At 37.0% G+C, this 144,179-nt stretch overlaps 2 protein-coding genes, 1 long non-coding RNA gene and 1 pseudogene across 3 annotated transcripts in view; 2 read left to right on the top strand and 2 right to left on the bottom strand.

Moving 5' to 3' along the window:
- The window catches only part of LOC117340759 (zinc finger MYM-type protein 1-like), a 2,040-nt gene extending 101 nt beyond the window's left edge, over positions 1–1,939 (bottom strand). Inside the window, exon 1 of the mRNA XM_033902519.1 lies at positions 1–1,939. This exon is cut by the window's left edge and continues 101 nt beyond it. Within this exon, the coding sequence (XP_033758410.1) occupies positions 1–1,939 (1,939 nt within the window).
- A 3,947-nt stretch (positions 1,940–5,886) lies between these two features.
- On the top strand, positions 5,887–13,213 carry LOC117340160. Its single transcript, XM_033901921.1, has 4 exons — positions 5,887–6,339; positions 6,995–7,088; positions 11,596–11,778; positions 12,901–13,213. Exons 1-4 carry the CDS (start codon positions 6,034–6,036, stop codon positions 13,080–13,082), a joined length of 765 nt encoding a protein of 254 aa, XP_033757812.1. The 5' UTR covers positions 5,887–6,033; the 3' UTR covers positions 13,083–13,213.
- A 17,372-nt stretch (positions 13,214–30,585) lies between these two features.
- On the bottom strand, positions 30,586–131,086 carry LOC117340757 (annotated as a pseudogene).
- LOC117340886 lies at positions 37,434–38,681 on the top strand. The gene is made up of 3 exons (XR_004535493.1): positions 37,434–37,482; positions 37,609–37,700; positions 38,632–38,681. It is a non-coding gene; the product is annotated as an uncharacterized LOC117340886 (long non-coding RNA).
- Positions 131,087–144,179: the final 13,093 nt, after the last annotated feature.

Below are 144,179 nucleotides of genomic sequence, written 5' to 3'. Positions count from 1 at the left end.
CAGAGAGGCGGGTAGTCGACATTGTCGACCTGAGGTACGTTTTCACGCGCCGCATCACACTAAAGGATCTTTCTGCCGAAGCAGTTGATACGGGCATCGTCAGCAGAATGACCAAGCATGTGAAAATGTCTGGGTATAACTCGCGGTTTGTTGCCAAGATTGTGGTGAGAAGGTCGACGGGTTTGGGATCATCTGCTACGGACCACTTTGTTCTCCATCGTGAGATCTCTCTACGAAACAATTCCCTGTCACCGCTTAGGTCAGTCTTATACCCCTCGTAGATCTCATCTACGTGTCCTGCTGTCAACTGTCCCAGTAAGCTCGGTATGAGATATTGTGCGAGGAACCGATAATTTGCTGACAGCAGGCGATCTTGCAATTCCATGGTCAGATGATCCATAAATGGTATGTATAACGCCCGTTTCCAATACTCAGAGACTGTCTCCGCAGGTTGGTTAGGTCTGTGTTCTTGTCTGCCGCCGATTCGCGGTCGTGACGGACGAACGTCATGTGGACTGGCGAGGTCAATTGCCTTTTGGTATAGGGCGTCCCAAACATCATCATCCATGCGCTCTGCCCTAAGCTGTGCAATCAACACGCTGGCTTCCTTCGAGGCTTCCACCAGATCGCACTCTTTGCCTTGCAACAATTTGTTGAGTGGTAGAATGCTTTGGATAACAAACTCGACGGCTACTAGCGAGATGATGAAGTCGAATTTTAGGATACTACAGCGGTAGCTTCTGGCTTTTGAGTCGCCCTCGTGCTCAAGTACTTCCAACGAATCAACGATTGTCGAGAAGGCTGACTTGAAGGTGTATAGCGCGTCCGCTCTACTGGCCCATCTGGTTTCGCACAAGTTTTGGAGTTTGGTGCGCTTTGCCATCTCCTCTTTAGCTACGGCATCGTTTTGCAGAGTTTCTTGGAATGCCAAAAGCCTCTTCGCTGAATAATTGAAAGAAAAGCCAATTTGCTGGACAGTATCAAACATATTCCGCACGAGAACTTCCCTACATGCATGTACAATTGCCAGATTCAACGAGTGTGCTTTACAGTGGATGTATATGGCTTCGGGAACTACCTCCTTAATCCTAGCCTGGACACCCCTGTGACGCCCTGACATATTACTAGCCCCATCGTATCCCTGTCCCCTCATTTTATGAATGTTCAATCCAGCATTCCTTTGTCCGTCAATGAATTTCGTCGCAAGTGCCTCGCCAGTTGTTGATTCTGCTGTGACAAAACCGATGAAATCCTCTCGTACCATCTTATCAGACTCGGAATAAAAGCGCACCACCATGGCGATCTGTTCCATTGTAGAAGCATCTGTTGCTTCGTCGGCTAGAAAAGAATAGCACACAGCGTTGTTGCACTTTTCAACTATGTGTTCGCGAATAGCCTGTTCACACAGTCCTATTATTTCATTTTGTATTGCCGGGGATGTGTATTTGGGTGAAGATATGCTCTCTAAATGTGCCTTCAAAATAGGATCCCTTACTGCACGATCTTTCAAGAGCACCATAAAATTACTGTTTTCGTCATCGTGGCTCCTGAGGGATATATTCTGTCTGCCGCAAAGCATGATGACTTCAATAATGGCTTGAAGGGAATGTCGATTCCTCTTGACAAGAGCAGCATGACCGCTATCCAGCTGACTGAGAACACTAGGTTCTTTACCATTATGGATTCTCATGAACTGATCTGCACTGTTACAGGCTCCGTCATGACATTTACTTATGATATGCCTTTTGATGTATTTCCCCAAATTTGACCATTTCGTCACGGCAGTTGATACTAACGTTTTCTCTCTTGCGTCGACATTGCGAGAGCCAAACAGGAAGCATGGTGCACAGTATACTGAGTCTTCGGACACTGAATACCGAAGCCAATTATAATTTTTCAACCAATCCACGTTGAACTGTCTACGAACACCGTACTCCATTCTGGAAAAGAAACACACTTCCGTTTCACTGGGATATGAAATGATTTAGAAAGACAGACCATGCGTTCCTTCTGCGAATTCGTACCAGTAATACTACATTGGTGGCACCGTCTAATGGAACACAATCGGATCTCAAATAGTTTCTCCTAAGATGGCGACGCCGATGAAAGCTATGCTTCAAATATAAAAACGTGATATTTTTCTTATTAACCTAGCAAAAATTGTAAATTGTTTCATCGGCAATTTAAAGTAGGGCTGTCACAGGTACTGAATTTTGGCCCATGGTACCCGAATTTTAGTACCCCACCCGTACCCGGGTACTCGACAAACATAAATCATATAGTTGTAAGTTAGCTTTCTTTACGTTTAACTTGTTTGTTGTGTGGGGTGACAGGCTTACCGAGGGAGAGTCAAGGCATTGAGTGGAGTATGCTTCAAGAACGATATTGTGGTATCAATTTTTATGCACCAGTCGACAATTTTATAGCTGTATTAATTAGAAAAACACAATATCTAACAAGCTGATATAATGAGCGGGATTTTGTACTACTTTAATAGAAGTTTTACATCGACACAGTCGTGTGACAACATTTTCCCTATTTTGACAGGTACCCCGTCCCGGGTACACATTTTCGGACCCGGTTACTTCTCCAACCCGGGTACTCGGGTACTCGTAACAGCCCTAATTTAAAGGGACAATTCAGATTCGAAGTTCCGTTATATTGGATCCAATTGGTAAGCCTTAGAAAAAGAACGTACAATATTTCGATTCGGTTCCGCTGGTATGGCGCGTTCCATTATATACAGCGGATTCGTAACGGTACAGTCTGGTACAGATTTGCAAAAAAACCGCACAGCAAGTGTCGTGTTCTTTATGCGCTGTAGGTGTCAATGTAATGTCAAAGAGCACATCTTAAATTTGTTTATAATTGTGAATGTATTACTAAACGTACATCGAACATCGGCCTGGCGACTATAATTTATATATTTCATTTCAACAAATTTTATTTCTCAAAGAAGATATTTCTGAAAGAAAAAGGATTGAACAACAGGCATAGCCTATGTAAGTTCTCTCCATTTAGTAACAATGAGTATATACATGTTAACATCATTCATATAATATATAATATAGTGAGATATCAGTTAAGTAGGGACAACTCTGAATCGAGTATAATTTGTCGATTTTATTTAATATATTTCATCCAGTTTATTTTTATAAAAAAATTTAAAATCCTGTAACCAAAACAGGATTCCCTCCGCCTGTGGGATACCGACCAGTAAAGTCCATAACAGCTAGGTAGCTGCTGGTCATCCACTCATAAGCTTTGGGGACCAGTCATGGATACAACATTCTGAGTTTTAATTTGATAATGACAGTTAAGAAAGGCAAAATTAGTTAGATAATATATTTATATTATATTATATTATAGTTATATTGGATCCAATTGGTAAGCCTTAGAAAAAGAACGTACAATATTTCGATTCGGTTCCGCTGGTATGGCGCGTTCCATTATATACAGCGGATTCGTAACGGTACAGTCTGGTACAGATTTGCAAAAAAACCGCACAGCAAGTGTCGTGTTCTTTATGCGCTGTAGGTGTCAATGTAATGTCAAAGAGCACATCTTAAATTTGTTTATAATTGTGAATGTATTACTAAACGTACATCGAACATCGGCCTGGCGATTATAATTTATATACGTGTACGATGTTTCTTTAGTACCTGTACAATCCCAGTTGAATCGTTTTTAATCGTTTTCCCTTTTTTGTTTGCATGTTGTTTGCATACATTCATATTATGATAGCATTCATGGCCAGAAACATGCCGATTTGAATCTTATATCTAAAAACAATGCAAAATTTGGTTGGTTATAAAATATTAAACTGACACATGTGATTATAAACCATGAATCCTGCTTGTTCATGCAGGGGTGGCAATCTACTTGTACGTCAACACCTGATATACATGTATCTCTCCACTTTGGTATATGCGATTGTCAAATGAATTTAATATTCACATCAAACATGTTACAATACTAGTGTTAAAATGACAACACTCACGGAGCCCAGACAAACATACATGTAGAATATCCACGTATCATAACATTCCTTTCGTACTATGATTTCTTAGATTACCCGGTGCATTTTCTCTGTAAATATATGCAACGGGTAATCTGTGAAATCAAACATTGTGCGAAAGAAACATAAGTTAACGTTAGTGCTATGGGTTTGTCTGAGTGACAATGTTGTTTTAACATATAATTATAATACATATGTATATCAAGTAGGCTTAATGAGCACAAACACAACATAGAGTATACTGTAGTATATAGAGACCCTTTTAATTCGATACCAGTGTCCTAAATAATTAAGGCAGTTACAGTAGAGAGAAAATTCCTGAAACTTTCATTTTTTAGCTTTCTGAAATGGATGTCCTTTTAGAGGGCACTGGATTCACCACTGATTCGAATTATGGAATAGTGGACTGCTGGCGTTAGGAGTGTTTTAGGATACAGTGCGAGATAAATTGTGAAGTAGGCCTATACGTGATTTTGGTTCCGTTAGGTCTACATCGAGGTATTTTTGAGCAGGTATAAATATTAGACTTGCTCAAGTTCACAGATAGGAAAATACCTACCTGGCAGTCAGTGTAGTTTAAATTATGCTCTGATTCTATAGAATACCACGTTTCTCACATAGATCGTCTAATAGAAAAAAATTACTACGTACGACATACAAGAAAAATTGTATTAACTAACCTTGTCGGAAAGATGTATGATTTGGTCCATTCCATATCATTTTGCAATATTAGTGCTTTGGTATGGTCATCACAGGCCCCTGTAGCCACCACAGCAATGTCAGGATACTTATAATACAAAGAAGTTGAAACATCCTTCACCTCAGGCACTGTAGGGATTTCATCGCTAGACCTAGAAGGAACCTGCGATTCTGTTTGAATCTTTGGCGCGAAGAAAACTTTAATCTTTGTCTGCGCCATGTTTAAACCGGAAATGGTGTCTTACCATAGCCCAATCACTACCAGAGTTATCGTTCCTTACACTTTCAAGTGAGTATTAGGAACGATAACTCAGGTAGAGATTGATCAGACAGTTCATATGTATACGGCAGAGATTATTTTCATTTTGTTTATTTTAACTTGTTTCTCGCTATTCATTAGAGTCATTTATTATTCTACTTTTCATAAAGTATTCATCTTACCATTTAAATTAACAAAAGTTGTTTTCTTGAAAAAATTGAGTGGATTCACCTGCGTACCTGCGTACAGGCAGTTACGCGCCTGATTTCATCTTGAGATATTTTTTTTAGGTTCGTATGTTAGCTACATTATAACATTATCCTCCAAAATGTAGACAACGATCGTCGTAATTGCCTCAAACACAGCGTAAATATTGACAGAAATCAATTTAATGTCATGATCGCCATCATAAACCCACTCAAATCCGCGAAACTCCTTAAATAATGTATGCGAGTTGAAGTCAACGAAGTATGTCATTGACTGATTTATCTAGTAAAACGTTTGTGGCCTAGACATCACCAGAACTAGGACATTGTGATAGACGCTGGTCGTTAAGGAGGATGTTAGTATCCGATATTTAAATTGGATATATCACGGAACGGAATGGTACGGAGAAACAACTTACCACAATATCAGCTGTGTACAATACTCTAAGGAATTACAGATTTGTCCGAATAATGGTCAGCTAAATGTTCATCCTCTGTGACGGGTTTTTGTGAACTCCAACTTTGAAGACTAGTAATCTAATACTAGAGGGATAAAAAAAATAACAGAAGCAAATAATATCGTCTTGTTATGGTTTAAACAACATTTATTTGTTCAAAATGATAAGAAGTTAATACATAAACAGAGAATAACAGAGAATTCGGAAAGAAGTACTTACGTATTTATTAATCCGTCTTCTCTTTTGTGACAAGCTTGTTATAAATGATAATTAATAAATTAAGTAAGTAAAATCTTCAAATAATATAAACTGACACCTGTGGTTGTTTTATAATCAGTGATAGTTGTGTGACTCAAGTTACAGTTATTTCTGAATCTCTCCGCCTGGGAAATAATGAATAAATTTCAACTGTACATTTGTCAGTTTGTGATTCAACTCCTGACAAATGTGAATTGTGGTGAGTTAATGTCAAACTTTCTGAACACTACAACAAACTTACGCTGTGCCTCACCTTTCAGGCGGTGGTCGACTATAGGTTATATACAATGTCAGAAGACTTGTATCCGTTATTCCGACTGTGGAGTTTTACGCTACAAGAAATCTAGTCTGGAGTGTTACCTTTTCACAAGTGGAAACTGCTTGGAGTGTCAAGTTGATGATGAACAAAACATCTACCTGCGGAGGACAGCGATATCGGAGGTATTTTTTTCCTTTCATTGCCATTGCTGGTTAAATGCTAAAACAATAGATGATGATGACACTATTACCAAAAACTGAAAACTTATATTAACTTAATGTGTATTTTTCTAAAGGATAAACCATTGTATTACAAAAGCTGTTTGGTATTCTTGTTATGAAAATCGCGGAAATGTGATTATGGATAAACACATATTTAAGCTGATGTATATCCAACAGGTTGTGCAATACCAACATGTTAACTTTGATAAATAGTTCTTATATAGCAATGCTTATATTCAACGAAAAAGCGTTGACATCATGAAGTATTTATTGTTAAAGAAAGTAGTCTATTTTGAAAAGAAATGATGTTTCAGTATTTTGGCGTCTAATCATTCGTCAAGTATTTCATATTGTATATTACACAAATTTGCCGAACAAAAATCAATGACATCACCATTGCCGACACCCTCTCAATATAAATCTGAATTAAGTTCTTTCGTTGAACTAAACGGAAGGGTTAGCGACAACGCAATGGAGACTTTCACAAATGGTAATAATAATAAAAAAAAAACTACTTTTCTTTGGACAATCTGCGATTATCGAAATCCGAAGAAGAGAGTTTGTTTTCCGCCAATGGTCAGCTGGTATATATCTCATTTTATTGTTTAATATATAGGCTATTGGTGGAAGCTGTCATAGCTTTGGGTGTTCCACTTCAAATGTCTGTGTCTTGATGAAGAATTCGGTGAGGAAATGTCTTACGCAGACAGGTAATATTACCGCTGTACAGACGTAAGGCTTAAGTGAATGAATGTAAAGAAAAGTTATTAGTGTTGACATTAAGAGGTCAACAAAAGAAAAGAAAGACTTTGAATTTTAAAAACAATAAAAATGATAAAACACAATAAAAACAATAAAAAAATAATACTTATAACTAATACGTTCTTATATCTCAACGGTGACATTCAACAAGAGTGCGTTTCATCAAGAACTTTATTCCCTTGATGACACTAAACAAAAGTTCGTATTTACAAGAACTTTATTCTCTAGACATTAAAGAAGTGCATTTCACCAAGAACTTTTTTCTCTAGACATTAAACAAGAGTGCATTTCATCAAGAACTTTATTCTCTTGATGACACTAAACAAAAGTTCGTATTTACAAGAACTTTATTCTCTAGACATTAAAGAAGTGCATTTCACCAAGAACTTTTTTCTCTAGACAATAAACAAGAGTGCATTTCATCAAGAACTTTATTCTCTAGACATTAATCAAGAGTGCATTTCGTCAAGAACTTTATTCTCTTGATGACACTAAACAAAAGTTCGTATTTACAAGAACTTTATTCTCTAGACATTAAACAAGAGTGCATTTCGTCAAGAACTTTATTCTCTTGATGACACTAAACAAAAGTTCGTATTTACAAGAACTTTATTCTCTAGACATTAAAGAAGTGCATTTCACCAAGAACTTTATGCTCTTGACATTAAACAAGAGTGCATTTCATCAAGAACTTTATTCTCTAGACATTAATCAAGAGTGCATTTCGTCAAGAACTTTATTCTCTTGATGACACTAAACAAAAGTTCGTATTTACAAGAACTTTATTCTCTTGACAATAAACAAGAGTGCATTTCATCAAGAACTTTATTCTCTAGACTTTAATCAAGAATGCATTTCATCAAAAACTTTATTCTCTTGACAATAAACAAGAGTGCATTTCATCAAGAACTTTATTCTCTAGACATTAAACAAGAGTGCATTTCATCAAGAACTTCATTCTCTTGACAATAAACAAGAGTGCATTTCGTCAAGAACTTTATTCTCTAGACTTTAATCAAGAGTGCATTTCATCAAAAACTTTATTCTCTTGACAATAAACAAGAGTGCATTTCGTCAAGAACTCTTGATGAATCTAAACACGAGTTCGTATTATCAGGAACACAATTTTCTTGGCACTAATCAAGAGTGCGTATTATCAAGAATGCATTCTCTCAATGACACTTAACACGAGTTCGTATTATCAAGAGCTGTATTATCTTGATGAATTGCGTACAAATTTGGATGATAATTAAAATGATTTGTTTTACATAAAAAAGCATGTGTACATTTAGTGTATGTCGATGATATGTGGACTATAACTTATAATTTATTATTCAATACAATAAATATTTAGGGTGATTGGTAATTTAAACAAATATATAATGTGATACGGATTGATATTGTTACCGCGGGTATACGTCACATAGTGAAATTGGCAAACGTGCCGAGTGGTTAAGGTGTCCCGACTCTTTATAACTAGCCCTCCGACTCTGGGTTGCGAGTCGAAACCCACGTGGGGCAGTTGTACTGACCGTAGGCCGGTTGTTTTTCTCCGGGAACACCAGCATTCCTCCACCTCCAAAACCAGGCACGTCCTTAAATGACCCTGGCTGTTCATTTCTGACATGAAATATCCGTTCAGGTTTATTTTACCTGTAAACCCAGGGCTTCTTACGAAGCGACTAAGGTAATCACACCTGGCGTATATGTCCGGGGCTGTTGAGACTCCACTCTCATTGAATCCTATTGTAACACCGTCATGCTTGACCGCAGACACCTTATTGGCTTCTAAACAGGTTTTGCTGGTGAGGTACTTCATTGGGTAGTTAACGAAACTGAAACACGTTGTTATGTAAGAGCCCAATGAAAATGTATACTGTACCCGCAGTGGGCCCCAGGTTACCTTGCACTTTTATAATCCAAGGACATACCATCTGTGTATTTCACCTATACATTGCCCAATATTAGCAAATCCAATGGCAAAAGTTATTTCCTTTCAAAAAAATCCAGAGCCATTTCTGAAACTAGCATCATTATAAAAATAAAACAAGCTGTTTATCCATTTGTCTGAAAGGTACTGCTATCAATATTTTACCTGAGTATTGATTATAATTACCAAAAAATCATTGACACATGTACCAACCCCCTCTGAAGTGGTCTGTTGTTACATAGGGTAGGTGAGTTTGTAACACTGAAAGTTAAAATCTAAAATGTATTTTTAGAATTCAAGCATAGGAGTACATTTGTAAATGTCATATGGTTATCCATGGAAAAGTATAATTTCGTACCTGTTACCTGTTTTGAGATGGATTTTTTTAAAAAGATTCTTCTTATTCTCGCTGTACACGAACCAACAATTTAGTTTATTAGGATGAGTTGGTAGGCCTTTGTGAAAACAAAGTTTCAAAAGCAATAGATAAAACCATAGCTAATCTCGCAAACACCCTGGTGTTTGTACAAACTATTCCAATAGCAAATAAAATTTACTTGGTGTCTGGTCATGAACCTTAAACCTAATACACTTAATAGAATAAGTGGACGTTCTCTTACGAGGCAATTTCATTGCGCGACGAAAGACAGATAGTTGTCAGAACGGACTAGTAGTACTTCTAATTGCTGCAGAGAATTATGAATATACAACAAACATATTTTCGGTATGTGTTCATGATTAACAAATAAAATGTTACAAGTCACACGAGTTACATACTGCCTTCACGGTTCATTTTCACGAGCATTCATCCAGAGAGTGGTTTTCTTAAGTCGCCCATATCTGAATTCAGTTAATTGTCAAGCAACATGAGACAGTGATTATAAGACTAGCGAAAGAGAGGTTACGAGTGACGTCACACAAGTTGGATAGAACCATACATTACATGCTTGGGGATACTGATGGAATGTATTGATTTCCCTGAAATCGTATATCAGAAATCAATTAAATCACTTATAACCTGGTTACACGAGTCTTGGTTGGGTTTATTTTGTTTAACGTCCTATTAACAGCCAGGGTCATTTAAGGACGTGCCAGGTTTTTGAGGTGGAGGAAAGCCAGATTACCCGGAGAAAAACCACCGGTCTGTAACTGGCAACAGCTCCACGTAGGTTTCGAACTCGCAACCCAGAGGTGGAGGGCTAGTGATAAGGCGTCGGGACACCTTAACCACTCGGCCACCGCGGCCCCTAATTACACGATTCATTAAGATAAAATATATGTTCTGTAAATCGCAACGACCTGTACAGTACAGATCTTACATCAATATACAACTACCCGTACAGTGGGTTCAAAATCTTTTCCTTTTTATGTAAAGATTTAACAAGCTAGATCGATGGGAGTAGGTAATATATATAGATATCACTTCCTGTACCAGACAATTCATTCTGGGAGGTATATATACATCTACTGAAGGGTCGTTTAGTATTAGCCTTAGAGACTTGCATCATGGCGAGTGTACCTTTGGAAGTCATCCCAATACTAGGGTAGTGGATATCAGGGAATCCATTGGCCACAATTCTTCTTCGAAGTTACCTGGCCTGTTTCTGCGTCTGACTGCCTCATTAAGCATCGCGACTTCCACTAGTCCACTATTTCATATACATATAATTATTCATGCTAAAACATCAGTAAACTGTTTAAATAAATGAGGCTAGGCCCTTTTCGTAGGTATAATGTTTGAGTACTGATTTGATTAATGCAATTTTTATGTGAAGTGTGTATATTATTACAACTCGAATATACATGGTGTGGTAACAATAAAGTTCAGATGAAATTTGTATTACAGGGTAGTTTAAGAATTGCAATGGAATAAATGGCATTAATAATAAAATATCCTAACATGTTAATTATTTTACACTTTATCTAAGTTTAAGGCGTATTATAAGTTTTTTCGTTTTTGTAAATATTTGTGCAAATATGTTCAAATCAAAATCGACACTTCCGGAAACCGTACAGTTCGACCTGTGAGCACGTTTATTTTAATGGACCAGATGACGATGGTTCGCCAGTATACACACAACATCAACCTACACAAAAATATAGCATGTACAGGAACTAAGGGTTTCACGTATATGAGAATATAGAATATGAGTATCTATATAATGTGACAACAGAACAGCCGGCACATCAACAGGTATACTGCACAAGTGTCTAGAACATTTCCTCAAGGTGGAAACATAATTCAAAATGCTTCCAATCATTATAAAATTATCTTTTACATATGACAGATTCCATAAACATTAAATATTTTGGACATACGAGCACACACTTTGTACGTACTGCGATTTTGATTTATTCGAATGTTGCCCTCGTTTCGATTTTGAGTCAAAGTGTTTTGCTTGTTTCTTTGTTTGTATTTTGATATTTTTGTTGTTCTCTGATTTGCCAGTTATTGACATGTAATGGGATAAATGAAGCAACAGTTAGTTAGAGATTTCTAATATACATATTTTTTTAATTTTAAGTTTCTTATGTCGACGCCAGTCCTACCTTTATAGACATGGACGGGGTAATTTTTTGGGTGTACCCCGTCCATATGGACTATTTTGGTGCCAAGGAATTCTGTGAGACATTCCCAGGACGACTGGCCATACTGAACACCAACGCAAAGAAGAATGCACTATATTATGAGGCGAGAAAACACGACGGTAAGATGGAGGGATATTCTGCGATTTGTTTTTGTAAATAGCCCAAATCCTGACTTCGGTATCAACTGTTTACATACTATATTTACATTCTCAGTGTTGATTCTTCGTATAAATATACCAAGTGAAAACAACAAACATTTTACCATGAAAACACTATGAATACAGTATGAAAACACCGTTTCACGTGCTGATTTTCCACGTATTACATAAGTTAACTATTTATACGCCTGAAAAATAGTCCCCGTTTCATTTCCGTAAGTTGTGTTTTCTTCAACGTCTATTCACATGAAATAATTCTAACGCGAATCTTTGATGCCATGCGATATTTAGATTGCTACTGCTATTCATAGCCGCCATGACAATGAAAAAAAAATGAATAAATAAATCCATTTAATCCATATATAAAAGTTAAAAAAAAAAATGAATTTACAAAGCATTTCGCTGAAGGTCTCGCAAATGTACACCTTGCTGTCATATCGACTATCGAACCAGCAAGAATTGTTTAAATAAATGCAACGTCACATGAAATAGAGCAATGACTGTAGACCATGTTCCCTGTTCGTGTCTAAAATTATAGTCAAGTTCCCATGGAACTCCCCTCCTGCAATATTAGTTTTCTTAAACATACAGAACTTAATAAAACTATATCATTTTAACGACGAAATTTTGGAAATGATTAACATTATATAAAAGTTTATTTTGTTGCTTTCATTACCAATTGATTCCATAAGCAACAGAATGTACATCGAAGAGTACAGCAGTTTGGTTTGGTTTGGTTTGTTTTGTTTAACGTCCTATTAACAGCCAGGGTCATTTAAGGACGTGCCAGGTTTGGAGGGGGAGGAAAGCCGGAGTACCTGGAGAAAAACCACCTGCACCTGGCAACTGCCCCACGTAGGTTTCGAACTCGCAACCTAGAGGTGGAGGGCTAGTGATAAAGTGTCGGGACACCTTAACCACTCGGCCACCGCGGCCCACGTACAGCAGTCATATCTCATAGATACGTAAAGTTAATGAGGTTGTCCTCCTTGGATCATGAAAGTAAAACATAATGCTTGCTTGGGAATGTACTCGAGATCCTAGGTGTATAATATATAATGATATCTATATCTTATCTTATAGAATCTGGGTTGTGGTATGTCGGTGCAACCCGTAACGAGAATGGAGACTTTCTATGGGGTGATGGCGAGGCTGCTCACGTTGACTTTGAGGACGAAGATGGCAATTGTGTTGTACTATATGGAACCGGACTTCACGACATTGGTTGCAGATACAAAAGAAATTTAATTTGTGAAGCAATCTGAATGTGACTGTATGCAAGGGATGAACAAAAGGCACACGAGACATGCATGGGAAAATCTGGCAGAACTTGTGACATTTACACAAAAATCTGGTTTTTACTTTGATGCATCTCGCTGCCATCACATCGATTCAACTCGCGATGTTATTTTGTTAAACCTTTTAGTTATATTATTTATTTATTCATTTATTCACTTTTTCCATCTGTACACCACCTAAGATGTTTTCTAATTTTAAAATTATAATAGGCCCTCGGCGAATTAATTATCGGCCGAGAGGGATACTTTTCACAACATAACGATTTTTATTGTTGTTTATACCCACTATATTTATGTAACTGTTCCATGTTCTATGTCTATATGTGATCGTTTGTATTTTACATGTGTCTTGATAAAGGGGCAGATTGCCTTGAAAATTCGACAATATACTTGTCTGTACTGTCGTTATTACTTCTTGACAATTATATCAAGATGTGACGTCACAAGTGTGTACTAATAGCGATTAGCGCACCACGAGATACAATGTATGTAGTTAACAAATGCTTTTCATAGCCGCCATGAAAATGAATAAAATCCATTAAATTCATATATTTACATAAGGGTGATTTTGGGAAAAAAATAAAGAACAGAGTCATTTTCAAATTTTCAACTTTTGAAATCTATATACGAAAAGTTGCTAAATCAATGGAACAGCCGGTGATCCCGCCTACGTACCATATCGTTTGACGTGTCCTTCCGCCCCGAAAATTCCAGTCGATTTTTCGGCATAGCCGTATAATATTCTTTTGGCCCGGATATGACGCGACAGGCGGTGTTACTAGTCAAGATGAAGTATGTGATTGATCAATGTAGCGGTCAATGCAAAATACAGATATGCAGTTAAAAACGAAACAAAGTTAAGATTGAATGCAAGCTAAATAAGTGGATGGATCTTTTCAAATGACACATTAATAAAATTATATTCCTGATTCAAATACAGTCCTATTATCACCAAAAATGATTCAAACTGATATAATTTGGTTATCTGTGCTGAAACACATTAGTTCGTTCATTTATTTCACCAGCAGTTTTATATTATAACAACCAACATTAAAACTTACCGTTTATCTTTTTTAAAGATATTGTTTGTTTAGCTTTTTACTCGGGTGGTCGGGTGGCACAGTGGTAACACGCTTGCCTTTCACCTAGGCGGCCGGGTTCAATTCCCTTATCGGACATGGAAAGGTATGGGGTCACCTGTCCGATCACGTGGATTTCCCCGGGTACTCCGGTTTCCTCCCACAGTAAGACCCCTCGCGCGCTTCCATCCGGGGCCAACAAGCGTGATTAATATAGGTTGATATATAGAGGTAACACAATGAGTGGTTATTGTATTTCTTTCACTCATGTTCATAAAAACACGATGCAATTCATCAAAGTATCCCTCTTGGTAGAAGGTAAGACAAAAGGATGCCTGCAATATTAGCGCTCTTCTCAGCGTATGATTTTTCAAATAAGCATTTTCTTCAGCAGAAGAAATAATAATCGTCTGTGGTGAATAGGACTGGATGCCAATCAAAGATACATTGTCATCATATGTTTTATAGAGTGATCTTCCATAAGTGACTATAATGTCTTTTAGAACTAATCAAACAAGTTTAATAATTTGATACATCGAGTGCCTTTACGAAATCACATTATAAAAGGTTTAATAAATTCGATATGACATGATCAGAGCTATGTCAAAGACAATACATCAGCCTATATTTACATTTACACTGCAGCCACACTATATAACTTTACCAAGCTCACTTGAAGGTTACGAGTCCATAACTTCCAAATCTTTATTATGGCGTCATTTTTATAGTGACGTCATAATTGTAACGTCGGTAATAACGAAAGATGGCTGTTGAAAAGGCTGTTCCGATTTGACGATAATAATTTGTTCATTTATCGTAGAAGCAAAATTCATGGATATAGTCTTTAAAAATCGTTGTCAAATATAAATATAAGCATTTAACTGCTTTCAGTTATGGGCTGATGAATGCCAACTGGACAAACGCAAATTCAACATGAAGCGCGGTCCTTCCACTACAGCACAGCTTCATGCTTGATGCTGACACAGGACGTGCTTTCTCTACCATTCTTTAAATTACTAATCCAACGAAACAGTTTTAAACAGAAAATATGTATATAAGTATTTTTGTATAAGATTAAAAAAAAAGTAGTCCCAGTCTTCATTTTAGTATTCCATAAAATGTCAGGAGAACAAACTATTGCTCAGTATTTGGTTTAATCAATATGGGCTGTATTAAAATGTTGCAGTAGTTACACATTGATAAGTCGTTGCCTGTGTGTACGGTAGCGGTTATTGATGACCCGTTGCCTGTCTGTACGGTAGCGGTTATTGATGACCCGTTGCCTGTCTGTACGGTAGCGGTTATAGATGACCCGTTGCCTGTCTGTACGGTAGCGGTTATAGATGACCCGTTGCCTGTCTGTACGGTAGCGGTTATAGATGACCCGTTGCCTGTCTGTACGGTAGCGGTTATAGATGACCCGTTGCCTGTCTGTACGGTAGCGGTTGATGAGTCGTTGATTTGTCTCGGTATATTACGTCATTGTCCGTAAGTCACACTAGTATCGAAGTAGTTACATAGAACGTCAATATATTGTAGGCTGTTACGATAGCTGTTTTGTTGGGGACGTGTGCTTCATGATAGATCATATATTAGAGGTGTATTTGAAAATACCGAGTTATATCTTACATGAATATAAATCTTCAAAATCAGAGAATGAAGTACAAACTCCAGATCAGACGCGGAGATATGTAGATAAGACACCTGGAAAGGCATGAACAATAATTCCAAGTGTTCCGGATGGCTGAACATCATCTACATTTTACCCAGAATGCCCGAAATTCATTTGGAATCAAATTATTTTGTTGTGTTATCTACATCTACTTGTAGAGTTAGTCAAGCACTATTCAATGATGGTCAGACTCTAAATCCAAAATAAGAAGCCAGAGGAATATTCGCGTGATTGCAATATCAGGATATGTATGATTACTGTAGAGAAGAAATCAGAGAGAAAGTCAAACGATTTGTCACTCTGATTCAGTTACCTGTGATTTCAGAAAAAAGAAGATCTCCATATTCCTAAGATATTCTCACTTAACCGTGAACTCATACCTAACCAGCTACATAGTAAAATAATCAATAAATAATCTGGGCTCCTTGACATACAGAAAGGAATAGTTAGAGGACAAATCATGATTGATAGGTTAACCTTAGAATCAAGCTCCTTAGTGTTGCTAACTTAATCAATAAACAATTTTCTAACTAAATACTTTAAATCGTTTTTTCGCAAACATACTGTTGTGTGGTACGGTTCAAATTACAGCTGGTCTAATTCCTGATTTACGGAATCATCTCAGTTAACATGAATGTATTAAGGGTAAATCATTTTAGCGTGAGACCTATTTAAGGTTCAGATGTTACATTATAACATTATTCTCGAAAATGTAGACAAATATCGTCGCAATAAAGTTAGCTCAAACACAGCGTAAATATTGACAGAAATCAATTTAATGTCATTATCGCCATGATAAACCCACTCAAATCCGCGAAACTCCTTAAATAATGTATGCGAGTTGAAGTCAACGAAGCATGTCAATAACTGATTTATCTGGGAAAACGTTTGTTACTGAGACATCACCTGAACCAGGAGATTGCGATAGACGCTGATCGTTAAGGAGGATGTTATTATCCGATATTTAAATTGGATATATCACGGAACGGAATGGCACTGGAAACAATTAGCTGTATACCTTATTACTCTAAGGAATTACAGATTTGACCGAATAATTGTCAGCTAAATGTACATCCCCTATGACGGGTTTTTATGAACTCTAACTTTGGTGAAGACTAGTAATCTAATACTAGAAGGATACAAAATTAACAGAAGCAAATACGATCGTCTTGTTATGGTTTAAACAGTATTTATTTATTCAAAATGATAAGAAGTTAATACATAAGCAGAGAATAACAGAGAATTCGGAAAGAAGTACTTACGTACTTATATTAATCCGTTTTCACTTTTGTGACAGGCTTGTTATCAAGTTATGATAATTAATGAACTAAGGAAGTAAAAATCTTCAAATAATATAAACTGACACCTGCGGTCGTTTTATAATCAGTGATTTCTGTGTGACTCAAATTAGTTAATTCTGAATCTCTCCGCCTTGGAAATAATGAATAAATTTCATCTGTACATTTGTCAGTTTGTGATTCAACTCCTGACAAATGTGGATTGTGGCGAGTTGATGTCAAACTTTCTGAACACTACAACAAACTTACGCTGTGCCTTACCTTTCAAGCGGTGGTCGACTATAGGTTATATACAATGTCAGAAGACTTGTATCCGTTATTCCGACTGTGGAGTTTTACGCTACAAGAAATCTAGTCTGGAGTGTTACCTTTTCACAAGTGGAAACTGCTTGGAGTGTCAAGTTGATGATGAGCAAAACATCTACTTGCGGAGGACAGCGATATCGGAGGTATTTTGTCCTTTCATTACCATGCTTGATAAATGCCAAAACAATAGATGATTATGACATTTTTACCAAACATATACTGTAATGAAATAAATGTGTATTTTTCGGAATGATAATCCATTGTATTATAAAAACTGTTAGGTATTTTTGTTGTAGCGATAAGAAAATCGTGGAAATGTGTTTATGGATAAACATATTTTAGCTGATGTACATTGTATATGCGACAGTATGTGCAATACCAACATGTCAATTGTGGTAGATAGTTCTTACAAAACAATGCCTACATTCAACGGAAAAGCGTTGACATTAGGAAGTATTTTTTGGTTAAAGAAAGTAGTCTATTTCGAAAAAAAAAATGATGTTTCAGTATTTTGGCGTCTAATTCATGAAGCATTTCATATATGTATATTACACAAACGGCCGAACAAAATCAATGACATTATCATTCTCGACACCCTCTCAATATAAATCTGAATTAAGTTCTTTCCTATAACTAAACGGAAGGGTTAGCGACAACGCAACGGAGACTTTCACCAATGGTATTTTTTTTTTAAATTTCCGTGGACCATCTGCGATTATCGAAATCCGGGGTAGAGAGTTTGTTTTCCGCCAATGGTCAGCTGGTATATATGTCATTTTATTTTTTAATATATAGGCTATTGGTGGAAGTTGTCATAGCTTTGGGTGTTTCACTTCAAATGTCTGTGTCCTGATGAAGAATTCAGTGAGGAAATGTATGACGCAGACAGGTAATATTACCGCTGTACAGACGTAAGGCTTAAGTGAACGATTGTTAAGAAAAGCTATTAGTGTTGATGGTTAATAACTTAAACTGTAATCCCAACTCAAAATCGACATTAAGAGGGCAACAAAAGAAAAGAAAGATTTTGAATTTTAAAAAACAATGGAAATTATAAAACACAAAAAAAACAATAAAAAAACAACTTATAATTACTATGTTCTTATATCTCAACGGTGACACTAAACACGAGTTCGTATTATCAAGAATTTTATTCTCTTAGTGATGTATTAACAGAAACTTAATTCTCTTGACATTAAACAAGAGTGCATTTTGTAACGTGGGACAAGTGAGGCTGTTCTCCAGTTGGGGAAAAGAATACTCAATCACGCATATGTACAAAAATAGTAAATTTATATACACCACACAACACAAAATACAGCAAGATAACTACAAATGTTCATATCACACTCTCACATCTTACACACAATTAAGAAAGTCTCTGGACACGTCTCCTGTGCTCCAGAAAAAAAACACACAAGGTGGAGATCAGCTGCATATTCTGGTCACAGATATAGGCCACCAGTCTGTCTGTCTGATGTACACTCAGTGTAACACGTGGCAAAATCCTATCAGGAAATCACAGACAAAATACCCCTTGTCTGTCTGAACAGCCCCCTGCACGGACGGCTGACTTCATCGTATGAAGGATATATCGTCAATCACCGACGTATGCTATCCTGTCGTCAGAAAACCCTCCATCTGGGTCCCCACAAACTCGGCAAACTGCGCCTTGTCTTCATCATAGGTTATCATTTACTGAAGTCCAGTATGGCAACATCTGGTCCTGTAACACGACTCAGGCGGTTCTGACCATCCGGCTTCACCTCTCTCCAGTCCACATTATTGCTGTGGAAACATAAACACACTTGCTACACACAAATACACAACCACGCATAATGTAAAATTATATAATATTGCATCTATTTTCAAAGTATACATTTCAAACATTATTTCTAAAATGTATCGTAAATACCATAAATATGACATGAATAATTAATACAAGTATAAGAAATGTAACATTGACACTTTTTACCCCGAAAAAGTGCTGGTCCCTGTATTAACTTAATCATACAAAGGCTTACCGTACGTTCCCTATGGGCTTCCATACAATAAAATTTGACTAGCACTGAAGTTTTATAAAGTTTTATAAAATATACAAATAACCTAAATACCTTCCAAATATCTAATATACATGTTTATATTTGGAAGTACGATTGAACAAATGTATATAAATCAATTACAACAGTTACAAATCATTGAACGATATGCATGATTGGACCGCACGTTGACATAATGCATGAACGACATTCCAAGGTAAAATAACCCCCTTTTACACAAAATAAGCGACGATCATCACAATATATATATAACTACTAACTGATAAAACAATACTTACCACAGACTGTAAGGTTTCTGTGCCCGTATAATGTTAAAACCATCGAATCCGTCGACACGGCCTGTTAGAGCACTGTCAGGGCTCCTGCTCGTGCGCGCTCACTCACCCTCTACGGAACATCCGTTACGCCATACAGTTAGTAACAACACGTCACAATATTTACCATTGTATGGCACTGCCACTATATAATCATACCAATTCAGTTGCGAGTTCACCAGCTTATGAACTGCCAACTGAAATTTGAATTTGAAAATTTCAAAAAAAAATCGCACGACAAATAAAAGATCGCAGATGGTAAATATAAGCATTGAACGGCTTTCAGTTGGCATTCATAGTCAATATGAACGCCAACTGAAAGCCGTTCAATGCTTAAATATATAGAGACACACACGACACATATAAAACACACGCGATTGTGACACATTTCATCAAGAACTTTCTTCTTGGTGACACTAAATACAATGTCGTATTGTCTCATATATATTACCTTGACATTAAACAAGAGTGCATTTCATCAAAGACTTTATTCTCTTGACATTAATCAAGAGTGCATTTCATCAAAGACTTTATTCTCTTGACATTAATCAAGAGTGCATTTCATCAAGAGCTTTATTCTCTTGACATTAAACAAGAGTGCATTTCATCAAGAACTTTATTCTCTTGACATTTAACAAGAGTGCATTTCATCAAGAACTTTATTCTCTTGACATTAAACAAGAGTGCATTTCATCAAGAACTTTATTCTCTTGACATTTAACAAGAGTGCATTTCATCAAGAACTTTATTCTCTTGACATTAATCAAGAGTGCATTTCATCAAAGACTTTATTCTCTTGACATTAATCAAGAGTGCATTTCATCAAGAGCTTTATTCTCTTGACATTAAACAAGAGTGCATTTCATCAAGAACTTTATTCTCTTGACATTTAACAAGAGTGCATTTCATCAAGAACTTTATTCTCTTGACATTAAACAAGAGTGCATTTCATCAAGAACTTTATTCTCTTGACATTTAACAAGAGTGCATTTCATCAAGAACTTTATTCTCTTGACATTAAACAAGAGTGCATTTCATCAAGAACTTTATTCTCTTGACATTAATCAAGAGTGCATTTCACCAAACACTTTATTCTCTTGACATTAAACAAGAGTGCATTTCATCAAAGACTTTATTCTCTTGACATTAAACAAGAGTGCATTTCACCAAACACTTTATTCTCTTGACATTAATCAAGAGTGCATTTCATCAAGAACTTTATTCTCTTGACATTAATCAAGAGTGCATTTCATCAAAGACTTTATTCTCTTGACATTAAACAAGAGTGCATTACACCAAGACTTTATTCTCTTGACATTAAACAAGAGTGCATTTCACCAAACACTTTATTCTCTTGACATTAATCAAGAGTGCATTTCACCAAACACTTTATTCTCTTGACATTAAACAAGAGTGCATTTCATCAAAGACTTTATTCTCTTGACAATAAACAAGAGTGCATTTCATCAAGAACTTTATTCTCTTGACATTAATCAAGAGTGCATTTCATCAAGAACTTTATTCTCTTGACATTAATCAAGAGTGCATTTCACCAAGAACTTTATTCTCTTGACATTAAACAAGAGTGCATTTCATCAAGAACTTTATTCTCTTGACATTTAACAAGAGTGCATTTCATCAAGAACTTTATTCTCTTGACATTAAACAAGAGTGCATTTCATCAAGAACTTTATTCTCTTGACATTTAACAAGAGTGCATTTCATCAAGAACTTTATTCTCTTGACATTAAACAAGAGTGCATTTCATCAAGAACTTTATTCTCTTGATGACACTAAAACGAATTCGTAGTATCAAGAACATTGTTTTTTGATGAATCTAAACACGAGTTCGGGAACATACTTTTCTTGGCACTAATCAAGAGTGCGTCTTTCTCTTGATGAATTGCGTAAAAAATTGGATGATATTTAAAATGATATGTTTTACACTAAAAAGCATGCGTACATTAACTGTATGGCGATGACATGTGGACTATAACTTATAATTTATTATTCAATGCAATCAAATACTTAGGGTGATTGGTAATTTATACAAATATATAATGTGATATGGATTGATATTGGACACAGTGAAATAAGCAAAGGGGCCGCGGTGGCCGAGTGGTTAAGGCGTCCCGACACTTTATCACTAGTCCTCCACCTCCGGGTACTCAGGCTTACCTCCACCTCCAAAACCAGGCACGTCCTTAAATGACCCTGACTGTTAATAGGACGTTAAACCAAACACACCAAGTGAAATAAGTGGACCTTCTCTTACGAGGCTGTTTCATTGCGTGGCGAAAGGCAGATAGTTGTCAGAACGGACTTCTAATAGCTGCAGAGAATTATGAATGTGTTCATAATTAACAAATAAAATGTTACAAGTCACACGAGTTACTGAGGTAAGTATTTGTGTTACGTACTGCCTTCACGGTTCATTTTCACGAGCATTCATCCAGAGAGTGGTTTTCTTGAAAGCAGTTGCCCATATCTGAATTCAGTTAATTGTCAAGCAACATGAGACAGTGATTATAAAACTAGCGAAAGAGAGGTTACGAGTGACGTCACACAAGTTGGATAGAACCATACATTACATGCTTGGGGATACTGATGGAATGTATTGATTTCCCTGAAATCGTATATCAGAAATCAATTACATCACTTATAACCTGGTTACACGAGTCTTGGTTGGGTTTATTTGGTTAAACGTCCTATTAATAATCAGGGTCATTTAAGGACGTGTCAGGTTTTGGTGGTGGATGAAAGCCGGAGTACCCGGAGAAAAACCACTTGCCTACGGTCAGTACCTGGCAACTACCCCACGTAGGTTTCGAACTCGCAACCCAGAGGTGGAGGGCTAGTGAAAATGTGTCGGGACACCTTAACCACTCGGCCACCGCGGCCCCTAATTACACGAGTCATTAAGATAATAAATATGTTCTGTAAATCGCGACGACCTGTGCAGCACAAATCGTATATCAATATACAATGTACATCCACCTGTACAATGGGTTCAAAACCAAAAAAAAAAAAAAAAAAAAATAAACAAGCTAAATGTAGATCGATGGGAGTGGGTAATATATATATTTATTACATTTTTACCAGTGAAATATCAAAAATTATTCATTCTATAAAAGTGATATTTTTCACTAGTGAAAAATATCACTTTTGCTGATTTGACCAATCAAATTAATGATTAGAAAATACCAAAATAATTGACCAATCAGAAAGCCCGACATATATGTCAGCACCTGGACAGGGGAAACTACTTTTTTTGTTTACATTAGGCCTAGTTAGCATACGGGGTAGGTTTTTCGTTGATAAAAAATGTAATAAACAAAATATCTAACAGTGTCTTCAGTAATACCAAATATATTTCACTCGTGTGGCTAATATTTTGATATTTTTCACTCGTGCTGCGCACTCGTGAAAAATATCAAAATATTAGCCCCACTCGTGAAATGTATTTGGTATTACTGAAGACACTGTTAGATATCCTCTATATATCGAACTCACGATCTATGGCACCCAGTCGCCTAAACAGAAATACCCGCAGCTTATACCGCTGCGCCACATCGGCGTTCTTAAAAAGAACGTTACAATGACGCAGTGATGGTCGGCCCGATACCCTGACATGATCATTGTGGAAGTCGTCTATAAGATGATATGAATACCTGGATCGCAATGTATTTGCATACATGGATACGAATTGTACATGCAAATAGTTCTCTCGGTACAGCTACGACAGGAAATTCAAATCTATATCTTCGGATCACCAACACATAGTGTATATGATACATTGTACTAATAAATAGATATATAACATAGTAACACAAATGACGAAGGAATAAAGCAACACTTAGTTAGAATTTTTTAACATTTTTTCCCCGGCATAGCCGTATAATATTCTTATGGCCCCGGCTATAACGCGAAAGGTGGCGTTACTGGTCAAGATGAAGTATGTGATTGGTCAATGTAGCCGTAAATGTAAAATGCAAATAAAACCTATGAAGTTAAAAACGAAACAAAGTTAAGATTGAATGCAAGCTGAATAAGTGTTTGTATCATTTCAAATGACACATTAATAAAAGTATATTCCTGATTCAATTGCAGTCTTATTATCACCAAAAATGATTCAAACTGATATAATTTTGTTATCCGTGCTGGAATGCATTAGTTCGTTGATTTATTTCACCAGCAGTTTTACATTATTACCACCAGCATTAAAAATATGCCGTTTATCTTTTTAGAAGATATTTCTTGTTTATTTTAAGTTCCTTATGTCGACGCTAGTCCTACCTTTGTAGACATGGACGGGGTATATTTTTGGGTGTACCCTGTCCGTATGGACTTTTTTGGTGCCAAGGAATTCTGTGAGACATTCCCAGGACGACTGGCCATACTGGACACCGAGGCGAAGAAGGATGCACTTATTAATGAAACGAGAAAACACGGCGGTAAGACGGAGCTTTTTAACAAGGGAATATTCCGCGATTTGTTTTTGTATATTTAATAATTAAACGCTTGGTAGATTGTATTTATTGACAAGATCAATGCAATCTGGGTGACAGATAAATAGAATGACGTCCATTATCTGTCACCCAGATTGCATTGATATTGACAATAAATACAATTTAACAAGCGTTTAATTGTTATATTTACATTAAGATACGTTAAACTTCACTTTCTCTTTGCTAAATCTGGGGTTTAAGTTCAGCTATTCCTCTGTTTGTTCAATTGAAAGAACGGCACATGTGAAATCGATTTCATTGTAGTGCTTGGTTTGTATTCAAATTCATGTGTAATATAAAGCATCGGCGTGACTATGATCAACAAAGCACAAAAATGACGTCATATTTACGCGATTGTTTTAAGTCGAAATCCTTGCTAGGTTTGATTCACCCGCAACGCATTGACAAACATTTTTTTGACGCTGACGGAAGTGACGTCATGTGATCTGGGCTGCATTTATACAGCGATCAATACCATCTGGTTTAACACAGGACTAATGGGAGACTGTCACACAGAATGTAAATATTCATTCATAAATATGCATTTTTCATAAATAGCCTAAATCCTGACTTCGGTATCAACTGTTTACGTACTATATTTACATTCTGAATGTTGATTCTTCATATAAACACACCAAGTGGAAACAACAAACATTTCAGCATTGATGTCATTTCTTTTTCAGTTTCATTTGGGTATGAAAAAACAATTGTTTGCAAACTGTATGAATCCGCGTTCTTACAAAAGTTTGCAAACATTTTTTTTTCATAGCCCTATGAAACTGAAAAATAATTGACATCAACGCTTTATTTGATTAATATTTGAAATTGATTTTCAAAATTAAAACATGTTTTATGTACAATTGAACTGATCTTATAAGGGATTCTTTTTTCACAAATCAATACGCAATGTCAATGACGTCACATATTTCGCGCCATTTTCGGATTTTTTCATAGAGGTATGAAAAAAAGATCTCAACCAATCAGAAAGTCGCATTCTGCGTACAAACACTGGACAATTAATTATTTGACCATGAAAACACTATGAATACGGTATATAAACAACGTTTCACGTGCTGATCTTCCACGCATTACATAAGTTAAATCATTTCCGTAAGAAGTGTTTTCTTCACCGTCTATTCAAATGAAATAATTCTAATTCAACACGAATGATTGTATTTGATAATATCTAATGCATGGGATATTTAGATTGCTACTACTATTCATAGCCGCCATGAAAATAATAATAAATAAATACATCCATTTAATCCATATATAAATGTTACGAAGAAATACTTATGCAAATCAATTTACCAAGCATTTCACTGAAGATTGGTTTCGAACACCTGTACAATGTACGTCATATATTCTGACATTATTTACATTTGCTCCGCATTTCCCCATTGACACAATGCTAAGAGGCAGTTGTCACCATACGCCTATAACACCCAGTGCCTCAGGCTATAACACCAAATGGGTCATGTGACATTTAAAAAGGCGGGAATTTTCTGTTGGTTTAGTTTTTTTCAAAGTTGACGAAAATGGTAAGACAATTTAGGGGGGGGGGGGGGGGGGGGGGGGGCGCAGCCCACCATACGCCTTGCTGTCATATCATCAACTATATCAACAGGGGGGGGGGGGCAGTAATATAGTGATAATGCGAGCGCCACAGGCTCGAGCCGAATTTGTTTCCATTTATAAGGCTATAAAAAAAGTCCTCCTCCGGAAAATAAAAGGGGGAGGGGGGTCTTTTAATTCGGGTGGTCGGGTGGCACAGTGGTAACGCACTTTCCTTTCCCCTAGGCGGGCGGGTTCGATTCCCCGATCGGACACGAAAACGTATGGGGTCACCTGCCCGACCACATGCGTTTCCTCTCACAGTAAGACCCCTAGCGCGCCCCCATCGGGGCCAACGAGCTTGATTAATATAAGTTGATATATATAGGTTACACAACGAGTGGTTATTTATAGTATTTCTTTCACTCAAGTTATTTTTCAAAAGTTACAAAAACACGAGCTTTTAACGAGAGTGAAAGAAATACCATATACAATAACCAGGATATCAAACTTGTTTCGCAATTGTTGTAAAATCGATAAAGTTTACATTTAAAGCAAAAAAGACACCAAATAACATCAAATACGATAATTCGTGTTAAATTAGGATTATTTTACGTGAATCGATGACACAGAAAACACAAAGTTACGGAAATGAAGCTGGGACTATTCTTTCCGGCGTGTTAATATTTAACTGTTGTAATGTGTGGAAATCAGCACGTGAAATAATGTTTTCATACTGTACATGTATTCATAGTGTTTTTATGGTCAAATGTTTGTTGTTTTCACTTGTAAAGAATAAACACTCACAATGTAAATATAAACAAATGAGCCAGATGAAGCGTGGGACAAAACATCGCTGTGTAATACGATATCATTGTACTTTAATATGCGACATTGAACTTTGTTATACCGAAATGCTGGATCAATATTTTTTATAGGAAAGACTGGATGCTTGCAAGAGAAAATACTGTGTAATCTGTGTAACAATTATTTATACACAAATGGCATCTCCAGAGATGTGTGTATCTGATATACACGTTTTTCTTATCCTGTCTGATATCTACAATGTATTCAGTTTTCTGTATTTTGTATCATTGTATCTTTATTACGCTGTCTGATATCTACAATGTATTTAGTTTTCTGTATTTTGTATGTATCATTGTATCTTTGTTACCCTGTCTGATATCTACAATGTATTTAGTTTTCTGTATTTTGTATCATTGTTTATTACATTTTTACCAGTGATATATCAAAAATCATTCATTCTATAAAAGTGATATTTTTCACTAGTGTAAAATATCACTTTTGCTGATTTGACCAATCAAATTAATGATTAGAAAATACCAAAATAATTGACCAATCAGAAAGCCCGACATATATGTCAGAACCTGGACAGGAGAAACTACTTTTTTTGTTTTCAAATTATCGCTGTAGTCCTAGTAAGCATACGGGGTAGGGTTTTCGTTGATAAAAAATGTAATAAACAGAATATCTAACAGTGTCTTCAGTAAAACCAAATATATTTCACTCGTGTGGCTAATATTTTGATATTTTTCACTTGGTATTACTGAAGACACTGTTAGATATCCTCTATATCTTTATTACATTGTCTGATATCTACAATGTATTTAGTTTTCTGTATTTTGTTTGTATCATTGTATCTTCATTACCGTCTGATATCTAAAATGTATTTAGTTTTCTGTATTTTGTATGTATCATTGGATCTTTGTTACCCTGTCTGATATCTACAATGTATTTAGTTTTCTGTATTTTGTTTGTATCATTGTATCTTCATTACCGTCTGATATCTAAAATGTATTTAGTTTTCTGTATTTTGTATGTATCATTGTATCTTTGTTACCCTGTCTGATATCTACAATGTATTTAGTTTTCTGTATTTTGTATGTATCATTGGATCTTTGTTACCCTGTCCTATATCTACAATGTATTTAGTTTTCAGTATTTTGTATATCATTGTATCTTTATTACCCTGTCTGATATCTACAATGTATTTAGTTTTCTGTATTTTGTATGTATCATTGTATCTTTATAACACTGTCTGATATCTACAATGTATTTAGTTTTCTGTATTTTGTATGTATCATTGTATCTTTATTACCCTGTCTGATATCTACAATGTATTTAGTTTTCTGTATTTTGTATATCATTGTATCTTTGTTACCCTGTCTGATATCTACAATGTATTAAGTTTTCTGTATTTTGTATGTATCATAGTATCTTTGTTACCCTGTCTGATATCTACAATGTATTTAGTTTTCTGTATTTTGTATGTATCATAGTATCTTTGTTACCCTGTCTGATATCTACAATAAATTTAGTTTTCTGTATTTTGTATGTATCATTGTATCTTTATTACCCTGTCTGATATCTACAATTATTTAGTTTTCTGTATTTTGTATGTATCATTGTATCTTTGTTACCCTGTCTGATATCTACAATGTATTAAGTTTTCTGTATTTTGTATCATTGTATCTTTATTACCCTGTCTGATATCTACAATGTATTTAGTTTTCTGTATTTTGTATGTATCATTGTATCTTTATAACACTGTCTGATATCTACAATGTATTTAGTTTTCCGTATTTTGTATGTATCATTGTATCATTATTACCCTGTCTGATATCTACAATGTATTTAGTTTTCTGTATTTTGTATGTATCATTGAATAAATCACTTTATATTGGACGAGACAGAGCTTTACCATTGTGACTTACTAAAGTAAGAAGCGCGGTCTATGAACACAAGATCATCATTATGTACATGTAGATACAAATTGTACCAAAGTGATGGGTTTACGGCTGAACTTTACAAAACATCCTATCAAGTCAGAAATGACTCTTAAAGACGGGGCGCACCAAGTACTTCTCAAGGGAACGAATGATTTTATATTTGGTCGATAGTTAATTAAGTCACTAGAGCACTGACAAAGATTTTTATTTATCTTTTTTTTTTTTATATATACAAATGTAAATCGTTAATATGATGATCTTGCCAACCTGAAACATTCTCTCTTTTTCATTAAGAAATATATATGACTTTATCCTTAACCTTGGCAAACTAAAAATCATTCGAGGTATTCCTGACTGACAAGCATATGAAGCTTTATCAAAATCCGTTGACTGTTGGGGTCCCACCAGACACCCCTCCTCATATGACCCTGGCTGTTGGTGTCCCCCTAGACACCTGTCCTCATATGACCCTGACTGTTGGTGATCCCCTAGACACCCGTCCTCATATCACCCTGACTGTTGGTGTCCCCCTAGACACCCTTCCGCATATGCCCCTGACTGTTGGTGTCCCCCTAGACACCCGTCCTCATATGACCCTGACTAATGGTGTCCCCCTAGGCACCCGTCCTCATATGACCCTGACTGTTGGTGTCCCCCTAGACACCCGTCCTCATATGACCCTGTCTGTTGGTGTTCCCCTAGACACCCGTCCTCATAGGACCCTGACTGTTGGTGTCCCCTAGTCACCCGTCCTCATATGACCCCGACTGTTGGTGTTCCCCTAGACACCTGTCCTCATATGACCCTGACTGTTGGTGTCCCCCTAGACACCCCTCCTCATATGACCCTGATTGTTGGTGTCCCCTTAGACACCCCTCCTCATATGACCCTGACTGTTGGTGTTCCCTTAGACACCCGTCCTCGTATGACCCTGATTGTTGGTGTTCAATAGACACCTGTCCTCATATGACCCTGGCTGTTGGTGTCCCCCAAGACACCTGTCCTCATAGGACCCTGATTGTTGGTGTCCCCCTAGACACCCCTCCTCATATGACCCTGATTGTTGGTGTCCCCTTAGACACCTGTCCTCATATGACCCTGACTGTTGGTGTTCCCTTAGACACCTGTCCTCATATGACCCTGATTGTTGGTGTCCCCTTAGACACCTGTCCTCATATGACCCTGACTGTTGGTGTTCCCCTAGACACCCGTCCTCATATGACCCTGACTGTTGGTGTCCCCCTAGAAACCCGTTCTCATATGACCCTGATTGTTGGTGTTCCCCTAGACACCCGTCCTCATATGACCCTGACTGTTGGTGTTCCCCTAGACACCCGTTCTCATATGACCCTGACTGTTGGTGTCCCCCTAGAAACCCGTCCTCATATGACCCTGACTGTTGGTGTCCCCCTAGAAACCCGTTCTCATATGACCCTGACTGTTGGTGTCCCCCTAGAAACCCGTCCTCATATGACCCTGACTGTTGGTGTTCCCCTAGACACCCGTCCTCATATGACCCTGGCTGTTGGTGTCCCCCTAGAAACCCGTTCTCATATGACCCTGATTGTTGGTGTTCAATAGACACCCGTCCTCATATGACCCTGGCTGTTGGTGTTCCCCAAGACACCCGTTCTCATACAACCCTGACTGTTAGTGTTTCTCGCAACACCCCTCCACATTCTTTAATTTGACACAGAGCTTTAGCATAGACGTCACAATACTATATTAATATGATAATCTTCTCTCCAAGTCAAAATACATAAATGATAACTGAGGTTTCTTGGTATTTTCATTGACCCGATAGAAAGAAACTCTTCGGTAACTGTGTTACTGTCTGTGTTACCATGGGAACAGGACAATCAAGCCGTCTCCCCAATATTTGGCTGAGTGTGAATGTTGTAGGAAAGAATACAAGACAACACTTTTAAGAATGCTTGAAAAACGTGTAAAACTTTATTAGATATTAAAAAGATATCAATACAAGTTATTTGATCGCACAGGTCTATGTTAATACTAACAGTTTGAATATCGAAATTGTCAAAATGAAGTCAAATGTAGCAGTTGTTTAAAGAAGGGAAAAATATACATCTTGATGGAAAATGATTTGCATTGTCATAATCATCGTGATTATCTTTAATTGATAAAGTATAGGTCATCAACCATTAAAATTAATTTGTTTCTATTGAAGGTTGCACTCCAGTAAGATAATTCAAAATTCACTTTTCATAAGTTGAGCCAACGAAAGAAATGATAAAAGCTTAGAGACGGTGTTTGAGCATAAAACTGTTTCCTGCAATATACAACTTCCATCTGTCGATCCAAAACACGAGAACCAGCTCATAATATGATTGACATGAAGAGAAACATATCGGGGATAAAATAGAAATTATGTATAGTGCCGAAATGTGTCTTGACATGATTGAGATGAGTCAACATCTAAGTAAAAAAATCCTCTAAATATACATAAATCAAATGTAATAATGTAACAAACATAACTACCATCAGTGTTAACGGCATTGTTAGTAGCAATCAATTTTTAAATTTATCTTGATCTTCATCCGACACCAACAAAGGGTTCAAAAATTAGGACAACATAGAAATCACATATGTTTGTAATTCATAAAAATCCTGTACAAAAACTTAAAACTGATTTTGAAAAGTTTGATGTTGTCTTTCATTATATATAACATAAAGATTATATGTATTCAAATTATGATTTAATGATTTCACAATGGTTAATATTAAAATTTCTATTCTTATAACACATTCTACTGTTTCTTGTTTTTCACTGTTTCAGGCAAATCAAGCATTGATGTAACTCTCCTAACAGATCATTGTCCAATACAATATGGTATTATATAAAACAATATCATACCTCGACTACCAGTCATCACTAGAAACGGTCAGCTGCATTATAAATCGTCGATAAACTCTCAATATTAATCTAATAAATTGTATAAGGCATTGTTATTATAGTAAACACATCATAACAATTGTATTAATTGAATATAGGTAAAAAATGTATAAACATAGTAAATATGGACAGTACTTTGAAAATCATGGATGGATACCTCTTAAGGATATGGACAGATACTTGTTAAGAATATAGATATATACTTGTAAAAGTATGGACAGATACTTCTTAAGGATATGGATGGACACTTCTTATGGATATAAATAGATACCTGTAAAGGATATAGATACATTTTATATACTTGCAAAAGTATGGACGGATATACCTCTTAAGAATATGGACGGAAACTTTTTAAGATATTGACAGTTACTTCTGAAGGATATGGACAGATACTTGTTAAGGATATGGACGGATATTTCTGCAGGATATGTATATGACATTTGTATATACATATCCGAGACTATATCATAATTTCTTTCTATGATTATACAAACTAAATTGTAGATAAAAAATATCAAGAAAAGATTGTTGCTATTACAAAAGTTCAACAAAAATATTACAGTTATATACAATAAACTATACACACAATATCACAGAGTTGCTGCTCGTTCCACAGATAACCGTGAAATGGTCCTCGAATATCACAGTCTAGGGATTATGGAAGGGGCATTTTTTTCTCGGGGTTGTATCCCAGACTGTTGATGTTGGTGGCCGCTGGAGCCTGGGGTATACCGAGAGACTTCTCACGGATACTCATGAAGGACTGTTCCCGGAACAGGATATCCTCAATTGTCTGAGGTTGGTCCAGGTAACCTTGATACTTGCTAAGATCTGGAAAAATCATATTGAAATGTTTTCTGTAATGCAATCACTTTTCAGTTTATACTGTATACAGATTGTATATGCTGTATTTCCACACATAACCGTATTCATTTTCAACTGCAACATTATACATAGGTTATGGTATGTCCTCTGGGGTTTTGCCAACCTGTCTTATAACGAAGAGGAACCTTGATTGACATGTTTATGACGTCATGGTTCTAACATGGTATCAACATGATTAAAGTAAAATATTAAATGTACAAAGCGTTTTTCAATTTTCAAGTATAACAATTCTAGAATATCTCTCCAATCTTGTCTAAGACTTATTCTGATATTGCTTCAATATCACTTGTAATTTTTTCTTGATTTTCATGTACCTGGTAGAAAATATTCATCACACATTGTGACTTACCCTTTTCTCGTGTTTGCTTTTAAGATTAACCTCCATTTTGTTTCTTAAAAGTTTGACGTTATATCATCTTTTTCAGGTTAGAATAACAGATTTTCACAGGACTGCATTATTCTCCTGGATTTTGTAACCTTCGTCACTCAGACTCTTACCTCTTGTCTTGATCTTTGTCACTAAGAATCTTACCTCTTATCTGGGTCTCTGTCACTCAGATACTTACCTCTTGTCTTGGTCTTTGTCACTCAGACTCTTACCTCTTGTCTTAGTCTTTGTCACTCAGACTCTTACCTCTTGTCTTGGTCTCTGTCACCCAGACACTTACCTCTTGTCTTGGTCTTTGTCACTCAGACTCTTACCTCTTGTCTTGGTCTCTGTCACTCAGACTCTTACCTCTTGTCTTAGTCTTTGTCACTCAGACTCTTACCTCTTGTCTTAGTCTTTGTCACTCAGATACTTACCTCTTGTCTTGGTCTTTGTCACTCAGACTCTAACCTCTTGTCTTGATCTTTGTCACTCAGAATCTTACCTTTTGTCTCGGTCTCTCAGACTCTTACCTCTTCTCTTGGTCTTTGTCATTCAGACTCTTACCTCTTGTCTTGGTCTTTGTCACTCAAACTCTTTAACGCTTGTCTTGGTCTTTGTCACTCAGACTCTAACCTCTTGTCTTGGTCATTCAGACTCTTACCTCTTGTCTTGGTCTTTGTCACTCAAACTCTTTAACGCTTGTCTTGGTCTTTGTCACTCAGACTCTTACCTCTTGTCTTGGTCATTCAGACTCTTACCTCTTGATCTTTCTCACTCAGAATCTTACCTCTTGTCTTGCATGGTCTTTGTCACTCAGCCTCTTACCTCTTGTCTTGGTCTCTCAGACTCTTACCTCTTGATCTTTCTCACTCAGACTCTTACCTCTAGTCTTGGTCTTTGGGTGTATTTTACACTTCCAGAAGACGATTGCCAAGATGGTTACAATGAGAAGCACGGACACAACTGCCAGGGCGATAATCAAAGCCATCTGTACATTGCTGAGTTCGGATTCTGGAGTGGTGGTGGTGGACTGAAGAAGATCAATAATACTATACAGTGATATAATTATGCACAATCAAATAAATCGGTCATTTTAGGTTTTGGTATGTTTATTCAATATGTATTATGCTCTGCCTTCTACATATACAGTCTTACTGTGTACATCGTAATGAATTTAGAAACGATTTGAAACAATAAAACTTTAACTCATTGAATCTCAAAAGGAGAAAAGCAAAGTACCTCCATCATGTTAATAAGTATAAATAAGGATCGGTTTGTTTTGTTTAACGTCCTATTAACAGCCAGGGTCATTTAAGGACGTGCCAGGTTTTGGAGGTGGAGGAAAGCCGGAGTACGTGGAGAAAAACCACCGGCCTATGGTCAGTACCTGGCAACTGCCCCATGTAGGTTTCGAACTCGCAACCCAGAGGTGGAGGGCTAGTGTTAAAGTGTCGTACACCTTAACCACTCGGCCATCGTGGCCCCTGTATACATAGGGATTGGGTGGATAAGGCAGAAATAAGATTCTGTGTTGTTTAACATTGAGGCTTTATATTGATATAAAACATATAGATAAAGTAGAACAGATAATCACTGATGACATTGTAATCCTTCAAACACATTTATGTACTGACTAACACTTACGATAGGACCACAATGGACGCCGTAGTATGACACTCCTCCCACAGTGAGGTAGCCGGAAAGTGTTACCGACTGAGAGTTGAAGGTAAAAGTCGATCCGTTCTGTATTGACTCACACATTCCGTAGACTGTGGAGTTGACATTAGAGAGAGCGCCACTGATTGAGTAAGTCACGATGATACTCCCTGTAACAAGACAGACATTCGTAATGTATCATAATAACCACAGATTGAATGATTTCAATTATTACAATAATATCATGTAAACAAATTTAACTGTTACGATAATATTATGTAAACAAATCCAACTGTTACAATAATATTGTGTTAATGAATTCAACTATTAAAATAATATTATGCAAAAGAATTCAACTATTACAATATGTAATAGAATTAAACTATTACAAAAATATGATATAAAAAGATTCAACTATTACAATGATATTATGTATTAAGGTGAATTCAACTATTACAATTTGTGAAAGAATTAAATTATAACAATAATATCATGTACAGTGTACATGAATTCAACTATTACAATATGTAGTAGAATTTAACTATTACAATAATATCATGTAAATGATTTCAACTATTACAATTTGTAAAAGAATTCAACAATTGCAATCATAATATTTAAATGAATCCAACTATTACAATCATATTATGATTATTTCCAATAGACAAAGTTTTGGGTAAATAGTAGTCTTTTGATGATACATCCCATACCGAAATAAAGCACACTAAAGTATACTTTTATGCTACTTTAAGTATACACTTTTTCCTACTTTTTTGAAAAAGTACCAAAAAAGTATACTTTTTTTGTACTTTTCTGGACTTAGAAATTTTTCAGAGTACTTTTTCTGTACTAAATTTGGACTCTGAAATTTCTCAGAGTACTTTTTTTGTACTTTTCTGGACTTAGAAACTTTTCAGGGTACTTTTTCTGTACTTTCTTTGGACTCTGAAATTTTTCAGAGTACTTTTTTTGTACTTATTCTGGACTTAGAAATTTTTCAGGGTACTTTTTCTGTACTTTATTTGGACTCTGAAATTTTCAGAGTACTTTTTTTGTGCTAAAATCTGACTTAGAATTTTTTTGAAAGATTGTGAAAATATGGATGTACTTTTTTCCTACTTTTTTGGGACTTACAATTTTTCAGCTAATGCCATTGTGCTTTTTTGGTACTTATTATGGACTTAGAATATTTTCAGACATTGCGAGGGGTTATAGCATATTAATATTTTCAAAATTAAATCTGACTTTTTCAGTCGACTACAAATCTAAGACTAAAAAAATAATACCCAGGATTAACCACAACAAATATCTATCAAATAAGATACAGAAAATTATCATTTGGTAATATCAAATGTTTTTGATCTCGTTTTTTGTTGTTTTGTTTTTTTTTTGTCTTTTTTATGTTCTAAAAAATACTTTTCATACTTTGATCAGTACCACAGAATTTTATCTAAAAATAATTAAAATTCAACAATTATTATCATAAGTATTTCACTTCAATGTACTTTGTTAGTAAGGTTCACACATTTTAACGGTGATTTAGTAATAAACTTCACATTGATGAATGTTACTATACGTTCATGTGACGAACGTCAAAACTTAGCTCTATAAAAATTTTGCTCCAGATCGTTCTTTGAAGTTACAGTATTTTGGCTTTAATTATAAACTCTTTAACGGAGTTTAAAACATTTCGTTTATCCAAACGTTAACCTCTACCAGATCGGGGATCACTCTACGAACACACATGTGCCCGTGCCCGTGCCTGTAATACGCTTTTAATTCATTCAAATGAAATTAAAATCACCTGCTCTTTGTCTGCATATCATATACTTGCTGGATATACGTGGTTTTAAGATTACATCTGATAATTGCACCCGAAATCACGTCGTGTTCGGTCAAAATATTCACCGATATACTCATATAAACATGTGTAATACTGATATAGTCACTCGGACGCTTCTTTGTAAAACGTATATTGAAGTCAAGCGCTGTGATGATCTCGATCTCGATATGGCATGACTGACAACAAACAGGCATGATCAAGGAACAATATTCTGGTATTTAAATCAGAATTACATCGCATTCATTGAAATGGTGAAAGTGAACACAAAAAGAAAACTTTAATTTGTCTGATATTTATTTAGCAAGATCGTACGATAATTCGGACAACGACACAATGTAGCTGTTGTAGAATGATCTCGTAGGAGTATTGTGTGTACAAATAAAATACTCTATTGTATACAAAAATCAAGATCAATACCAAGATCTATCATAAATATTTTAATTGATATAGTAGACGGCTTGAATAACTGCAACACCAAGATCGATCTTGCCCCTCTTAGACTAAGTCTTATGCCCGCGGCGTTAATTATAACAATTTATATTGTCAAGCTTGACTGCCTTTCACTACGATCAGATCACAGGTGCCTACTCTCATTTAAACAAAACATCCGGATTACATAACAGGTACTGACGAGGCTTATACCTGTGTCAGATTTCCATCGGTCGGTTCACCTATGACCTCGGGGCCGTGATCTCGTTTGTTTACTTCGGTTTACGGAATCTACCGAGATTTGACGAGTTCGCTTCGTGCGATCATTTTGTGCAATGTGCAAGCTTTAAATGCTGAAGTAGTAATACCAAAAGTATGGAACAATAGAGGTTAAGGAAGTAGAATATAAAAAAACAAGTAATAAAAGAATGAAATCGATACAGTAGATCTCCGACAAAACTTTTTTTTTATCCCATGATGCAACAAACAGCGAGATTTTAGCGGGAAGTCTGATAGCCATGTTTGAATTTCACCGGATGTTTATCTACCGAGGAAACATAAACAAACACGATTTTGATATAGAATAGCCTAAAAACGAAATTAATTTTCTTGCCTAACTGAAGAAGATCGACTATCTGTCAGTAAGTGGCCAAAGAATATCAGCTTTCTTGTTGTTTTTGGCGACAAATGCTCATTTTCACCCGAAAATATCACAGATATCGCGACCAGGTAAGTTTACAATTTTATTATTTAAATCTATTTCGTCTTCTGCACGTTCCTACATCGTTTCACATTATATAGGTGAATAGGGGCCTACATATGTTAATATTAATACTTGATTACTTCGTGTTTCAGGGTTTTCATAATGAATTCATCACCGATTACAGTTTACACGGCCCGTCGAGTTTAATAAACAAAGAACTGCTAGATCCACGTGTGTTTCAATCGTAAGTATTCAATTTACAGATTTATGCTACCATACGCCTGGGATTTTATAAGCATCCTGATTGATAGCACCCAAATATTGAGAACAAGAAGAATTTTATTTCTTTATTGACGAACTTCGACGTAGTTATATTGCATTTTTATTTCTGTCACGTAACGGTAAATTCGTAATATCTTTACTACATATTTCATGCATTTTGACAAATTTCCAATTAATTTTTATGACTTCGTTTTTCAATGGAATTTATTGAAATTTCACTTACATGTAAAGAATTATTTGCTTATTCATCTGATAATATTTACAGAATTTTCTGTAGTTGATTTCAAGAGATATTGCATAAAATTTCAAAAAAAATAGCAATGACATTTTTAAGTTAGAATATAAGAACGAAAGTAACGTCACATTTCGGGCAACATGTGTATATCTATTTTAGGGAATATATGTAAAAATATCGGTAAATGAGCTAATAATTGTCTACTATAGTATATGGAATTTGAAGAAAATACATTCAAAAACGAAGTCAATAAAATCCATTGAAAATTTGTTGTATGTCATGATCATGATCAATTCACAAAAAAATGATCTCAAGAAATGATTGAATAAAAAAAATCTGTGTTTTGGAGTATTTTGATAGTTAGTTGCATAATTTAAGATGAAACAAACTGTCAGAGAATTCTGGAGTAGCTTGATTTTTATTAAAGTACTTATCCTTATAATTAAAAGTTTTATGTTGTAGCTTTAAACTTGTATACCTGTGGCTAGCTTTTCTTGATAAAAAGACTTCCAAGCAGACATGCATGTGATAAATGACAGTAAAGTGATCAGGTGCATATATAAGGAAAATTATCTACATTTTATATTAAACAAATCTTCACAATTATTCTAAGTTTTGATATAAAAAATATTTTAAAATTTTCTCTTTCTTCCAACAGATTATGCAGTACATTCTGAAGTGAGGGAAAGCTTAAAGATATTGCATTGTGGTCCGAATTGAGGGCAATGATTCGCATAAAGCAAAAAAGGAATGAAGAGAATCAGACATTTTATTTTTCGAATTCACACTTACTTGGATTTGACCAGTTTAAGCAAGCAACATTATGCATATACCAAACTTCATTGTATTCAGTATGCATTTATGCATTGTTTTTTATTTACATTTTTTTGTTGTGTTTCCTCAAGAGGAATTATGATTCAACAATTTTTACAAATGTTATTGCCCTTTTTATTTAGAATAGTATATTTTTTTTGTCTGGATCTCCTACATACACATGATATAAAATTGTGTTTTCCTGCTTGAAAAAAATATTAGAATAATTTATCAAAAGTTATTGCCCTTATACATAGATGTCCATCTGTAAATCCTTAACCTCACCCTTAAACAAATTTCGAGCTTATTAGATCAAGACTTTGCTATGGCATGAAATTATACTCAGTGGAATTGTGATTGGATAACTAATCTTGTATTTCAATGTTTGTTTTCACTTGATACAATTGTGCATTTCTCTTGGAATGGGACTGATGTATGTATTGTTTAAGCATGCAGTATTCTCATTTAAGCTTATCTCCTATATTTTCAGAACTAATTTCCTACACCATTAAATTAAGTCCCTTTTTTTGGTAATTTTTTCCTACTTTTTCAGTACTTTTTTTATACTTTTTCAGTACAAATTTCCTACTTTTTCAGTACTATTTTCCTACTTTTCTAGTACTTTTTTCCTACTTTTCCACTACTTTTTCAGTACTAATTTCCTACCTTATTGGTACTTTTTTCCTACTTTTTCAGTCCTAATTTCCTTCTTTTCAATACCATTTTCCTACTTTTTTAGTACTATTTTCCTACTTTTCTAGTACTTTTTTCCTACTTTTTCAGTACTAATTTCCTACCTTATTGGTACTTTTTTCCTACTTTTTCAGTACTAATTTCCTGTTTTTTCTGTACCATTTTCATACTTTTTTTGTACTTTTGTACTTTTTTTGTACTTTATGGACTTCCCTGTAAAAGTACTAAAAAAGTATAAAAGCACAAAAAAAGTACACCATCAATTTGGCCCTGTGCACTTTATACTATTATTGTACTTTTAATGTACTTTTTCTGTACTATATTTGTGCTTTTTCTGTACTTAATGAAAACAATAAAATGTACTAAAGGTATACTTTTGTTAGACTTTTTTTGTACTTTAGTACTTTTTTTGACTCAATTTGGAACCGTGTTGGAATATCGGTTCCAAATTGAGTCAAAAAAAGCATACTTTTTCTATGCTTTTTTAGTACTTTTTTCCCATACTTTTTTTGTACTTTATTTCGGTGTGGGATTGTTTTGATGGACATTATATATATAAATTTGAAAGATATATTAGAGTAAGCTTAATTGTTTTTGGGTACATCTATATGTATGCACTACCAAACTAAAATATTAGCGCAATGAGGAATTGTCACACTAATATGTTTTCTATAGATATGTAATAAGAGCAATGCTTCCAGCGCAAAAGTGCTTAAATAGGAATACCACTAAACTGTATTACATAATGTATATGTTTACTGATAGTAAAAGCTTCAGCATATCCTTACCCGCCTCGAGGGACACGGAGTTGAAAAGAACGTCGGGGTATGTTATGAGGAAGCGACTTGCCATCATCGTAGCGAATGCCTTATCGTCCGTACCAACCACTGTGTTATAATCTGCCGACTCAAATTTCATCACCAACAGTGTCGTCTGCTGGATGGTGATACTGGTCTGGGCCTGAGATCTCACCACAACCTGTACCTCCTCATAGAAGTCGTATCCAGCTGGCGTCGTGTAAATGTGAAGTTTCAATGCGTAGATCCCGAGAGACGTAAAATTCAGGGAGTAAAAGTTGGCCGAACTCGAGGAAGTGGAGAATATGGTCTCGTTCGACCCAAGCATCGAACCTGTGTGATGTTCGGGATGGTTTAGCTCTGCTGTCAACGTCCATGTGTGACCCTGTTGTAAGAATTGTATTATAAATGACTGTTGTTTCTTTAAATATGGAATTAGAAAACAACCAATAGAATCATAAACACAGAAATCACAAATACCATTAACCATAAAATTAACCATAAAGGGGAACTCCTTGGTTTGGAAGCGCCAGTTATAAATAATGTTGGATTTCATTGGCTGAAACTTATGACCCATAAAGATGATATATATATTTGCATCTAGGTATACGTACAGCCACATTGAGTCATGTTTTTCATTATCCAATAGATAATTTGAAAACAGCCCCGTTCATATCCTTGTAAAGATATGGCAATATGATCACTGTGAGCTTGGATGAACAAGGAGAATTTAAACAACAAGCAAAATCACATCAAGCGACAGGCATTAAACTAAATTACATAGCGAAAAATTGTGACGTTCTGTGCGTCAAGTTAAGTGGATGTGATGTTTCGCCGGTCAAGCTGAGGGGACTTCCTGCATTGGCACCGAGACCCAAAATGTTGTTACATTAACTAAAACATAACAAGTTTTGGTGTGTAAATCGAGTGTTACAGGATAATGGATACGTAAGTAAAAAAAAGGATAATATACATTTCTAAATATATTATTTGAGAAAAGGAGATTTAAGAGAGAATGTAGAATGCATCATTCTGTAATCATTTACCCGCCATGCGATGTCTGGAATGAGTTCTGACGTCACCTCATCACGAAGCTCGACACTGAGAGCAAAGAAAGTGTTCTCGATGACTGTTGAGGTTGTGAATGAAACAGACCCTTTGATTGGTCGACCTGTAATGGTCAGTGGATCGGATGCGATGGAAAAATTTGAATCAGTCGGGACGGTCAGATTGAAGTCGATGTAGAAGTCCGTGCCGAACTGGGTGATAAGGAGATCTGTGAAGTTGGCCCAGCCATTTACAAATTCAACGGTGAGATTTCCGGTGAGGTTGGCAAGAGGGTTTGATCCGCCGGGACGGAGTGATGCAGTGATCTGCCAGGGTTGGGAGGCTGTCCCGAGCTGCGTGATTGGTTGACCCTGTATATACAAAAAAAAAAAGTGCAGAAAACAGGGTTTTATACTTATAATTGACTGACTAGTATAAACATCTGTACTGTGACACTAAGATTTTGATACAAAAGTGTATGACTGCTTTAATGTCACCAATATATACAATTGTACATGTAATCAAAGGTAATTGTTAAGCTCACCTGTGCGTCTAAAACTTGTATCTTAGGCTGTGTCCTGAACACAACGCCTTCGTGCTGTGGCTCGGGAGCGGGGTTAAATCGCATTCCAACAGCCTGTGTAATGATGGCGTAAGGGGAATCATTCGCTGTGGAGTTCCACTCGGGCGTTCCGGGGGTCGCAGGTGGTTCCACCAAAGCAGTGCCCTCCACAGTTAGATTGACTACATCACTGATGTTTCCAAGCTGGATTTCATTAATTATTGTATTGGAGATATTCTGTAACTGTGATAGGGAGAAGTCGGAGGAGTCATTGCTGTCTGTAACAAAGGAACATATCATTGGATTATACTTTCTGTTACCGAATCAATATACACCAAAATATATTGCACAAATGCTCTTTTGGAATTATGTCCTAGCTAGCATATGACTCGAGCTACCATCAGAGAACTTGACAAATCACAGAAAAACACTGTACGTCACCATGTAGCTGTTCCTGGTACATGTATATTTGCTTTACTTGTGATTTATTCAAGGTCAGACAGATACAGGATTTTCAGTGGGGGTGTGGGTGTGTGTGTGTGTGTGTGTGTGTGTGTGGGGGGGGGGGGGGGTAGTGCCAAATTACAGGGTCCAGTGGTAGTCTTCCCGGGAAAATTTATCAGGTAAATACATAATCCTGCATTCTAGTGTATTTCACGATAGATTCATATACAAGTTTGGGGAGGGGGGAGGGGGAGGAGATGTGCCCCTCCCCCCTTAAATCTGTGCTATTGACTGATAAATTGCCATATAGTATGTGGGATATATATATATCAATCAAAATTTAAAAATAAAAGAAATAAAACTGAAAATGACATAAACAAATTGAAATAAATGCAGAATGTGATTAAGAATATAATCTGTTTAATTGACTATGGATAGTATTTGTTTACCTGTAGTCCAGATCTCCTTAGCATCAAAGTAGATTTCATTAGAATGTATGCACACCCTTTTGTAAAATTGTCAATCAAAGCATTCGGTTTGAATATGGTTTGTTTGGTTTTGTTTAACGTCCTATTAACAGCCAGGGTCATTTAAGGACGTGCCAGGTTTTGGAGGTGGATCTGGAAAGCCGGAGTACCCGGAGAAAAACCACTGGTCTGCGGTCAGTACCTGGCAACTGCCCCACGTAGGTTTCGAACTTGCAACCCAGAGGTGGAGGGCTAGTGTTAAAGTGTCGGGACACCTTGACCACTCGGCCACTGCAGGCCCCTGAATATGAATTTGAATATGGTCCGGAGCAGCTCTTTTGATAAGTTAGAGATTATAAGATGTGCCTTTATACATTAATAACCAACCAATTTTGCGACAATATTGTTACAATAGTTTTAGGTTGGTCGGGTGGCACAGTGTTGACACACTAGCCTTTCGCCTGTAATAATGGTGGTCTGGGTTTGATTCCCCAATCAGATGTGAAAAGGTACTAGATCACCTGGTTTACCCCGAACAAGGCAGCCAATTTAGCTTCTAGAATCATGTCTGATATTAGTTATGCTGTCCAAGGTCTTATTTGATAAGAAAAAGTTTCATGTTATTTGTATAAATTTGAGAAGGAAGATGTATCTTAATTTTATAGCTTGTGTTGGACTTTAAATCCCACATACAATTTCTAAATTTTTGAACACACCTCGATCAAATGGATATTGACAAACTTACTTTGATTAGGGATATCAGAAATCTCCATGACCACCTGGTCATTCCCTGTTGATCTCTTCCGTCGTCTTCCTGTTGGGGTTGTCTCCCTTACGATCTTAACAATTCGAACTTTTTCTGGGGGGATATCGAGGAAAGCTGCCATATGATGGATAATTTGGGGTCCATAGAAATCGTCTACAGACATAGGCGGGAATAGGAAGGACACAATCACAGCAGGGATTGTTTTCACTTCCACCGGTTTCTTCCCCCTTATACTGAAATGTAGAAGTCCCGAGTCCCTGTCCTGGAAACTTTGACCAGATGTGTCGGAAACGTTCGGCATGAATTCACCGTCATAATTAGGAGGGTCCAGGATATAAGCTCCATTCGTGATTCTAGAATTTCTCGGCGGGACTACAGTGCCGTCAACGAAGACGTCGAGTCGGAAGGGCTGGGAGTACCAGACTGCCAGCTTGATGGAGTCTGTGTTATCAGAGTTGAGAAGAAAGAACCGAAGATGCTGAGGTGTGGTACCAGTGAAATGGATAAGATATTCTTTCCCTGAAATATCAAATTAAAGTGTTCACTGAGCCAATTTCATTATTAATATATCTCAATCTTAATTCATGTAGTTCTGTGTAATTCCAAATCAATGTTACTGTAAAACAGTTGTTTTCCTTTACATACTTTCTAATTGTGTATCTTTTTATCTTATATTTATGTGTACTTTTGGTCATTGTCTTTTATGACGTCATCAATCTCTGTTGTTTTGACGTAACCATAGCACACAGTGATGACGTCACAAATAAACCCTTTCATTACACCTGAAAGGGCTTGCTCTCAAAGCATGTGAAAGCGCTTTTCTGGTTTCTGGTTTGTGTTATTTATTATTATTATTATATATATATACTGGATATTTATAAGGTTATAGAATCTGTATAAACCTGTTGTGACATCATCATAACCTGTGTAATCTGTTGTGACATCATCATAACCTGTGTTACCTGTTGTGACATCATTATAACCTGTGTTACCTGTTGTGACATCATCATAACCTGTGTTACCTGTTGTGACATCATTATAACCTGTGTAACCTGTTGTGACATCATTATAATATGTGTAACCTGTTGTGACATCATTATAATATGTGTAACCTGTTGTGACATCATTATTACCTGTGTAACCTGTTGTGACATCATTATAACATGTGTTATCTGTTGTGACATCATTATAACATGGTAACCTGTTGTGACATCATTATAATATGTGTAATCTGTTGTGACATCATTATAACCTGTGTAACCTGTTGTGACATCATCATAACCTGTGTAATCTGTTGTGACATCATCATAACCCGTGTAATCTGTTGTGACATCATCATAACCTGTGTAACCTGTTGTGACATCATCATAACCTGTGTAACCTGCTGTGACATCATTATAACATGTGTAACCTGTTGTGACATCATTATAACATGTGTAACCTGTTGTGACATCATTATAACATGTGTAACCTGTTGTGACATCATTATAACATGTGTTACCTGTTGTGACATCATTATAACATGTGTAACCTGTTGTGACATCATTATAACATGTGTTACCTGTTGTGACATCATTATAACCTGTGTAACCTGTTGTTACATCATTATAACCTGTGTTACCTGTTGTACCATCATTATAACATGTGTAACCTGTTGTGACATCATCATAACATGTGTTACCTGTTGTGACATCATTATAACATGTGTAATCTGTTGTGACATCATTATAACCTGTGTTACCTGTTGTGACATCATTATAACATGTGTAACCTGTTGTGACATCATTATAACATGTGTAACCTGTTGTGACATCATTATAACATGTGTTACCTGTTGTGACATCATTATAACATGTGTAACCTGTTGTGACATCATTTTAATGTGTGTAACCTGTTGTGACATCATTATAACCTGTGTAACCTGTTGTTACATCATCATAACATGTGTTACCTGTTGTGACATCATTATAACCTGTGTAACCTGTTGTGACATCATTTTAATGTGTGTAACCTGTTGTGACATCATTATAACCTGTGTAACCTGTTGTGACATCATCATAACATGTGTTACCTGTTGTGACATCATTATAACATGTGTAATCTGTTGTGACATCATTATAACCTGTGTTACCTGTTGTGACATCATTATAACATGTGTAACCTGTTGTGACATCATTATAACATGTGTAACCTGTTGTGACATCATTATAACATGTGTTACCTGTTGTGACATCATTATAACATGTGTAACCTGTTGTGACATCATTATAACATGCGTTACCTGTTGTGACATCATTATAACCTGTGTAACCTGTTGTTACATCATTATAACCTGTGTTACCTGTTGTACCATCATTATAACATGTGTAACCTGTTGTGACATCATTATAACATGTGTAATCTGTTGTGACATCATTTTAATGTGTGTAACCTGTTGTGACATCATTATAACCTGTGTAACCTGTTGTTACATCATCATAACATGTGTTACCTGTTGTGACATCATTATAACCTGTGTAACCTGTTGTGACATCATTTTAATGTGTGTAACCTGTTGTGACATCATTATAACCTGTGTAACCTGTTGTGACATCATCATAACATGTGTTACCTGTTGTGACATCATTATAACATGTGTAATCTGTTGTGACATCATTATAACCTGTGTTACCTGTTGTGACATCATTATAACATGTGTAACCTGTTGTGACATCATTATAACATGTGTAACCTGTTGTGACATCATTATAACATGTGTTACCTGTTGTGACATCATTATAACATGTGTAACCTGTTGTGACATCATTATAACATGTGTTACCTGTTGTGACATCATTATAACCTGTGTAACCTGTTGTTACATCATTATAACCTGTGTTACCTGTTGTGACATCATCAGAACTTGTAGTTAAAAAGTGGCCTGTGGCAACCAATACAAATTTTACCTGTGGCCACAAGTGCTCCAAAGGTTGAGACTCGTTTGCGACAGGTGTAACCACTGCACCATCCGTGATCCTGTGGACCGTTGATGAGGTCAATGTACTTATCTCCGAGGATAGCGACGGGCGAGACGCGGCGGGTCTCTGTGTCAGAGTCCATACTTTCAATGATCAGCATCTTGTATTCAAGGCCATGACACTCGTACGCCTGCCAGGCGGAGTTCAACACACAGTCACTGCTTCGGATGATACCTGTGACGAGTTGAACACAGGTTATCAAGTACACACGGTAAAACTAAATAAAACAAAGAGCTGTTGGAGAACAGCATAGCTCGTCTCACAAATGTTTGTCAATAAATAATTAAAATATATTAATTGGAATGGTTTCGCAAATAGCATTAATAATATCTATATTGTTTACTTGATCAGATTATGTTTTGTGAATTCATGCAATTTTCAAAACCATGCCAATTTATATATATATATATATATATATATATATTTGCACAAAATTTTTTAAAAAACATGTTTTTTCCCAAAAAAAATATTTCAGTTTAACTACGGCAAGGGATAGTTTAACCCCCACAGGGAACCTTATACCATGTATTACTATGCCTTTCAACACTCACAATATAAACTTAACACAAAGTCCAAAGATTTAAAAACAAAAACACCAAAAAACACAGATTCAAAAAAGGAAAAAATCCAATATTTTTTTACAGTTTTAAGTGATGTAGCAAAACCTTCCAACACTTGCACCAAAAACTTAACGCAAAAATATTCATAGTCCAAAAATTTGAAAATTCTGGTTCTTTCCCAAAAAATTTTTTTAGTTTAACTCTGGCAGGGGATAGTTTAACCCCAGAGGGACTCTATTGCCAATTATAAGCACCCTAGTACAATTATAAAGTGATGTATTAATACCTTTCAACACTTGCACCAAAAACTTAACACAAAAATATTCTAAGTCCACAAATTTGAAAATTCTGGTTTTTTATATCTACAAATCCGGCGGGGAGTATCTACCCGAAGGGCGTAAGGACATGGCTGGGGTATGTTTTATAGTGATATGTGGCATTTTAACATACTATCGGAAATATGACGATACCCACGGAATTCTACGCTAAGTTAGGCATCGAAAAGTATGAAATATATGTTAGGCATCGGAAAGTATGAAATATAAGTTAGGCATAGGAAAGTATGCATCTTGGACAAGATATCTGTATTTATATGTGAGGGAAGGCTGAGAAAAAACATTTCCATTCTTTATATTAAAATTTCAATTAACTCTTTCAACGGAATTAAATGTATAATCTTTTTCCAAACATTTTGATCTTGATGTTCGTTATAAATGAGACTTGCCTTTATGTGGTGCTATGTCATCAACAGCTATGCGTGTTCCGTCAAGTTCTGTCAACATCGACTTCGGGATCCTGTAGTCCCCGAGGCCTCTTCGCCGATCTCCGCCCCACTGCCACTCCGACTCAGAAATGACAGCACCAGCACTTCCCCCAAGGAATGTACCATCCATGTCGGAAAACAAGTCTTTCTTCAGACCGTCACAATCCATATCTACGCAGTCAGCACCGTTAATCTTCCTGGAAATGTACAAAACGCATTTTAAACTTATACAAGAGCTGTTGGAGAACAGCATAGCTCGTCTCGCAAATGTTTGTCAATAAATAATTAAAATATATTAATTGGAATGGTTTCGCAAATTGCATTAATAATATTTATATTGTTTACTTGATCAGATTATGTTTTTTGAATTCATGCATTTGGGAGACAAGCTATGCTGTTGTAGATTAAATGAAGATATTAAACACAAATGTAATTGCTTTTGGACATATTTCTTCAATTTTTTGACAACATATCCTAATGAGAGTTGTTTCCCTTGAAAAATGTGACCGGTATAAATTGTCTATTGTGACATTTTCATATTGTTTTATATTAAGTTTCACCCCAAGAAAGGATAGTGTAACTCCATAGGGACTCTTTTACCAAATATCAGCACCCTAGTACAATCATAAAGTAATGTGTTAAAAAGCTTTCAACATTTGCACGAAAATTTCAAAAAAATATTTCAGTTTAACTCAGGAAAGGGATAGTTTAACCCCCACAGGGAACCTAATACCATGTATAACTATGCCTTTCAACACTCACAATATAAAGTTAACACAAAGTCCAAAGATTTAAAAACAAAAACAAAAAAACACAGATTTAAAAAGAAAAAATCCAATTTTTACTCCAGGAAGGGATTGTCTTACTCCATAGGGACTCTATTGCCAAATATAAGCACCCTTGTACAATTATATAGTGATGCATTAAAACCTCTTAACAATTGCACCAAAAACATAACGCAGAAATATTCTAAGTCCAAAAATTTGAAAAATTCTGGTTATTTCCCAAAAAAAATCTTTTAGTTTAACTCCGGCAGGGGATAGTTTAACCCAAGAGGGAGTTTATTACCAACTATCAGCACCCTAGTACAATTATAAAGTGATGTATTAATACCTTTCAACACTCGCACCAAAAACTTAACGCAGAAATATTCTAAGTCCAAAAATTTGAAAAATTCTGGTTATTTCCCAAAAAAATCTTTTAGTTTAACTCCGGCAGGGGATAGTTTAACCCAAGAGGGAGTTTATTACCAACTATCAGCACCCTAGTACAATTATAAAGTGATGTATTAATACCTTTCAACACTCGCACCAAAAACTTAACGCAGAAAAACTTAACGCAGAAATATTCTAAGTCCAAAAATTTGAAAAATTCTGGTTATTTCCCAAAAAAATCTTTTAGTTTAACTCCGGCAGGGGATAGTTTAACCCAAGAGGGAGTTTATTACCAACTATCAGCACCCTAGTACAATTATAAAGTGATGTATTAATACCTTTCAACACTTGCACCAAAAACTTAACGCAGAAATATTCTAAGTCCAAAAATTTGAAAATTCTGGTTTTTTCCCAAAAAAATCTTTTAGTTTAACTCCGGCAGGGGATAGTTTAACTCAAAAGGGAGTTTATTACCAACTATCAGCACCCTAGTACAATTATAAAGTGATGTATTAATACCTTTCAACACTTGCACCAAAAACTTAACGCAGAAATATTCTAAGTCCAAAAATTTGAAAATTCTGGTTTTTTCCCAAAAAAATCTTTTAGTTTAACTCTGGCAGGGGATAGTCTAACCCCAGAGGGACTCTATTGCCAATTATCAGCACCCTAGTACAATTATAAAGTGATGTATTAATACTTTTCAACACTCGCACCAAAAACTTAACGCAGAAATATTCTAAGTCCAAAAATTTGAAAATTCTGGTTATTTCCCAAAAAAAATCTTTTAGTTTAACTCCGGCAGGGGATAGTTTAACCCAAGAGGGAGTTTATTACCAACTATCAGCACCCTAGTACAATTATAAAGTGATGTATTAATACCTTTCAACACTCGCACCAAAAACTTAACGCAGAAATATTCTAAGTCCAAAAATTTGAAAAATTCTGGTTATTTCCCAAAAAAATCTTTTAGTTTAACTCCGGCAGGGGATAGTTTAACCCAAGAGGGAGTTTATTACCAACTATCAGCACCCTAGTACAATTATAAAGTGATGTATTAATACCTTTCAACACTTGCACCAAAAACTTAACGCAGAAATATTCTAAGTCCAAAAATTTGAAAATTCTGGTTTTTTCCCAAAAAAAATCTTTTAGTTTAACTCTGGCAGGGGATAGTCTAACCCCAGAGGGACTCTATTGCCAATTATCAGCACCCTAGTACAATTATAAAGTGATGTATTAATACTTTTCAACACTCGCACCAAAAACTTAACGCAGAAATATTCTAAGTCCAAAAATTTGAAAATTCTGGTTTTTCCCCAAAAAAATCTTTTAGTTTAACTCTGGCAGGGGATAGTCTAACCCCAGAGGGACTCTATTGCCAATTATCAGCACCCTAGTACAATTATAAAGTGATGTATTAATACCTTTCAACACTCGCACCAAAAACTTAATGTAAAAATTTTCTAAGTCCAAAAATTTTCAAAAATCTGTTTTTTTTCCAAAAAATCTTTTAGTTTAACTCCGGCAGGGGATAGTTTGACCCCCACAGGGACCATATTACCATAAATTACTATGCCTTTCAACACTTGCACCAAAAATTTAACATTTGGAAAACCAACGCCGACGCCGAAACCGACGCCGATGCCGGAGTGACAACATAAGCTCTCACTCTTCTTCGAAGAGACGAGCTAAAAACACAAAATGTAACAGAAATGATGTTATTTTTCTATAATCTATGTCAGATTGTGCAAACAGTTTCATATCAGCAATAATTGGTTTATGTTTCATCAGCTAATAACAACTTATTGTGGTCCAAATAAGAAAATATGTATACACTCCACATTATTTTTATTCCGACTCGCAGTCAATCAATATGTACGTATCATTATCTAACTAGTTTCCTGTGATATAACACCACCACAGCTTGGCTTAATAGTAAAATGTTCATATAATATGCCTATAAGGAACCACAGCTTCTGGAAATTTCAGGAATTAATCGGATTAAACGGCTCTTCCACTCACCCGACATTTGGTCTGTGGTAAAATATTTTGTTGTCTGTTGCCACGTCAGTAAGGGCAGTGTTCCAGGCCTCAATAGGATGCTGAAGGTCATCACCCCTAGCATTGGTAGTAACAGCAAAATCCTCTCTTCCACAAGTTGTTTTAAAATGAGCAAAATGTACACCTTCAAAAACAATACGAAGATTATTTTTAGTTTACTTAATATTTATTTGTAATACTTTTTTTTTTATTTCTAAAATTAATTCATCATAGAATTAAGGAATTTGGTTTTCGCTATCCACCCTGTATTCTTTGAGCTTAATTTTTAGTATGATTAACCTATAATAAGAATTAAACCATAAACAAATGCATTGTCAATGAAGGAGATGATATAAATAATCATTTGTACATAATTCATATATAGCTTGTTATTGAGCTAAAGTGAGAAGGAGCGAGAGGGAGAGAGGGAGAACAATTTTGAATTTAAACGAGGTTACGATTTATTGTTAAATTATTTTCATTTTGTCAATAAATAGTGTTTATTCAATTTGTATTTTGGGATTTGACCTTATGCATTCAGGGAAGCTGAGCAATCCCATCAAAGAATGAAGCATCTCCTGGTTCATTAAACCAAAGTCATTCACTCACCATCGAATGTGGTTAATCCACCAATTGCGTTATATGACATCGTGCCGACGTGAGGCTTCATTGGCATACCATTCGATCCCTGAGAGAAGACTGTTAAGCCAATTCCATTGTGGCTGCCATCCGTCACCCAGGTGCGAGCTTGACTACTGAACATGATATTTTCATCCGTCTTCAATGAATCCGTGGTACAGTCGAATGAGCTTGTGGCGCCAACAACCCAGGAGTTTTTGTATGAGACATACTTTTCGGCGAATTCGTGAGCTACGGTTGAAGGGCCCACCATCAAAGCTAAACTACCGACGGTGTTCTCGACTAGGACAGCATTCGATATCTCTACATTTACTTTATTTTGGACATAGATCCCAAGGTCGCGACATTTCCAAGCAGTAAAGTTAGATATTAGGGCACATTGTACAGGTAATACATCGTCTGGGTATATCCCGAACCCCATCAAACAGCCGTGTGCCTGATTACTGCCGTAGCCTGAACTTCCACACTCCATAGCACTTAGTCTGTAGCCTGCCCTCTCCGCTCCGGCCACAACATTGTCCTCCACTACAAGTCGCTTTGCTTTAGTAGCCATCATCGCTCCATTGTGGCGAAAATTAAATGGTTCCTCTCGGTCTTGGTACGCACCCTCCCACACCACTAGAGTCACCAGGTTCTGGAGAAGCTGGGTGTCATCAGACGATGTCTCAATAGCTAAAATAACAATACAGCATTGTTTGTGTCAGGTGACTGTCAGTTTTACAAGCTCATAACAAATTCTTAATGATAAAGCAAAATGGTTAATGATTTAAAGGACATATCATGGGATGTCAGATTTGATCACACTTTTGATGTTAAAGTGTATGCCTGTGTGTTTTTATAGTGTGGACCAGCTCATGCTCCAATCCCAGTTGGTGGTATACTTTTTGAACTGCTGCAAACTATTTTACTTTGTACCATATAACCTATAAATCAGGATAGGCCCAGCAATGCAGCTCTCCTCATCAGTCTAGCTTAACCCAAACGAAGATATATTTTATATCAATGTTATATTACCATCAATGAACACCAAATATCCTCTATTGTTTCTTACAGTGGTTTTGTTTGATTACTTTGACAATGCAAATTAGACAAAGAATCGCAAACCAAACAAATACTTGTGCCAGTTAACTCTACCAATACATGTAATATGGAAAATGATTAAAGTGCCGGGGTAGAAATGAAGTTACTAATTATTCTATAAATAATAACTGACTTAACCTGGCCTTGGCATCCTGAAAAAATTATTCATTCGAGATATACCCTAATTTTATCAATATCTGAAGTTTGATAAAAATCCGTTTAAAACTAGAACTGTCGTCCAGAGGGCCAACTCATACCCCCAACACCTCTGGTGAAGATTTTCCAACAAAAACCTGTTTTAGTGAACGGGTTACCACGGCAACTTAAATTTGTGGGGAAAAAACACATTATGAATCTCTAACATTCCTGTGTATTTCAAATGAAATCGGTTGATAGCTATATAGGAGTTGTCCTAGTTGTCTTGACAAAGTTTTCCACAAGAATATGGGTATTGAAACCTGGTAACAAAATTGGAAACAAAAACTTCTGTAGAGAAATATCATGCATGCACATTTACACATGGTCCCTTTCACTCCTGTGTAGTTTGACTTGAAGCAGTACACAGGTTTACGAGGAGTTGACTGGACGAAAATTCCCACTCACCCAAAAAACGACGTAGAGTGACATGGTTACCATGGTAACCACAAAATTACAACATGATATAGATTAAGCACATCTACAATGTATAAGGGTTATTGCAATAAAGTTTCATTGAAATTCCCTCTGTAGTTTAGGAGGAGTAGACGGTACATCGTTTTGTCTACTGACGGTTGGATAACCTGATTCCAGTATACCCCTTCCCCCTAACTTTAATGGGGGGTACTATAATGAAGTTGCTAATAGGGTTGTGATTTGGTTTGGTTTACTTAGTTTAACTTCCTATTCTAGGTTTAGGAGGTGGAGGAAAGCCGGAGTACCCGGAGAAAACCACCGGCCTACAGTCAGTACCTGGCAACTGCCCCACGTAGGTTTCGAACTCGCATTTACCCAGAGGTGGAGGGCTATAGTGATAAAGTGTCAGGACACCTTGACAACTGGGTCACCGCGGCCCCTGGGTTGTGACAACATTATCAGTTGTGCAAACGAACTGATTGCTTAATCCCTTCGTCGACTTGGTTGCAAAGGGATATTCACCCCACAAATGCTTTTAACAATTACCATGATGATTTATTTAGAAAGTTTGGTTCTTTAGAGATCTTAGATGATGTGGTGGTGATAGATCCTCTCGCTTCTATTTCTATATCTGCTACGATGACCTTGACACAAAGAACTTTTAAACACCTTTTGCACATAAGAATATGTGCCTTCAATTCTGAAAATGCTATGTGGAATTCAATTTTTATCATATACTTCTAGTTCTTTTCTTAATAATAGAGTCCTTTAAACGGAGACTTTTGAAACATGCTAACCTACATCCCACAGTTAGCATCATATCAGCAGTCACTGAGGGTTTGTTAATACCAAACAGTAGTAAGATAACAAGAGGACATAGTCTGCCACTTCTTCTTTCAGTGAGTGGTTGTGAACCATTGCTCCCGCGGTTCATGAACTACATGAACTGTTCATGAAAAGTTCATGAACAGTTTTGTTAATGAACTATCCATATTTTTTGTTTGAGGACTGTTCATAAACAACTCATGTCGATTTTTAGTTCATGAACTGTTCATGAAAAATTCATCAGGCCATAAAACAACTGTTTAGTTCTTGCTTTATATCAAAGTGGAAAATTATATATATACATAGACCTTTATAATATAAATAACCATGCATATTAAGTGTTGGACTAACTTAATATTTGGTGGTAGCTACTGTAAATAATAGTTACTTAACTCTCCCTCCTAATGCTGTCATTATGTCACCAACGATCAAAATGTTTAAATACCGATTAAATAGGCATCGGGGGCAAGCTGAATGTTTTTGTAATTGTGAGATAGGCAATAACGAACTGATCCTTATTTTGGGTAAAAACTAATTGTAACTTCGTTCTGGATATTTAGACTAAAATTGCCTGTGTCAAACAATACTATTATCATTTACAAAACAGACCTATGCTTTCATAACAAACTTGACATATATATTCAATATGATGAGTGTTTCCATAGCGATTAATAAAACATTAAAATAACTTACCCCACCAGACCGTGTGGTGAACAACGTTATTCTTGATGGGCAAATTATGTGTCCCGAAAACACCGATGGCGGGAGAAAATCCGTTGTGGAATGAACATAGGATTACGTATGAAGGTTTGATATTACTGACTGTACCACCATCCAGGAATGTCAGCGAAAATCTGGCATCATAGAACTCTGTATAGCTTTCTTGTCCCGTATGGAAAAACTCTACATTTCTCAGGCGAGCATAACCTTTAAAGAAGAATAAAAAACACGAAAATGAAATGTTTACATTTCCATATTTAACAACCATAACAAATTACTGTATGAACTTAAAATGACACTTAGCATTGTGCCAGTAATAAATGTTATCACGAGAATGACAAAAGTTACAGATGTATACAAAGTATAGCGTCTAGTTCATCGAGGTCATAATGTATACAAAGTATAGCGATAGTTCACCGTGGGTCATTATGTATACAAAGTATAGCGATAGGTCATCACGGGTCATAATGTATACAAAGTATAGCGATAGTTCACCGTGGGTCATAATGTATATAAAGTATAGCGATAGTTCACAGAGGGTCATAATGTATACAAAGTATAGCGATAGTTCACAGAGGTCATTATGTATACAAAGTATAGCGATAGTTCACAGAGGTCATTATGTATACAAAGTATAGCGATAGTTCACAGAGGTCATTATGTATACAAAGTATAGCGATAGGTCACCGCGGGTCATAATGTATATAAAGTATAGCGATAGTTCACCGTGGGTCATAATGTATATAAAGTATAGCGATAGGTCACCGCGGGTCATAATGTATATAAAGTATAGCGATAGGTCACCGCGGGTCATAATGTATATAAAGTATAGCGATAGGTCACCGCGGGTCATAATGTATATAAAGTATAGCGATAGTTCACCGTGGGTCATAATGTATATAAAGTATAGCGATAGATCACCGCGGGTCATAATGTATATAAAGTATAGCGATAGGTCACCACGGGTCATAATGTATACAAAGTATAGCGATAGGTCACCACGGGTCATAATGTATATAAATTATAGCGATAGGTCACCACGGGTCATAATGTATACAAAGTATAGCGATAGGTCACCACGGGTCATAATGTATATAAAGTATAGCGATAGGTCACCGAGGGTCATAATGTATATAAAGTATAGCGATAGGTCACCGTGGGTCATAATGTATATAAAGTATAGCGATAGGTCACCGAGGGTCATAATGTATATAAAGTATAGCGATAGGTCACCGTGGGTCATAATGTATATAAAGTATAGCGATAGGTCACCGTGGGTCATAATGTATATAAAGTATAGCGATAGGTCACCACGGGTCATAATGTATATAAATTATAGCGATAGGTCACCGTGGGTCATAATGTATATAAAGTATAGCGATACTACAGGTCACTGAGGGTCATAATGTATATAAAGTATAGCGATAGGTCACCGAGGGTCATAATGTATATAAAGTATAGCGATAGGTCACCGAGGGTCATAATGTATATAAAGTATAGCGATAGGTCACCACGGGTCATAATGTATATAAAGTATAGCGATAGGTCACCGAGGGTCATAATGTATATAAAGTATAGCGATAGTTCACCGCGGGTCATAATGTATATAAAGTATAGCGATAGGTCACCGAGGGTCATAATGTATATAAAGTATAGCGATAGGTCACCGCGGGTCATAATGTATATAAAGTACTATTATAGGATGCTGCTGCTGTGTATATTTATGTACACTGTTAAGAGGATTTACAGAAAAAATATGTATATGATATGTACATGTTTTCTTCTCTGGCACAAAATCCTACAAAGACAGAATAGAGTTGTACGATACATACCAATATATTCACTGCTTCCCTGTTGAGCTGTTCCGACAAACGTTCGGGCACCAAAAGATTCTTTGAACATTTTGGGATAGTCTTGCCCAATGATCTTGATATTTCGTGTGAGAAGTCCTACCTCAGCTCCAAGGCTGATTGTTTTACTGCCCAATGTTTCAGTGTGAACTGTAACAGGGGTGAACAAATTATCTATATGCATTAAACAAGTCATAGCAGGCAAGATTTTTGGAACTGAAGACAGAATTAGCCCCCCTCCCCCCTTAATATTTTAAATTTTTGGAACTGAAGACAGAAACATTCCCTCCTAAATATTTTAAGATTTCAGAACTAAAGACAGAAATAGTCCCTCCCTCATCGATATTATTTTATATATTACAAAAGTCCTGTTTTGCTGCATGACCTGGTTATTTCATTAACTATATGTGTCACTCATTTCAGCAATATTACTAATATTTCCCTATGTTCTAATCTGTCTCTCCCAACAATAGTTTACACTTAATGTGGAAAAAGCTTGTTTTTCCAATATCATGGTGTAATAATGAACTAAACACAATCTATTTGTTCAAAAGAAATCTTGTAATCCACCATTTCACAGACAGACAAGCGAATGTGCTGACAAAGCGAGTACTAAATAATCACATGTTCCTGTTCACAAACCAACATTGCAATCCCATCAATATTACAATCCCACCCTGTCATCAATATTACAATCCCACCTTGTCATCAATATTACAATCCCACCCTGTCATCAATATTACAATCCCACCCTGTCATCAATATTACAACCCCACTCTGTCATCAATATTACAATCCCCACTCTGCCATCAATATTACAATCCCACCCTGTCATCAATATTACAATCCCACCCTGTCATCAATATTACAACCCCACCCTGCCATCAATATTACAATCCCACCCTGTCATCAATATTACAATCCCCACCCTGTCATCAATATTACAACCCCACTCTGTCATCAATATTACAACCCCACCCTGTCATCAATATTACAATCCCACCCTGTCATCAATATTACAATCCCACCCTGTCATCAATATTACAACCCACCCTGTCATCAATATTACAACCCCCCTGTCATCAATATTACAATCCCACCCTGTCATCAATATTACAATCCCACCCTGTCATCAATATTACAATCCCCACCCTGTCATCAATATTACAATCCCACCCTGTCATCAATATTACAATCCCCACCCTGTCATCAATATTACAATCCCACCCTGTCATCAATATTACAATCCCACCCTGTCATCAATATTACAATCCCACCCTGTCATCAATATTACAACCCCACCCTGTCATCAATATTACAATCCCACCCTGTCATCAATATTACAACCCCACCCTGTCATCAATATTACAATCCCACCCTGTCATCAATATTACAATCCCACCCTGTCATCAATATTACAACCCCACCCTGTCATCAATATTACAACCCCACCCTGTCATCAATATTACAATCCCACCCTGTCATCAATATTACAATCCCACCCTGTCATCAATATTACAATCCCACCCTGTCATCAATATTACAATCCCACCCTGTCATCAATATTACAATCCCACCCTGTCATCAATATTACAATCCCACCTGTCATCAATATTACAATCCCACCCTGTCATCAATATTACAATCCCACCCTGTCATCAATATTACAATCCCACCCTGTCATCAATATTACAATCCCACCCTGTCATCAATATTACAATCCCACCCTGTCATCAATATTACAATCCCACCCTGTCATCAATATTACAATCCCACCCTGTCATCAATATTACAATCCCACCCTGTCATCAATATTACAATCCCACCCTGTCATCAATATTACAATCCCACCCTGTCATCAATATTACAATCCCACCCTGTCATCAATATTACAATCCCACCCTGTCATCAATATTACAATCCCACCCTGTCATCAATATTACAATCCCACCCTGTCATCAATATTACAATCCCACCCTGTCATCAATATTACAATCCCACCCTGTCATCAATATTACAATCCCACCTGTCATCAATATTACAATCCCACCCTGTCATCAATATTACAATCCCACCCTGTCATCAATATTACAATCCCACCCTGTCATCAATATTACAATCCCACCCTGTCATCAATATTACAATCCCACCCTGTCATCAATATTACAATCCCACCCTGTCATCAATATTACAATCCCACCCTGTCATCAATATTACAATCCCACCCTGTCATCAATATTACAATCCCACCCTGTCATCAATATTACAATCCCACCCTGTCATCAATATTACAATCCCACCCTGTCATCAATATTACAATCCCACCCTGTCATCAATATTACAATCCCACCCTGTCATCAATATTACAATCCCACCCTGTCATCAATATTACAATCCCACCCTGTCATCAATATTACAATTCCCACCCTGTCATCAATATTACAATCCCACCCTGTCATCAATATTACAATCCCACCCTGTCATCAATATTACAATCCCCACCCTGTCATCAATATTACAATCCCACCCTGTCATCAATATACAATCCCACCTGTCATCAATATTACAATCCCACCCTGTCATCAATATTACAATCCCACCCTGTCATCAATATTACAATCCCACCCTGTCATCAATATTACAATCCCACCCTGTCATCAATATTACAATCCCACTCTGTCATCAATATTACAATCCCACCCTGTCATCAATTTTACAATCCCACTGTCATCAATATTATAATCCACTGTCATCAATATACAATCCCACCTGTCATCAATATACAATCCCACTCTGTCATCAATATTACAATACCCGTCATCAATTACAACCCACATCCTTACATCTAGATACATTACAATCCCACCCTGTCATCAATATTACAACCACCCTGTCATCATATACCAATCCCACCACTTCCATCAATATGTTACAATACCCACCTGACATATACAACCCACCTACGTCATCAATATTGTACAATCCCACTCACATATACAACCCACCTACCATCATAATATGTACAATCCCCACTCACCTTCATCCACATATTAACAATCCCAGCATGTCATCATATACAATCCCAACCTTCATCAATGTTACTAACTCCCACCTGTCATCAATTTTACAATCCCACCCTGCACATATACAACCCACTCATCATAATCCATTGTTACATATACACCCACCTCATCATATACAACTCAATATTACAACCCACCACCTGTCATCAAATACATCCACTCATCATAATAATTTAACAATACCCACCTGTCATCAAATTACAACTCACCATCTGTATACATTTACAATCCCACTCAACTATACATCCAACATACTTACAATCCAGCCTTGTCTACATATACAACCCACCTGTATCAATATTACAACTCACCACTCATAGATCATTGTACAACCCACCTCAAATTACATCCCACACCTGTCATCATATTACATCCTGTCATCAATATTACAACTCCCAACCCAACCTTCAATCAAAATGTTACAATACCCACACTCAAATATACAATCCCACTCTATACAATATAATACCCTTGTACATTCAATATTACAATCCCACACTCTCATCAATATTTACAATACCCACACTTCAAACCTATACATACCAACATACTCTACCAATCATAGATACATTGTTACATATACCCACACTCAAACCTATACATACCAACATACTCTACCAATCATAGATACATTGTTACATATACCCACACTCAAACCTATACACACCAACATACTCTACCAATCATAGATACATTGTTACATATACCCACACTCAAACCTATACACACCAACATACTCTACCAATCATAGATACATTGTTACATATACCCACACTCAAACCTATACATACCAACATACTCTACCAATCATAGATACATTGTTACATATACCCACACTCAAACCTATACACACCAACATACTCTACCAATCACAGATACATTGTTACATATACCCACACCCAAACCTATACATACCAACATACTCTACCAATCATAGATACATTGTTACATATACCCACACTCAAACCTATACATACCAACATACTCTACCAATCATAGATACATTGTTACATATACCCACACTCAAACCTATACATACCAACATACTCTACCAATCATAGATACATTGTTACATATACCCACACTCAAACCTATACATACCAACATACTCTACCAATCATAGATACATTGTTACATACACCCACACTCAAACCTATACACACCAACATACTCTACCAATCATAGATACATTGTTACATATACCCACACTCAAACCTATACATACCAACATACTCTACCAATCATAGATACATTGTTACATATACCCACACTCGAACCTATACATACCAACATACTCTACCAATCATAGATACATTGTTACATATACCCACACTCGAACCTATACATACCAACATACTCTACCAATCATAGATACATTGTTACATATACCCACACTCGAACCTATACATACCAACATACTCTACCAATCATAGGATACTTGTTACCTATATTTACCCACACTCGAAACCTATACATACCAACATACTTCTACCAATCATAGATACATTGTTACATATACCCCACACTCAAACCTATAATACCAACCTACTCTACCCAATCATAGATACATTGTTACATATACCCACACTCAAACCTATACACACCAACATACTCTACCAATCATAGATACATTGTTACATATACCCACACTCAAACCTATACATACCAACATGTTTGTATAACACTGAGCTGTTGAGGGTAAGTGTCCGTCCATCTTGTGATACACTAGAAATCCTAAATGTCTCCGTTTCCCACATGTCATAGCCTGTTGGAGCCACGACGATCTCATCATTAGTTGTCCAATTGACAGCCTGGACTAACGTGATTGTAGTGTCGCCAGCAACCGCCGTCGAGGCCAACCGGGTCCAGGACACGCCCACATCTTTCCCGTGAAGGTCAAGGCCACCGAATACAGCTGTACAACATCATCATATACACGTGAGATACAGGAACATTAAGAAATAATATCATATTCATGTTTTTATTGATTTAAAATAATTAACATATAAATTGTGTCCTCACGTAGTTAAATGACGTATTTATCTATCGGCAACATCGCCATATGTTAGTCTGCTTTATGTCTAGCGCCATAATGACACAGAAAGTTTACTAAACATACCGAGGACCTTGGCTCCAACTGTTGGGGCGTTGGTGAGGTCTGTGTACTCTGGTGTACTCCAGTCCCCTCTCAGGATCACCTGGGCGTTACCGAGGTACGGGGCGTCAGGCCACCCAATGATAAGTCGTCCTCCCAGTATGATGATATGGGTTGCATTGAGGTCTATATCACGGTATGGCGATGTACCGTGGTCAAACTCCAGTGTTCCATACAAAAACACTTTATTGAACCACGGAATGGCCATGTCTGCTACCACCCACGTATCTGACATTACAAACAACAGTTATACAGTATATAAATATAATATTGATTCTAGTACGTAATAACGATGGTATAAACCAATATAGGTACTGGATCCTAACAAACAAATGTTGGATGCGTATTACTAGAAATAGATATATGTCAAGTATACGACAGTTAATTGTCAAATTTTCGAGGCAATATGCCCCTTTATCAAGACACAGGTAAATTACATACGATCACATATAGACATAGAACATGGAACGGTTACACACATATAGTCGGTTATGAACAACAACACATATCGTAATGTTGTAAAAACGATTCCCCTCGGCCTTGACATATATATATATATAGCAATAATAATAAGAAACACAAACCAGAAAATCAGTGATGACATCACAGGTATTAATTGCTACATCAATATATTAAAGCATTTTATATGGGTACAAGAACAATTCTAAAAATGTCAATTTAGCCAAATTGATCCCTATTGGCCCCGCCCCTAAGCCCCCTGGGAGGGTCAGTCCCATCATTTGTATAATTTTGAATCCTTACCCCAAGGGGGTGCTACCAGGCGAATATGAGCGATATCCGTAACTCAGTTTCAGAGAGGAAGTTGTTTATATCAATTCAGCCAAATTGACCTCTTTGGTCCCTTCGAACCATGTGAGCTAAAAGGTCAATGTATTGTCAGTATTAATCATATGACCATTAATGTGTTACCTTTTTCTATGGTGAGGTCAGTTCCAGATACAGGGAGTGTATTGTTCAAATGAGGCCAAGAGCTTGATTGTGACCAATACGAGAACTCTGATGGCCGTTCAGTCGGAGGAGGAACAGAGTTGGGGTCTGGTGGTGGAGTACAGTTGGTATAAAAACACTTGAAGGCCTGGAAATTCACCGATATACTCGAGCTACCAAGTGGCATGTCTGGCGAGGCACGTTTTTTCCTACTAGAGCTTCCATTACTTGCCTTGACTGAAACAGAATGACAAAACAAGACAGTAAAATTATTTTGAACAAAACCAATAACTTCAAAACTGGACAGTATAGTTTTCCCTAGATAATCTTGGGTTTGTTGGGTTTGTTTTTGTTTAACGTCCTATTAACAGCCAGGGTCCTTTAAGGATGTGCCAGGTTTTGGAGGTGGAGGAAAGCCGGAGTACCTGGAGAAAAATCACCGACCTACAGTCAGTACCTGCCCTATGTTACTGAGGTTTAGAACTCGCAATCCAGTAGTGGAGGGCTAGTGTTAAAGTGTTCTGGACACCTTAACTACTCGGCCACCTCCCCCCCCCCCCCCCCCCCCCCTATATAAACTATAGCAAACTTACATCAACCCCCCAGGGGAAACAGTAGGCCAGGGTAATGAAATTCACAAACTTGAACAAGATTTTTGAAATTTTAGTCTATTTTATTCTTTTGAGCAATGCCCCTCAGGCCCCTGGGACCATATAATTCACGATTTTGGTTGACCTTGGGCCATGGAAAATTTCTGCAAAACTTCATTAAAATTGGTTCATGGGTTTCTGAGAAGAAGGCGAAAATGTAAATTGATGCTGGGCAAATTAGGCGATCCCAACCAAAACTCTCAAACTCACTAAAAGGGAGGTCATTCAAGTGGTTGATTTCACACCAAACATTGCAAACTAACCAAGAACTTTGATTTCATTTGTGTAATGATCGAAAGTCCAGTCCCCATTGATGTGAACGTCTGGATCAAGAGCAGTATCAGCAGATTCCACAAAGCCACGGTTGCTGCTCTTTAGTCTGTCAGGTTTCTTGTTCACTTTCAGAATCAGAAATATATAATCGCCACTCTGCAAAATAAAAATATAAATTGTAATACAGTAACAAGGGCCCAATGGGCCCGCATCGCTCACCTGCTACCCAGTGATCCTTGTCATACATTTAACACAGTTAAGAACAAGTATATCAGAGATCATATATAAGATCTAACAACATCACTGTTATTTGAAAAGGTGCCTTTTTAAATATTTTGGCCAATTTAACTCTTTTAGATGGCCAGACAACAGACAGACGACGAACGCCCTGCCATGGCATAAGCTCATGATCACTTGCCCATTGGGCAGGTGAGCTAAAAAATGTTAAATATCAAACAATAGTCTTATTATTATTGCTGTGGTTTCCATTAGATGAATAACTTCAGGTCTTTTAATGTTCTTAAGAAATGTGTAAATGTCGGTGTAACATAAGATACGCATTACAAACCTATCCAGCCAAATTGTTTCCTTGGTGACATAAACTGAAATAATTACCTACATCAAAATAGTAAAAAGTTTCCCTAGCGACATAAACAGTTAAATAATTGCCTACCTCACAATGGTAAAACTTTTCCCTAGCGACATAAACAGTTAAATAATTACCTACCTCACAATGGTAAAAAGTTTCCCTAGCGACATAAACAGTTAAATAATTACCTACCTCACAATGGTAAAATGTTTCCCTAGCAACATAAACAGTGAAATAATTACCTACCTCACAATGGTAAAATGTTTCCCTAGCAACATAAACAGTGAAATAATTACCTACCTCACAATGGTAAAAAGTTACCCTACTGACATAAACAGTGAAGCTACTACCCTTAAACTGGTAAAATGTTTCCCTAACTAAGTGAGCAGGGAAGTTTCTTACCTCAAAATGGTAAAATGTTGCAGTGAAACTGATATTAGTGTGTGTGGCGGCGTCAACAAAATTGAAACGATAGGTTTCTTTACTGACAATATTTAGAACCCATCCTTTCTTGTGAGTGATTCGTTTAACACGGTAGGGAACCAGGGACCATCCGTTACTGTTTGTCCAGTTCGTTTCCTTGAACTCTAAGGAAGTAGGTACAATATTGTTATAACCAACTCGGTGAAACTTAACATCAGAAGGGCATACACTTGCTGGTATACCAAACTTGAAATCGGAGAAAGGTGTACAACTGGACGGGAGGGTGCCGGTAGTGGGAATGACTTTACAGCCAGCGCTGTTACATAAGGTACCGTCGGTATCATGAAGTACTCCCTCGAACGGCCAAGCATAACGTCCGCGATTTGGAGAATTCAAAAAGGCCAGTTGACTCAATGTGGTGAAGAATCCAGCACATTGGTCGCCACATGTTCCATCGATTCTAGTCCAAATAAAGACAGAACAATTTCTATTGAAATTGACAAATTCAACATCAATTATTTGCAAACCAAATCCGTATGGAATCACTATGGCCCCTATTGTACAGAAAGTATTTGATGAAAACGATGTATGTCCTATAACCAGCGAATTCTTGATGGCTGCTTCCTTTGAAGGAGCTTCATTTGTTCTCCCCTTCAACAATTGATTTCATTTCGATCCCCGCCTTTTTATTTGCTGCAGCATAGATATTTTTAAACTGGAGGGCGCCGGTGTTGACCGACTCCAACCCTTTCTCACAGTGCCAAACGTAAATCGTATCAAACACGACGGGTTCAGGGGTTTTAGAATTACAAGAACTACCGAGCCTCGGTGTGTAGGTGGGGAAAATCCACACACCAAACCAACCAAAGGAATGAGCAGTGTTGTTGTAGAATATTCCAAGAAGAATCAATTTGGGGCAGACAGTTGTTGTGAATGATGGACCTTCGGGGTTAGTATGCATGCGGAACCAGAACCCAAAATGAGTTCCGCCAGCGGCGTTGTTGTGCCTGATTGTGTTGTTGGGGTGCGTAATCCAGAACGAGGCTGGAGTAACATCGTCATTAAGAAGACTAGAACTAGATCGGACAAACAAAGCCAGACAGTACTGGATGATGTTCCCGGTCTCGATACCATCCTCCAGGAAGAACGCGCCTCCCATTATGTTGTAGATGACTACGTGTTCGACCAGCAGGTTGTGTGTGCCGTGTATGTTGACTGCACGGTTAAAGGTTTCATGGATACCAAGCCCACGGGCATAACTGTGCGACATATCGCCATTGAGATGGAAATGGAGGGGATAGCGTCCAAGTCTAAATGCCTGGCCCATATGGAATAGCTCCACATATGATAAGCGACCAGTGGACCTGTGCGTGTCATACTCGGGGGCGTGAATCATGATCTGTCCACCAAACTGGTCACTGCCCATTTCCTCACCGAAGCGTCCTTGGAAGCATGTTTGGGTGGCAAACTCACCTGTGGACCAAAGACAGAGTGTATATTTAGTACGACAAATAATGACAATAGTATCTTATTATTGTTACATATACACGACAATGGTATCTTATTATTGTTACATATACACGACAATGGTATCTTATTATTGTTACATATACACGACAATAGTATCTTATTATTGTTACATATACACGACAATGGTATCTTATTATTGTTACATATACACGACAATGGTATCTTATTATTGTTACATATACACGACAATGGTATCTTAGTATTGTTACATATACACGACAATGGTATCTTATTATTGTTACATATACACGACAATAGTATCTTATTATTGTTACATATACACGACAATGGTATCTTATTATTGTTACATATACACGACAATGGTATCTTATTATTGTTACATATACACGACAATGGTATCTTATTATTGTTACATATACACGACAATAGTATCTTATTATTGTTACATATACACGACAATGGTATCTTATTATTGTTACATATACACGACAATGGTATCTTATTATTGTTACATATACACGACAATGGTATCTTATTGATGTTACATATACACGACAATGGTATCTTATTATTGTTACATATACACGACAATAGTATCTTATTATTGTTACATATACACGACAATGGTATCTTATTATTGTTACATATACACGACAATAGTATCTTATTATTGTTACATATACACGACAATAGTATCTTATTATTGTTACATATACACGACAATGGTATCTTATTATTGTTACATATACACGACAATGGTATCTTATTATTGTTACATATACACGACAATAGTATCTTATTATTGTTACATATACACGACAATAGTATCTTATTATTGTTACATATACACGACAATAGTATCTTATTATTGTTACATATACACGACAATAGTATCTTATTATTGTTACATATACACGACAATAGTATCTTATTATTGTTACATATACACGACAATGGTATCTTATTATTGTTACATATACACGACAATGGTATCTTATTATTGTTACATATACACGACAATAGTATCTTATTATTGTTACATATACACGACAATGGTATCTTATTATTGTTACATATACACGACAATGGTATCTTATTATTGTTACATATACACGACAATGGTATCTTATTATTGTTACATATACACGACAATAGTATCTTATAGGACAGTAATTTCTATTAATGTCACAAATGACATATATTATTTAGTTTGAGTCCAGAAGTTACCAGATCAAGATTCAATGACTTACCAGTGTCGAAGCCATCAGGACAAGCCTCTATTTTCTCAACCCATTGTGCATGATTGTTTCCCTGAACTTTAACATTATGAGTTAAAAGTCCAACCTCAGCGGCGAATGTCAAGGTGGCTGCATTTCCGCTAGCTCCAAAACTTTCTGTTACAGCGATGTGGTCATTTGCAAGATTAGAGTCTAAAGTAAGGGTTTTCTGATCTCCAGCGATGTTTGTGATCGTTTTCTGTTCATTCTGAGACTGAGACTTGAAGTCACCAGTAGTGGCTATGACGACCTCGTCTCCAACAGTCCAATTGACCTCTTGTTCAAGTTTGATAACATTAGAACCAGCTGTAGCGGTTTCTGAGAGCTTCGTCCAAGTAACCGGAGTTGGTATACCTAAAACAACCACAAAACATGTTACTTTTACTTGCATAAATTACTTTCTTAATATCATTCATCTTCATGAAAATAATAAATCAAAAGGTGTTGGTATGTTTAACAAGAGGCCCATGGGGCCTGTATCGCTCACCTGGTTGGATCTGACCAAATGTCAAAATAATGTTCATGTTCAATTTGTTAATACACATACTCTCTAAGGGACTGAAAGACCATATGGATTATTTTTACAACCTAATTGTGTTTGAAGAAACTAAGTCCCTTAGGGTGGGGAAAGACCCTTGGGCCTATTTTTACATCAGAATTGTGTTTATCCCTTAATGTCCAGCGATGTTATACATAGTTATGGGATGGAGGGTCACAGTAACCATTTATGCAAAATCTGTTCCCCTTTCACCAAGGATGTTTCTGACCAAATTGGCTTCAAATCCATTTAAAACTTTATGACTAGGAGCGATATAAAGACAGATCTCTATTTCCCCTATTTGGCCCCACCCTTCAGGCCCCTTGGGGGTCAGAGTCAATATTTATATAAACTTTCTTTCCCCTCTTCCCCCAAGGATATTCCAGACCAAATTTGGTTCAAATCCATACATAACTTTATGATAAATAGTGATTCATAGGATAAACCCCTATTTTCCCTATTGGGCCCCGCCCCTAATGCCCCTGGGGGTTCAGAGTGAAAATTTATACAAACACGGTTCCCCTTCTCCCAAGGACGTTCCTGACCAAATTTGGTTCAAATTCATTAATAACTTTACGACTAGTAGCAATTTAAAGGATTAACCCCTATTTCCCCTCTTAAGACTCCGCCCCTCAGGCCCCTGGGGGTTCAGAGTAAAATTTATACAAAATCAATTAAAAACTTTATGACTAGTAGCGATTTAAAGACTAATCTCTATTTCCCCTATTTGGCCACGCCCCTCAGGCCCCTGGGGGTTCAGAGTAAAAATTTATACAAACTCTGTTCCCCTTCTCCCAAGAATGTTCCCGACTAAATTTGGTTCAAATTCATTTATAACTTTATGACTAGTAGCGATTTAAAGGATTAACCCTATTTCCCCTATTGGGCCCCGCCCCTCAGGCCCCTGGGGGGCCAGACCAACCGTTTATACAAAATTGGTTCCCCTTCACCCAAGGATGTTTCAGACCAAATATGGATCAAATCCCTTTATTCCTACAGAAGAAGAAGGATTTCAAAGAATTTGCTTTATTTCCCCTATTGGGCCCTGCCCCTCAGGCCCCTGGGGGGCCAGACCCACTGTTTATACAAAATTGGTTCCCCTTCACCCAAGTTCAGACCAAACATGGATCAAATCCCTTTATTCCTGCAAAAGAAGAAGGATTTTAAAGAATATGCTATATTCCCCTATTGGGCCCCACCCCCCAGGCCCCTGGGGGGGGGGGGGGGGGGGGGGGCCAGACCCATCGTTTATATAAAATTGGTTCCCCTTCATCCAAGGATGCTTCAGACCCGGACGGACGACGGGCCAGGTGAGCTAATAAAGGGTTTGTTTGTTTTTGTTTAACGTCCTATTAACAGCCAGGGTCATTTAAGGACGTGCCAGGTTTTGGAGGTGGAGGAAAGCCGGAGTACCCGGAGAGAAACTACAGGTCTACAGTCAGTACCTGGCAACTGCCCCACGTAGGTTTCGAACTTGCAACCCAGAGGTGGAGGGTTAGTGATAAAGTGTCGGGACACCTTAACCACTCGTTAAACTGTTAGTTAATGAGAAATAAAACATCATTTTACCATGCAGGTCAAGTGTACCCTCACGGACGGCCAACGTCTTTGTTCCGTAAATGGGAAGCTCTTTACTACGGGTATGTCCGTGCAAAGTAATAACTGCATTGTGCTGGAATGGCGCTTGTTCTGTCCCCACCTTGTGGAAAAGATATCATTAGACTAATTAGAAGCATGTATATCTAAGTACAGTTCCTTAAATTCACCACATATCTTTCTTAATATTAATAGTTCCTTAAATTCACCACATATCTTTCTTAATATTAATAGTATAATATCAAAACATTAACGAATATCAATTTTAATATATACATCACTTCATTCCAATCAGTTTTCCTAAAAAAAAAATTTACCAATCAATTGCTTTGAAATAAAATAAACATTGTAGAAACAGTATCTATATCCAATTGTACAAATACAGTCACGTATTGAAATTGTTACTAATTAAGACATGTGTCTGTCTCATGTTTATAATTACTAAGACATGTGTCTGTAGCATGTGTATTATTACTAAGACATGTGTCTGTATCATGTATATAATTACTAAGACATGTGTCTGTATCATGTTTATAATCACTAAGACATATGTCTGTCTAATGTGTATAATTACTAAGACATGTGTCTGTCTTATGTTTATAATCACTAAGACATATGTCTGTTTCATGTATATAATCACTAAGACATGTGTCTGTATCATGTATATAATTAGTAAGACATGTGTCTGTATCATGTATATAATCACTAAGACATGTGTCTGTCTTATGTTTATAATCACTAAGACATGTGTCTGTCTCATGTATATAATTAGTAAGACATGTGTCTGTATCATGTATATAATTACTAAGACATGTGTCTGTCTTATGTATATAATTACTAAGACATGTGTCTGTATCATGTATATAATTACTAAGACATGTGTCTGTCTTATGTTTATAATCACTAAGACATGTGTCTGTATCATGTGTATAATTACTAAGACATGTGTGTCTCATGTTTATAATTACTAAGACATGTGTCTGTATCATGTATATAATCACTAAGACATGTGTCTGTATCATGTATATAATCACTAAGACATGTGTCTGTATTATGTATATAATTAGTAAGACATGTGTCTGTATCATGTGTATAATTACTAAGACATGTGTCTGTATCATGTATATAATAAGTAAGACATGTGTCTGTATCATGTATATAATTACTAAGACATGTGTCTGTCTCATGTTGATAATCACTAAGACATGTGTTTGTCTTATGTATATAATCACTAAGACATGTGTCTGTCTCATGTTTATAATCACTAAGACATGTGTCTGTATCATGTGTATAATCACTAAGACATGTGTCTGTCTTATGTTTATAATCACTAAGACATGTGTCTGTATCATGTATATAATCACTAAGACATGTGTCTGTATCATGTGTATAATTAGTAAGACATGTGTCGGTATCATGTATATAATTAGTAAGACATGTGTCTGTCTCATGTGTATAATTACTAAGACATGTGTCTGTATCATGTATATAATTACTAAGACATGTGTCTGTCTTATGTTTATAATTACTAAGACATGTGTCTGTATCATGTTTATTATTACTAAGACATGTGTCTGTATCATGTTTATAATTACTAAGACATGTGTCTGTATCATGTTTATAATTATTAAGACATGTGTCTGTCTCATGTGTATAATTACTAAGACATGTGTCTGTATCATGTTTATAATCACTAAGACATGTGTCTGTATCATGTTTATAATCACTAAGACATGTGTCTGTATCATGTTTATAATTACTAAGACATGTGTCTGTATGATGTTTATAATCACTAAGACATGTGTCTGTATCATGTGTATTATTACTAAGACATGTGTCTGTTTCATGTATATAATCACTAAGACATGTGTCTGTTTCATGTATATAATTAGTAAGACATGTGTCTGTATCATGTGTATAATTACTAAGACGTGTCTGTATCATGTTTATAATTACTAAGACGTGTCTGTATCATGTATATAATTACTAAGACATGTGTCTGTCTCATGTATATAATTACTAAGACATGTGTCTGCCTCATGTGTATAATTACTAAGACATGTGTCTGTCTTATGTGTATTATTACTAAGACATGTGTCTGTCTCATGTATATAATTACTAAGACATGTGTCTGTCTCATGTATATAATCACTAAGACATGTGTCTGTATCATGTATATAATCACTAAGACATGTGTCTGTCTTCAATGTTTATAATCACTAAGACATGTGTCTGTTTCATGTTTATAATCACTAAGACATGTGTCTGTTTCATGTTTATAATCACTAAGACATGTGTCTGTATCATGTGTATAATTACTAAGACATGTGTCTGTATCATGTATATAATTACTAAGACATGTGTCTGTATCATGTGTATTATTACTAAGACATGTGTCTGTCTTATGTTTATAATCACTAAGACATGTGTCTGTCTTCAATGTGTATAATTACTAAGACATGTGTGTCTCATGTATTTGTCTTTAATTACTTAAAGACAATTGTCACATTAAGTAACTAATATGTTTTTGTACTTAAGGGGGTATGGGTAAAATTTTACCTTTTTATAAGTAGCATCTTAGTCTTAACTGATATATATTTTTTTATCTGACATTTCTGTTAGGAATGAATAAATTTTTTACCTGAAGCAGTCCTCCCCCTGTGATTAAGATAATTTCTGAATTTAATGCCACGTCTTGTTCATCATCAAAAATCAGTTCTCCCCCTTGAATAAGAAGCATTTTGAGAGTAGCAGTGGTGGTGTCTAGGTAGATGGTCTGGCCGGCCTGGATGACGACAAGGTCTCCATCTGTGGGTAGTGACACTCCTCCCCAGGAATACACCGAAGACCAGACGTCGACATAATGATAATCCGCTCCAGTCTGTAAACATACGATGTCAACACTAATGACCCTTCAATATAGTCACATGGGCCTTATAGCGGTAACCCGAGTTCTGATTTTTAAACTCTAAATTGACTACGTTTTTCTTTTAAATCAATTGACTTTGATCAGTTCATGATGATATACAAATTTTCTACTTAATCCAATCAACCCTTATTATTTTCTAATTTTTCTATTGATCAAGTATCAGAGATTTTCCTATAATTTTTCAACTGGGTCCACTGTGTCTATTGAATTAAGAATTTCTGTGCGACAAAATGTGACATTGGGAAAAACAAAAAATAGTGAAATTCATACAAATTTCAGGTTTTCTTTGAAGAATAATGCCTTTATATTATTTTTGACTTCATTTTGTTATCAATAGCTGTTTTTTATTTTTCAAAGTACCTTAGTGTCGGTCTTTGTAGATAAAACTTACTTAAAACATTCAGAAGTGACAATTTTTCAGGGGCAAATTGGGAAATAAGGGAAATGGGTCCTGTTAAAATAGCCTGTTTCTATTGTAGAAAAATGGTGATTAAAACAGAATAATTGTTTTAATAGTCACATAAACTTGAATATTATGATACAGTCAAACCTCGATGATTCGAACTTCTTTGATTCAAATTTCTCGCCCTATCAAACTTTTTGCTTGGTCTCAAATTTCCTACTAATGAACCTATGTATGATTCGGATTTTTACAAATTGAAGTTTTCGATGTATAAAACTTTTTGCATGGGCCGTTAGCTATGATATCATAGGTAATTGACATCTCATGATTTGAAAATATTACCTGTACTGACCACTGGACAGGTTTTTGTGGTAACCCCCGGGGCAAGATTTCACACCCCTCCCACAAACTCTCTGACTGACAATAGGGATAAAGATAGCGTGTGTTGTCTACTTTCTATTGTGGGGTAAATTGATAATCAGAACAAATTTGTAGATTAATTTTGTATTTAGAAGCCCTGGCATTTAATTACTCTGGTATTCGTCTTTGATGGTATCTGCCGCCATTGAAATCAGCCGTCGGTGAGTAAATTTTACGGAACAGTAAAACAAGCGGATCAATTTTAAACACACACAATTAGGGATGTCTTTGAATTCATTCATATTCAAGTGTCACGTTTTAAACTTATGCATAAACATTCAATCATGAACTACCCAACTGATCGACATTCCACATTTTAAATGAACATAACATAAACACACACGTCTTCAGCAGAAAAACGTTAACGTAAGTGTGCATTGTACTTCTTTTGCTTCTACTTTGAAATGTGATACAATTGTTTTGTAACTGATACATAGTTTATTTGATTAATAAAACGCTTAATTGATGAAAAGTATTCTTTATTTTGTTGTGGTTGAGGTAAATTAGCAAAAATTTTCGATGTGAGTCTTACAGGTGACGATCAACACGAAGACACCGTGAATATGTAACATTAAGATACGTCATTATCAAGAAAACATTGATCTATTGTCAGCCATGAATAATTCGAGGTCCCTCTGTTTTGAAATTTTTCTGTTTGTCCTTTGAACTTCGAAACATCGAACTTTGACTACATTGAAAATAGGTAATAATCAATTTAACTCTCTTCTTGCAAGAAGAAATAATCATTGGTCAAAGTATTGCATATGCATATTACATGGGAAATGAAAAGAGGAAAATCATGAGAAAAAACAGATTACCTGTATGGCCTGACCGTTCCCAGCAATCTCCACTCGGACGGTGCCTCGGACAGACGACGAGATAGAACCAGTATCACACACGATCTGGGTGTCGATGACCGAGTTGACTACACACTCACTACCCCCTATCGATACGGCACACTGAGACTGGACAGTCCTGTTTTAAAACAAAGTAAATGATGACAAGTACAAATTTGTTAAGGCCGATATTCTTGAATACTGTCAGAGTCACCATTTATGCCAAATCTGTTCCCCTTCCCAGAAAAATCTTTCTGACCAAATTTGGTTCAAATCTATTCATAATTTTTATGACTACTAGCGATTTAAAGGAATTACCTCCATTTCCCATATTTGGCCCCGCCCTTTTGGCCCCTTGGGTGTAAGAGTCACCATTTTTTTAGAAATCTGTTCCCTTCCCCCAAGGATCTTTCTGACCAAATAAGGTTAAAATCCATTAAGTATTTTACGACAAGTAGCAATTTAAAGCAAATGCTAACGTACGAAGAACGGATGGACAGTTGGACGTACAATGGATGCCGCACCTTGGCATAAGTTTGACGGCCCTTTGGGCCAGGTGAGCTAAAAAATGTGAAGTGACTATAAACAATTTAAATAGCACTGCCATACCACTGATTAAAGATTTTAATGTGGTGCATACCCGAAGCCTGATCCCGCCACGGTGATTCGAGTCCCTCCTCCAGTCCCGCCCCGTGGCGGAGCCACACTGGTAATTTCCGGTGTCTTTGTTGAGTCGTATGTGTAACTAAGTGTTTGGGAGACAGCATTCACCGTAACCGACACAGTACAGACCTCGGTCGTGGTGCCTGGAGGATAAATGTTCAACAATTCCTATGATATACGGTATCATCTAGTAAATAGTAATTGGTAATTACAAGCATTAATACAGTTATACTTCAGATGTAATTAAAAAACGTTCAATAACCATTATTCAATAGAAGAGTAGACGGAACAGTATATATCTCATTTACATAATTTGTTTAAAACACTCGTGAATGTGTGATACGTTCTGAGAGTATAACGGTCATTTTGTCACGGTGATTTACACTCGTGAATGTGTGATACGTTCCGAGAGTATAACGGTCATTTTGTCACGGTGATTTACACCCGTGAATGTGTGATACGTTCCGAGAGTATAACGGTCATTTTGTGGCTGTGATTTACACTCGAGAATGTGTCTCGTGTTCTGAGAGTATCATAGTCATTTTGTCACGGCGATTTACCTGAGGCAGCAGGTGTGACACAGATAAACTCTGTCTCTGTAGAACTATACTGGGTTGACTGAGGACAGGGCTTGGAGCATATAGTTACAGCGGTACTGTTGTCAAACCCTGATCCGTATATCGTCACCGTCTGGTCCCCGCTGGTACTTCCTGTGGACAATCATACGTTATTATGACACGGTTAGCAATCCTCGATCTTGTTGTCTAGGAGTATTTGTTCATGACTAACAGTAAACAAACCAGATACTATCATCAGTGTAATTTTCATGAAAAAGTTTCATCACTCAATATTCAATTTACTGTTGTACCATGTAAATGTTAAACGTTTACTCATCAATATACTGGCCATAAAGAGCCACACAAACCACAAATACTTACCAGAGTTGGGACTGATGCTGGAGGCAGCCATATTGAATGTGAACGCCATGTTGTTATTTGAGAGTCCGCTACCTGCCACATCTACCATAAACGCATAACTACCAGCTCTATATTCCCCGACTGTGCATGTGATCGCCGAGGTTGATGCGGCCGTTACGACACACTCTCTACCTCCCAGTGTAACAGTATTGTCGGCTATAGTTGCTCCGAGATTTGTTCCGCTGAGTGTGACGGTCTCTCCGGATGACCCGGATGTTGGCGAGATGGATGATATCACTGGCGTTGCTCCAGCTGTGTAACTAAACATCTCGGCTGTGTACGCCGTTCCTCCTGAAGTAACGATAAGGTCAAGGTTGTTTGCAGCAACGTGGGCCGCAGTAGTGCAGACAATATGTGATAGCGTTACTGACGCTACAGGACAATCAGTACCATCGACAGTGACTGTGGTCCCCGTATTTTCAAATCCGTTGCCTACAACAGTGACCTTGGTTCCTCCGTTGGTACTGCCGGCTGACGGGCTGACAGAGGTTATAACAGCCTGGCCAGTTACAGTAACAGCTGAGCTATCATACTTGGCACGTCCTTTCTGTGCGATATCTACTACCACTGACTGTGACCCGACTGGTATAGCAGATATGGTACATTTGATGGAGTCCGTTTTAGCCTCGGTCACACTACAGACTTCACCTCCAACAGTTACACTTGCATCATTAGCTGATGTTCCAAATCTTTTTCCAGTGATCACCAGTGTCGTTGAGGAACCGTCCACTGTTGTGGGAGAGACTGATTCCACAGTGGGAGTGGACCCAAGATCGTAAGTATAGTCACATGACTGGCATTCCGCAGTCACCATCTGACCTCCAGCGCTGACCTTGACCTCCAGTGACTTGACACCGTCAGTGATTGACTTGGGAGTAGAACAGACGATAGATGTGTAGGTGAGAGAAGTGATGGAACAAGGGTAGCCTCCAATAGTCACAGTGACATCCACGCCTGGAACACTACCCTGGAATCCTGCTCCTGTAATAGTAAGTGATGTGCTTCCTTCCAGGGAGCCCAAAACCGGCGAAAAGCTGGAAACAACAGGAATAGCAGCAAAAGTCCTAGCTGTCTGTCCATCGATAGCTACACGGGCGTTTCCAAGGTTTCCGACACGGACAGCTAGTGACTGTGGTACGCCTACAGGAGGACTGGAGGAAGAATCAAGTTTACAGGTAATTGAGGAAGTCGAGGCTGCTGAAACTGAACAGGAGTCACTACCGAACTTGACCTCATTTTGACAATTTGTTGTGGACAACCCAGTACCGGCTAAAACGATATCGTCATTTGCCGTTCCGTTAGTGCGGTTTAAGGAGGTAATAGTTGGTGTCAGACATGACCAGAATTTAAAGTTGAATTTTGCAGCGTCTCCTCCAGTAGGTGCCGGATCTGAACAGCCCGAGATAGTGCTGAGGGTTCCTACACATGACCCGGATGATGACGGGTTACTCACACCTAAAGACACGAGAAAAACATCATTAAAAGAAACAATGTAGACCACAATATGTTCTTTAGACTGTAAACGTGGAAATTTACGCGAGGGGGCAATTTACGCTAATTACACGGAGTCCTTGTGATCGCGAAAATTTCCTCCACATGTATTATCTTGATATCAATTTGCATAATCTTGAGCTACAAAACAAAGGTAAGTGGATTGATCGCAAAAATTACCCCAACACGTATAGTTTATATATCGAAATCGAAAAATAACCCCCCACCCCGCGAAAATAACCACATTTACAGTAGCACATTCTTTCACATTCACTTTCAGGTGGAAATATGACATAACAAGGAATGATTGTAACGGAAATTAAATCTTAAGAGAAGTCACCCAAACGTCTCCCCCAGTCATACTATGGTGTGTTTGGCCTCAAACTCACAATCCACAGCTATATACATGTTAATTACTCCTTGTTATTTGGGTAATGTATATCATGTTATCTCACGCAAAGATGAACTGGATATACATATTTATTTTCGTTATTCTTTTTTGTAAAAAAAATTATCTGAAATCTTACCTGAATTCTTGTCGTAAGTAGCCTCAATTCCGTCTTTTTTGACACTCAAGTCACCAACATATGACTCTTTATCTACCACGCTCACTGATCCTCGGAACCAAGCTGTTAGGTATATGTTTACATAGCCACTCCAAAAGTGTTTTTGGCCCAATGTATTAAACTTGAACTCGAAGGCACCTGTACAGAACATAATCATATTTTACATGTTCATGAGATATTGAATTAATTGACAAACGGCCTAGCCTGTACTCTTCGCACACAATAAAATGGTAGATATTGTATATGCCAACAATGATGGCAGAATGAAGCCACTTGCCACAAACCTCATGAAGAATGTGCAGTCATTAAAGCCAATCAGAAAAACACTCTGTCTCGCTCCTGCTAGCAACCTTTCATAACATATATTGGTCAGTATATATTCTATGCCATTTCTATATAAGTAGATCTTACTTCACCAAAAAGCAAGATTATTATAATTATTCCATTTTTAATAGCAAAGTATCAAGAAAAATTTACTGACGGTTGGATGGTCAGACAAAAAAATTATATTTTCCCATATATTTTTGGAAAAACGTAACAAACATCTATGTTTTCTCTTGAAACTTTACTATTGCATGTGATAAACATGTTGCGATGAAAACAGTTGAGAGGTCAACAGAGAAGATTTAAGATTCAACATTAATGACAAATATGTGCATATAATATGTGCCACTAGTGTTCCTGTCTATTGACACTAGTGTTCCTGTCTATTGACACCAGTGTTCCTGTATATTGACACCAGTGTTCCTGTATATTGACACCAGTGTTCCTGTCTATTGACACTAGTGTTCCTGTCTATTGACACCAGTGTTCCTGTATATTGACACCAGTGTTCCTGTATATTGACACCAGTGTTCCTGTCTATTGACACTAGCGTTCCTGTCTATTGACACTAGCGTTCCGGTATATTGACACTAGTGTTCCTGTCTATTGACACAAGTGTTCCTGTATATTGACACAAGTGTTCCTGTCTATTGACACTAGTGTTCCTGTCTATTGACACCAGTGTTCCTGTCTATTGACACCAGTGTTCCTGTCTATCAACACTAGTGTTCCTGTCTATTGACACTAGCGTTCCTGTCTATTGACACTAGTGTTCCTGTCTATCGACACAAGTGTTCCTGTCTATCGACACTAGTGTTCCTGTCTATTGACACTAGTGTTCCTGTCTATTGACACTAAGTGTTCCTGTCTATTGACACTAGTGTTCCTGTCTATTGACACTAGTGTTCCTGTATATTGACACTAGTGTTCCTGTCTATTGACACTACTGTTCCTGTCTATTGACACTAGTGTTCCTGTATATTGACACTAGTGTTCCTGTCTATTGACACCAGTGTTCCTGTATATTGACAGTGTTCCTGTCTATTGACACTAGTGTTCCTGTCTATTGACACTAGTGTTCCTGTCTATTGACACCAGTGTTCCTGTCTATTGACACTAGCGTTCCTGTCTATTGACACTAGTGTTCCTGTTTATTGACACTAGTGTTCCTGTCTATTGACACTAGTGTTCCTGTCTATTGTCACTAGCGTTCCTGTCTATTGACAGTGTTCCTGTCTATTGACACTAGTGTTCCTGTTTATTGACACTAGTATTCCTGTCTATTGACACTAGTGTTCCTGTCTATTGTCACTAGCGTTCCTGTCTATTGACAGTGTTCCTGTCTATTGACACTAGTGTTCCTGTCTATTGTCACTAGCGTTCCTGTCTATTGACACTAGTGTTCCTGTCTATTGACAGTGTTCCTGTCTATTGACACTAGCGTTCCTGTCTATTGACCATGTTCCTGTCTATTGTCACTAGTGTTCCTGTCTATTGACAGTGTTCCTGTCTATTGACACTAGTGTTCCTGTCTATTGACACTAGTGTTCCTGTCTATTGTCACTAGCGTTCCTGTCTATTGTCACTAGTGTTCCTGTCTATTGACAGTGTTCCTGTCTATTGACACTAGTGTTCCTGTCTATTGACACTAGTGTTCCTGTCTATTGTCACTAGCGTTCCTGTCTATTGACACTAGTGTTCCTGTCTATTGACAGTGTTCCTGTCTATTGACACTAGTGTTCCTGTCTATTGACACTAGTGTTCCTGTCTATTGTCACTAGCGTTCCTGTCTATTGACAGTGTTCCTGTCTATTGACACTAGTGTTCCTGTCTATTGTCACTAGCGTTCCTGTCTATTGACAGTGTTCCTGTCTATTGACACTAGTGTTCCTGTCTATTGACACTAGTGTTCCTGTCTATTGACACTAGTGTTCCTGTCTATTGACACTAGTGTTCCTGTCTATTGACAGTGTTCCTGTCTATTGACACTAGCGTTCCTGTCTATTGACACTAGTGTTCCTGTCTATTGTCACTAGCGTTCCTGTCTATTGACACTAGTGTTCCTGTCTATTGACACTAGTGTTCCTGTCTATTGACACTAGTGTTCCTGTCTATTGACACTAGTGTTCCTGTCTATTGACACTAGTGTTCCTGTCTATTGACAGTGTTCCTGTCTATTGACACTAGTGTTCCTGTCTATTGACACTAGTGTTCCTGTCTATTGACACTAGTGTTCCTGTCTATTGACAGTGTTCCTGTCTATTGACACTAGCGTTCCTGTCTATTGACACTAGTGTTCCTGTCTATTGACACTAAGTGTTCCTGTCTATTGACACTAGTGTTCCTGTCTATTGACACTAGTGTTCCTGTATATTGACACTAGTGTTCCTGTCTATTGACACTACTGTTCCTGTCTATTGACACTAGTGTTCCTGTATATTGACACTAGTGTTCCTGTCTATTGACACCAGTGTTCCTGTATATTGACAGTGTTCCTGTCTATTGACACTAGTGTTCCTGTCTATTGACACTAGTGTTCCTGTCTATTGACACTAGTGTTCCTGTATATTGACACTAGTGTTCCTGTCTATTGACACTAGTGTTCCTGTCTATTGACACTAGTGTTCCTGTCTATTGACACCAGTGTTCCTGTCTATTGACACTAGCGTTCCTGTCTATTGACACTAGTGTTCCTGTTTATTGACACTAGTGTTCCTGTCTATTGACACTAGTGTTCCTGTCTATTGTCACTAGCGTTCCTGTCTATTGACAGTGTTCCTGTCTATTGACACTAGTGTTCCTGTCTATTGTCACTAGCGTTCCTGTCTATTGACACTAGTGTTCCTGTCTATTGACAGTGTTCCTGTCTATTGACACTAGTGTTCCTGTTTATTGACACTAGTGTTCCTGTCTATTGACACTAGTGTTCCTGTCTATTGTCACTAGCGTTCCTGTCTATTGACAGTGTTCCTGTCTATTGACACTAGTGTTCCTGTCTATTGTCACTAGCGTTCCTGTCTATTGACACTAGTGTTCCTGTCTATTGACAGTGTTCCTGTCTATTGACACTAGCGTTCCTGTCTATTGACCATGTTCCTGTCTATTGTCACTAGTGTTCTTGTCTATTGACAGTGTTCCTGTCTATTGACACTAGTGTTCCTGTCTATTGACACTAGTGTTCCTGTCTATTGTCACTAGCGTTCCTGTCTATTGACACTAGTGTTCCTGTCTATTGACAGTGTTCCTGTCTATTGACACTAGTGTTCCTGTCTATTGACACTAGTGTTCCTGTCTATTGTCACTAGCGTTCCTGTCTATTGACAGTGTTCCTGTCTATTGACACTAGTGTTCCTGTCTATTGTCACTAGCGTTCCTGTCTATTGACAGTGTTCCTGTCTATTGACACTAGTGTTCCTGTCTATTGACACTAGTGTTCCTGTCTATTGACACTAGTGTTCCTGTCTATTGACACTAGTGTTCCTGTCTATTGACAGTGTTCCTGTCTATTGACACTAGCGTTCCTGTCTATTGACACTAGCGTTCCTGTCTATTGACAGTGTTCCTGTCTATTGACACTAGTGTTCCTGTCTATTGTCACTAGCGTTCCTGTCTATTGACAGTGTTCCTGTCTATTGACACTAGTGTTCCTGTCTATTGACACTAGTGTTCCTGTCTATTGACACTAGTGTTCCTGTCTATTGACACTAGTGTTCCTGTCTATTGACAGTGTTCCTGTCTATTGACACTAGTGTTCCTGTCTATTGACACTAGTGTTCCTGTCTATTGACACTAGTGTTCCTGTCTATTGACACTAGTGTTCCTGTCTATTGACAGTGTTCCTGTCTATTGACCATGTTCCTGTATTTACTAACACTACTGTTCGCACTACCCATTTGCTCTTTGTACACATTTAATATTAATGAGTCAGAGTTTTACCTGATTTTGTACCAGTTGGACCACTACTGAACCCGTCAGGCTCAGGTGTTGTTGCACTAGCGTTTGGTGTCTGTTCTACTCTGGGTGTCTGACCTTCCACCCAAGACGGGTAGCTCCAAGACCAATGCAATGTATCGCCCAATTTCACCTGTGAGTTTCTAGGATTCCAGCCATAGCCAGTACCAAACTCTGGTAAAGAAAATGGTTAACATTAAAATAGAACTTTCAATGAAACAAAATTTGACAAATAATATCTTTAATTCAGCTTCATCCAGAATGATCTTATGTCTTATCAGCTTCATCCAACCAACACTTGTTCTTATGTCTATGTACTTAATACCACAATGCCTCTCTTGTTATATTGTTCTCAGTTATCCAACCAGCACTAATATATCTATGTCTTTAATACCCACAATGCCTCTCTCGTTCTATTGTCCTCACCGAAATGTGATCCCTGGTTGTCAATCTGGTGAGTTGTTCCAGTATCACCGATCGTGCACTCGATGCGGCTTGATGTGGTTTTAGCATCGTCCACATCACAGGAGGTGTCTCCAATCATGACTTCAGCATCAGTACCCAATCCATCACCAAGGATGGTAACCCTCGTCCCTCCCTGTAGGGATCCCTGAAGAGGGTACAATTTGGTCACGCGAAACACGTAGTTGATCTTTGGCACGGCACTGGTACTGTCAATCAAATAATGCATTTTGTTACGGGTGAATTCAGTACAAATTAAATTCTTTTTAATATACAACATCATGTATTGTTTCCAATCGGTAATGATAGCTTTTCTCTGAGGAGATGAAACATCTTTAAAAATTCTTTCACTTTTACTTTATACATGGCTGGTAAAACTACTAGATGTAATCTACGTCTCGGTTATAGAGAACTTCTCGATCGGTTGAGCGTAAGACTATAGTAAACCAGAGGTAGCAGGTTCAACCCTATCAGAGGCAGTGATATAAGTTTGTAAAGATGTCTATCAGGTTAATTAACGTTTAGGAATTCATCCAGGAAATGCCATGAAAATGTGTCACTATAATGAGTTCTGGAATGATTAGATGTTAGACAAGTAGGTACATTGAAACCGCATAAGTATATTCCAAACTAGTCTTTATATAGCTATGAACCCCACCATTAATACAATTTGAATCTCTACCCCATAGGGGTATTACCAGTAAAATATGACCGATATCAATTACTTAGTTTCAAAGAAGTTTTATATCAGTTTTACCAAATTGAGACCTTTTGGCCCCACCCTTCAGGCCTCTGTGAGGTCAGCCCCACAATTTGTACAATTTTGAATCCTTACTCCAAAGGGATTATACCAATTAAATATGAGCAATATGCATTGCTTAGTTTCAGAGAAGTTGTTTTAGATTAATTTAGCCAAATTGAGTCCTTTTAGCCCCACCCTTCAGGCCTCTGAGAGGTCAGTCCCACATTTTGTACAATTTTGAATGTAAACTACCTAGAGATGCTTCCAGTCAAATTTTTAAAATTAGAATCAGCGGTTAGAAAGAAGAAATCAATTGTTGACGGAGGGAAGGAAGGCAAATGCTAGTAAAGATGTTAAACGTTGCCTAAAACAACAATGCTTTAATAATCTTGCATGTAATGTCGCTTTTGATTGATTTGGCCGATATATATACAGTGACGTAATAATTTTGAAAGAGAAAAAAGTTTGTCAATAACAGTGGATATGCACAGGGTAATATATAGAGTGTAGTCCATCTTGTGGTACATCTCCATAACATATACTATTCAAGTTAATCGGTACAGATATGCAATGCTCTTTTTTAACCCTTCTTTACATTCAGTACAAAAATCAATAAAAAAGCACAAAATATTACAAATATATGCTTCTATAAAATTAATGTCTTCCAAACTTGAATTCACATTAATCATCGATCATGATCCCATCATTAACCGTAGTTACCTGGTAAGAACAGCAGCGCCATCTGTCCCTACAATCACCTGTACCAAGTGTTCTCCTGGACTAAGTGGAGGTAGCGTCGCTGTCACTGTGGTAGCTGAGTAAGACAAGGGACTGACGGCAGTTCCGCCGATAATCACTGTCCCAGAACTACCGAATCCTGAACCAGTAATTGTCAGCGTAGCTCCACCTGGTGTCAAATATCAAAAATATTAATTGCTGAAGCAGGAAGTAGGTTTTTATTCCAGAGTTTTACAGATGAATTAAAGTTTTTACTTATTTAGGTGATTATCTTTTAAAGACTTTAAAAGTCCATTTACAAGATGGTGAGCTGAGATTAGGCCGTCACAAGACGATAAGCCACAAGATGGCGAGCTGAGAAGGCCGTCACAAGACAATAAGCCACAAGATGGCGAGCAGAGAAACCAGCCACAAGAAACTACCTAATGTAGTTTTATGATTATTTTAATGACCATGTAATTTCTACATATCAGAAAAATCATGCCCATTTAAACTTCATTTTTTTTTTTTACATATTTATACATTTCACATGACATAAGACACTTAAGACACACTTTCAACACATTCATTCATTATCATATTATTTAAGCATTGATTTAATTTTTTTTGGTTTCATCTGGGTATGAAACAAATTTTGTATGCAAACTGTATGAATCTGCATAGCATAGCAGATTCTTTCAGAAGTTTGCAAACAGAATTTGTTTCATACCCCATGAAACTAAACAAAAATTGACATCAACGCTTATAATTAATTTTTGAAAATGATTTTCTAATTTAAAACATGTTTTATGTACAATTTTACTGGTTTTAAATGGGATTCTTTTTCTCAAATTAATACGCAACTTCAATTGTTGTATTGTGACATCACATTTTTGGCGCCATTCTCGGAATTTCATTCATAGAAGAATAAAAAGAATTTTTCGTCTAATCACATTTGAGTATTTACCATGAAAACAAATAAAAATTAATTATATCTAATACAAATCAAATCAAATCCTGGATAATAAATGTTAACAACAGCAAAACAAGATATAAATAGACAAAACAGGAACAAACACAGAAAATCAAGGTTGGATTGTTTGTTTTAAATTTATGTCATCAGTTTTTTTGTAATTAAATAATTCCAGTGAGTCTTTCCCATTTGGTCCATTCTGAACTGGTTGAAGGAGTTCTCTCCCTTACCTCTGGCAATAAATTTCTGGGTGGGATACAAATCGTTTAAAGAATTTTTTAATGCTACGATATCAAGGTTATTCTGAAGACATCTAGATTTATAGATATAATGTTTGATAGTCAAGGGTATCATATTATCTACTTTCCTATTTATGCCAAAATCAGTTAGACCAAAAAGAAATGATTTTTTATTTAATTCAAATGTGATAAACAGGTTATTTAACCGATTTTGTAGTTTTGTAGCCAAATTAGTACTTTCTCACAATTCCATAATGTGTGTTCCAATGTTTCAATTTCAGTTTTGCAAATATTACATAAAGGACTATCAGATAATCCCGCTTTAAATAAATACGAATTCGTTGTCAGAATATGGTGATTAATCCTAAATTGCAAGCATTGTAATTTAATATTTTTAGTAACAGAAAAAGGACGATTAAAAATTATTCTCCAATCAATATCCTCTGATACAAAATATTCTTCCCATTTTTTTCTACCGGTTGGAATTACATGATTTTTACTTAATAGATTATAAAAATGTTCAGCACCTTTCTTTTTTTTCATAAAAACTGCCAAATTTTTCATGAAAATGAAATGAATTCAAACTTCATTTTCATGGGGATGAAATGTTAAGAATCACAAGATGACCAATGAAATTAAAAAAAAATGGCTATGAAATGACAAATGAAATGGCTATGAAATGACCAATGAAATGGCTATGAAATGACCAATGAAATGGCTATGAAATGACCAATGAAATGGCTATGAAATGACCAATGAAATGGCTATGAAATCTGGGTATCATGAAAGTAAATGTCATGGCAAGGGATTTTAATTGTTTTTTCATGGGTTTAGATAAAAGACAGTTGAAATTGCCCCTGAAAATAAGATGTTTTCATGAGAAAATTCAAGAAATGTTCATGGTACAGTGCAACTTCCGAAAACCGAACCTTCTAAAAACCGAACACCTCTGAATACCGAACGAATTGTCATTGTACGGAATTGGTCCTTCTTTATTATAGTATTAAAAAACTTCCAAATACCGATCCCTCTGAATTCCGAACACCGGACTGATTTTGTGTCCGGTTCCTGTTAAAATATACCAAAAATTACTTCTGAAAACCGGCCTTACCTGAGCGATTATGACACGAGGTCAGGCCAGTCAACCGTGAAACAACAACTGTGACGGGTATTGTGTGAAGCCTTATTGTCTCGGGACCTACGTAGGTGATTTGTACAGGTATCCAATATATATCCCAAGGGGGGCATTATGACGGAAGGCCTAGTGTATAATCAACACGACAATTATGAAACAATGCCACACTTCATTGAAGCGCGTCGGTTCGTTTATCTTCTCAATGCAAGTAGAGCTAGAAGCCTGAGTTTCGCATTTAATTTAAATGAGGCCCAAAAGGGGTTGTTTTCGTAAAGAAGCCGTGATGTTTTTTTAGACAACAGCGATGTCGGAAATACGACCAGTATCATCTGATCAATTGTAATTGATATTGAAACAAAACATCTTCACACCCTTTAATATTATTTGATGTGTAAAATATTCCGTATCGGACTATTGGCCCCATCCACATGACGAAGCTTCACCGGATGTAACAAAATGTAGGCCGATCATAAAGTGTAGTTGTACATGTGAAAATACTGTTTAAAACTATTGTTATAGTCATTTGCCTTTCTTATATATTCTGCAATATAAACATTGATTAACTTTCATAATATGCATATTATTCAGACAATCCAAATTGTCTAAGTATGAACGTGCCGTTTTGTAATCGGGTGCATTCTAATAAAACATCGTCCAACCAATTATATCCGGAATTTGACCGGTCATTTTTCGATCAACTTCTCCAAACCGAACCCTCTATAAACCGAACAAATAGTCATGTCCCATGCATGTTCGGTTTATAGAGGTTCCACTGTATTAGTTCATTGTATTTTCATGCTCTATTGTGTAGAAGTGAGATGGTTCACTGCATTGATACTCGACTCTACTTTGTTTGATTGTGGTATTAATTTGAGCATACTTTTTTTTATAGATATTATAGCGTTTTATATTTTGAAGCTAATTAACAAAAGAAGAATTATTTGAACCAGTGATTTTATCTAGGGGACATTTGACTGACCTTTAACCCCTGACGTGAGTGGAGTCAATGACGAGATCTGTGCTGTGATACTGGAGCTATATGTAAATGAACTCGAAGCTGTTGAGGAGGCAATACCAGTCATAGCTACAACCACTGACACAGCACCTGACGATGTCTGCAATTAAAAACACAACATTCGTAAATAAAAATTAGAATTGTTACTACGATCCTTAGATAATGTCTTAAGGTGATCCGTATCTGTCAGGAAATGAAGCATGTAGAGCAGTGACAATGATTTTCTAAAAATAGTAATCGTGACCTTTAAATGAACTGACAGCCCTGAAAATGAAACTTATCCCAGTGGTACTTAATTAATGTGATGAAAATCTGTTGAGAAATGACCCCGCTACAGTTCAAGCATTGAATTCTAAAAACAGTGATCCTAACCTTGACCCTACAACCCGGAAACTGGAGAGTGAAATACCATGGTCATTGTAATGTTAAGTTTGATCAAAATTCCGCAAGGACTGGAGCCACTAATCAGAGATTACCTGTATATTTACCTGTATAATTACCTGTATATTTACTGTTATAATTACCTGTATATTTACCTGTATAATTATCCGTATGTTTACCGGTATATTTACTGGTATAATTACCTGTATATTATTTACCTGTATAATTACCTGTATATTTACTGGTATAATTACCTGTATATTTACCTGTATAATTATTTGTATGTTTACCTGTATATTTACCTGTATAATTACCTGTATGTTTACCTGTATATTTACCTGTATAATTACCTGTATATTTACTGGTATAATTACCTGTATAATTATCTGTATATTTACTGGTATAATTATCCGTATGTTTACCTGTATATTTACTGGTATGATTATCCGTATGTTTACCTGTATATTTACCTGTATAATTACCCGTATATTTACTGGTATAATTATCCGTATGTTTATCTGTATATTTACCTGTATAATTACCTGTATATTTACTGGTATAATTATCCGTATGTTTACCTGTATATTTACTGGTATAATTACCTGTATATTTACTGGTATAATTATCCGTATGTTTACCTGTATATTTACCTGTATAATTACCTGTATATTTACTGGTATAATTATCCGTATGTTTACCTGTATATTTACTGGTATAATTATCCGTATGTTTACCTGTATATTTACCTGTATAATTACCTGTATATTTACTGGTATAATTATCCGTATGTTTACCTGTATATTTACCTGTATAATTACCTGTATATTTACTGGTATAATTATCCGTATGTTTACCTGTATATTTACTGGTATAATTATCCGTATGTTTACCTGTATGTTTACCTGTATAATTACCTGTATATTTACTGGTATAATTATCCGTATGTTTACCTGTATATTTACTGGTATTATTACCCGTATATTTACTGGTATAATTATCCATATGTTTACCTGTATATTTACCTGTATAATTACCTGTATATTTACTGGTATAATTATCCATATGTTTACCTGTGAAGTGCATTTTTATCATTTCGCAGTATTGATCGTCTGATCTTACAAAAACTTACGGATTCGTGATTCAATCACACAGTTTGTGTGATCCAATTGCTCATCGCATAATTTTGCACACAATGTCCGCACAATGAATGAAAAATGTTTTCGGTGTGTTGTGCAATCCTAAATATTGTAAGTCCAATGACAATAACACTTGTAACCATTATGTTTTACAATACTGACCTTTGGTGGTATGACACAGACAAGCTGGTCAGGTGAATTGGAGATAACTGGACAGTCTTGTCCACCTACGGTCACTGTTGCGTCGTTCCTGTAGCCATATCCGTCCACGGTCAGGTTCACGCCACCTGATCAAATCACAATATCCATCAACAACTTTCATAAATCATCTTTAAATGACCTTATAATCATCGGCTACATGAAAGACTATCTTCCTTCTTTCCCCTTAATCATTTGATAACATTTTGAACATGATTAAGTCTAATAAAGATTTAAGAAGAATATTTTGAAATGTATTGGTAACATTGGGACTGTCAAAATCCAAGATGACCATTTACTGGTAATTCTGATTTCCAGATACAACTCATAATTAAATTGGCGTAACTCAGCTGACCAATCACAGACCGACTACAACTTTATCGTGAAGTTGGAGAAAATAGTTCTCATAACAAGTACGTTCCAATTAATTGTGATAAAAAATTCAACTGTCGAAAAACAAGATGTCTGCCTATTGGCAATTTTGTTTAACAATCAGACTCTAAATCAAGTGGGCAAATTAGAGACCAATTAAGGGGCGCCTTCATGTGAAGGATGTGAAATACCCCTTTATGACATTACCTACCTCATAAACTACTAGACACGGGTGAGAAACTGTTAATGACTTTACGTACCTCCTAAACTACTAGACTCAGGTGAGAAACTGTTAATGACTTTACGTACCTCCTAAACTATAGACACAGGTGAGAAACCGTTTATGACTTTACGTACCTCCTAAACTACTAGACTCAGGTGAGAAACTGTTAATGACTTTATGTACCTCCTAAACTATAGACACAGGTGAGAAACCGTTTATGACTTTACGTACCTCCTAAACTACTAGACTCAGGTGAGAAACTGTTAATGACTTTACGTACCTCCTAAACTATAGACACAGGTGAGAAACCGTTTATGACTTTACGTACCTCCTAAACTACTAGACTCAGGTGAGAAACTGTTAATGACTTTACATACCTCCTAAACTATAGACACAGGTGAGAAACCGTTTATGACTTTACGTACCTCCTAAACTACTAGACTCAGGTGAGAAACTGTTAATGACTTTACGTACCTCCTAAACTATAGACACAGGTGGGAAACCGTTTATGACTTTACGTACCTCCTAAAGTACTAGACACAGGTGAGAAACCATGTATGACTTTACGTACCTCCTAAACTACTAGACACAGGTGAGAAACCGTTTATGACTTTACGTACCTCCTAAACTACTAGACACAGGTGAGAAACCGTTTGTGACTTTACGTACCTCCTAAAGTACAAGACACAGGTGAGAAACCGTTTATGACTTTACGTATCTCCTAAAACACTAAACACAGGTGAGAAACTGTTTATGACTTTACGTACCTCCTAAACTACTAGACTCAGGTGAGAAACCGTTTATGACTTTACGTACCTCCTAAACTACTAGACACAGGTGAGAAACCGTTTATGACTTTACGTACCTCCTAAACTACTAGACTCAGGTGATAAACCGTTTATGACTTTACGTACCTCCTAAACTACTAGACACAGATGAGAAAATATTTATGACTTTACGTACCACCTTAATTACTAGACACAGGTGAGAAACTGTTTATGACTTTATGTACCTCCTAAACTACTAGACACAGGTGAGAAACCGTTTATGACTTTACGTACCTCCTAAACTACTAGACACAGGTGAGAAACTGTTTATGACTTTACGTACCTCCTAAACTACTAGACACAGGTGAGAAACCGTTTGTGACTTTACGTACCTCCTAAAGTACTAGACACAGGTGAGAAACCGTTTATGACTTTACGTATCTCCTAAACTACTAGACTCAGGTGAGAAACCGTTTATGACTTTACGTACCTCCTAAACTATAGACACAGGTGAGAAACCGTTTATGACTTTACGTACCTCCTAAACTACTAGACTCAGGTGAGAAACCGTTTATGACTTTACGTACCTCCTAAACTATAGACACAGGTAAGAAACCGTTTATGACTTTACGTACCTCCTAAACTACTAGACTCAGGTGAGAAACCGTTTATGACTTTACGTATCTCCTAAAACACTAAACACAGGTGAGAAACTGTTTATGACTTTACGTACCACATAAACTACTAGACACAGGTGAGAAACTGTTTATGACTTTACGTACCACATAAACTACTAGACTCAGGTGAGAAACCGTTTATGACTTTACGTACCTCCTAAAACACTAAACACAGGTGAGAAACTGTTTATGACTTTACGTACCACATAAACTACTAGACTCAGGTGAGAAACCGTTTATGACTTTACGTACCTCCTAAACTACTAGACACAGGTGAGAAACTATTTATGAGTTTACGTACCTCCTAAACTACTAGACGAGGGAGAGAAACTGTTTATGACTTTACGTACCTCCTAAACTACTAGACACAGATGAGAAACTGTTTATGACTTTACGTACCACCTAAACTACTAGACACAGGTGAGAAACTGTTTATGACTTTACGTACCTCCTAAACTACTAGACAAAGGTGAGAAACTGTTGATGACTTTACGTACCACCTAAACTACTAGACACAGGTGAGAAACCATTTATGATTTTACGTACCTCCTAAACTACTAGATGAAGGAGAGAAACTGTTGATCCCGGTGGTGTAAATGTACTGTACGTCACCGCTACTGTGTTGTGCAAGTCCAGATCCTGCGACATTGACGTTGACCTTGTGAACACCTTCTGGGCCGCTACCAATCGTACAGGTAATTGTCGTGGAGGTGGAGGCAGTCACAACACATGCCACGCCTCCGATCATCACGGAGTTGTCTGCAGGTGTTCCGCTGAATCCTGTGCCAGTGATGGTAGCCACTGTACCTCCCTGTCCTATAATGAATAATCAATTATGCATTTACTCATTTCTGATCTGCCAGAATACTTAACATGACAAAATCACATGATCACATATGATAGCATGGTAAAAAGGGGAAAAAAACCTGTAGATATACTACCCACCTGTACTGGGTTATTGACTGTAGATATACTACCCACCTGTACCGGGTTATTGACCGGTTCCTGTAGATATACTACCCACCTGTACCGGGTTATTGACCGGTTCCTGTAGATATACTACCCACCTGTACTGGGTTATTGACTGGTTCCTGTAGATATACTACCCACCTGTACCAGGTTATTGACTGTAGATATACTACCCACCTGTACTGGGTTATTGACAGGTTCCTGTAGATATACTACCCACCTGTACGGGTTATTGACTGTAGATATACTACCCACCTGTACTGGGTTATTGACAGGTTCCTGTAGATATACTACCCACCTGTACCAGGTTATTGACAGGTTCCTGTAGATATACTACCCACCTGTACTGGGTTATTGACTGGTTCATGTAGATATACTACCCACCTGTACTGGGTTATTGACTGTAGATATACTACCCACCTGTACCGGGTTATTGACAGGTTCCTGTAGATATACTACCCACCTGTACCAGGTTATTGACTGTAGATATACTACCCACCTGTACAGGGTTATTGACTGGTTCCTGTAAATATACTACCCACCTGTACCGGGTTATTGACTGGTTCCTGTAGATATACTACCCACCTGTACCAGGTTATTAACTGTAGATATACTACCCACCTGTACCGGGTTATTGACCGGTTCCTGTAGATATACTACCCACCTGTACCAGGTTATTGACTGTAGATATACTACCCACCTGTACCGGGTTATTGACCAGTTCCTGTAGATATACTACCCACCTGTACCGGGTTATTGACTGAAGATATACTACCCACCTGTACCAGGTTATTGACAGGTTCCTGTAGATATACTACCCACCTGTACCGGGTTATTGACTGGTTCCTGTAGATATACTACCCACCTGTACCAGGTTATTGACTGGTTCCTGTAGATATACTACCCACCTGTACCGGGTTATTGACTGTAGATATACTACCCACCTGTACTGGGTTATTGACTGGTTCCTGTAGATATACTACCCACCTGTACGGGTTATTGACTGGTTCCTGTAGATATACTACCCACCTGTACCGGGTTATTGACTGGTTCCTGTAGATATACTACCCACCTGTACCGGGTTATTGACTGGTTCCTGTAGATATACTACCCACCTGTACCGGGTTATTGACTGGTTCCTGTAGATATACTACCCACCTGTACCGGGTTATTGACTGGTTCCTGTAGATATACTACACACCTGTACCAGGTTATTGACTGTAGATATACTACCCACCTGTACCGGGTTATTGACTGGTTCCTGTAGATATACTACCCACCTGTACCGGGTTATTGACTGGTTCCTGTAGATATACTACCCACATGTAAAGGGTTATTGACTGGTTCCTGCAGATATACTACCCACCTGTACAGGGTTTTTGACCGGTTCCTGTAGATATACTACCCACCTGTACAGGGTTATTGACCGGTTCCTGTAGATATACTACCCACCTGTACAGGGTTATTGACTGGTTCCTGTAGATATACTACCCACCTGTACAGGGTTATTGACTGGTTCCTGTAGATATACTACCCACCTGTACCGGGTTATTGACTGGTTCCTGTAGATATACTACCGACCTGTACCGGGTTATTGACAGGTTCCTGTAGATATACTACCCACCTGTACCGGGTTATTGACCAGTTCTTTTAGATATACCTGTACCTTGTGTTTTCCACTTTTCCTATCACTCACCTGTTCCAGGTGTAATTCCTGTAACCGTTGGTGTACTGCTTGTCAACCAATCAAAGTCACATGTTCCAGAACACTTTGAGGTGACATCATTGCTCATCACCACTACCTAGAATACAAACAAAGTATATCAACTGTCAGGTGGTATTGCTGTTGAGTAGATATTCAAATCTAATACATTATAGTTATGCATGTACAAATGTAACACAACTATTGTGACATTTTTAATGGAGTAGATGTTCAAATCTCATACATTATGTATGTAACACAACTATTGTGACATTTTTAATGGAGTAGATGTTCAAATCTCATACATTGTGTATGTAACACAACTATTGTGACATTTTTAATGGAGTAGATGTTCAAATCTCATACATTATGTATGTAACACAACTATTGTGACATTTTTAATGGAGTAGATGTTCAAATCTCATACATTGTGTATGTAACACAACTATTGTGACATTTTTAATGGAGTAGATGTTCAAATCTCATACATTATGTATGTAACACAACTATTGTGACATTTTTAATGGAGTAGATGTTCAAATCTCATACATTATGTATGTAACACAACTATTGTGACATTTTTAATGGAGTAGATGTTCAAATCTCATACATTGTGTATGTAACACAACTATTGTGACATTTTTAATGGAGTAGATGTTCAAATCTCATACATTGTGTATGTAACACAACTATTGTGACATTTTTAATGGAGTAGATGTTCAAATCTCATACATTGTGTATGTAACACAACTATTGTGACATTTTTAATGGAGTAGATGTTCAAATCTCATACATTATGTATGTAACACAACCATTGTGACATTTTTAATGGAGTAGATGTTCAAATCTCATACATTATGTATGTAACACAACCATTGTGACATTTTTAATGGAGTAGATGTTCAAATCTCATACATTATGTATGTAACACAACTATTGTGACATTTTTAATGGAGTAGATTATTCAAATCTCATACATTGTGTATGTAACACAACTATTGTGACATTTTTAATGGAGTAGATGTTCAAATCTCATACATTGTGTATGTAACACAACTATTGTGACATTTTTAATGGAGTAGATGTTCAAATCTCATACATTGTGTATGTAACACAACTATTGTGACATTTTTAATGGAGTAGATGTTCAAATCTCATACATTATGTATGTAACACAACTATTGTGACATTTTTAATGGAGTAGATGTTCAAATCTCATACATTGTGTATGTAACACAACTATTGTGACATTTTTAATGGAGTAGATGTTCAAATCTCATACGTTTAGACATTATGTTCGTATATTAAAATAATAAAATGACATTAAGCTGATTCAAAGATTGGCACTAATTTGATATCTGAGGTCCTTACCATAGCATTTTAGTTCTGGTACATAGTAGAGACACAGCCAAACTAATGTTTCTGTGGCTGTATGTAAAGATGACAAATCATAATACGATTAAAGCTTTGATGATATTACCTGTGGCTTTTCTTCAGGTACTCTGAGAAATTCTCCAGGAATCGGGTCATAAGCAAGGTGGCCGTGCACCACATCCTTGGGTAACATGCTAACAGAGTTCCCTGTAAGACCGCTGGCATCCACCTGATAATAGAACCACACCGGTAACCAGGGTACTGATCGACAGCCTAGGTTTAACATAATAATATAAATTTTCCATTGTTTGTACGCAGAATGCGGCTTTCTGATTGGTTGAGATTTTACTATGAAAAAAATTCCGAGAATGGCACGAAAAATGCGACGTCACAATACGACAATTGACGTTAAGTATTGATTTGAGGAAGAGAATCCCATATAAAACCAGTAAAATTGTACATAAAACATGTTTTAAATTAGAAAATTATTTTCAAAAATTTATTGTAAGCGTTGATGTCAATTGTTTTTTAGTTTCATAGAGGTATGTTAAAAAACTTGTTTGCCAACTTCTGTAAGAATCCGCTACGCAAATTCATACAGTTTGCAAACAAAATTTGTTTCATACCCCAATGAAACTTTAAAAAAAGTAACATCAATGCTAAAATACATAATATAATAAGAACATATTGAGTACTTTCAAGATTTTTTTTTCAAAGAGAAAATAATGTTTTTATATCAGTCCACAAAATGTGAATAGGGGCGACAATTCCCACACAGAACAAAGGTATCAAGCTCACTTTTGCGTTTATGCACCAGAAATAGTAAAATATCTTTAAAATAAACATGCAAGCTTCAAGAATAAAAAGAATTTCATAGACAAGGGTTTTGGAAGAAAAATTCAACCAACATTTGAAAAAATTAGGTTTATGTCATATCTGTGTGTTAATTTCTTCCTGATTTACCCCAACCCCTCCTTCACATCCCCACCCCTTCCCAAACCACCGTCACTTGTACCCCCTACACGTCCTTCCACCCCCAGCCCCTTCCAAACCCCTCACTTGTAGCCCTACCTCTCCTTCCCACCGCACCCCTTCCAAACCACTCATTTGTACCCCCTACCCCTCCTTCCCAACCCCCTCACTTGTATCCCCTTCCCCTCCTTCCCACCCGCAATCCCCTTCAAAACCCCTTCACTTGTCCCCCACCCCTTCTTCCCACCCCCAACCATTTCATTACCCCCTCACTTGACATTTGTTATGATAATATTTAGATTAACAGTCTAATTTCAGCAATATTTAACTCCCTGTTATTCCTCTTGAAGCAGTAAGTATCAAATGTAATATAGAAATGTACCCCTACCTGGACAAGTGACTGGTCCCCGGCCAGAGAGTCGTAAGTAATCATCCAGTTATATTTAACTCTCTGTTATTCCTCTTGAAGCAGTAAGTATCAAATGTAATATAGAAATATACCCCTACCTGGATAAGTGACTGGTCCCCGGCCAGAGAGTCGTAAGTAATCATCCAGTTAAAGTTGGCACAGTCCCCCTCTTGTGTGACCGATACCTTGTTGAGCCCGCTGATTGTTTCTAAGTTTTGCTCTAAACTTTGTGTATCAATGGTAATGGGAAGTGCTGTAAAAGATAGAAACATGTAGTAAAACCTACTTTTATAAAAACAAGAGGCCCATGGGCCTTAAAGGGGCACCTGAGTTTTGGTTATTTTAGCACATTTGGCCCCTGTGACCTTGAACGAAGGTCAAGGTCATCCATTTGAACAAACTTGGTAGCCTTTCATCCCAGCATGCTACAGACCTAATATTGGATCTCTGGGCCTTTTGGTTATCAAGAAGAAGTTGTTCAAAGATTTTAGCATACTTGACACCTGTGACCTTGAATGAAGGTCAAGGTCATTCATTTGAACAAACCTGGCAGCCCTTCATCCCAGCAGGCTACAGATATAATATTGGGACTTTGGGCCTTTTGGTTATCAAGAAGTCGTTCAAAGATTTTAGCATATTTGACCCTTGTGACTTTGAATGAAGGTCAAGGTCATCCATTTGAACAAACTTGGTAGCCCTTCATCCCAGCATGCTACAGGCCTAATATAATGTCTCTGGGTCTTTTGGTTATCAAGAAGAAGTTGTTTACAGATTTAAGCATATTTGACTCCTTTGACCTTGAATGAAGGTCAAGGTCATCCATTTGAACAAACTTGGTAGCCCTTTATCCCAGCATGCCACAGGCTAAATATTGGGTCTCTGGGCCTTTTGGTTATCAAGAAGTCGTTCACAGATTTTAGCATATTTGACCCCTGTGACCTTGAATGAAGGTCAAGGTCATCCATTTGAACAAACTTTGTTGCCCTTCATCGCATCATACTACATACCCAATATCAGGTTTCTGGGCCTGTTGGTAATTGAGAAGGAGTTGAAAAAGTAAATTGTTTACGCCGGACGAAGCACAATGCACGACGAACGACGGACGCCGGATGCCGGACAACGCCGGACAAAAGGCGATCACAATAGGGCAACTGAAAAAAATTTGGGGGGTTCACTTTACTTTTGTGAGATTTAGACCCCGGTATATTACACTTCTATAGAGATATTTAGAGGGGGTGGAGTCGGTTATTTTGTCTATGTTATTTGAACTCTTTTGCTCCTTTTTTACAATCCCACACCTGTACCTACCAGAAAGACTGGTTCCTTTAAACGTTAAGGCAAACGTTCCCTGGATAGGTGGCGTCGCTTGTTGAACTCGAGTTACTCCAACGCTGGCTCCAGATTTCACCTAGAGTAGTGTCAGAATTAATATAGATGTGTTAACATGTACATCATTCTTCTAACATCTTAACACAGTCAAAACTACTGGCATGACATCAACACAAATATATAGATATCCATATCATTATTCAAACCTTTAACCTGACATTCAGGAATCTCCATGCAAAACATTTTTGTTTAAATTTTGCTATCATTTAAGTTTGAATTCTTTATTTTGTTTATAACAAGAGGCCCATGGGGCCTGTATCGCTCACCTGGTTGGATTTGGCCAAATGTCAAAATAATGTTCATGTTCAATTTGTTAATACACATACTTTCTAAGGGACTGAAAGACCATATGGATTATTTTTACAACCTAATTGTGTTTGAAGAAACTAAGTCCCTTAGGGTGAGGAAAGACCCTTGGGCCTATTTTTACATCAGAATTGTGTTTATCCCTTAATGTCCAGCGATGTTATACATAGTTATGGGATGGAGGGTCACAGTAACCATTTATGCAAAATCTGTTTCCCTTTCACCAAGGATGTTTCTGACAAAATTGGGTTCAAATCCATTTAAAACTTTATGACTAGTAGCGATATAAAGACAGATCGCTATTTCCACTATTTGGCCCCACCCTTCAGGCCCCTTGGGGGTCAGAGTCAATATTTACATAAACTTTCTTTCCTCTCTTCCCCCAAGGATATTCCAGACCAAATTTGGTTCAAATCCATACATAACTTTATGATAAATAGCGATTCATAGGATAAACCCCTATTTTCCCTATTGGGCCCCGCTCCTAATGCCCCTGGGGGTTCAGAGTAAAAATTTATACAAACACGGTTTCCCTTCTCCCAAGTATGCTCCTGACCAAATTTGGTTCAAATTCATTCATAACTTTACGACTAGTAGCAATTTAAAGGATTAACCCCTATTTCCCCTCTTAAGACTCCGTCCCCTCAGGCCCCTGGGGGTTCAGAGTAAAATTTATACAAACTCTGTTCCCCTCCCCCAAGGATGTTCCTGACCAAATTTGGTTCTAATTCATTCATAACTTTATAACTTGTAGCGATGTAAAGACTAATCTCTATTTCCCCTATTTGGCCCCGCCCCTCAGGCCCCTGGGGGTTCAGAGTAAAAATTTATACAAACTCTGTTCCCCCTTCTCCCAAGGATGTTCCTGACCAAATTTGGTCCAAATTCATTCATAACTTTATGACTAGTAGAGATTTAAAGGATTAACCCTATTTCCTCTATTTGGCCCCGCCCCTCAGGCCCCTGGGGATTCAGAGTAAAAATATATGCAAACTCGGTTCCCCTTCCCCCAAGGATGTTCCTGACCAAATCTAATTAAAATCCATGAAAAATTTTATGACCAGTAGCGATTTAAAGACTAATCTCTATTTCCCCTATTTGGCCCCGCCCCTCAGGCCCCTGGGGGTTCAGAGTAAAAATTTATACAAACTCTGTTCCCCCTTCTCCCAAGGATGTTCCTGACCAAATTTGGTTCAAATTCATTCATAACTTTATGACTAGTAGCGATTTAAAGACTAATCTCTATTTCCCCTATTTGGCCCCGCCCCTCAGGCCCCTGGGGGTTCAGAGTAAAAATTTATGCAAACTCTGTTCCCCTTCTCCCAAGAATGTTCCTGACCAAATTTGGTTCAAATTCATTTATAACTTTATGACTAGTAGCGATTTAAAGGATTAACCCTATTTCCCCTATTGGGCCCCACCCCTCAGGCCCCTGGGGGGCCAGACCAACCGTTTATACAAAATTGGTTCCCCTTCACCCAAGGATGCTTCAGACCAAACATGGATCAAATCCCTTTATTCCTGCAGAAGAAGAAGGATTTTAAAGAATATGCTATATTTCCCTATTGGGCCCCACCCCCCAGGCCCCTGGGAGGGCCAGACCCATCGTTTATACAAAATTGGTTCCCCTTCACCCATGCATGCTTCAGACCAAATATGAATCAAATCCCTTCATTTCTACAGAAGAAGAAGGATTTTAAAGAATTTGCTATACACTGTTGTATTTCCCTATTGGGCCCCACCCCTTAGGCCACTGGGGGGCCAGACCCACCGTTTATACAAAATTGGTTCCCCTTCACCCAAAGAAGTTTCAGACCAAACATGGATCAAATCCCTTTATTCCTGCAGAAGTAGAAGGATTTTAAAGAATGTGCCATATTCCCCTATTGGGCCCCACCCCCAAAGCCCCTAGGAGGGCCAGACCCACCGTTTATACAAAATTAGTTCCCCTTCACCCAATGATGCTTCAGACCAAACATGGATCAAATCCCTTTATTCCTGCAGAAGAAGAAGGATTTTAAAGAATATATGCTATATTCCCCTATTGGGCCCCAGCCCCTGGGAGGGCCAGACCCACCGTTTATACAAAATTGGTTCCCCTTCACCCAAGGATGCTTCAGACCAAATATGAATCAAATCCCTTTATTCCTGCAGAAGTAGAAGGATTTTAAAGAATGTGCCATATTCCCCTTTTGGGCCCCACCCCCTAAGCCCCTGGGAGGGCCAGACCCACCGTTTATACAAAATTAGTTCCCCTTCACCCAATGATGCTTCAGACCAAACATGGATCAAATCCCTTTATTCCTGCAGAAGAAGAAGGATTTTAAAGAATATATGCTATATTCCCCTATTGGGCCCCAGCCCCTGGGAGGGCCAGACCCACCGTTTATACAAAATTGGTTTCCCTTCACCCAAGGATGCTTCAGACCAAATATGAATCAAATCCCTTTATTCCTGCAGAAGTAGAAGGATTTTAAAGAATGTGCCATATTCCCCTATTGGGCCCCACCCCCTAAGCCCCTGGGAGGGCCAGACCCACCGTTTATACAAAATTAGTTCCCCTTCACCCAATGATGCTTCAGACCAAACATGGATCAAATCCCTTTATTCCTGCAGAAGAAGAAGGATTTTAAAGAATATATGCTATATTCCCCTATTGGGCCCCAGCCCCTGGGAGGGCCAGACCCACCGTTTATACAAAATTGGTTTCCCTTCACCCAAGGATGCTTCAGACCAAATATGAATCAAATCCCTTTATTCCTGCAGAAGTAGAAGGATTTTAAAGAATGTGCCATATTCCCCTATTGGGCCCCACCCCCTAAGCCCCTGGGAGGGCCAGACCCACCGTTTATACAAAATTAGTTCCCCTTCACCCAATGATGCTTCAGACCAAACATGGATCAAATCCCTTTATTCCTGCAGAAGAAGAAGGATTTTAAAGAATATATGCTATATTCCCCTATTGGGCCCCAGCCCCTGGGAGGGCCAGACCCACCGTTTATACAAAATTGGTTCCCCTTCACCCAAGGATGCTTCAGACCAAATATGAATCAAATCCCTTTATTCCTGCAGAAGTAGAAGGATTTTAAAGAATGTGCCATATTCCCCTATTGGGCCCCACCCCCTAAGCCCCTGGGAGGGCCAGACCCACCGTTTATACAAAATTAGTTCCCCTTCACCCAAGGATGCTTCAGACCAAACATGGATCAAATCCCTTTATTCCTGCAGAAGAAGAAGGATTTTAAAGAATATATGCTATATTCCCCTATTGGGCCCCAGCCCCTGGGAGGGCCAGACCCACCGTTTATACAAAATTAGTTCCCCTTCACCCAAGGATGCTTCAGACCAAATATGAATCAAATCCCTTTATTCCTGCAGAAGTAGAAGGGCCAGGTGAGCTAATAAAGCATCTCAAGTATTTTTCTTCCTAATTTACCTGTCCTGATTCGGAGGTAAAGAGAGGAAATCCGTATCCACAGTTGAACGGGATAATGGTAACCAGGTAACTTCCTGGAACTCCGGTAACAGTAACAGTATCAATCCGATATTTGTTAAGTAAGACAGACGTTAGACGCTGTTTGGCGATCCCAGCTGTAAACAAATCAACATAAATTTGTCAATAGTCAATATACGATAGCTATAGGAAGTGTCTTAAGAGAAACACAAATCTAGGCTATCCGTGCTGACGTTTGTTTTTTTGGTTTTGGACAATGACATGTTTCCATTATCAAACTGTTATGATATATTCAGGGCTTTTTCTGAGGGCTTTTTTGGGCCGTTAATGGGCCCCATCCACAACTGGAATTATTACATTTTAAAGCCAAATTCCCAAAATTTGCAGTTTACCCCTGAAAAATTCTTTCACAATTCACACCGATTTTCTCCCCAAAATGAGACAAAAAGGCCCCATCCGAAAAAGCCCTGATATTTATATAAACAAACCCAAGTGATAATGACAAATTACCATCTGTAGTTGGTGCTGTTGTACCCATATACACCTCATCAATGTAAACATCCCCAGTGCGATAGATGTGAGCTCCTTTCAGGAAGAAGTTACTCCCTCCAGACACTAAGTCCACTCACAGCAGTCAGGACGTCAACACAGCTGTACTCCCATCTAATGGAGGAAAGAACAAATATTACTCAATGGATTTATTTGTTTGTTTGTTTGTTTGTTTTTGTTTAACGTCCTATTAACAGCCAGGGCCATTTAAGGACGTGCCAGGTTTTTGAGGTGGAGGAAAGCCGGAGTAGCCGGAGAAAACCCCCCGACCTACGGTCAGTACCTGGCAACTGTCCCATGTAGGTTTCAAACTCGATAACCAGAGGTGCATGGTGATAAAGTGTCGGGACACCTTAACCACTCGGCCACCGCGGCCCCTGGATGGAAGCACCTGATTGGTTAAATAGAAAAGTTCAACTTTTTCACAGATTTCAAGTTGATTAGTGTTCACAAAAGGAACCTATTTACAATCAAAACAAGATCTCTAAAGACTGTTATAGATGCTCTGACCATAAATATTAATTCATTAATAATGTCATAATTAATGTAAGCTTTTAACAATAATTCTGAAACAAGTTATACTGTTGTGAAATCGAGTGGTGTAACATGGCAGGATTGAGTTATCGTATCTGTATGACGATGTTGTCAGACAGAACAGCAACGACAGGAATAAACGTCTGTATTGCTCCGAGGTCTAACCGATAACTGAGGGCTAAAACATAGGTAATATAAAGGCACGAGGCCTTCCGGAGGATAACTACCCGGAATTCTCGGAACGTACGTAAAATACAATGCTGTTTCACAACAATACTAGCTTGTATTAATCACTCTTGATGGCCTGAATGGAAGCGCAGAGGAGGTCTTACTGCGGGATAAAATCATAGTACCCCAGAAAAACCCATGTGGTCAGGCAGGTGACCCCATACCTTTTAACGTCCGATCAGAGAATTGAACCCTGGCCGCGCCTAGGTGAAAGGGAAGTGTGTTATCCTGTGCCAACCGACCTTCCAGTCTATGACGAGTTTACCGACCATAACCTATAATGTACTGCTAATTATATTTTAATCTTTACTGCTAATATCATTATGTTAAATTATTATCTTAATATCTGATATATAAGCAACAAGAAAATGTCTGTAAGACATAAATGCCCCCGCTGCCACTTGACATCCCGAAACACAGTTTGGTGAGGATCACATCAGCAGTTCCTAAGATAAGCTAGTTACATTACATCGGGACGGGACGGGACGGGACGGGACGGGACACTGCCGCGACATGACGGGATGGACATGGGTAACACTATATCCCCCCCTCCCAATTTTAAGCTGGGGGCATAAAAATGGTGACAAATATAGTTTACATCACAGACAAAGTGTAAAAAGATTTATACAGACTAGTGTGAGAGCAGTAACAGCTTTCCTAATAACCATACAGATTGTATGACCTTTGACCCCAACCATACAGATTGTATGACCTTTGACCCCTCGGCCAGTCTACGTACCCGGTAGTTCCAGTTGTCGTGATGACATTACTCAGTGTTGACCAGGTTTCGACAGTCTCGGATTGCTGGTCTTTGTACCGATACCAAACTCTCAGATTAGTACCAATGGCGCCTTGGTGAGCGAAGCAGATCTACAACACAAACAGAAACACTGGGTTAAAAAAAACAGGCACAAACACAACACAAACAGAAATACTGGGTTAAAAAAAACAGGCACAAAATTTTAAATACTCTTAAAGAAAAAGAGTCCAGATAATGAAAGTGTTCATACAAACAGATTCATGTAATGATGTTAACCTTTAATCACAAACAGATTTACGCTAATATCCACTTTTACTTGTAAAATATATTTCTTATGATTTGAAAAATATACCTTTGGACTCAGTGTTAAGGACAAGATGTCATCATCTGAAGTTGCCTTAAAGATGTATTTCGGGTTTTTCAGGAAAAATCTGCCGCAAAATGCTTCCATTTCCGAGTAAAGGTAGCCTCGATTATATGATGGAGTAGAAGATGTTGACTCAAACCCATAGTGCTTTTTCTTCCCAGCAGGACTTGATATGGTCGGAGGACAACGTGTACCAAAGAGTGTCTCCATGGCGGTTTTTATCTAGTGAAAATAAATGAAAACCAACTACATTCCTTGCATTTCGTATACAAATTAAACATTGTATCATATTTATCTTAGAACTAGCTGCTTTCATTACTTCAATGCTTTTAAATTAATCGATCTTTACTAGAAACTTGCGATGTGATGTCACACACTTTAAATGTTATAGTTAAATATTTTTTTCAAAGTATTTTCTAAGAAATAGAACAACTAACAGATTTTGATAATTACGAGCTACATGTATATTTTGGTTTGGTTTATATTGTTTAACGTCCTATTAAAAGCCAGGGTCATTTAAGAACGTGCTAGGTTTTGGACGTGGAGGAAAGCCTGGCTACCCGTAGAAAAAACCATTGGCCTATGGTCACCAGTCAGTACCAGGCAACTTGCCCACATGGGTTTCGAACTCGCAACCCAGAGGTGGAGGGCTAGTGATAAAGTGTCGGGACACCTTAACAACTCGGCCACCATGGCCCCTACACATATATTTAATTATACATGAACATCTCATTTAATATTATTTATACTGTAGTTGTGTATTCTCCATTTTGCTGTACCAATGTCAAATTGACATTATTAGAGTGAGTTAAGCAGGGCCAGCTTTCACCTCGATTTAGCACACAGTATTTCTGATTTTCACATTTTCTCCTAACAGGATTAACGTAAATATGATCAGTTTTCTTTTCCGTTTTTCTAAACTACAGCAGTAAACTGCATTTTCACCATGATGTCATTTGACGGGAAAAAAACACTGGAAAACTGAACACCTAAAATTGATTAGATCAGAGAAATAAACATTATTTTTTTGAAAAAGATCACCTATACTGTTATCAAAGATCACTGATTACAAAGATCACAACTGACTACTGTTAACAAAGATCAACACTGACAACTGTTTACAAAGATCAACACTGACGACTGTTTACAAAGATCAACACTGACGACTGTTTACAAAGATCAACACTGACAACTGTTTACAAAGATCAACACTGACAACTGTTTACAAAGATCAACACAGACAACTGTTTACAAAGATCAACACTGACGACTGTTTACAAAGATCAACACTGACGACTGTTTACAAAGATCAACACTGACAACTGTTTACAAAGATCAACACTGACGACTGTTTACAAAGATAACCACTGACAACTGTTTACAAAGATCAACACTGACGACTGTTTACAAAGATCAACACTGACGACTGTTTACATGATCAACATTGACGACTGTTTACAAAGATCAACACTGACGACTGTTAACAAAGATCAACACTGACGACTGTTTACAAAGATCAACACTGACGACTGTTTACAAAGATCAACACTGACAACTGTTCACAAAGATCAACACTGACGACTGTTTACAAAGATCAACACTGACGACTGTTTACAAAGATCAACACTGATGACTGTTTACAAAGATCGACACTGACGACTGTTTACAAAGATCAACACTGACTACTGTTTACAAAGATCAACACTGACGACTGTTTACAAAGATCAACACTGACAACTGTTTACAAAGATCAACACTGACGACTGTTTCCATGATCAACACTGACGACTGTTTCCATGATCAACACTGACGACTGTTTCCATGATCAACACTGACGACTGTTTACATGATCAACATTGACGACTGTTTACATAATCAACACTGACGACTGTTTACAAAGATCACCATTGACGACTGTTTACATAATCAACATTGACGACTGTTTCCATGATCAACACTGACGACTGTTTCCATGATCAACACTGACGACTGTTTACATAATCAACATTGACGACTGTTTCCATGATCAACATTGACGACTGTTTCCATGATCAACATTGACGACTGTTTCCATGATCAACACTGACGACTGTTTACATAATCAACATTGACGACTGTTTCCATGATCAACATTGACGACTGTTTCCAAAGATCAACACTGACGACTGTTTACAAAGATCAACACTGACAACTGTTTACAAAGATCACCACTGACAACTGTTTACAAAGATCAACACTGACGACTGTTTACAAAGATCAACACTGACGACTGTTTACAAAGATCAACACTGACGACTGTTTACAAAGATTACAACTGTTTACAAAAATCAACACTGACAACTGTTTACAAAGATCAACACTGACGACTGTTTACATGATCAACACTGACAACTGTTTACAAAGATCAACACTGACAACTGTTTATAAAGATCAACACTGACAACTGTTTACAAAGATCAACACTGACGACTGTTTACAAAGATCAACACTGACAACTGTTTACAAAGATCAACACTGACAACTGTTTACAAAGATCAACACTGACGACTGTTTACAAAGATCAACACTGACAACTGTTTACAAAGATCAACACTGACGACTGTTTACAAAGATCAACACTGACAACTGTTTACAAAGATCAACATTGACAACTGTTTACAAAGATCAACACTGACAACTGTTTACAAAGATCAACACTGACAACTGTTTACAAAGATCACCACTGACAACTGTTTACAAAGATCAACATTGACAACTGTTTACAAAGATCAACACTGACAACTGTTTACAAAGATCAACACTGACAACTGTTTACAAAGATCACCACTGACAACTGTTTACATGATCAACACTGACAACTGTTTACAAAGATCAACAATGACAACTGTTTACAAAGATCAACAATGACAACTGTTTACATGATCAACACTGACGATTGTTTACAAAGATCAACAATGACAACTGTTTACAAAGATCACCACTGACTACTGTTTAAAAAGATCACCACTGACAACTGTTTACAAAGATCAACACTGACGACTGTTTACAAAGATCAACACTGACGATTGTTTACAAAGATCAACACTGACGATTGTTTACAAAGATCAACAATGACAACTGTTTACAAAGATCAACACTGACAACTGTTTACAAAGATCAACACTGACTACAAAGATCAACACTGACGACTGTTTACAAAGATCACCATTCACAACTGTTTACATGATCAACACAGACGACTGTTTACAAAGATCACAACTGTTTACCAAAGGGAATTTCTATTTGTTTTTTTGAAGATCTTGTATTCTAACAGGGTAACATGTTATATCAAACCTCATCAGGCAAAGCATCTGGAGCCACAGGAGGAGCAGGCATTCCTGCGATTGACAAGGTCGCCACAGCACCACTCGGAACCCCTATTGTCGTCTTGGCAACGGTGACCGTGAGTGAATCTGGAGCCTCATACCCAAACTTTGGGAAATCTCCTTTACAAATTATAGGAATAATTTAAATAGTGTCAGCTTGTTTACAAAAGAAAACATGTTTTCATTGTTATTTGTATGCTAATTAAAAATTATCACCAGATTACAATGTCGTTGCTACATGTATACAATTTAAGGGGGAATTTTAACTTATTATTATTTATTTGCAGTCATCAGATAAATAAATATCTAGCAACTTCTATATAATATTATGTACACACAAATAAAGAGAAGTGTTTCTTGCCAAATATTTACAAGATGTGGTGACACTAAATTTGATACCCTCAAATTAGTTCTGAGAGAGGCAGCCACTTTTAAGCCCCGTGAAATTTAACAATTCTACAGCATTCAGTTTCAGAGTTGACCACAGATAAATTTACCGTTTTATAAAATTCACCAGAGAGAAGGATGAATGTAGCCAAATATCAATTGAGGTCACAATTGAGGTCAGAGGTCACACTAATTAATACGTACCCCGATCTGATGTAAATGTGACTGTGTATTTTATACCGCCCGTAGATGTAACCTCATCAGTGACAGTCACACTCTCTCCGCGGACAAAAACAGCCAGGTTATTGATAGCGTCAGCAACTTGCGACGAGTCGGCGCGGAAGTCTAATAAAGCTGCAGATAAAATTGAAAACTAAAAATATGAAGGTATATATGTAAACCGAGGAGGAAAAGATTATTAAGGTATATAAAACAAGGAGGATAGAATTATTTATCGTGTGAGCCAGGTGGGTGTATACAGTAGGTACTTAATGCAAAAAAAAAGGTGTGAACTTTCACTGGAAATATAAAAAGATTAATGAAAACCGAACCATAAGCTAGGACATACAAGTGCAATCAATGATTGCGAAAGCTCACCGGCGGCAGAATCCGCACTATCCACTCATTTTTTATGTCTGTACATATTGTATAAGCATGTCATTTTGAAATTGTGCGTCACATAATATTCCCTCCTAGACATCTAATGGATGTACAGATAAACCAAATAAGAAGGGTGTGGACTTACAAGCTTTCCAAAACTTATCCCCAAAATATTAAAGAGGGTCTTTTGTGCAAAAAAATTGTGCAAAAAAATTAAGTCCACTAAATGGTAAAATGCGAAAAAATCACAAATTGTCTCTGCATAATTTTGCCATAACATCACTCCTAGACCTCTAATGAATGTATAAACCAAATTAGATGGGTGTGAGGTGTATTCTTTTGGACTAAGAAGCTTTCCAAAAACTGATCCCAAAAACTTTAAAGCGTGGTGGGACGTGGACGCGGACCCTGGGGGCACACCATTAGCTCATGGTAACCATTGAGCTAATAAAGAGTTAAGTTATGATATATTTTCATCTTTTAACACATGAAGTCAAATTATAGTTTTTTCGTACTCATTATGTTTGGAATGTCTACAGAAGCCCGGGAAGCTGAATTGATGAAACTACAGAATTATCAAGTGATTATCTGGAGACTGATCAGATTTCAGATTCAACCATTAACTATGTACATGTATAAACGGATTGAAAGACCAATCTCTACGGCAGTTTATTTAAATAGTAATTTGGTTTTTTTTCATTTAACATCCTATTAACAGCCAGGGTCATTTAAGGACATACCAGGTTTTGGAGGTTGAGGAAAGCTGGAGTACCTGGAGAAAAACCACTGACCTATGGTCATTACCTGGCAACTGCCCCACGTAGATTTCGAACTCGCAACCCAGAGGTGGAGGGCTAGTGATAAAGTGTCGGGACACCTTAACCACTTGGCCACCGCGGCCCCTTTAAATAGTAAACCAACGCCAGCAGGGGTATAGAAATCTAACACTAAGACTAGACCCTGTGGATCTTGTCCCACTTTGGAAATGTACCTGTATGGGCAGTGTAAAGAGACAATCGTAACTGTCCCCCTGTTCCCGACGGATCCTCCACTGTGATGGTCTGGACGGTGGAGGTCGATGAACCGGAACTAAAACCGGTGAAGGTAATATTCTGGATTTCACGCTTGATGACAGAAGAGACTTCTAACTTTTGCGTTTCGGACTTGGCGTTGTTTGTGAGGTCACTAGTTACACTGGTATCGTAGAAGCGAACTGCGGCTTTTACAAAGGCATCGTTACTGACCTCACGATGGTAAACCTCCATATAGTAACTACAACAGAAGTATCGTTAGTTATCAAAACAGGTATATGTGTTATCACGTCCTCTATGTGAGGCGTTTATGTATTCATAGTGTTGTATATATATATAGATTTGTTAATTATATTTGTTTGTTTGTTTTTGTTTAACATCCTATTAACAGCCAGGGTCATTTAAGGATATGCCAGGTTTTGGAGGTGGAGGAAAGCCAGAGTACCCGGAGAAAAACCACCAGCCTATGTATAGGCTATGGGTATAAACGGATTCAAATACCAATCTCTACGGCAGTTTATTCAAATAGTATTTTTTTTGTTTTTGTTTAACGTCCTATTAACAGCCAGGGTCATTTAAGGACGTGCCAGGTTTTGGAGGTTGAGAAAAGCCGGAGTACCCGAGAAAAACAACTGACCTATGGTCATTACCTGGCAACTGCCCTATGTAGGTCTCGAACTCACAACCCAGAGGTGGAGGGCTAGTGATAAAGTGTCCGGACACCGCTTTGTTTTGTCAAGTACATGTAGATCTGCGATTGTCATCGATAATTGTGTGTGTAATATTCCCAGGCCTAGGAACATTATATGGTACCATAACAACATCGTACTATTTCTAATTCATATCAAACCATCAAAATTAAAGTAATAACATAACTAGAACTGTCGCCAGGATGGCTGACTAATACCCCCGCACATCTACACTTGACCGTTAATACCGTATTTGACCTAATAAGGGCACAGGGCGCGGGTAATTGACAGTGGGGGCGCCCTTATTAAGATTAGTTATTCTGAAGTTTTATGAAACAGACTATACCTTAGAGCAGAATACCCAAGGTTGTGGAAACGGTAAAATATTAAGTCATAAAAATATATCAGATGAAGATATCTAATCATTATCATATATTAAGCTTAAACACCACTTGAATACTCCTGTAAACCATGCCAGCTGATCTTTAGACCAGAGAACGTGTGTTCCACCATTTATGTTCAAATGGAAGTATTTTGTGTTCTATTTATAGAAACAGGTGATTTCCCAGATCATATCAGACATCATTTTCTTTGACCTAATAATTGATTTACAATGTCTTTTACTAGCTTTCTGTTCTGAACAAAAGTTATTTATCAACAAGAATGAAGTCTTTACTTTACCTTCAAATAAAGATGGTAAGTTATTATTTGTATGTGTGTTTAGTTTTGGGTGCTCTTTGCACTTTGCTCTTTGTAAATTACATGTCATCTGTAGCCTGTAGGAATACACAAAATGTGGCGAAAACATGTGCTCCAGTTACTTAATTTGCTGAAGAAAATTGAACACATAAAGTAGCAAAATATTTCACATGAATTATTACTTTTGAACACCTTTTTGACACTCAGTCAAAGATTTATTTCCTTGAAAAAAGGTAGGGGAGCCCTTATTAGGGCAGGCGCCCTTATTAGGTCAAATACGGTATTTGTGTGAAGTTTCATTGGAATCAGTCCTTCGGTTTAGGAGTTGTCCAGACAAACTTAAAGTTATGGTTCTTATCGGAAAACCTGTTTATAGTCACCAGTTGCCAAAGCAACCATAATTTTGAGAAAAAGAAAGTGGCATGCACATAGATCTACACATGATCATTAATATTTGTGTGAAGTTTCATTGGAAGCGGCCCATCGGTTTAGAAGGAGTTCTCCGGACAAAATGTATCTACAGACGGACGGGGGTGAACTTTGTTGCGGAGGTATAATTACATAAATCACATTATAATATCTAATTATCTCATACATTTATATACAAACTAAATTTGTACGATCTCTCCATTGTCATTGAGACAAGTTGTATACTTACCTATTGGCCTTCGATAGAGTCTTTCTGGACGAACTCTGACTACTGGCACTCTCGTAACTAAATTTGTACGATCTCTCCATTGTCATTGAGACAAGTTGTATACTTACCTATTGGCCTTCGATAGTGTCTTTCTGGACGAACTCTGACTACTGGCACTCTCGTAACTACTTGTAAGGCCAGAGTAAGCAATTCTTTCCTAGAAAACAAATACAGGTCGGAGTTTAAACCACAAGATCACTTATTGTATATCACAGTCTACATGTATCTTATTTGTTACACTTCTTTGTGTGGAAGTATTTTGAAGTTTAGTCATCAGGAATTCATGCCGGCGATGAATGACATTTCCATTGCATTTACAGTTTAAAACAGAAAGTGACAACACTTTAAAGTTTTATGATATCTCCAAATAGTCTTGTTACATAGAGTCAACACTCTAACATTGACAGATCAGGAACTAGAGCTGTGTGGCGCGGCAAGTATACCCCTTCATCATCAAGAGGCAAGTATCCCCGAGGCTGATGCTTGACATTAGGACTTCAAATAAAATAAGAGGCCAACAGGGCCTGCATCACTCACCTGGATTTTACAGTAATTAGGGTAAAATATAGAATATGGCGGAAACACAGAAAGTCTACTTACTAACATACCATGTCAGTATTACAGAAACAGAGAAAGTTTACTTACTAACATACCATGTTACCGTTACAGAAACAGAGAAAGTCTACTTACTAACATACTATGTCAGTGTTACAGAAACAGAGAAAGTTTACTTACTAACATACCATGTCAGTGTTACAGAAACAGAGAAAGTTTACTTACTAACATACTATGTCAGTGTTACAGAAACAGAGAAAGTTTACTTACTAACATACTATGTCAGTGTTACAGAAACACAGAAAGTCTACTTACTAACATACCATGGTTACCGTTACAGAAACAGTCTACTTTCTTACGTACCATATTAGATGGATCGTCGTCTGTACTGAGGTAGAGTTCGGCTCCGTCGTCGCTTTTCAGATGGAAGCTGTATTCGCCATCATGAGGAGGCACGAAGAATCCGCTCAACTTGGTGACCATGTTGTCCATGGTACTGTCAGTATAGTAGGCTTCGTCCACGAAATCCGTTAAGTAGTCTGCCGCGTTACTATCCAAGGATCCAACTTCAGACAGTAAAGCCTGCGTCTTTGTGGTGGCATTCCAGATTTCTAGCTTCAGACCACGGTTACCTTACAGCAACAGAGTAAACAATGTTAAAACTCAAACCATGCTAATTCAACTTTTATCCAACTTCAGTGATAATAGTATTAAGAATGTCTGACTCACATGACTGAATACTGACTTCCCATTGGCTAAACTGACTCACATGACTGAATACTGACGTCCCATTGGCTAAACTGACTCACATGACTGAATACTGACGTCCCATTGGCTAAACTGACTCACATGAACGTCCCATTGGCTAAACTGACTCACATGACTGAATACCGACTTCCCATTGGCTAAACACAAGGGTACAAATAAGGTGATAGTGCCCACTCATCCAAGTGATTATCAAATTGGTGCGTGGGTGATTGTGAATCAATTCTGACTTCACTGTTACAATGCATCAGTGCTCAATGCGGATGATGAATATTGGTATGATATGCACTATACATATTGCTTTGTTTTGAGGGCACTAAGGTCTGATACCAGATACCTCTAAATAAGGCAACAATAGTCAAGATAAACAATAGGTGATATAAACAATAGGTTATATAAACAATAGGTGATATAAACAATAGGTGATATAAACAATAGGTGATATAAACAATAGGTTATATAAACAATAGGTGATATAAACAATAGGCGATATAAACAATAGGTTATATAAACAATAGGCGATATAAACAATAGGTTATATAAACAATAGGTGTTATAAACAATAGGCGATATAAACAATAGGCGATATAAACAATAGGTGATATAAACAATAGGCAAATATAAACAATAGGTGATATAAACAATAGGTTATATAAACAATAGGTTATATAAACAATAGGCGATATAAACAATAGGTGATATAAACAATAGGCGATATAAACAATAGGTGATATAAACAATAGGTGATATAAACAATAGGCAAATATAAACAATAGGTGATATAAACAATAGGTTATATAAACAATAGGTTATATAAACAATAGGTGATATAAACAATAGGTGATATAAACAATAGGTTATATAAACAATAGGTGATATAAACAATAGGTGATACCTGCATGTCTGGCAGGTGTGGATGCTGGCTTGGCCGCCGTCTCACAGGTAATGAGTGTTTTGCTCCAGCTTTTCACTGTACAAGATGTACCTAACGGGAAAAAAAAACAGAAATGATTAAATGAATTTCATCATTATTATGACAGGGCCATTGAATATCTTAATGTACTAACAACGTTTTTAAAAGTACATGATCCACTACTTTAACAAAGATTCCAGTATTATGTCAGCATTCTCTGGTCAATGTTTATCAGAGTCTAGTCAATGTTTATCAGAATCTGGTCAATGTTTATCAGAGTCTGGTCAATGTTTATCAGAGTCTGGTCAATGTTTATCAGAGTCTAGTCAATGTTTATCAGAGTCTAGTCAATGTTTGTCAGAGTCTAGTCAATGTTTATCAGAGTCTGGTCAATGTTTGTCAGAGTCTAGTCAATGTTTATCAGAGTCTAGTCATGTTTATCCAGAGCTAGTAATGTTTATCAGAGTCTAGTCAATGTATCAGAGTATAGTCAATGTTTATAAGAGTCTGGTGAATGTTTATCAGAGTCTGGTCTATGTTTATCAGAGTCTAGTCATGTTTATACAGAGTCTAGATCCAATGTTTATCAGAGTCCTAGTGAAATGTTTATCAGAGTCTGGTGAATGTTCATCAGAGTCTAGTCACTGTTTATCAGAGTCTAGTCAATGTTTATCAGAGTCTGGTCATGTTTATCAGAGTCTAGTCAATGTTTCATCCAGAGTCTAGGTCAATGTTTATCAGAGTCTGGTCATGTTTATGCAGAGTCTAGTCAATGTTTATCAGAGTCTGGTCATGTTTAATCAGAATCTGTGATGTTTATCAGAGTCTGAGTCAATGTTATCAGAGTCTAGTGAGTTTATGCAGAGTCCTGTCATATGTTTATCAGAGTCTAGTCAATGTTTATCAGAGTCTGGTCAATGTTTATCAGAGTCTAGTCAATGTTTATCAGAGTCTGGTCAATGTTTATCAGAGTCTAGTCAATGTTTATCAGAGTCTAGTCAATGTTTCTCAGAGTCTAGTCAATGTTTATCAGAGTCTGGTCAATGTTTCTCAGAGTCTGGTCAATGTTTCTCAGAGTCTAGTCAATGTTTCTCAGAGTCTGGTCAATGTTTCTCAGAGTCTAGTCAATGTTTATCAGAGTCTAGTCAATGTTTCTCAAGAGTCTGGTCAATGTTTATCAGAGTCTAGTGAATGTTTATCAGAGTCTAGTGAATGTTTATCAGAGTCAAGTCAATGTTTATCAGAGTCTGGTGAATGTTTATCAGAGTCTGGTCAATGTTTATCAGAGTCTAGACAATGTTTCTCAGAGTCTAGTCAATGTTTATCAGAGTCTGGTCAATGTTTATCAGAGTCTAGTCAATGTTTATCAGAGTCTGGTCAATGTTTCTCAGAGTCTAGTCAATGTTTCTCAGAGTCTGGTCAATGTTTATCAGAGTCTAGTCAATGTTTCCCAGAGTCTAGTCAATGTTTCCCAGAGTCTGGTCAATGTTTATCAGAGTCTGGTCAATGTTTATCAGAGTCTAGTCAATGTTTATCAGAGTCTGGTCAATGTTTCTCAGAGTCTGGTCAATGTTTCTCAGAGTCTAGTCAATGTTTCTCAGAGTCTAGTCAATGTTTCCCAGAGTCTAGTCAATGTTTCCCAGAGTCTGGTCAATGTTTATCAGAGTCTGGTCAATGTTTATCAGAGTCTAGTCAATGTTTATCAGAGTCTGGTCAATGTTTATCAGAGTCTAGTCAATGTTTATCAGAGTCTAGTCAATGTTTATCAGAGTCTAGTCAATGTTTATCAGAGTCTGGTGAATGTTTATCAGAGTCTAATCAATGTTTATCAGAGTCTGGTCAATGTTTATCAGAGTCTGGTGAATGTTTATCAGAGTCTGGTCAATGTTACTCAGAGTCTAGGTGAATGTTTTATCAGAGTCTAGTAATGTGTATCAGAGTCTGTCAATGTTGTATCAGAGTCGGGTCAATGTTTATCAGAGTCTAGGTAATTTTATCAGAGTCTAGTCAATGTTATCAGAGTCCTGGTCAATGTTTATCAGAGTCTAGTCAATGTTCTCAGAGTCTAGTCAATGTTTATCAGAGTCTGGTCAATGTTTATCAGAATCTGGTGAATGTTTATCAGAGTCTAGTCAATGTTTATCAGAGTCTGGTGAATGTTTATCAGAGTCTGGTCAATGTTTATCAGAGTCTAGTCAATGTTTATCAGAGTCTGGTCAATGTTTATCAGAGTCTGGGAATGTGTTTATCAGAGTCTGGTGCAATGTTCATCAGAGTCTAGTCAATGTTTATCAGAGTCTGGTCAATGTTTATCAGAGTCTAGTCAATGTTTATCAGAGTCTAGTCAATGTTCATCAGAGTCTGAGTCAATGTTTATCAGAGTCTGGTCAATGTTTATCAGAGTCTGGTCAATGTTTATCAGAGTCTAGTCAATGTTTATCAGAGTCTGGTCAATGTTTATCAGAGTCTAGTCAATGTTTATCAGAGTCTGGTCAATGTTTATCAGAGTCTAGTCAATGTTTATCAGAGTCTAGTCAATGTTTATCAGAGTCTAGTCAATGTTTATCAGAGTCTGGTCAATGTTTCTCAGAGTCTGGTCAATGTTTCTCAGAGTCTAGACAATGTTTCTCAGAGTCTGGTCAATGTTTCTCAGAGTCTAGTCAATGTTTATCAGAGTCTAGTCAATGTTTCTCAAGAGTCTGGTCAATGTTTATCAGAGTCTAGTGAATGTTTATCAGAGTCTAGTGAATGTTTATCAGAGTCAAGTCAATGTTTATCAGAGTCTGGTGAATGTTTATCAGAGTCTAGTCAATGTTTATCAGAGTCTGGTCAATGTTTATCAGAGTCTAGTCAATGTTTATCAGAGTCTAGTCAATGTTTATCAGAGTCTAGTCAATGTTTATCAGAGTCTGGTGAATGTTTATCAGAGTCTAATCAATGTTTATCAGAGTCTGGTCAATGTTTATCAGAGTCTGGTGAATGTTTATCAGAGTCTAGTCAATGTTTATCAGAGTCTGGTGAATGTTTCTCAGAGTCTGGTCAATGTTTCTCAGAGTCTAGTCAATGTTTCTCAGAGTCTAGTCAATGTTTCCCAGAGTCTAGTCAATGTTTCCCAGAGTCTGGTCAATGTTTATCAGAGTCTGGTCAATGTTTATCAGAGTCTAGTCAATGTTTATCAGAGTCTGGTGAATGTTTATCAGAGTCTGGTCAATGTTTATCAGAGTCTAGTCAATGTTTATCAGAGTCTAGACAATGTTTATCAGAGTCTGGTGAATGTTTATCAGAGTCTGGTGAATGTTCATCAGAGTCTAGTCAATGTTTATCAGAGTCTGGTCAATGTTTATCAGAGTCTAGTCAATGTTTATCAGAGTCTAGTCAATGTTTATCAGAGTCTAGTCAATGTTTCTCAGAGTCTAGTCAATGTTTCTCAGTAGTCAATGTTTCTCAGAGTCTAGACAATGTTTCTCAGAGTCTAGTCAATGTTTCTTAGAGTCTAGTCAATGTTTCTCAGAGTCTAGTCAATGTTTCTCAGAGTCTAGTCAATGTTTCTCAGAGTCTAGTCAATGTTTCTCAGTAGTCAATGTTTCTCAGAGTCTAGACAATGTTTCTCAGAGTCTAGTCAATGTTTCTTAGAGTCTAGTCAATGTTTCTCAGAGTCTAGTCAATGTTTCTTAGAGTCTAGTCAATGTTCCTCAGAGTCTAGTCAATGTGTCAAAAAAGGAGAAAATTGGAAGCAATTGTGAATGCAATATTTGTTATCAATCATTTATATATAGAGGATATCTAACAGTGTTTTCAGTAATACCAAATATATAGAGGATATCTAACAGTGTTTTCAGTAATACCAAATGTATTTCAATAGTCAGGGACTCACATTTTGATATAATTCAGGAGTGCATATCACAAGTTAAAAATAGCATGAGTGAAATATATTTGGTATTACTGAAAATTTAGAAATTCTTTTATAACATTTCTTAAGCAAACTATTACAGATCAGATCTTTTTCACTAGACTAAGTGAAAATATCACTTTCATAGGATGAATGTTTTTTCATATCTTATTGGTAAAAATGTAATGAATTTATTTATATCATGAATGAATATTTCAAATTAGTAATTTAATTTCTTCAATGGGTCGTACCTCTGAAAAAGGGAGATAACTCCCGTTGGTGGTAGAGATCAATATATATTGGATTTGATGGATACTTACCTCCAACCATCACCACGCCACTTGTTCGGGTTTGGTCGAAATTGCTTCCTGTGATGGAGAGCAGCGTCCCTCCCTCCACACTGCCAGTGGTAGGGTTGATTGACGTGACCTCTAGCATACGGGAAAATCAAATATCAAATGGTTATAACAGTCTTCAGGTTTCAAGAAACATATTTACAAAGTTAAAAGGCAACAGGAAATCCAGTCAAATTAACATACTAATTAGTGAATTCAACATGCACTCTAAACAGGATACCATCACTATACAGGATAAACAGAATCAGAAGATAAAACATTATTATCTACAATACAGATGAGGAATGAGTTTCCCACCTCACACAACCCCAAAACAATACTATATCTTATCCCTGCCTTTTCACCTGGCAGCAGATCAGAATTTCTTCTCAGATAAACTTCAATAACCATCTTATATGAGACACTGTCAGTACTCACCTGAGAATGTCTGGAACATGTACATCTGGCCATTACGACTAACTTGGAGCAAGTCTCTACTTGGCTCAGCCCTGAAAACAATTAATTCGGTCTTAATTATTCGACCAAATAACTAACAATTAAACAAATTAGCTAGGACAATATTTAACAGATTGTGTCAAAAAGGTTTATTTTTTTGTAATGCGTGCACAGCTTTTTGTCATTTTTGAATTTGAAATTAATATTTTCAGCAGATGTACAAATGTAGAGTATTTCCATTGATAAAAAGGTTGATTTACTGCTATACATTTCTTACCTTCCAAACTCATCAGATATTATGAATGTTCCATTGATGTTCCCTATAATGACATGTACATATATTTTTAAATATTAACTTTTAAACATTTTCAATGATAGCTAAAATACTTTTATGTATCAGTATGGCTGGATGCTAACAAATTAAACAAACAAAAATCCTTTTTATGATAAGAAAACATAAATAAAAAATCCTTTTTATGATAAGAAAACATAAAATTATGATATAAACACTTCCTTTAACAGGATAATAAAGGTATCTTATAGACAGTTAACATGCCACAACTGCAAGGTCTACCATCATAAACAAGAACCTCCAATATCATTACACAGAAATAATCACTGCATTCAAAATATAACTTAAATTTACATGAAATATTACATTCCAGACAAAAGGTCAAATGGGCCTGTATTTATCACCTGCTTCTATTGCAACTGTAGTTGATCTACATCATTTATGCAGAAACTAAGCTGATTACTACTTCATTCAAATATCAGAGTAGGTTAGGTTTAATTCTGTAGGCCTTCGTTGCAGTATACAACTGGCCCAATATCAGGTTTATGCGTCTCTTGGTTTTGGGTTTTAGTTATTGAGAAGAAGTCATTTAAAGAATTTAGCCTATTTTACCCCTATGACCTAGAATGTAGGTCAAGGTCATTCATTTGAACAAACTTGGTAGCCCTTTACCCCAGCATGCCACAAATCCAATATTAGGTCTCTGGGCCTCTTGGTTATTGAGGTGTTTAAATACTTAAGCATACTTCATCTGTGACCTTGAATGTAGGTTGTCTAGGTTATTTAGTTGAACAAACTTGGTAACACTTTTACCCCAGCATGCTCAGGCTAAATACCAGGTATCTAGGCCTCTAAAGTATTGAGAAGTTGCTGAAATATTTAAGTCTATTTGATGTATGTGACCTTGAATGCAAGATCTAGCTTACGGTATTTAGTTTATTTGCACAAACTTGGTAAAACTTTACCCCAGCATGCTACTGTGAGGCCCAACATCAGATCTCTGGGCCTCTTGATTATTAAGATGCTGTTTCCATATTTTAGCAATATTTGTTCTGTCTGTCTGACCAGTGGTCAACACTCATCAATCTTAGTGACGGTCTCACCAATCTTACATTTGATGTAATTGTTTAACAGTCTGTCTGACCAGTGGTCAACACTCACCTATCTTAGTGCCGCCCCCTGGCCGATCATAAATTTGATGTAATTGTTTGGCAGTCTGTCTGACCAGTGGTCAACACTCACCTATCTTAGTGCAACTCCCTGACAGATATTACATTTGTTAGTTATTGCTTGACAGTCTGTTTGACCAGCGGTCAACACTCACCTATCTTAGTGACGGTCTCACCGATTTTACATTTGATGTAACCATAGTCACTGTCATCACTGTCCAGCTGGATTCCGTAACTGTGGAAACAAAAGCGACGTAGAATACCCAGAGATCAACAGTAGTTTATATCTTCAGATTCATATATATATACGATATATATGTATATATATATATACATATTTGTAGTTCTATATACAAGCAGTGTCAAATATAGAGCATAATCAGGTTATTTCTAGCGACTTATATAAGAAATGGTTGCTGTAAGAACATTTTTTTCCTGAATGATTAAAAATTAAAAATATTTGAACTGTCACCAGAAAAAGAAAAAAAAATTGAATAATAAAAAAATAAATGGTTTGGATAATTAGTTGTTATTAGTCAAAATTAAATAATTAATTTTTCTTTGTTTTCATGGTAAATACTCAAATGTGATTGGTCGAAAAATTCTTTTCATTCTTCTTCTATGAAAGAAATTCCGAGAATGGTGCGAAAAATGTGACGTCACAATACGACAATTGAAGTTGCGTATTGATTTGAGAAAAAGAATCCCATTTAAAACAAGTAAAATTGTACAAAAAACATGTTTTAAATTAGAAAATCATTTTCAAAAATTAATTATAAGCGATAATGTCAATTATTTTTTAGTTTCATCGGGGTATGAAACAAATTTTGTTTGCAAACTTCTGTAAGAATCCGCTACGTAGATTTATACCTCTTGCAAACAAAATTTGTTTCATACCCCAATGAAACTATAAAAAAATGACATCAATGCTTAAATGAAAATTGCAAGAATCGTTCATATAGGATAAGTGTATTGAAGGAAATACCGCCATACTTGAAAATGTCGACTAAATCCATCATATTATATCAATATAGAGTCTGTAAGAGTTATTTCCCTTTATTCATTGATTACTCACAAGTCATCCTCGTTGATCTTCAGCTCACAACTTTGACCTCCAACATAGGCTCTGACAAAGAAAAAGCCACTTTTACATTGAAGCTCATCACCTTGATATCCAGAATAAGACAATTTATTTCACATTTGATATAACCGTCATCCATTCATTTTTAGAAAGATTTTTTTATCTGTTATCAGTAATATCAACTGAGGCTTTGTTTAGGATGTGTCAAGTTACATGCATGTAAATTATCTTCTATTAAACAAATTATTTCCCAATTGTTTAAAATAATCCCAGCTTGTACTTTTTGCTGAATTAGTAAATTGATCACCCCCAATTTGATAAAGTGTAGTATGTATTCTCAATGTAATAAATCTTCTCTAATTTTGTACTACTATGGAGTTTTGATATTGTTCCCATTTAGATGTCATATAAATGTTTATCTATACGTACCGGAGAGTATTAATATTGTTCACCTATAATACAGATGTCACGGATATGTTTATCTATACGAAGCGGAGAATGGAGTACCGTATTTGACCCAATAAGGGTGCCTGCCCTAATAAGGGCGCCCCTACCTTTTTTCAAGAAAATGAATCTTTGACTGAGTGTCAAAATGGTGTTCAAAAGTAATAATTCATGTGAAAATTTTGCTACTTTATGTGTTCTATTTTCTTTAGCAAATTAAGTAACTTGAACACAAGTTTTCGCCACATTTTGTCAATTCGTACACACACACACAGGTGAAATGTCAGTGCAAAGAGCACCCGAAACTAAACATACAAATAATAAGTTACCCTCTTTATTTGAAGATAAAGTAAAAGACTTCATTCTTGTTTATAAATAACTTTTGTTCAGAACAGAAAGCTAGTAAATGACATTGAAAATAAATTAATAGGTCAAACAAAACGATGTCTGATATGATCTGGGAAATCGCCTGTGTCTATAAATAGAACACAAAAGAGTTCCATTTGAACATAAATGGTGGAACACACGTTCTTTGGTCTAAAGATCAGCTTGCATTGTTTACATGTTTACAGGAATATTCAAGTGATGTTTAAGCTTAATATATGATAATGAATAGATATCTTCATCTGGAATATTTCTATGACTGAATATTTTACCGTTTCCACAGCCTTGGGTATTCTGCTATAAGGTACAGTCTGTTTCATAAAACTTCAGAATAACTAATCTTAATAAGGGCGCCCCCACTGTCAATTACCCGCGCCCTGCGCCCTTATTAGGTCAAATACGGTACTTATACTGTTAACTTATATAATTTAAATGTTACAGATATGTTTATCTATACGTACCGGAGAATGCTGGCTGTTCTTCCATTAGTACTCTCATCCCTGTTACTTCCATACTTGTCTGAGAAGATCTTCCCGTAAAACTTCAAAATTGTACCTGAAACAAAACAAAATAGCATACAGTATTCATGTTGCAGCTGTTTCTGTTAAGGTGATAAAATTACCACAGGGACTGGTCCCGGATTGCCAACCAACAGTCCACATATATCATTATATGGAATTGGAAATTCGTGACAAGTCCCTATGCAACACACAATGTTAACGACATTCAAAATGTTTGTTTACAGCTTAAAAAGGGAAAATAGAAATTGAATTTACCATCATTTGTATTATCATTTATTTATTTATTTTGTATATTCAAGCTTCATGAAATGTTTTTTTCATGGATGTTGTTTTCAAGGATCAATCGAAAATTAATAAGTACTGCTGTACTTTTCATCAAATAATTAAGTATGTTATTCCAGGCGCAAATGTATCATCTGCTACATGTATATTAACTGAAAGTGATTTCGGAAATTTGAATTTGACATGAGGATTGAATTCGTTCGAACTGTTAGTCCTCATGCATGACAAAAATGAATGAAGTCTATGCACAGGTGCCTGACTCGTTTTATAAATTTAAAATAATAACATATAGAGTACATATAAATGCTCATTTATATGTACTCTATATATTATTATTTTATAAAACGAGTCAGGCACCTGTGGTCTATGTATGTCCCTAGTTTCATGTACACATATATTGCCACACTACATGTATGTGCAGCAAAAAATAGTTAATAATATGTTTCCTTAATTATGTGAAAAGGGTTATCGTCTCTAACAATGTTGACAACAAATGTCAACCTGCTTTGTTAATCAATTAATATAAGTGCAACATACCAAAAACATACAAATTGGTATGGCAAGCAAATAAGGAAAACGGTTCATTATGAGAATTTACTCTGTGCAAAGGGACATAACTCCAGATTGATACAGGGTTCAAACTTGACCTGTGATCTAATTTGATTCCCATAATAAAATGATAAATCAACATTCAAAGTTACAAACTGATGTGACAAACTAATGAAAAGAGTAAAGTGAGTCTGACGATGCTATTGACGATGACGACGACGATGAAGACGGACAGTGATGCATTTGCAGGTGACAATAAATCGGTTAACAACAGAATTGCATTTCCCCTGCCTACCTGGAGGGCCAGAGCGAGGCTCGATGGAGCTGATGATCGGTGTGTTTCCGGCGCTTGGCTGTAAAAGAGTATGAAAAATACATACAGGCACTGTTTAATTTTCAATAAAAACGAACGACACCAAACTTAAAGTGATAACTTTCAAATGTCAAATAAATGCATAATTATGTACTTAAAACACGGTCTTCATTCATAGTACGGGACAGGTTCTCATGGGCGGGTCAAGGCGGGGGCGCAACCGGCGCGCGCGGCCCTCCTTCCCCCTCCCCCATAACATTTGCCAAGAGACCATTTTTAAATTAAAACAAAGATGTCCATTATCAGATAGCACTGTAAATCATACAATGGGTAGAAATATTTATAACAAATTCGGGGCTACGCCCAAAATCAGTCTTATGGAATATACATTTGTATCTCATTTTCAGGACAGTGGCTAAAATTGTCGATTTCCATAGGTAGTGTGTAGAAGCTAGAGTACATATATCTCCTAATAATGACATATAACGGTGATGTTTATGAAAAATAACAATAAGAAAAATTGTTTCTTTTTTTTCATCTGGGGCTAATATTTAGGTCACTCATTTCTTTTGTCAAGCATCTTTCTTTTGTCAGCGTCTCTTAAAGTTTTCAGTCGTTTCCATTGTCACTTTCTCTCTGTATTGAATGTCTACATGTACAATTAATATCCTTAGTGAGACCAGGGACGTATAAATAGATATGTCCCTGGTGAGACACCTATAGAAAAATAACGACCGAAACACTATCCTGCTGCCTTAGCATTTGCAAATCTAAAACAAAGAATGCACGACAACAAATTGAGAGAGAAAAGGATCTTATGTGTTCTATGTAATCTGAAAACTCTGCATTTTTGGAAGTTTGTGAGGACATAAATATCTTTAAGATAATCCCAACAGATATATTAGCTCCATTTTAAAACCTATTGGTCTTGGGCTGCTCCGAGATCCCCATGCACTTCATTTTTTTTATTTAATGTTCCACGCCCTCTAAACAGTTAATCCTGAAATTTAATTAAGAAAGTCGCGAAGATAAAAGTAGGGAAAATGTTATCCTGAAACTTCCACAACATGATGATAAAACACTATTTTATCAAGAGCTTCTAGGGCGGTTCCCAGATCCCTGACATATATTTTCTTTTTAGTACACATTAAATAGCTAATCCTGAAAACATTCAGAAAAAAACTAAGCATGGCCCCCAGACCACGCCTTGTTTTCTTGACCCTAGAACAGTTAATAATGGACATTAATATCCTGAAGATAAAACAAAAATTAAAAACAAAATCTTGGAAAATATTGTCCGGAAACTCCCAGAATTTATCTTAGAAATAGGTTCAAACCAATTGTACCTCTCTTTAGATAATTAAAGATAAGTACAAATAATTGGACCTATCTTTAATTGAATTGAACCTATCTTCAATTAATTGAACATATCTTCAATTAATTGAACATATCTTCAAACAAATAATTGAAAACAGGTTCAATTAATTGAATATATGTTAATTTGAGGTACGGACAAAAGCCCCCCCGGACATTAGCCCCCCCCCCCCCCCCCCCCCCCCCCCCCCCCCCACCCCCCCCCCCCCCCCCACCCCCCCCCCCCCCCCCCCCGGACATTAGCCCCTAGGACAAAAGCCCCTCCGGACAAAAGCCCCTTCACACTAATCAAAAAGTGGACAAAAGCCCCTTCATAAAAAAAAATGATGTTTATTTTTTTAATGATTTTTAATTGCTACATATGCATATGTCATCAGTGGCTTCGGCAAAAGCCCCTTCATAAAAAAAAAAATGATATTTATTTTTTTATGATTTTTAATTGCTACATATACATAACAAATGTCATCAGTGGCTTCGGCAATGTAAACAACCGGTTCCAACAACAACTACTTGAACTGTTACATAAATAATAAGCTGTTACACAGTTGTTTGGTAGGTTTTTATTGATGTTGTGTTCTCCTGGAAAGAAATATATCATTAATGGCTTCATTGTTTCTTTGATTTTAATCATTCCTAAAATTACACTTTCCTTATTACAACGCAGAGCAACATGTTTGGTTAGGTACTTATTATATTATAATTTGAGACACTGCAAATAGGGATCAAATGTTTATTGCTTTTGTAGGCATTTCTTTGATTATCAATATTTGCAGTACACAATGTATATTAATTCGGAAGTCAAAAATTATGTGTAATCAGTAACAATATGTTCATCTTGGAGAGTTTCCTGAAATTTTTAGCTTACTTAATAATATAAAGTTTGAAAAAATAAATTATGATGTTTAACCACAGACATATAATGCTACAATGACATTGAACCAAGGACCTTCATTTTCCACACAATTATTCTCCAAATTTCAGAGATAAAAACAACAATATATATATATATAATTTCTGTTTTTTCAAAAGTACAGATTTATATAAAGTATACCAGCTAAATTTATAAAGAAGGGGCTTCTGTCCGGGGGGGCTAATGTCCGGGGGGGCTTTCGTCCAGAGGGGCTTTTGTCCTAGGGGCTAATGTCCGGGGGGGCTTTTGTCCTACACTCGTTAATTTGGCGTTCCATAGAAACCCCTGCGGTTGTGGAAAAAATCCGGAGTCTTCTTGCAAGAGCTCACAGCACTATTTCGAGGGCTTGGTCATGCATTCAGAGTCGGCCTTCCGTAAGCTGGAAAGGTTGTTTGCGAATATTCCATGGTCATGCTTATATGCACCTTTGTTAACCCTCTTCAAAATGTAGAGCAAGGATTTTTTATACGACTTTGTAAGTGTAGTCTGCCCAAACGGTCCAGGATGGTTTTTTTTCTAGCGATGTGAAGTTTATCTGTTGAGATCTACATTTTCTTTGACATTTCATACATTGATAATCTAAATTCCAAATCGGTCAGATGTTTAGAAAGTACTTTATTTCATATTAGAAAACGGGCACTTTCACGTGATGAGGAAGACACAAATTAGCTTTGGGTCATATTACCCAAACGGTCCTAAATATTCAGGCTTTTTTTTTAATACTTACTGTAAAGTCACAGTTATTACAGATGTCACCTACAGCAGTGCCGTCAACAGTCACCTTGATGTCGTAATCATCCTCCGGCATAGGCCTGTCAACACGAGAAAACATCAACGACACACAAGATATGGATACAATGGGGGCGATGGAAGAAGGCGACAGAGACAGAGGAGGGGCGACAGAGGGAGACAGCGAGAGAAGGCGATGGGGGGTGGGGTTAGAGGGAGACGATAGAGGGAGGGTGCCCGGTAGATGACAAAGGGAGGCGATGGAGGGAGGAGGGAGGCGATGTAGGGAGGCGATGGAGGGAGGAGGCTCAGGAAATGACGAATGGTGGCGACAGAGGGAGGAGGGAGGCGATGGGGGGGGGGGGGGGGGGGGGGAGATTAGAGGGAGGCGATGGAGGGAGGAGGCTCAGGAGATGACGAAAGGTGGCGACAGAGGGAGGAGTGAGGCGATAGAGGAAGGAGGTGGCAAAAGGGATGCAAAGGAGGGAAGGATGCGATGACGGGAGAAGAGGGGGACGGAGGGAGGTGATGACGGAAGAAGAGGGGACGGAGGAGGGAAGATGGGGGAAGGAGGGACGGGACAGAGGAAGGAGGCCCGGGAGATGACGGAAGGAATGCGATGGAACTCAAAATAGGTACAACTGTAAAAAGAAACAATTCCTTTTTATTCAATATTGGGCATATAACAAAACAACTTTTGAATCCATGAAATCTCGATGAGTGATTATCGACGACTTTTATCTGAAGAAAATGTTTACTGTCATTTAGGACATGCCAGGTTTTGGAGGAGGAGGAAAGCTGGAGTACCCAGAGAAAAAACACCGGCCTACGGTCAGTACCAAGCCCCTCGTGGTTTCGAACTTACAACCCAGAGGTGGAGGACTTGTGATAGTGTTGGGACACTTTAACCGCGGCCCTTCTACCACTTTCAGGTTGTTTGTTTCTATAAATCGTCAGTTTGAGTTTGAACGTTTCCATAAAACATCATTTTCAAGGTGAATGTTTCTATAAACACCACTTTCATGATGTGTATTTTGTGACTAAATCAAATAAGCCATGCCACAAATGAACTCTGTTTCGAGTTTATTAAGAAAATATTCAATATCTATTTTGACAATGGGCGTATTTCTTATCTGACATATTGATTTCAAGGACGGAATTTTTTATTATTCATTGCCGATAAGTTAATTGCTTTCATTAATATTGGTATTTGTAAACCTGAATACGAACAAACACGACAGCTACACCTGATCGATATACGCTTAAATCAATGAGAAAGTATACCTTTTGAAATTATATTTGATTACAGTGTCTTCTTAAGATTAAAGTTAAAATTACTTTACTTTCTTCAGGTTTATGATAATCTTCATATTAATTTATTTTTCTTATTGGCTGTTTTTTTTTTTTTTTTGTCATTATTATTCATCTCAATGTGAGAAATAATAGGCCGAGGATTTTGTATATCGTATTTTCCATGTCTAAGACGTAGGTCAGGGATATTTCGGGTATACCATATACATATTGAATTCAGATAAATGTTCTATGACATAATCAAGTATTTATGCTGCAAAATACTTGCGCTTCCTTTTTTTTTTCTCAAAGGCTGGTTTAGTGAGACTTTAATCAAAACTGATATAAATCTGTTAAAAAGTATGTTCGTGACTGAATGATATGATCATATCCTAATTAGGAGAACGTTTTATTTTATTAAAAAAATCTTATTATCTCACAGGACTTCGTCGTCATATTTCCATTATGAGGGACAACTGCGCGATCGGCACTGTCACTGTGCCTGTGGTAATTACAACGGGTTTTGTTTGACGAGAGTTTTGAGTAGAGGCGTTGCAGTTCAAGGGGACTGAAACACTATATTAATATTATATACTGTCTACTATATCCATTGTGATATTTCCAAAGTATACATGTTTAGTTCATTTCTTTCATTCTTAGTATAACATCCACTTTTGCCTATTAATGTCATTTTTACATGTGAAAAACAACATGTTACAATCTTCACTCGACCAGACTCGACATAGAAAATCCTCGAAGACTTTAGTCATTATAGAAAATATCGCCATTCTTTGAATTTGAAATATTACAATGATCTTTAATTCTCACAGAAATAGCTGTCTGCATGACTACAGACATATTGTGAACACTGCAACAGCTATTGCAAAGAGATGATTTTTGTGGTGAAATAATACTGTTTTACCATTAGTATTGTTTTTTTTCAAATGTCGAGCGGTACTGCCTCTCCAGAAATTGTCAGTGGTGAACAGTTAGGACCGAAATATGTTGTTTCAATGTATGACACGGGTCTGTCATGGTGTAGGGGCTGGGTAATTATACATGTACCAGACTTTGCTTCTAATATCACACAATACTGTAATATTATACAGTTAAAGTATGTGGTTGAGGTTTCGCCTCGGGAAATAGACATGGTCTCGGGACACCAGAAACTTGCTATATCACTTAACTCCATACTTTAACCGTTTTATTATACCGATACAATTTGGAGAAATTATTTTTGCAGGTTTTTGTTAACCATAAGCTCTGAAACAAGCTTCCGTTTGATTGTCCCAGCCACCATTTTGATACATTGTAGTAAAGGGGCCAAGTGGTAGTATGCCTTTTTCATTCAAAACAGGGAACGTGATTTCAAATATTTACCATAACAAAACTTTTCATTGAGGTAGCCATCAGCTGCTACATGGGATATACCACCTGAAATTCAGCGTAAAATTTTCTCAACAACTGATCGCATTCGGCAGACTGACAACTGTCAATCTCCTAAATTGTTTTGTCCCTTGCCTCCAAATAATGCACCAACACTGCCACAGAGGCGTTCCCTATTTTCCTAGTGCTTTTAGAATCTTTTTCTTGAAATCACTTTCATCTAGCTCCGAAAATCTTGACAGCGCCATTTCAGTCGTCTGCAAGTAGGCGGCGTGTTCAGTAGCAAGCTCCGCCCACTTGGCTACGCCTAGTAACTAACGTCATCTTCGGAAACAAGCTCCGCCCACCTCGCGTCTGAATGGCTCGGCGGAAATACCCGAAGACGCAGGTGTGTGATAGCTCAGGGATGCGCTAGTTCTCAAGACTAACGCACATGACTAGCGCACAGCAAAGCAAGGTTACACAAAAAGGAGGGAAGTAGTCTATTTACCAGTGAACTTTTATACAGAGGGAATAAAATAGAGGCATGATAAACTGTATTTACAATGTATCACTGTTAAAGATAGCACGGTAATAAATGTTTGTTACTGTTGTTGCCTCGTTCATTCTGATTGGACAATACATTTGTCATATCCCTTGAGTTCGTCTCTAGCTACCATCCCTTGTATTCAGATAACGTCCCAAAGCGTTTTCGAGACAAAGACGAAGCAGGCATAGATTGTTTACTAAATTCGTTCCAGGGAATGCCACAGAAACATTTTGGAAAATGGCTTCATCTTCAAGATTCGAAAATCTAGATGTGAAAAAAGATAGTGCAAACACGGCTCGGGAAATATTTAGTGTCTCGGGGGACAACACAAGTGCTATTTCCCTCATACCCATACAATAGCTTTTACTATATCCATATAAACATGTACCTGGATTCGGATAACGGAATGGTCGTGATACAGGATGACGTCATACTTACGGAGTGTTGCACTGGATTTGTGTCTCGTGGGTACCATCTTTATGTATTTCACAATCAAACTGCCGGGTCCCAGAAACCAGCGTCACAGCGTTACCGAGGTGGGCGTTTCCATCTCCATAGTTAAATTGGTTTTTGGCGAAACCTGATCCCGCCAAGGTAAGTCTTGTCGCTCCATTTTTGCTGCCCTTGGACGGACTAACACTTGTTACCGTCGCAGATTCTACAAAGAAGAAAAAATCGAGTCCAATTTCAGAAAGAAATAAAACAAACAATATCTTATCTTGGAGTCTTACTTGTACCAATTTTTGATCTATATGTATTTATGTCTGAGTGTATACCGTTCCTGATATCAACCAGGTGTATGTTGGTGCGTGATTTGATATTTCCAACTGATGGGTAAATCGACCATAATACATTAGTTTCCGCAGTTCCAAGTTTTTCACTCGAGGCGACGCCATTTTGAGTTCATCATCATCATCAAGCAGTTATATTATCGTATTTTATCACATAAAGAATTATTATCATCAATCGTACCACAGACAATCATAATCACCATTTTGATAAACGATGACGATGATGATAAGGACGATAATGAATGATTCCTTCGGCGAATTTAAAAGATAAGTTTTATTGATATTAAGAACTATATAAAGGCCACCTGTCAATTAGGACCAGATCTATATAAAGGCCACCTGTCAATTAGGACCAGATCTATATAAAGGGCACCTGTCAATTAGGACCATATCTATATAAAGGCCACCTGCCAATTAGGACAATATCTATATAAAGGCCACCTGTCAATTAGGACCAGATCTATATAAAGGCTACCTGTCAATTAGGACCAGATCTATATAAAGGCCACCTGTCATTTAGGACCAGATCTATATAAAGGCCACCTGTCAATTAGGACCAGATCTATATAAAGGCCACCTGTCAATTAGGACCAGATCTATATAAAGGCCACCTGTCATTTAGGACCAGATCTATATAAAGGCCACCTGTCAATTAGGACCAGATCTATATAAAGGCCACCTGTCAATTAGGACCAGATCTATAAAAAGGCCACCTGTCATTTAGGACCAGATCTATATAAAGGCCACCTGTCAATTAGGACCAGATCTATATAAAGGCCATCTGTCAATTAGGACCAGATCTATATAAAGACCACCTGTCAATTAGGACCAGATATATATTAAGGCCCCCTGTCATTTAGGACCGATCTATATAAAGGCCACCTGTCAATTAGGACCAGATCTATATAAAGCCACCTGTCAATTAGGACCAGATCTATATAAAGGCCACCTGTCATTTAGGACCAGATCTATGTAAAGGCCACCTGTCAATTTGGGCCATATCTATATAAAGGCCACCTGTCAATTAGGACCATATTTATATTAAGGCCACCTGTCAATTAGGACCAGTTATCTCTGATTCATTGGACGACCTTTAAAGACAGGTATGACGTCACATGTGCACAGTAACCCGTTTACTTTACATTATCGACCTACACGTACATGTAAACAGGATCGAGGCCATTCTAAACAGACTACAACTATTTGCTCATTATTTGACAGTAAGATGTCCATCACAAAGATATGGGGGACTCGATATAATCGTTTTGAGAGACAAAACGCCAGTCACGGTTGAACGGACCAGAAAAATTACCAAAAATATCAGATGTTAAAGACTTGGCAGAGAATATATATTAAAGCAGTAACCGCAATATTTAAACATCTGTCGAGCTCCATTATTTATTTTATTGAAGCGATCAATAAATATCATTAAACAGGAAAAATATATATTTAGATACTGTTATGAAAGACCTAGTGCATTCAAGTCTAATACCCTCTTTAATTTTGTAGTAGATGATGAATTGAAATCACTTGTGAAATAAGCAAATTAGTATACGACTCAACACTATCTAATATAATATCTTGCTTCTCAAGTGGATCCATGTATTATATCATATGTCCTGTACAATTTTGTATGTATATAATTCTTTAAAATTCATATTTTATGCGAATAAAATCTTGTCATTATCATTGCCAGTATTATGTTTGTCAAGTCATGATACGGTTGATCGATAACGATTGTTTCCCAACCCATCTAGTATTCTTGTTCATACCAATAACGATGTTGTTTTTCGGCATAGCCGTATAATATACTTTTGGTCCCGGATATGACGCGACAGGTGGCGTTACTAGTCAAGATGAAGTATGTGATTGGTCAATGTAGCGGTAGATGCAAAATGCAGGTATGCAGTTAAAAACGAAGCAAAGTTAAGATTGAATGTAAGCTGGATGTATCCTTTCAAATGACCATTAATAAAATTAATATTCCTGATTCAAATGCAGTCTTATTATCACCAAAAATGATTCAAACTGATTTGTTATCATTTCTGAAACGCATTAGTTCGTTAATTTATTTCACCAGCAGTTTTACATTATAACCACCAGAATTAAAACTATGCCGTTTATCTTTTTTTTAAAGATATTTCTTGTTTAAGATGTTATTTACGTAATTTTCTGATATTAAAGCCATACAGCATGTATACCATAGTCAAACATATATCTGTACTTTATACACAATTTTAAGCCGCACAGGATTGCTAAAAACGGGTTTAATTTTACCTCATCAAACATTTCCAAATTATTGTTCTATAGAAGCGGAATTCAAACAAACAATAGTACAAAATTAATGGCGAAGGTCTTCCAACATTAACTGCATGAACGTTTATTGATATTGGTCCGTATAAATCAACCCCAGGAGACTGATGGTCAATTCCGATTCTGCTGATACAGTGAACTATGAATAATTCAGTGACAAACCAATTAAAACAGAATGATTACTTTATCGTACAAGTCAGAGCATTAAATGAACCATCACTGAGGTTTTGTAGGTATGACAGGCCCCCCTTCATTGTCCCTTACTATAACTGTATAGCCTGGCTACTAACTATTATTATTGTCAACTCGGCAGTCACGCCTGAATGGTTCTCCTCTATAAACACATTGTGTGACAATGGTAATGGTAATTATCACAAACTGAAATCACCATTACCGAGTCCAGTATCCATCAGTGATCACAATGATTATGTATCTTTTTTATTTACGGGTTTCATGAAGAACCGTACCTACATACGACCGGATATAGTTATGGTCAGTGTTCGATAGCTGATCATGAGAGTCCATTTCGTTTTTACGTTGATTTTACCCTTAGCGGATAAGCCTTGTTCTGAAACTTGTGGCTTTCATTTTTTTCTGCAAATATAATGACCACGCCGAGTACCGATTCGCCTTATCGACTATGTCATGTTAATAACAAGTATAGAATAAAATGAATAAATAAAAATAAATAAATAAATAAACAAAAAATGAAATAAAAAAAAAACAAAAAAAACCAACAACAAAAAACAACCTGCAGAATGTTAAGTGTATTTGATCAAATTGTAGAGATTTTTGGCTCAATTGCATGGATACAATTAAAATCGGAGGCGTTGCTTTAAACACACAGTCTCCTTTTCTGATGGAGCAGGCTGGGGGTTTGTAGGCTGTACAAAAATAATTATACATGTCCACAAGACAATAAGATATTATAACACATAAATGCATAAGATTGCATCACACTGCTGTTTCGTCCGTACAGGACTCGTCAGTGATGCTAGGGACATCATACAGCTGTTTCGTCCTTCTAGGACTCGTCAGTGATGCTAGGGACATCATACAGCTGTTTCGGCCTTCTAGGACTCGTCAGTAATGCTAGAGACATCAAACAGCTGTTTCGTCCGTACAGGACTCGTCAGTGATGCTAGGGACATCATACAGCCGTTTCGGCCTTCTAGGACTCGTCAGTGATGCTAGAGACATCAAACAGCTGTTTTGTCCTTCTAGGACTCGTCAATGATGCTAGAGACATCATACAGCTGTTTCGTCCTTCCAGGACTCGTCCGTGATACTAGAGACATCATACAGCTGTTTCGTCCTTCCAAGACTCGTCCGTGATGGCAAGGCCTAAGATAATCATATGAGACGACTAAAAACTCGAATTAGGCCAAAGAAAATGTTAAAAATGTGGATTGGAAGACGCAAAAGACCAATAATTACAAACTTATGAAATATGTACACGTGTGTCTATCCAGATTAGTGATTTCGTGACAAGCAGGTTATGATAAACCTCAGGGACTAAAAAATCACCAGTGTCGACCACACGCAATCCCAACTAACTGTGCAAAAGACATAATATCTCAGCTGCCTTCTAAAAAAATTATGAAACATTTCGAAATTCTAACCAGAGGTTTGTTTCTTTAATTGCTTAATCACAATATTATTAGCAATTTGCAAATTGAATTATGGACGTAATTAGCCACAAATTTGGGCCTCAGAACTAATTTGGTATGTATACTTTTGATTCATTTGAATTCTTTGTGCATTGAAAACAACCAGAAGGATATTGAAATACAAATAAAAATCAGCCCGATTTTCGCACTTGTTGAAAATTAAGTTAATTACGGCTTTTACTTTAGGGGAGGTACATGGTAATTTCAATAGAAATTGATTAATTTAAAGAAAGATAACATCGTTTTTATCAAAACTATGAGAGAATAACCGTGATTAAGGACTAAGATACGATTAAGAAAGAATCCCAATGTTGGACTGATTCTCATTTGTATTTCAATAATCCCTAGAAAAAACCAAAGTGCGGACCGTTAGTTCCGGATCATCTTCACATACGAATGATATGATATCACTTTTTAATTGTAGAGTTAGAGCGACAAGTATGAAAACGAGGAAAATTCGATCGAGGTTTTACCTTAGAGCAACAAATGAGATGGTTATAAAGGTGTACTGTAGTAAAACTGAGGTACGTCACATCAGGTTTTAACTATATAGTTACAAATATCGAGAGGTTTTAACAAGAAACGAATGAGGGACTTTATATCGAGGTTTTACCACAGAGAGACAAACAAGGGGCAATATAGCGAGGTATCACTGTTCATGTACAATGACAAGCATGCAATATATTTTATCACGTGTAGAAAAATTGGGACACCGTTTAAGTTAATTGGCAAACACCTAGTCAGTATACTAAAATTATATAAATTGTATCTGACATTTTAACCAGAAGGTTATTTCTTAAATTACATAATGACAGATTATTAGCAACTTTTGATAAAAGCTATAGATGTAATTAGCCACAATTCTGGGCCTCAGAACTAATTACAGTAATAATTGTTATAATTTATGGGATAATTTTCTAGCTAATTGATTTCAGTCCTTTGTACTCTCTATCTGTCAGGGGGAATTATCTACACTAAAATCGAAAATGGATGAATTCATCGAAATACAATCACGTTTTAACTTTTTAAAATCATTTTTATATCATTTTTTACATCAACCTGGTGTAACAAGAGCCCAGGTTGAGGAAAGATCAGTCAATTTTAGACCTAATTATGTGTTACCGACGACATGTATCTAACAATGTATCGATAGATCTGAGAGATATGATCTAGCTACATATTTAAAGACCTGTTTGTATGGACATGTGTACATGGGCAGAAGACACTAAAGAACATGGTAATATTATATAATACACGATATTATCAGTTGTGTTGAGCTAAAGTTTGGTTGTATTGTCGCAGAAATTGTCTCAGTATCGCGTGAAGATTCTCCTATCAGTTCGTAACATACATACTTAAACATGGTTATTAATTTAAACATATTTAATCACCACAAAGAAAGGCGATATGATTATGCACTGTTATCACAATATTATCGTGAACCATTTAAAGGACAGCAAATGCTAAACAATTACTGTAGTTACAATATAACTTGTTTTGAAATCGTAACAAGGAATTTGTTACTTTTATATATCACAAGGTCCTGGTAAATTATACAATGTAGTAACGTCACAGGGGCCTGGTAAATTATACAATGTAGTAACGTCACAGGGGCCTGGTAAATTATACAATGTAGTAACGTCACAGGGGCCTGGTAAATTATACAATGTAGTAACGTCACAGGGGCCTGGTAAATTATACAATGTAGTAACGTCACAGGGACCTGGTAAATTATACAATGTAGTACATGTCACAGGGATCTGGTAAATTATACAATGTAGTACACATCCCAGGGACCTGGTAAATTATACAATGTAGTACATGTCACAGGGACCTGGTAAATTATACAATGTAGTACACGTCACAGGGACCTGGTAAATTCTACAATGTAGTACGTGTCACAGGGACCTGGTAAATTATACAATGTAGTACATGTCACAGGGACCTGGTAAATTATACAATGTAGTACGTCACAGAGACCTGGTAAATTATACAATGTAGTACATACCATTTGGTCCTGGTCAATTATACAATATAATACACGTCACAGGGACCTGAGAAATTGTTCGATGTAGTACGTCACAGGGACCTGGTAAATTATACGATGTAATACGTCACAGGGACCTGGTAAATTCTACAATGTATTAAAGTCGTTTTACCGAATGAGGTTTTATTATTATGTAAGACCATTCTGTGCACCTGTCATTTTATTTCAGACAAAAGTCAGACATTATCCTGACTCCTGATCAGAACTTTTGTAGGCAGTGAAAGCAAAGACGTTTTATTAAAATACATTTACGTCTCTGTTGAAAGCGAGAAGATAGTTTCCTAAATGTACAAACCTTTTCCCGTTATCCCATTGTGCTATTGTACCGACGGAATAAGAAATGAAATATTAATGAAAAACATCTGAAGTTAATTCTATTGGTCAGGACAGAGACCTATATATCTATCTGGGCAGGATATGTGTTAACCGTAAAAATTCGCGCATGCGCAAGGCTGACTGCATACCGTTTTGTTTTTATTACCATTTTACCTTTTTCAAGTATCTTGATATTGTGTTTTAAAATTCTATTAGCGACCTATGTGAACAGGGTATATATAGATCTACATGATAAAAGGCACTTGTTTATTATACTTTATTAAATTCTTTAGTCGTCACATTAACGAACTTTTTATATGAAATCTATTACAACCCACACAAAAATAGCATCACTAGTTATTAGTAGGAACATAAAATCACCTGAGTGTCGCCGACCATCTTAATAGTCCGCCAAACGCGTCATCATTTAAATAAAGGAGTTCCGAAGCAGGTTTGGGCCTGTTTGATACGATGAGTACCGTGGTAACTCGAGTGTGTCACCATTATATCCGTAATGGCCATTTACATGTCATCATTTTAATTTTACTAAATAAACAACAGGCTAAATGGATATTCACACCGTGCAGGATATCGCGAACCGAATCTATACATTTCATAAATATCCAATATTGAATGAAAATTATAAACTACCTAAATGTTTCTAAATCTTGACGTCTAAGTCTTAAATTTAGGCCCAAAACGCTGTTATGCAGTAGTAAAACCTAGGTGTGATGCTGGTGTTCGACGACGACGATGACAACGACGACGACGATGACAACGACGATGATGGCGACGACGACGATGACAACGACGATGACGATGATGGCGACGACGATGACGATGACACGTGTATTATGTATACGAAATATGATAATTGAAATATTGCAAATAATCACGTACATATATGTAAGTTGAGACTACCCAAACAAAATACATATTCTTTAAAACCAGCAATAATTACAACAGAAATTGACACGACCGTGCAGTTTGGTTAGTGAAACACAATATATTATTGTTTAATATCTACGGCTTCGATCGTGGAAATTGAACAATGGTGTCTTGGTGACGTGCTATCGATTTCTTATACGTGCACCTGCATGAGGTGAGGTAAGAATTATAATTAACATTTTAAGATTCATTTACATATGTAAAGGTAAATGTAGACAAGGCAATGTATTATATACAGTACGGAGAAAACCCTTAGTCACCCTGATAACTCTACATATATACATTTGTTACTATATACACGTAGTCAGTGTTAAATATGGTAAGATGCCGATATATACGTATGCATGATACGTGATTTTACTTCCGTTTTTATAAAATATCATTTATTCATGTTTTTTAATTTGTTTTATTTTGCTTTTTTTTTTTCTTTTTTTTTTACTATAATTTTCTTTTTTTTTTCTTTTCATTTTTCATTTTTGTTTCTTTGTTTGTTTTTTGTTTTCTTTAAATGAAACTATTATTCACCAGCTCTATAACACTAAAACAGTCATCAACTACGATCATATCAAAGGAAAAAAAACATAGTTATCAAGATTTGGTATATTATTATCATTATCATCTGTATTTTCTGTCAATTATCTTTCGCTGAAGGTGTATATTCAGTAATGAAAGTGAATTCGTTCAAGCCTATCTAAATGGTTTCCTGCGTAGATATTTTATGATCAATGCTATTTGTAGTACATGTGTACTGACTAGTAAGCTACATTATATATGATACGTATACCGAGAAAAATGGAGGCATGTCAAGAGAAAACTGTGGCTACACGAATCCCACCCTGATCACAGGGACTTGAGAATTAGTTATAATCTACATGTATTTGGACCTCCGCTAGGGGTAGTTCAAATACATGTAGACTGTAACTAATTCTCAAGTCCCTGTGCCATGATCATAATGATCATAACCTACGCGACTCGCTACAGTCTACCCTGTACTACACACCACTCTATAGTTCTGATACTTGTTTTATTATCCCCACATCTTTCAATTCAATTCAAATTTATTCCGTAAGTTTTACAACTTATTGGAATCCACAATATACTGTACAATGTACATACATTAAAGGACAAAGGCACCCACTCTGACATAATTCACCATTCATTCTACAAAATAATACTTACTCTCTTCACATACATCTACAGCCAACAAAAATAAATCTTACAACAATCTTAAAGAACAATAACAATTAATATATTATTAATCTAATAAGTTGAAAATGAATATATTTTAATTAAGATTTGATAACAAATCTTTCCTACGTTCATTTGCTAGTGATAGATATTTTCCTTAATTGTTAAGTTCTTTTGTATTTTCTACTTTGAGTGATTGAATAAGTGTAAACATACTAGGGTTTTTGAAATAACATGGTTTAATCTAATCAATACGAATGTCTGCGTAACACTTGCATTTAAAAATAAAATGGTATTCGTCTTCTATATCATTTTCATCACATAAAATGCATTTTCGTTCTTGCCTCGGAATATCAATATATCTTCCACGTTCAATAGTTAGATCATGTGCAGACAAACGAATCTTTGAAATAAGTTTTTGGTAATTAAAATTAACTGGTTTATTAAGATACTACTGAAGTTTAATATCATCAAATAGATTTTGGTATAAAATTCCTTTAGACGACAAATTTACTTTCATCAAACATTCTTACATCTGATCAAAACACAAATCGTTATCATACACTACATGTACGATATAGTATAATAATGATCTATATTTGATCAGACTGATTAACCCCGTATCCCGTACTTTATACCACCTTGTGTCTCGTTATCTGTACTAAGTACCCTGTATATATAGCATTTTCTCACATTTTTTTGTCTGTGTTTTCTCTTAAATATGATAACTAGTTATCAAATATTTAGCGTTTGCACTCAACGAGGTATAGTAGTTGTATAACCGTGGAATAGGTCGACCATGGAAGTTAGTACATCGATTGCGTAGCTTGGCAGTTGAAGGAAATTTCACGAAGTTAGGAGAGAGCGTTACAGAATATGTTTGAAAATGTAAAAAAAAAAGAAAAATTAAATTAAAAAAAAAAACAAAAAAAACAAACAAACCTAGTTGGTGGGAAACAGACATCTATTAAACGAGCATATTAAACAGGCAAGAAAAGGAGTTCTATAAAAGTGGCATTGAGGCCCTTAAACACCGCTGGCGAAAGTGTTTAGATTTTGAAGGGGTTGAAAAATAATACAATATGTCCGGCAAAATTCAAATCCTTCAATATGGGATTCATAACATATCAATCGGCCCTCCTCTTACATGCGTCCTATCAGACCGATATAACCCCCACTCTTCCCTAGGGTCGCATACACCCCACCCTATCCCAGGGTGACAAATACCCAGCCCCGGCCCCCAGGGCGATAATACCCCCTTCCATATCCTCACTGCCCTAGGGTGGCATACACCCCACCCTATCCCAGGGTGACAAATACCCAGCCCCGGCCCCCAGGGCGATAATACCCCCATCCATATCCTCACTGCCATAGGGTGACAACTAAGTTTTCCCCTCCCCAAGGTGATATTACCTCCCACTAGAGCCCCATATTAAGGGTGATATACCCCCTCCTCCATCCCGAGGAGAAATCAATTAACATTTCTAGTACCATACCAGGACCATAGATACACAGAACATTTAATTTCCATTAGTATCAGCGGGACTTATTAATGAAACATTCCGGAGTCCGGAGTCCGGGGCTTTTGGTTTTCATGTGTTTCCGGATTCATATCCGTCAAATTACCGACACAGTTCCAAACAGTAGCAATTATTCTACATCCCCAAACTAAAAAAGGCCATCAATTTGCCGTGTTAAATCAATATATCTATATCGACTTAGTTTGTCCTCTGTCCAAGTAAAACTTTGCCGCCATTATGACTGAATAGAAGCATGCGTACACATCCGGCAATTTTCCCAGGGTTCCGTGCGTTACTGATTGTAGAACTGGACCGATCCCAATCGCAACATCTCGGGGAAATTTCCGGCAACTCTCGGAAATCTTCGAGTGTTGCCGGAATTTTCCCCGAGATGTTGCGATTGGACCGATCCTTGTCATTCCGTCTCGGCACATTCCAGATTGTTATGCTTTAAAAGGGCTAACTGAACTGATTTCAGTCACTATTTAAACGGCAATGATAGAAAAATAAATAAAAATAAACATGTTTATAGACTGTTCAAAACATGAGTTTCAGTGAAGCATGTACGTGACTTTACTCATGACAGCAGTATTAAGTCTGCTTGCACCAAAGCGACCTGGGACTTTGTTACAGTCTACAAGAAGTTGGACATTCCTAACTTGTGTGTATAGCACATCTATTCAGTCTTTTTTTTGTCGGGGAGAGTCCAACACCACGAAGACTGTAACAAAGTCTCAGGCCCCTGTGGTCTGGAATAGACGACATATTCCCTGGCCCCTGTGGACTAGAATAGACGACATATTCCCAGACCCCTGTGGTCTAGAATAGACGACATATTCCTTGGCCCCTGTGGACTAGAATAGACGACAAATTCCCTGGCCACTGTGGTCTAGAATAGACGACAGATTCCCTGGTCCCTGTGGTCTAGAATAGACGACATATTCCCTGGCCACTGTGGTCTAGAATAGACGACAGATTCCCTGGTCCCTGTGGTCTAGAATAGACGACATATTCCCTGGTCCCTGTGGTCTAGAATTGACAACAGATTCCCAGGCCCCTGTGGTCTAGAATAGACAACAAATTCCCAGGCCCCTGCGGACTAGAATAGACGACAAATTCCCAGGCCCCTGTGGACTAGAATATACGACATATTCCCTGGCCCCTGTGGTCTAGAATAGACGACATATTCCCTGGCCCCTGTGGTCTAGAATTGAGGACAAATTCCCAGGCCCCTGTGGTCTAGAATAGACGACAGATTCCCAGACCCATGTGGACTAGGATAGACGACAAATTCCCTGGCCCCTGTGGACTAGAATAGACGACAAATTCCCAGGCCCCTGTGGTCTAGAATAGACGACAAATTCCCTGGCCCCTGTGGACTAGAAAAGACAACAAATTCCCAGACCCCTGTGGTCTAGAATAGACAACAAATTCCCAGGCCCCTGTGGTCTAGAATAGACGACATATTCCCAGGCCCCTGTGGTCTAGAATAGACGACATATTCCCAGGCCCCTGTGGTCTAGAATAGACGACAAATTCCCAGGCCCCTGTGGTCTAGAATAGACGACATATTTCCCTTCTGGTCACTGTCCTTCCATATCTCAGTTCTTATAATATAAACAGATAATTCTAAGGCAAAGAAATTATTCCTGTTGTCATGAACGAGAATTTGTTGATATTTTAACAAATTGACGATAATATTATCTTTAATCGACCTAAGAATGAACGTCGATAACCTTGTAAGATAGGACCGTTTACCTGTTTCCTGTGATAACCAACGGGTGAAGGTTACTGTCAGCTCAATCATTCAGGAAGGATTTTAACACCGGGAATTAATTTCAAGACCTAAGCAAGCGTGACAGGTATTGATCTGAAACCCAGACTTGAAACTAACTGGATCCGAGAGGGGACATACAGGTATGGACTGAGTCATGCCTGGTTTATGGTACCATAAGTAAAACTTGTTACTTCATTAATGGAAGCTCGTTACTTCTGAGAGAGATTTATTGATATAAATAAGCTTTAAGCTTGTTTCCAGATCCTTTTGCAAATTATGAACTGATATTTTTGTTAGCAATGTCTATGGATTAAATAAAATAATGTTTAAACTAAAGAGGAAAAAAAATCTCATTTTTGCGGGAAACTCATTATTGTGAGAAAGTATATTCATTATTGTGAAAAAGTATACTCATTATTGTGAGAAATTATATTCATTATTGTGAGAAAATATATTCATTATTTTGAGAAAGTATACTCATTATTGTGAGAAATTATATTCATTATTGTGAGAAATTATATTCATTATTGTGAGAAAGTGTATTCATAATTGTGAGAAAGTATATTCATTATTGTGAGAAAATATACTCATTATTGTGAGAAAGTGTATTCATTATTGTGAGAAAGTGTATTCATTATTGTGAGAAAATATACTCATTATTGTGAGAAAGTATATTCATTATTGTGAGAAAGTATATTCATTATTGTGAGAAAGTAAACTCATTATTTTGAGAGAATGCCATCAGCTTGAGAAGGAACTCATAAATTAACGGGAAAAGTCATTAATACAAAAAATTAACAACATAAATATTACCTAATCATATGAGAAGAAACTTATTATTCTATCATACAAAAATGAAATAGTTATTATTAAAACTCGATAGAGAGATGGTTTTACATAAAATCTAAGCTTGTTACCAAATCCTCTGTTAAACTTTTGATTTATTATTTGTACATCTTATTATCAAATAAATATTGTTTAAACTAAAATTCGATGTAATTACGAGAATTGTACTGATTAGTGTTAGGAAACACAGGGACTTGACACGAATCCCCACCATCTATCAATGCTATGTTCCCTACATTTGTATATTTATGTAGATATATGAACCGTCAGATGGAAGCTTGTGGAGATTCCACGTGAGCGGAGACAGCTCGTTATCGTCATATAGAGACTGATTATTACCAGCATGACATTTGAAATTATCGAATGAAATAAACGTTATACATGAAATGTCTTCCTAACAACGAGTAAGAAATTCAAGTGACAATGTACTAATGAACATGTACAAACTGACTTTGGTACATCTTATTGTGAGAGTGAAACTACTAAGGGGACGAAGTATATTGTTACATATATTAATTATTATCCGTCAATATGAAGAAAACCGTAATTATGAAAAAAAAATAATTATAAAGAAAACCGTCATTACCAAGAAAACCGTCAATATAAATTACATGAGGAAGTAAATTCGTTATAACGAAAAATCGTAATACAAGAAATGTTTTCCCAATAACG

This window comes from Pecten maximus, chromosome 13 (genome assembly GCF_902652985.1).
Source record: "Pecten maximus chromosome 13, xPecMax1.1, whole genome shotgun sequence".
NCBI lineage: Eukaryota > Metazoa > Mollusca > Bivalvia > Pectinida > Pectinidae > Pecten > Pecten maximus.
The sequence above is the reverse complement of the archived record's forward strand: the minus strand, read 5'-3'. Positions and strand labels throughout refer to the sequence as shown.

Bases quoted from the DNA above. Each gene is read 5' to 3' on its own strand.
- LOC117340160 (XM_033901921.1), top strand. From the start codon at position 6,034: ATGAATAAATTTCAACTGTACATTTGTCAGTTTGTGATTCAACTCCTG. The intron at 6,340-6,994 runs GTATTTTTTTCC...TTTAATATATAG, and splicing joins GGAGGACAGCGATATCGGAG to GCTATTGGTGGAAGCTGTCA. The intron at 7,089-11,595 runs GTAATATTACCG...TTTAATTTTAAG, and splicing joins GAAATGTCTTACGCAGACAG to TTTCTTATGTCGACGCCAGT.